This window comes from Taudactylus pleione, unplaced genomic scaffold (genome assembly GCF_031769625.1).
Source record: "Taudactylus pleione unplaced genomic scaffold, aTauple2 ptg000421l, whole genome shotgun sequence".
Lineage (NCBI taxonomy): Eukaryota > Metazoa > Chordata > Amphibia > Anura > Myobatrachidae > Taudactylus > Taudactylus pleione.
The window spans coordinates 301252-445430 of record NW_028284823.1 but is presented as its reverse complement, the minus strand read 5'-3'; the positions used below and the strand labels follow the sequence as shown (position 1 = coordinate 445430).

The following is a 144179-nucleotide window of genomic DNA, read 5'->3' as shown; positions in this document are numbered from 1 at the left end:
GGGAACACGGGCCCCCGGGTCCAGGGGGCCCGCGCTGCACACCCTGCACCCATATAATATTAAACTTACCTGTCCGTGGTCCCGCAGCGGGTGTCAGCGCTGCACAGAACACCGGAAAATGGCCACCGTGGCCATTTTCCCAGAGTTCTGCACATGCGCAGTAGACTCCGGGCACACTCTAGTGCCCGGAGTCTAATAATGCTTCGGGGGCTGACCAGCCGCGTCAGTCAGCTGCCGGCCACCGGGAAGAGAGGAGAGGGCCCTCTCCTCTCTTAAGACGCCCCTGCCCTGGGTGGAGCATGATACACCCCCTCAACGATGCACGGTGCTGTATACTACCAGCTATAGTCTCCCTGAAACTAGTTTTCAAAAGTAGGCACGTATGGTTATCCGTCTAAGGTCCTTTGAGCATGCCATGCATGAGAGGGTGACAAATTAATTCATACACATTGATATAAATAACTACTAATTAAATTAACTTCAGAAGGATGTGGTAGGGTGTGTGTAATGAACCATAGAAGAATATGGTATAAAGACAACCAGATTGTGTACAAGGAATGGATGTATACAAATTGTTGTAGTTGATATACAACACTTATGTAAATGACCACTGCTCAATGAATCACCACTAATTATGTTGAAGGCATTGGTGTAAAGCTGGGTACACACCAGAGGCGTCACTGGGTCTGGTGACAACTGGTGCGCGCTGTAAATCCCCACGTGCGTTCGAAAAGGGAGTGTGGTCTACCATAAAGGGGTGTGGTCTCACAGGAAATCCCGATTGCGTCGCTCCGGGGGCAGCCCAGCATCCATGAATACTGGGCTGTCCCCTGAGACTGTGACTGCACTGCTGACTCCTCCTCTGTGACAGGAGCCGAGTGCTGCAGGAGAATGTCACACTGCAGCACCCAGCTCCTGTCACTGAGGAGGAGCCAGCATTTTGGTGTCACCCCCTCTGAGGGTAACACCCTGTGCGGTCTGCACCCCCATAGTGACGCCACTGGAACACACTGATATATTGCCAGTTCCACTGAACGGGTGGTATATATATAGTGCATTGCCGGGTGTGTACAGCAGATGGGTCTGTGAATGACGTAGTTCACAGACATATCCGATCAGCTGTGCAGCACAGCAGATGGCCGATATATCTGTATGGGCGACCGCCGATTGCCCATACTCATGCTGTAGGGAGCCGGTGGTGATTGAAAGCTCAACTGGGTGGGCAATTTAAATGCCCGCCCAGTTGAGCTGTCAAGCACGGCACATCAGAAAAAAAGAGATTTCCCCCCAGCACACTGCAGCAAAAACAATACTTAAATCCTACATGATAAGCCCGGCACATCAGGCAGACGATTGGTAAGTGTGTGTACACTTACAAATCATCAGATAGGTCGGCGGGTCGGTTGTTCTGCTGTGTCGTCTATGTATGCACATACATAGACCCAAAATCCACTAATCACATTGACCTCAGAAGGCTGTGGTCTTACTCCAAATGTGTGTGCCACTGTAATGCCTAGATGATATAGCGTCCTTGCTTTAAATAAACTTGTAACATAAACAGTATTCCAAACATGAAGTTTTAATAAAACAATTCACCTTACACATTTGTGGCATGCACATATGGAGTAAGACCACAGCCTTCTAAGGTTAATGTGAGTAGTGGTTATTGTGTTCTTCTATACATCAGCGAATTTCGCTAATACCTTGCTTGCATGCATTAGTTGTACAAGTTTTAATCAATTATCATTTTGATAATTTTACTTTATAATATATGCAGTTTCCTGACAAATTCAGGAAACTGCTTTGTTGAGGCCACTTTGTTTAGGCCTATTTTATAAATATAATAAAAATAAATTATCCCTGTAAATATTACAAGGACAACTTATAAAAAGTATATATTTTATGGGTCAAATTAATGTTTTGAATCGTGTAAATAATGAAAACTGTGTTTTTTTTCCCCAGTAATACCCATACAGATGTGTCCTCATTCATCTAGCATTTTTGTAGCATATCACAGGAGATGCTTGGCGTGATTTAGATGCTAGCAGTAAGAACATCCTTGCGCTAATATTTAAAAGTAAAAGCTAGTATAGGAAATATTGTAGATTCAAAATTATAAACACATTTATTATCACATATACAATAAAATATATTTCATTGACCGGTCAATCAAACAGCAAAATTAGTACTAAAATAGCAAATAAAAAATGATCTCCAAATAGTATAAATAACAATTAATATGTTTGAAAAAACAATTAATACTCTGGATCCAAATGTAATTGGTATAGTTGTAGGAGGTGGATATTTAAAAACTGGTTTGGGTAAAACAATAGCAGATGTTCACTGTGTCCAGTTTATAGAAAGTGTCCTTCTCTTTAAATGATAGAGAGAATTTTTATCTTCAGTCTACGAAGACTATAGCCGCAAACAATTTAAAGACAAGTGTCTGGTGTATAATTCTGAGCAGTCCGTAATATGGGACCTGTGCCAAATGTTATTAGGTCTCCACTTTGAGGATCCACTCATTCCCTATTCCTTACATGGCGTGACCACTTCTATCGAAACTCTGTGTTTTACCCAGTGGCGTAACTAGGGCAGGGTGAGCGGGGTTCGTGGCCTAGGCGCCGTGGGACCAGCGGCGCGGGAGGGCGCCACCGGCCACGGTACCAGCCCGTCCTAGTTAGCCAGTGTAGCGTCGACCGCATTGAGTGCGGTCAGCACTACACATTTACACAGGACCGGCGCTAGGCTTCCAACGACGGTCCTGTGCTGCACAGCTGAACCCTTCCCTCCCCCTGAGCGCTTGCCCAATAGCGCCAGGAGGAGGGTGGCAGGCGGGCTAACACATAACACACACATCGCTGCCAGCGCTGGCGGCGATGTGTTTGTTATTCAGCAGCCAATTAGAGTCAGACGACTCTCATTGGCTGCTGCTGCTACTGCACACACATCACCGCCGAGCAGCAGCGATGTGTGTGTGAATCAGCAGCCAATGTGAGTCTATCTGACTCTCATTGGCTGCTGCTGCTGTACATACATCACCGCCAGCGCTGGCGGCGATGTGTGTGTTAAACAGCAGCCAATGAGAGTCAGATAGACTCTCATTGACTGCTGCAGTCGCAGTGCCCACTGCAAGAGAAGGCTTCCTTCCTGGCTCCTGCAATGGGTAATGTGAGAGACGTCATGACATCATCTTATCTCCCACAATGCAGAGCGCGCCAGCCCGGGAGGACTGACGTGCGGACAGCGGCGGCAGCGGGAGCGTGGATTCAGGTAAGAATTTTTCTTTTATTTATTGTTTAATTTCTGTGTGTATTTATCGGAAGCGGGAGGGGGGGGATACTAAACACTGAAAAGGGAGAACCACTACAGGGGGCATTGAAAATGGAGATCCACTACAGGGGGCACTGCATAGGGGGGATAACTACTGGGGGCCTGCATAAGGGGCACTACTGGGGGCCTGCATAAGGGGGATACCTCCTGGGGGCACTGTATAAAGGGCACTGTATATGGGGGATCACTACTGAGGGGCTGCATATGGGGGATCACTACTGAGGGCACTGTATAAGGGGAACTAATGGCGGGCTGCATAAGGGGGACTACTACAGGGGGAACTGTGTAAGGGGCACTGCTTATGGGGGATCATTACTGGGGGCCTGTATAAGAAATGTTCCCAGTGACAAGAAAGGGGTGTGTCATGCTGACATGCCCCATTTTTCAGTGGCCACGCCCATTTAATGACGCGCGCGCCGCTGGTGCGCGCACTTGGGGGGGCTCCTTTTTCAAATTTGCCCTGGGCTCCAAATACCCTAGTTACGCCACTGGTTTTACCTTTTGTACCCAGATTTGCAACTTGGTCACACACAGAAGTATATGCAATGCTAGTCCCAGTAGTCTGTGTACCCTAGCATTGTACATTGTACTATTCAGCTATGATTTTTTTTACTTAAAAAATTTTCTTTTTTTAAGTATGTTCACTATTCACCAATGGGTTAATGGAGAAGATAATGCAAATATTTTCTCCATTAATTCCCATATCTCATAGTATTACACTGTAGGTATCAGCCATTGCTCTATACCAGTGATTCCCAACCTCGGTCCTCAAGGCACACTAACAGTCCTGGCTTTAGTTATATCCATGATTGTGCACAGATGGTTAAATCAAAATAACTGAGGTACTAATTAAAACACTTGTGCTCAAGTATGGCTATCCCTAAAACCTGGACTGTTAGTGTGCCTTGAGGACCGTGGTTGGGAACCTCTGCTCTATACAGTGCTTTAATGCTTTTGCTATTCAGCAAAGCAAAAAGCGTTATATTACTCAAAAAATCTTTACTTTATATAACGCCATCTCAGAATGGCATTATATGAAGCAAATCCTTAAATATCCCGAAAACTGCAGGGACAGAGGTAAATTTTCCCATAAGTCCCTGCAGGATCTTGAAACTTCGCCTTCTCTACAGTGTGGTGGCCGCCAAGTGGAAGTCCAACTCCAGCCTGCCAAAACTATCTAAATTAATACAAATGTGTACATACATAGACTTTATATTAGTCTGCATATATTTATATTTATGTGCTTTTATTTCTGAAAATTAATATATTCTAAATATATATTAAATTAATATATATTAAAATTTATATATATACATTTCATTAATAAAAGCACATAAATATAAATTTATTCCATAGACAAAAACACTTACGGATTCACATGTGTGTATTGCAATGAGCACACAATTCTGTGAATTAGCAGCTCCACCATTTTGTGAGTGACAGCAATCTCACTCTGTGAGAGAGCTGAATCTGCAGTTAACCACATGGTGTCATGGCATACCATGTCTGTATTACGCAAGGAACACGTCCATTAAAGCGTCAGCCTTAATGATCGTAATTTCATTGCTTTCTGAAGTTCGAGTGGCAGAAATTTAATATGTTTTGTGAAATTTCAGATAATTTCTAAGAAGCCTTAATGAGACATGTGAAACTGTAAGGTTTTTTGTCTATGGAAATTCATTGCTTTTTAAAAATGTATTAACTATCAGGGTTTGGAGGAGCAAACCGGGCTACCTACAGGGGAGAAGGGCAACAAAATGGTACATTAGCGCAGGTGGAGGAAGGCCGGCACACAGGAGGTGTTTTGGGGATGCACAGGGAGAGACGGCTGTGGAAGCGGGCTGCAGGAGTGTGGGGCAGTGGCATGCGGACCAGTGGCAGCAGTGCACAGGGGCATCAGTGGGCGACAGAGGTGCTCACTGGCGCTGGGCATGCATCTGAGAAAATAAGACACAGATGCATGGATGAATCAGTAAGATCCATCTATGCATCTGTGTTAACATTTTAATTTGTGTAAAATAAAAATTAAAATAAGGGACATCCCCCCCCAAACACAGGGGACATCCCCCCCCGTCCCGGGCTTTTCTCCACCGGTCCTGTTTGTGAAAATACAGAGGACAAACAACAGGCTAATCAGAACAAAATGGGAATCTTCATAGAGAATTCTGGAGGGGGCATGATGTTTAAGGGGCTATACCTCAAAAGCTATAGGAGGTACCGAGCTGAAATTTTCATGGGCGGGTAGAACTGTTGCTCGGTGCTGCATGCCAAAATTTTTATGGGAGTAATCTAAATTTCCAACTATCAGTTTTTTCTGACACTCTCAGTTAGGACCACTATTCTGCTGTTCTCTATGGGGGATTTTTGGGAAGGCATAACTCAGGGTAGGGGGCGAATTTAGACTTGGGGGTTGTTTTACTAGGTAGCTATTGTTCAAGTGTAGGGCCTTTTGGGGTTCAGGTAATTGAGAAAGTTACAGTTTTTAAACTATTACCTCAAGAATCCGCCATTGTAGAGATAGGAAGTTTCAACTTGTTGTGCAGCATCAGAAGGAGCCTCCAGAAGGTGTACTCACTGTGGCTTCACCTGGGTGCACCAAGATAGCTGTCTTTTGTGAGCGGTAGCGGGGGCCGGGGTGACCGAAGCCAGTGTTTGCTGTGGCCGAGACCTGGGGGCATGTAGCGGGCATTGGCAGCAGTTGAGACCCAGGGGAGAGAGCAGGCAGTGGTGGTGTCGCCTAGGCAGGGCAAGCGGTGGGCAGTAGAACCCGGGGGAGGTAGCTGGCATCAGCGGCAGATACAGGCTCGTAAGGAGCAACCAGAACCAGTCCTGGTTGCCAGGATACAGGGGACAAATTACTTCTATTTTTTACACCACATTTTCATTATCAACCCGGCACCCACCACTCCAGGGGTGCGGGGGATAGCCTCAGGCTATCAGCCTAGGCCTGGGGTGCCCTGGAGAGGGGGACCCCTTTATTGGGGTGGTCCCCAGCTCCCCAGGTATCCACAGCCTGGACTGACTAGTGGTCAGGGTTGATGCTTCGACTGGGGGGCCCGGTTAAAGGACTCCCCTGGCTGTTGCATCAGCCCCCTGCTATAAAAAGTCCGGTGCTGGTTATGGAATATACAGGGGAAGCCTACTAATTGTTTTCCACTGTATTTCCAGAACCAGGACCGGATCAAAGTTCATTGCTGGTTGCGCTGAATACGGGGGACCCCTACATTGTTTGTCCCCCGTATTCTGCCAACCAGTACTGGTTCTGATTAGCCTGGTGCTGGTTGTGCTTAATACGGGAGACCCCTATGTCGTTTATCCTCCGTAGTTTGCACAATCATCACTGGGTCACTAAAAGCCCGGTGCTGGTTTTTTTTTTTTTGGGGGGGCGCCGTTTTTTACACACAGATGCAGGCTTCACAAGCCTGCATCTGCCACCAGCTACCTTCCCCAGGTCCTACTGCCTAACGCTCGCCTCGGCCGCTAATGGCCACACCACTGCCAACTCCGCCTGCTCTCTCCCCCTGGGTCTCAGCTGCCACTAACACCCGCTACCTCCCCCAGGGTCTCGGCCACAGCAAACGCTAGCTTCCTTCCTGCCAATAACAGCCACCCGCTACCACCCACAGAGGACGGCCATCTTGGTGCACCCAAGTGAAGCCACAGTGAGTACACCTGCTGGAGGCTCCTACTGAGGCTACGCAACAAGTTGAAACTTCCTATCTCTACAATGGCAGATTCTTGAGGTAATCGTTTAAAAACTGTAACTTTCTAATTTACCTGAACCCCAAAAGCACCTATCCTGGAACAATAGCTACCTAATAAAACAAACCCCCAAGTCCAAATTCACCCCCTACCCAGAGTTATGCCTTCCCAAAAATCCCCCATAGAGAACAGCAGAAAAGTGGTCCCAACTAAGAATGTCAGAAAAAACTGACAGTTGGAATTTTAGATTACTCCCAAATCCTCATTTTTTTTATAATTATCCCTGAAATTTGGCATGCAGCACCGAACGACAGTTCTACCACCCATGCTAAATTTCAACTCAGTACCTTTAATAACTTTTGAGTTATAGCCCCTTAAACACCATGCCCCCCCTCCAGAATTATCTATGGAGATTTCCATTTTTTTAGATTCAGCCCTTATAATACATATAATAAAGCATATGTACTGTACATATTTTAATCAGTTTAAACAGATTTGGCAGACTGAAGCTGGACTTATGCTTGACGGTCATCACACTGCACAGAAGGAGACTATTCGTAATTTTTAGTAGCGCATGCTCAGAAAAAAAGTTTTGTTTTTGAGATCCCAAAAACAATGCCTTCTGTAAATTTGCAGCATGTTAACGCAACTGCTGTCCCTGCTTAAAATAATGCTGAATAGCTGACCAAAAGTTTAATAAGTGATAAAAGTTTGTGAGGATGTTGCCCGATAATATTCGGGGCAACATCATCACTCTTGCTGAATAGAGTGCTAAGACACATATTTAAGGGAAAACATTACAGATTCCCTATCTTAATTTTGCACTGCTGGGTTACTAATTTGTTGCTTTACCCTCTTTATTAAAATGTTGCCTCCTTTCTTCAATTCTTTAAATGTTTAGATACTCTAATTTTGGGCCCAGGTTGCACCCATTGCTGTTCCGCTTATTTGCAAATAAATTTTTTCATCAAAAACTAAATATTTACTTGTCACTATAAATTCCAGTTTTAAAAAAGTCCAGTGAATTCATATTGGGGATTTCCATGTTTTATAGTAAGTATATATAAGTATATATAAGTATAGTGAGAAAGTATGTTACCGAATCCTTTATATATGTAAATAATGCTTCTATGTCACATGTAATAAGCCCGATGTTGGTACTAAAGAGAACATGTTATACTTTAATGACTACATTACTGCAGTGACTTCTATCTATGAATGTAAGCATAGGAGACATAAATGGTCAACAATAGTGCTTATATTAGCAGTTAGATTTTCTTTCCCAGAAATAATCTGTCTTCTGTCTTCCTTTGGGATGTGTCTCATCCTAATGTATATTAGACAAAATCTAAAAAAATAATATAAATAAACAATGTGTTATAACTCCATTTTTAATATCTTTATCTGAGGACATTTTGATATTTTTCTTCAACAAATTATTTGTTGGGTTTATTAGTCAAGGTTTATAAGAAAATACATAATTTGGTTGCCTATTGGCTACTTTAAGATATTCTACCTCTGGCAAAAGGACAATATTGCCTTCATTGTCAGATTAATTTTATTGTACTCAAAACAGTGTTTTTTTAATAAAGAATGTAGTCTTTCACTATAACCATAGAAAACACCATTTGGATATGAGAAGTAAAGCACTATAGAATATTTAACATATTAAAACTTTTTATATACTTTATTTCTTATTTTTTTAAATGATTGTAAGGTGGTAAATAGTGTAGTGGTAGTTATAAGTTAGCAAATAACTTGAATAGAAAAGAAAGTAGTGTATTAAAAATTTATATTTAATGTTGTAATACAGTACTTATATTTATAATACAGTATATTTGGTTTATATTCTTTATCATTTCTTATAATTTATAGTCACTAAGGGTAATTTGAAAATGTATTCCTTCTATGTTTTAGCCATTCATTATTAAGTTATTCTAATTAGGATCCCTTCAACTGGAGTGAGCTAAATATGTTTACGATATCTTCATAGAGGTTTAAGTGCTAATTATTTCTTTCACACTGCTTTTGTAACTGTAACAAAAACTTTTTAGTATCCGTAATTAATTATGCTTAACAGGGAAAACCAAAACAATGTCACAAAATTTTCTTTTCTATAACACTTTCACTGATTATCTATTTAGTTTTCATTTCTTATGTTTCAGTTTTCACTCATAGCACCGATCTTTATTTATACAGTGCTAATCCGTGTTATTGGTATTACGTGTCTTTATTACATTTCAAAGATCCCAGCTACCTTTACAGTACTTTAATATCCCAATTTATTTGTCAAGGTATCTCTCCTCTGTTTTCATTTCCTTTTTCTAATAGAAGTTCATTACTTCTCCAGCAACACCCCCACCCCATGGATGATTCATATCACCATACTGTAGTATTGTGAGTGTGATTCATTAAAGGACAGAAAGCTCAGCTTTCCACTTCTCCTGGATGGCGGAGTTAGAACACCGTGACGAAGCGGGCAGGGAAGTTGCTTACTTCCCTGTCTTCTGCCCGGCAACCGGTGCTGGCTCTGCCCCTTGACATCCCAGCAGCCACTGCAGCCTTTTCTGAACTGCAACCCGGCACTTGTGCAGAATGGACCTGGCTGCCAACTCCTTGCTTCCCAGAGAGTACCACAGCTGAAAACAAGATCGCCAGTGACCTGGATTCCGGAAGGCTTCTCCGGATGGGTAAGTATGCACGAATTTCTTCTTAGCCAAGCTATATATCGCATCAAACTGATGTGATATATAGTGAAAAGTAGCAATTAATTTACGCAAATCTACATGAATAGACACCATGTTAACAAGTAGATCTGAGTGATGGGCTGCAGCTGATCATACTGTCGAAACCGGATAATTGGGTAAGACAGAATCTGTTTGCAATCTAGAAAACCTGAAAGACGCCATCTTGTGAATGGCAGCAAGACTCCATTTTAGAAAAAGAAAGCTTACACAGCGCCATCTTGCCAAAAATACATAATACCAACACACAGCGCCATATTGCTAAAAAGTCGCAATTTAGCTATTCAGCACGCGAAGTTGCTAAAAAGTAACACGAACAGCGTTTTAATAATCTTCCCCAACACATACCGACAGTTTTCAGCACACATAAAAATGACTTCCCAACATGATAAAATCTCACAGCACTATTTTGTAAAAAAAATAGATAGTCAGCCTTCCCTCAAACGCATGCAGTGTTTAACACATAAACACTAACTTATTAGCATTTGGAATCCTATACAAAGCCCATCCTGGAGAAAATCCCTATACCATAACACGACACAATATACCGTGGTGCTATGAGCATTTTTACATAAGAATATATGAGCTGTGGCAATTGTAATGTAGCCTAGCTATGGAGCTACACAATTGAGTCCATCCCCACAACCAAAACAAGCAGAATAAAGAGTGAGGCTCCGACTGCACTGCTGGGAGCCTCCACCCTGTATGAGAACTAAATTCACTGTATAAACACATTTTGCAATTGCAGTTTAAAAACATCAGAAAAATACATGTGTGCTTGTATATATATATATATATATATATATGTGTGTGTGCATGTGGCCCATCATGCATGGACTTACGTGTATAATATCACACACAGACTTATATTTGAAAGGTAGCAAAATTCCCTGCAACTCATACACACAATGTTAAACAGAACACAGTCAGCTTTTTAGTGATCCTTCCCAAAATCATACTAGCATGGCCACACACATAGATGCCCTTCCAGCTTAGTGCTGCTCGCTGAGTGCCCCACCGACCCTCAGACGCACAATGCAATTCAGTGCTGTTTCTCCCCGCATACATACATTTAAAAGCAATGGTCCCGTAACGCAAAAAGGATAATTATTACTTGGTTTAAACGCAATGTCAGTATATAAAGAAATGAATGTTTTCTGTAACTATGGCTTAGTAAATGACAATTGGACTGTGTTTGGTGCCGTACTGATCTACTCTGTTTCAACAGCGTTCCGGTGGCATCGGTGAGAAGATCAGAACATGCGGCTATGAAATATGAATGTTAGAGAGAATAACTTCTTGAAATGTTGTATGCCATAGTTTAGACTAGATTTATTATGCAGCGGGAAAGTGGACACAATCAGGTTGTTGGAGGCTGGGTTGTGTCTTTGCACTGACCTATGAATTGTACCGTAACAGAAGAAGCAAGAAGAGGAACCAATGAGAACCTGCCAATGTATTCTATTGTATTGCTTATCCCAGTACGGGTATATATGTGAGTGCTCTGAAACAAGATGCCAGTCTGCAGTGTTCCTGTTATGCTGTTCAACGGAGGTCTCATTATTGATGCCGGTAACTGGTCCCAGAGCGTACGCGTATGTATTGACTGTACCTTATGACCTAATGTTTGTGCAATTTGTTTTGCGCTCATTGTTAGATCATAGCATGGTAACATCTGTACTTTTACCTGAATAATAATCTTTAGCGCATTGGAGCGCTATTCAACTGTCTTAGAGTTTTATTAATGGTATAATTAAACACAGCGCTAATTAGCGACATCTTGTGGTTTTAGCAGGTATAGGCAGGTTTTGTCTTAGAGGTTCTAGGCAGGTGAATCTTAGAGGTTTATAGGCAGGAATGTACTGAAGGTTTATTTACGATTCAACAATACTGCTGGAGGCGCTGAGAAGATGGACGTACAACTAGAGATGCATCTTCACCCAGTTGCACCTTCTGTCAGATGAAGCTGAACAAGATGGGGAGCACAAATGACTTCAACATTCAATCTGTTTCTTTCTTCGACTCAGTAGCCTTTCCTTTGGATAAGGAATTAATTTAAGACCCCCATGAATTAATTATACAGCCACATGTTTAGGCGAGCCATAGAGAACAGGCTGATAAGGTGAATTCACAAAATAAAACTTATTCTTGAATACAGGTTTCAAAACAGACACATGAAAAGAGTTAGCAATCATCATATTGCTGGGGATCAACCCCCATTAGGACCTGATTGTTATAACTTTTAAGGAATCAATCACAAATGAGGTGATATTATTGTATATATAATGCCACCATATTATGCAGCACATTACAGAGAATATTAATAATTTACATCAGTCCCTGACCCATTGGAGCTGACAGTCTAAGGGCCTAATTTAGACTTGTGCACTATGCTGATGTTTAGGTAGACTTGTGCGCTATGCATCTCAGTTCAGGTAGACATGCAGCGTGGCCAAAGAGTCACTGAAGTGGCCAATATCGGAGGATCTGTGCATGTACTGCAATTGTGTACACAGTTGCTGTGTCTTTTGCGATGGTGCCGGTGGGCATCTCTGATCACTTCTGGGAGGCTGCTACACCTGCACAATGTCTCACACCCACAGCCTCAAAAATCGCAGCTGCAATTTGCATAGTGTACAACTCTTAATCAGGCCCTAAATTCCCTGCCACAAACATACACATACACATGCACTAGTCACTCTCGCAGTAGGGTCCATTTATTAAATCAGACAATTAAGCTACCAGTACTGTATGTCTTTCAAGTGTGGGAGGAAACTAAAGCACCCAGCGGAAACCAATTTCATTGTTAAGGTGATCCCTAACAAAGCACTAACTCTAAACCAAGCCTTTACTTTAACACCAACCATTAAGGTTCATAAGCCTATGCTAGTCCTTATCACAACCGTAACCGTTCCCTAAATTTACTTTAATTTAAATATAGCCTAAAGGTGAACACACACACACAGACACCAGGGGCGAAACTGCCCCTTATAACACATTATGCCACAGTAATACCTGTTACAAAACATTATGCAGCACAGTAAGGTCCCTTACAGATTATGCCACAGTAATGTCCCTGTTATGATTAGCAAGGAACCACCATGTAAGACCCCTAGAGTCAAGCTGGCAAGGTCTTCTGCCAATAACAACCAATCGCTGTTCCCTTAAAGCTGGAAAAGCTCACCGGTACTTAGGAGGCCATCTGGTTTTAAAACTCGGGACAGTAGGGGCTTACATGCCAATCCTGCTGATCAGAGGATGTATGCGGCTGGTGATGGTAAAAGTTGGTAATGTGCCAAGTAGTGCCAAGATGTAGCTCTGGTGGCAAGTTGCGGATTGAGTTGTGGCACTGGTGTCAAGACCTTGAGGACTGAGTTGTGGCACTGGTGCCAAGGTGCAGCCTTGAGGGCCGAAGTATGGCATTTGTGCCAAGGTGTGGCCTTGAGGTCCGAGGTGTGGTCTTGAGGGCCGAAGTAGGGCACTGTTGCCGAGATGCAGCCTTAAGGGCTGAGGTGTGACTTAGATGGCAGCTGTGTGACCTTGAGGGCTGTGGTGCAGCACTGCTGCCGAGGTGCAGCCTCGAGGACTCAGGTGCGAGTTAGATGGCAGCGTTGTGGCCTTGAGGGCCGTGGTGTGGCCTGGAGGGCTGAGGTGTGGCACTGGTGCAGAGGTGTGGCTTTGAAAGCAGAGATGTCACCTAGATATAGAAGATAGTTAGGCCCCAGGCAGTGCTGCAGATGATGACAATGTGAGTGGCAGGCATAGATGACTATAAGACAGAGGAGGTAGTTGCCACTGAGAGGTGATTGGCGCGGATGCGGCAAGGCCGCAGACTGAGCCTGGATCCAAAACCACAAAGATGGTCAGGTACACAGACAGGGCAGTCCAAGACATAAACTGGCAGGATACCAGCAGATAGAGAAACCAACAGACTGACAGGAACTAGTATTCACACACGAGGTGTAAACTATCATCAGCGACATAGCGCCAGTTCAGACGAAGTAATAAAAGATCCTCCACCAATGAGTAGGTGAACAGATGATTGACAGCTGGCAGCTGGGACACTGCACATCTATCCGGCAGACTCAGCAGCACCCGCGGCTGTCCGGCATCCAGGTCTCCCAGCAACTGCGTGTACCGTCCCAGTTCGGTGTCCCCGTTGTCTGGTGACTGAGAAGGAAGTCAGACCCTGCGGCCAGAGGATACGGCGTGATGGTAACAAGACCTGATGGCAGCTTGTGACAGCCCCTTACACATTATGCCACAGTATTACCCACTAGTGACAGCAGCCCCCCAGAACTGACAGATGGGACACACTGTATTGGGGGATGCAAACAGAACTATAAAAACTACAGTGCTATAGATTCCCTGGGGCTGCTACAGGCACACAGGGCATCATCTGTTCCTCAGGTCCATTCCTTTGTCATACCTGCTGGAGCCATGCGGTTGGTGAGCTCGGGGTGGCACGTGACTGGATGGGACTGCTACATGCCAGGGAATGGTCAGTTCTGCCATTATTCTAATGTGGCATCGGTCGCTAACCAATTGGAGCTTGCAGACTGGCAGCCACTGCTTATTGGCTGCCGGTCTGCGAGCCCTAATTACATCTTAACAGAGCCGGTCCTAGGCATAGACATACTGTAGGCATTCTAAGCAAATTTATAGGGTGCTTGGAATGCCTAGGGACATTCCATGGCTCTGCCACTGCCCTCGCCACCGCTTCTATGATCAGAGGTCAGGTGACTCACTGACTGTGAGCTCTCTCCACAATGCAGCAATTACACATCTTTCCAGAATCCTTTTCTTCTCTGTGTGGGCGGATCTCTCCTGTCCCACACAGAATCTGCTGTTCACCAACGCCTTCTTTGGTGATACTGCCACAATATATATATATATATATATATATATATATATAAAAAACACAAACAGTCTATCTGTCTGTCTGTCTATCCTTCCAATACATCTATCCGCCCCCGAAAGGAACGACGTCTGCAGCATCTCCTGAAAGGGAAGCCAGCAAAAACCCTCCACACAGCAATAGACCGCCAAGTGAAGTGCTAGTATAACAAGAACTGAGGTGACTATAGGTAACTGAGACCATTTACCACTGCTAACAAAACCAGCCCTAGACTGGAACTCTAAGCATCTCTTTGCTGTGTACAATCCTCCAAGCATTTTAAGACATACAGCGTAATACTGCATTGACTACATGTGTATGGACTGCATTGATTAATATTTTGACTATTAATTGTATGTCAATTCCTATTGTACTCAATTCACCATTACCAACTGTATTGCAGCCACCCATAATCATAGTATGTAAGATTATATGTATCTGGTTCTACACATGTCAAAAAATGTCACAAAATAATATGTAAACACTATGATTAACCATTAAAATTATTTTGCACCGGACAAGAGTTAGTATATTCATACTGGCCCACACGTATCACACACATGGGGGTTGAGTGCGGTAACCATCTCATAACACTCTATAGAATTGGAGGTCTTCAGCACAAATACCTGCGTGCCACCCCACAACAAACAGACCTATCCAGTCTATCTATCTATCTATCTATCTATCTATCTATCTATCTATCTATCTATGTATCTATCTATCTATCTATCTATCTATCTATCTATCTATCTATCTATCTATCTATCTAATATCTATCTATAATATACAGTGGTGGCCAAAATTGCGGACACTTTTTGAAATTTGAATGTTTTTTAACTTCGAATGCTTAGAAACACTGTTACACTTCATGCAGTGCAATGATTCATATATCAAATGAAAGGAAATTCAATGCTGAATGCAACACAATAAACAGAGGTCAAATATTTGCATTACAAGGGAAGTAATGCAGTGAAAACAACACTTAGGGTGAAAATCCCTGTGTACTTATGATGTTACTGTCCTATCAGTATTTCGTTGGGTATCCTTTATTTTTCAAGACAGCAGCACAGTGACATGGCATCGAGCCAAGTAATGTTTGGAGCTCTTCTTTCTTTATTATATGGTGCCATGAGACAATCATAGCCTCAATTAATTTAAGTCTTTTATTGGATGGACGCCTCAGATGTACCAGTTTTTTCAAACGGAACCACAAATGTTCTATGGTCTTCAAGTCTGGGCTATTTCCTAGCCATCCCAGCACCTGTATGTCATTCTCCAGGAACTACTGTTGGCATATCCATGCAACGTGTCAGGGAGCTGAATCCTGCTGGAAAAAGAATGGGGCATTATATGGAAAAAGATCCCTGATAGAAGGTAGAGGTTTTGGTTGTAGGATGGTGTCAATCAGGGCCGGACTGGCCATCTGGCAATTCTGGCAAATGCCAGAAGGGCAGTTGCCAAGATGGGCCAGTCCGGTTCCTGAGATGCCCGGCTCGCACCACTTGTGAAAAAAAATGATAAAGAGCCCCGAGGGAGAGCTGTGGTCTAGTGTTTGTATGGCAGCACCAATCATCAGGTAGGTGCTGATACTGAAACCCAATTGCAGTGCTGTGTTTGTATATATATGGATTTAGGCGTGTATATATATTCCTTGAAGAAGTCTGATTGGCAGATGAAACGCGTTGGATGCTCCACTTACCTCTCATGAACTTTACTACCATCCTTATCAGATAAGCCGCAGAATCCTTTTTTAAACTATATTTATTGTTATGTCTTTTTTATAATATTTATCTATCTGTGCATACCCCAATATACCGGTCAGTGACAACTTTGTGTTTGCTGTGTATAGCACATCCATTTCTGCATAAAACTTTTTTATTGTTTTATTTTTATACTATGTTTCTTGTCTTAAAATAAATTTTGTGTGTTTATTTTACGTATATTATAGTCAGAGTACTATTTTATTCTCACTCGCACTTTCTTAGATGGTACCACTGTTTTATTTGTGTTATTAAGGAAATTGTTTCACATTTGCACTCTGCACTTTACTGGTTAAAAGAACACAGATATTTAATATTGATCTTCTCGAAGTGCATCAATAATATTTATTAATTATTATTTATTTTGAAGTTTTTTAATAATATTTATGCACGCACAGCACTTTGTTTAGCACGCAGGCGCTTTTAAACAGATTCAATGTTTTCATATATATACATATATATATATATATATATATATACATATGTATATATATATGTGTATATATATACTGTATATGTGTATATATATATATTGTATATGTGTATATCTATATATAGATCCGAATGACCGGCACTCCCAGAGAGTAACGTTATTTTGCCCCGGTGCCAACTCCCTCTGTAACATGTACAAATAGCAAAACTGTGGGGGGCACTCCAGGGTCTGGTATCGGCGATTAAATCATGAGCCGAACACGGCAGCCGTAGTCCAACGTTTCGGGTGTTTAATTACCCTGTTTCAAGGAGAAAGAAGATATAGAACGTGTTTACATACCTTTATACATCCAGTGTGTAACAGCGTCTCCTGTCCACCGGTGCACGAGACACCCACTTCCGGAAACATAAGCCGGAAGCGACCACAAAGCCGGAGCGTCATTGTATCCCAGCAATGGGGACGCCTAAATCACGTAACATTCCCACCACCATAATCGAACACAACAGAGCAGATCTGCGGGATAAAACCAGAATCATGAATATAAATGTTCTAACATACTCAAACACATATATGCAGACAGCGTTAGCTACACTACCAATACTGGTAAGGAGTAATTAATGACCCTAATAGCATGTCATACTTATGACTCAAATACAAAATGTACCAACAGAAGTTCATGAAAATAAAGCACAATAATTGCAGTGCACTAAATAGACAACTATACAGAAAATCTATATCATCTGTAATTTTATAAGCCCAAACTAGAAAGTGTTCATAGAACCCAAGATCAGTTATAAAAACGCACTAAATGTTAAATGGTCATTGAGGCCACGGGGTTTAATCGTATCTAGAGTAGAGATCCATCGCAACTCTAGTCTCTTGTGGCGATCTCCACCGTGGACACTTTCAGCTAGAGGGCTCCAGGGGGTTATATCAGTTTGATTGATTTTAACTTAATATTATGGTGTAATTGATATTGATGTTACTTTCCATGGTATCGTGGGCTGTCCCTCCAGGCGGGGATGGGTGGAGCACGCTAGACGCTGGACCCGGAAGAGTGACTGTGTATTGGTTGCCATGATCGCATTTCTGGCCCGCGTTGCATGAGAGTGACATCATCATCCGGCGCTGGGATGGACACGGGGATGCATGAGCTGAACTGTGGCATATAAGGTATGTACCCATCCTCCTGGGTCACGGTTCCAACACATCACCAGAACTTTTATTACCTTGACAGTTTGCAACCCTGTCTCATGACCATTATGTAGGTAGGGCGACCGAGGGTAAAATATCGACTGGTCGGGCATGCCGGATCGTCCAGCCTGCCCGTCCGATGTGATATTTATTTATTGTATTATATCACATAGATAATAATCAGAGACTTCACATCAACATTTCAGTCCAGTACATGGACCTTTGTCATGATATGGGGGTGAATAGTTTGTTTGGTCCACATATGTCGTTATCTTGACAAAGGTCCACGTACCGGTCTGAAATGTTGATGTGAAGTTTCTGATTATTATCTATGTGATATAATACAATAAATAAATATTGCATTGGACGGGCAGGCTGGATGATCCGGCATGCCCGACCAGTCCATATTTTGCCCTCGGTCGCCCTACCTACATAATGGTCATGAGACAGGGTGGCAAACTGTCAAGGTAATAAAAGTTCTGGTGATGGGTTGGAACCGGGACCCAGGAGTATGGGTACAGGAGAAGTGTAACCAATGTCTCCAATATGCAGCAACCACACATAACAAAACTCACACCTTCACAGCAGCTCACACTATAATCATGCTATAAATAAGAGGGAGTTGCCATGCCCTCCCATGTAGTCATGCACTCCCACCATACCTGGGCCTGCTGAGTGTCTTGCCAGCCCTGCTGGGACCACCCTATTATGTATGTAATGACCATTATGGTGTATAGCATAATGTGTAATGGCCATTATGGGGTATGGCATAATGTGTAAGGGCCATTACAGTGTGTGGCATAATAATGTGTAAGGGACATTACTGTGCGGTGTAATGTGACTGAGGGGCATTACTGTGTGGCATAATTTGAATTGAAGATACTATCGTGTGGTCAAGCCCTTTCCCAGCGAGACTACACCCTGTTTTTTTTTTCAAAGCGCGCCTACGGCGTGCTCTTCCCCTTCTTGAGGTGTGGAGGTGGGACTCAGAGCACCAAAATATCTACTTTCAGCTCTGCTTTGGTTGTACAGATGTGTCCTCCTTCGTGTTCAGCTCCCTTGCCCTAAAAAATTCCTATAGTGATCACTATCTAATCCTCTACACCTGCTAAACTAGGGCTTGGTCAATTGGGAAAATGCCTTCCCTTATCCTTGTGTGTGATCTACACCAATGAAGTGCCAGCTTTACCTAACAGAACCAACCAAATACCAAATGTCTGACTATGGCACTTGTATGAATCCCCTGCAGGATGAGCTCTGTTGTATGTATTTAAATATAGAGAATGATATATACTTGTATGTATGTTAATTAATTATGTTATTAATTATATTTATTTCTAAAAGCATAGAATAAGAAGTAGGAGGAGCCAAAATTTAGTAAGGGGAGGAGTCTACGCCTGAGGCCAGATGCTGACGCTAGTGTGGGCTTGTGTGTTCTTTAAATGCCAGGGCCTAGTCCCAGTCCGGCCCTGGTATCAATGTACTTTCTGCTGTTCAGTGTGCCATCTATGACATAAAGGCGGCCAACAGCATCTGCTGTCATACATGCCCAGATCATAACACTTGTAGGATTCTTTGTTGTCGCTTGAAAGCAATCTGGATGTACCTCTTCCCCGATGCGACGTCTCACATATTTTCTCCCATCACTACCAAATATCGATATCTTAGTTTCGTCACTCTATATCACTTGTTTCCACTGACCTTCTGTCCATGCAATGTTTTCTTTTGCCCACTGTATTCGTTTCTGCCACTGCTTTTTATTCAGCAATGGCTTTTTTCGGGGAATCCTACCTTTTAGGCCAACCTCCGTTAGTCTTCTCCGTACTGTTCTTACACTGACAAAAACACCAGTTGCATTCAGTTCACTGCTAATGGCCACAGATGACATCCATCTGTCCCTGACGCAAATTAGTTTTATTCTCCTATCACCAACAGCTGTTGTGCACTTTTACCGGCCTTTTCCTTTATGTATAGATTGTGTTTCCTGATAGCGTAAACAAAACTTTCGTACTCCTGATGTTGTCACATTCCCACCAACTTCTCTCGCAATTGCTGCATACGAAAGACCATTTTCACATAACACCACAATCCTGGATCTCTTCCTGGGTGACCAGTCACCACTTTGCCTGGATGACATTGCTGTATTTATTTTTTACACCGTCAATAGCACTAAACAATACACACAAACATCCAACCGTAATTGCACTTCAGTAACCAACTTTATTCTGCAAAATGCCAAACTGACCTTTCCCACCTTTGAACATGACCTTGCACCTGCTCATAAACGACAGCTGATTGGTCCTCAGAATGACGATTCCGCTTCTTGAATCTCATGCATCTGTACTTCTTTGTCTGACTGAAAGTAGCATAACTTCCCTTGTAATGCAAATATTTGACCTATGTTTATTGTGTTGAATTCAGTATTAAATTTCCTTTCATTTGATATATGAATCATTGCACTGCGTGAAGTGAAACAGTTTTTTATAAGCATTCAAATTTGAAAAACATTCAAATTTCAAAATGTGTCCACAATTTTGCCCACCAGTGTATATGCATCATATTCATATTATATATATATATATATATATATATATATATATATATCCATATATAATGTTGATAATCTCTCACTCTCTTTCTCTCTCTCTCTCCCAATGTGTTATTTTTGGCATCCGTGTATAAACACTAAGATTGGTGGTGGGATTATCTGCTAGGGGGTACCAGTCAAAATTTTGCCTAGGGCACCAAATTGGCTAGGGCCGGCTCTGCATCTTAATAAGTAAAATGGACAGAATAGACAGGACAGTTGGTCACTATCTGTTTAGGAGAACAGGAATCGAAGTGCAGAACTGTTTGGATTCCTACAATCCAGGAAACACCCCACAGGACAGACCTGGTGTCATTCACAGTGATGTTCACATCTTTGGAAATTAATGTAGCACCTCCTTCCATACAGTCTCACAGACCGTTTCCTGGACCACACATGGAGAAGCTATCAACAAAGAGATCCTAGCACACAATATAATGATGGATTTATCAGCTGTGTTACAAGAGCTGAACATCGGGACATGAAGATCCTGAGTCACACAGAGACATCTGGTGCAAGAGCGATAGCCATCTGGAGAATTAAACACAGGAAGAGACATCTTCAACACGAGACAATCCGAGGAAGAGACATAGTGAAGGAAATCATATTCTGAGAAACACAGGAACACAGATAGATGCTGTTTTCCTCTCAAGACAAAAAGCAGCATTGATTTCTTCAGAGGCAACACATAAATAGTGTTACTATAATACTGTGCTCTTTCTGTGGGAAAATGTGACAGCTGCTGGAAATATCAACAACGGCAAAAATAAATAAAATAAAATAATAATTAAAAAAAACAAACAAACAAACAAAACAAAAAAAAATAAAATATATATATATATACACACACACACACACACACACACACACACACACACACACACACACACACACACACACACACACACACACACACACACACACAGACAGACACACACACACACACAATGTACAGTATATATATTGTCCAGAAAAAAAAAACAGTGGCCAAAAAATCTTTAAAGTAGGGGTGAGCGGGTTCGGATTTCTGAAATCCGAACCCCCCGAGCCCCCCCGATCCGAGTCCGATCCGAATCAGGCTCGACTTTTCCCGCCTGACTCGGATCTGAAATCGAGGCAAAACGTCATCATCCCGCCTTCCGAGTCTCGCGGGTTTTGGATCCTATATAAGGTACCCGCGTCGGCGCCATTTTCTCACTCGGCTGTGGACAGTGAAGAGGGAGGGTGGGAGTTAGGGCTGTGTAGCGTAGTGTAGTGTAGTGCTGCTGTTGTCCACTACTTCAAAGTCCATAGGGGCTGGCTGTGTTGTGCTGTGCTGCTGTTGTTAATAGGGGCTGTGCGTCTGTCTGTTAAAGGGTGGTGTAACTCTCAAAGTGCTCCAAAAAATAAAAAACTATTTTTTTAATGTGTTTGTGACTTGTGTGCGATGTAGCCGCACTTGCATCCTCAAAGCAGCAGCGACAAGCGTGCGTCTGTCTGTTAAAGGGTGGTGACACCCTCAAAGTGTGCTACACAAACAATAAAAATATTCTTCTTTTTTCTGTCTTTGTGAATTGTGTGGGCTGTAGCCGCACCTGCATCCTTAAAGCAGCAGCGACAAGCATGCGTCTGTCTGTTAAAGGGTGGTGACACCCTCAAAGTGTGCTACACAAACAATTAAAATATTTTTCTTTTTTTTTCGGTCTTTGTGAAATGTGTGGGCTGTAGCCGCACCTGCATCCTTAAAGCAGCAGCGACAAGCGTGCGTCTGTCTGTTAAAGGGTGGTGACACCCTCAAAGTGTGCTACACAAACAATAAAAATATTCTTCTTCTTTTTTCTGTCTTTGTGAATTGTGTGGGCTGTAGCCGCACTTGCATCCTCAAAGCAGCAGCGACAAGCGTGCGTCTGTCTGTTAAAGGGTGGTGTAACCCTCAAAGTGCGCTCCACAAACAATAAAAATATTCTTTTTTTTTTTCTGTCTTTGTGAATTGTGTGGGCTGTAGCCACACTTGCATCCTCAAAGCAGCAGCGACAAGCGTGCGTCTGTCTGTTAAAGGATTACATCGGTGACAGCATCCAAGTAGGCATGTCAGACAGTCCGTACCTGTACTGGCAGGAAAAAGAAGCAATTTGGAGGTCCCTGTACAAACTGGCTCTATTTTACCTGAGTTGCCCCCCCTCCAGTGTGTACTCCGAAAGAGTGTTTAGTGCAGCCGGGAACCTTGTCAGCGAAAGGCGTAGGAGGTTGCTTCCACAAAATGTGGAGAAGATGATGTTCATAAAATGAATTATCAACTCTTCCAGGGAGACCAGCTTCCAGAACGTACAGAGGTACCTGTGGTTCCAGCAGGGACGAATTAATACTCTGTGAGGATGAGGATGTACACACTGAAGAGGGTGAGGAATCGGTGGATGAGGAGGATGAGGATGACATCTTGCCTCCGTAGATCCAGTTTGTGCAGGGACAGATTAATTGCCAGCTTGTTTTGTGGGGGCCCAAACGAACCAATCATTTCAGCCACAGTTGTGTGGCAGACCCTGGCGCTGAAATGATTGGTTTGTTAAAGTGTGCATGTCCTGTTTATACAACATAAGGGTGGGTGGCAGGGCCCAAGGACAATTCCATCTTGCACCTCTTTTTTTTCTTTGCATTATGTACAGTTTGTGGCCTAGTTTTTCAAACTGCCATCCTGTCTGCCACTGCAGTTTCACGCCTAGATGGGTCACGTGTTTGTGCCGCCCACTCGTGTCGCTTAGCATAGTCATCCAGCTACCTCGGTGCAACCTTTTGGACATAAAAACACTATTGTGAGGTGTGAGGTGTTCAGAATAGACTGGAAATGAGTGGAAATTAAGGTTATTGAGGTTAATAATAGCATAGGAGCAGAAAAACCTACAAATTCTGTGATTTTAGCTGTTTTTATGCTTTTTTTAAAAAAAATACAGATCCAAAACACAAAACCCAGAACCCAAAACACGGAAGGGTGGTTTTGGCAAAACCAATCCAGATCCAAAACACGAAGAAAGATCCAGATCCAAAACCAAAACACAAAACACGAAAAGTGGCCGGTGCACACCCCTACTTTAAAGTCCAGGTGCAAGATTCCAGTATTGTTAGTAAAGAGTGAAAAATACCAATGTGCAACGTTTGGAATCACTGTGACCCTCTTTCTGTCTAGCAGTACACACACAGTGAATGGTCACTATTTAAATCTAGATCTGAAAACATTGAGCTACAGACTACATGAGGTAATGACAGAATACATGTTCTTGCTATGAATTATGTATGAAATATGAATACATTAAACACGCACAAAAAAACTTTATAATGGACTGTATGATGGCACCGAAGCTCTAATAAACTGCATATATTTGTAATCTTTATCAACAATAGAAATTGTACAGTACAGTAAATGTATGTGTGTGTTTGTATTATGATAAAAATTAATTCAAGTATGATAAAAAAAAATCCTATTAGTCTTGAAAAATATATCACATAAAACTAGGTTAAATGGGTTAGGAACAAAGTATGGACGGGATGTGTCATGCATCACATTTTGAATGCGATACATCCCGCAAACTTACCGCATGCATGGTGGCATTTATTAAAACATCATAGGACAGTTCTTATGATTTGAGCTTTAGTTCTTCTGATATGTGGTTTAGGAACCGAGAGTCCTTCTACGCATGTGCAAGCCCGGGGGTACACTGGGAGGGATACTATTGGATTTCTCTTGGGGAACTATCCGAAAAGAAGCCCATAGGTCAATATAATCTGTAGATGGCGTTGCCTATCGGGTGCAAGCTTCGGAAAGTTTGCTTTCTGGAGCTTGATACATATGGGAAATGCGGTGAAGATTGACCGCATTTAAGTGTTAGTACATTTTGCCCTATGTGTATTGGTCAATGAAACATAACAGGTAACTCTGTACATTTTACTGTACATTTCAAATTGACGCTTTTTGTTTTAATTTCAGCAGATTTCAAGATACCAGATTTATCACAGTAAAACTCGACCTACTGCAAATCACATTCTGATTGTTGTCCATTAAATACAAAGCAACAGGTACATTAGCCTGCAATTATAGAAAACACAGGACACCCTTCCTGGTACCCCTGGCTAATGGAATGGCAACCAGCGTTAACAAAAGGGAACGTGGCCCCCTATAAATAAATACAAATGATCTGTGTGTCCTTCAAATGCACCCCCTTATTTATAAACATTAACATCTGTGCTGCCTTATTCATTAATATTAATATCTGCTTTTCCCCTTATTAAAATTAATATCTGTGAACCTTTATTCATTAATATATGAGCCTGCTCATTAATTAAAATGATGAAAACCTGTGTCCCTTCCTAATTGACAATAATATTAGTGATCCCTTTATTAATTTAAAATAATAGTGGCATTTCCCTAAATAATTAGTAGCCCCTTATCATTGTATGGTATATATGATACCCAGGCCTTTCAAGGAGGAGTAACCACAACCTCAAGATAGCATAGCCATGCTCCTTTTGGTTGGCGGCGCGCAGATTCTGCAGAGGGTCCGAACACTAACAGTAAGTTGAGGTCACTCCCTTACACACTTGGCCACACCACCTAGCATTGGGGCCTGAAGGATCTCTTAATGGCCCTGTTAATGGTCCCTTTATTTGTAATGTGAATATTTACACTTTCATAATATTAATATATAATGTCCTCCGCATATTTCCTGTAGTGTAGTGGTTAATACTTAATTTTTTTGTTTTTTTCTTGATCTGACGTAGTTACTCTGTGCACTTGTCAAGTTATTCAGAATATAGCAGAAAATAATGGTACCCTGCAGTTGCCCATAAGCACAGAACACAAAAATACATGCTCAGTGTACAGAGCTAGCGGCAATTTCTCATACAAGGGGACATGTACTAAGCCTCGGAGAGAGATAAAGTACCAACCAATAAGCTTCTAACTGTCATGTTAAAGGCTGTGTTTAAAAAATGACAGTTAGGAGCTGATAGGTTGGTACTTTATGTCTCTCCACTTTACCTCTCTGCAAGGTTTCATACATCTCTCCCACATACAGAAAAAAAATTGTGTTCTTTGTAATAGTTTGTTTTTGTCTGTCCCTTCATTTGCATTATTCTTCAATTGTTTCTGTAAGCCTGCATCTCAATTTGATTCTCACTCATCCTGACTATGACTATTTAAACTACCTGCCCTTAAAAAACACATACATAATGTAAATATACATAAAAAACTTTTTTAATAATACTCATCCACAATTTTTTAAAATATACTTTCTGCATTGACCTCTGCTAGACTGATTCATCAATACGTGCTTTCAGTATTAAAACCATATTGCTTATAACAGTTTTACACTACTACTACTACTACTACTACTACTACTACTACTACTACTACTACTAATAATAATAATGTTATTTATATAGCACTTTTCTCCTAAAGGACTCAAAAGGGGGTCAATCCAAATAGGTGTGAATTGTGAGGTGCAAGTTGCTATTTTCTCTTCGAATTCGCATAGCGAATTCATTTTGCAACCCAATTAGCAACGGAATCAGTCAGACTGGATTTGCATTTTCCCATTCACACCTACTATGGGTGAGAGATGGAAAGGAATTTTTTTTTTTTAAGGCTAAAATGTCAGGACCATGCTGAACCCCTTGGACATCCCCCCCCCCAATGACTAATTAGGCAATTGAAAGTTTACAATTAGTCCAATTAGTCCAATAATTACATGTTATTTTTTGGGGTAAAAAATAATTGTCCTCAAATTACCCCCAAATCAACTTTTTCGTTAGTTTAGGCACCCCAAATTTAATTACAATATTTTTTTTAAATTAAAATATATTTTTAATTTTTTTTAATTCAAGGTGCCCTCAAAGTACCCCAAAAGCACCTTTCTCTACTTTTTTTTTTTTTGCATTTTTGTTTATTCCATTTGGGATTAAACTAAAAAAGTTTGCTTTTTATAATTTAGCATTTTTTTAAAAAAAGCACAAATCAGCCATTTGACACCATTTAAAAACCTACAGTCATGGCCGGATTAAGGGGCGGCATCAGGGGCAGTCGTCCCAGGGCCCCCACACATAGAGGGGCCCCCACAACAAGCACACACAGGGGGGGTTCTGAGTACTTAGAAACCCCCCTGATGGACAAACCCCCCCTTTGCAAGCGGTGAAGTGGGGACGGAGCCAATACGACAAGCCTAATGATGTGAGGTGTCCGCCTCCATTACCAACCTGCAGCTGTAGCATAAAAATGTAAGTGTATGTATACTCAGGGCCGTAACAAGGGTAGTGCGACCAGTACCATGGCACAGGGCACCGCATGCCAGGGGGCGCTGTTTGGGCCTGTAAATTTTCCTGTTTATTATCATTCTTACTTGTAGCTTCCTCTTCTTTTATTCCCAGTATCTCCTGGCCTCCCCTATCTCTTCCCTGGTCCTTCCCTATGAGGCCATGTCCCTTTGTCAGGTACACTCTCTTATATCCCTATTTAAAAAAAAATGGGGGGGGGGGGAGCACCACTGCTGTCTCTGGCACAGGGCACCAAAAAAGTCTAGTTACGGCACTGTGTATATTGGTTTATTCTTAATTGTGTATATACTATATATATGTATATGCATGTGTTTGTGTGTATATACTGTATGTGTTATTGTGTGCATACTGTGAATGTGTTAGTATGTATATATGTGTGTGTATGTGTTAATTTGTATATACTATATGTGTCAGTGTGTGTATACTGTGTATGTATGTTTACGTGTGTACACTATACATGTGTTAGTAGTGTGTATGTTACATATATGCTTACTACATATATATTTGTGTGCGTGCATGTTTAACACATATATTTGTTTAAGCATGGTTTAAATATACCTCTTTGTTCACCATTCAAGTCTCGGAGTGCCGCTATTCATTGTTCCTACTATATATATATATATATATATATATATATATATTAGAGGGTTCCTGGCGGTCACAATCCCGATGCAGAGATCCCGACGGGGTTAACATACTGACACTTGTTGGTCGGAATGCTAATCCTCCCCCTCTCCCTACCCTAACCTACCCCCCACGTGCCTGAACCTAGCCTCCCCCTCTCCGCACCCTAAACCTAACCATCCCCCCTTAGTGCCTAACCCTAACCCTCCCCCTAGTACCTAACCCCTAAACCTTACCCTAACCCTCCCCCCAACCCCGCTACTTACCTACGGCATCCCGACGATCAGGATACAGGTGCCAGGATTCTGACAGGCGTCAGTAAAGTAAGCGCCGGCATCCTGATCACCGGGATGCTAAACGCATCCCATATTAGAACCCCCCAGAAAATCCTGCGTTTGCCCCTGCGCACATAGGGTTGGTGTGAGCCTGCCGAGGCTCTATGTGGCTTGGTGGGAGCCCCACAACTTAGTTGCCCCAGGGCCCCCACAAGCCTTAATCCAGCCCTGCCTACAGTACCTCCCTAATGCCCACAAACAGCCTTCTATACGGTCCTGCTAATGAAATTATGAATCTTGGGGGGTCCAGGATGGTCTCCCCACTTTTTCATGCGCTCCTCTAACTTCTCATTTGGCAGGCGGTTCGCAAACCCCCGCTGCGAATATCACGAATAGACATTTTTTATTGGATTGGAGAATTCTCGGGAGCGCACATTCATGCAAAGTCTGCGAGTTTCAAGAAACAAACTCGCTACTCACAATTTGCACCTAATTGGATTAACCCCAAAGTGCTTTACATTCGCCTTAGGAAACCTCTCCAGCCTTACAGACTGCAAGCTAATTTCAATGCTTCTTAAAGCACAGGGTTTTATTGAGCATAATCTCTGCAATTTTATTGACTTCCAAAATCAGAGTAGGAAGTTGTGTACCAATTTCAGTAGTTTTATTGGTTAATTGGATGCTGTAATTGCAGCAACCTATAAAGTTACTGTGATTTTAGTTAGTGAAGTTCCTGAGATGCCAATAAAATTGAGGCCGCAGACTAAAGCTGAAGGGATTTATACACTTGTCTAGTCTTCTCATATAAAAGGCCGCAAGCAGGGGTGTGACACTCCATTGATGGGCCACATAGTAACATATTGGGGTGGCAATTAGGGGGAGCCCAGGTTCAGTGGAGTTGTGTTTGGGCTGTCAGTCACGGATGCTGGAGTTAGACCTGCCACTGATCCCTGTATTTTGAGGGACAGTGTACATATTTTTTTTCCATTATTGTACTTCTCACCCTCCTTCAAACCATATTTCCAGGAGGGAAGGGAAGAGAGTGTCAAATGGCACAATCACTATTAATGATGTGTCCATGGACTTGTAATTAGCCAATGGCGGTGACAATATAGAAGCTGGAGAAGAAAATAACCAGAAGAAGAGGAGAAAATGACGGCAAGAGGATGAATACTACTGGATATTACTTTTTTTTAAACTCAGATATATTTTATTAAAGCATTCTGCAATACAGATCAAATCAACTGAAATCACAGTAGTTACAATGCAGAGATCTGTACATTTTTATACATGGGAAAATACATACAGTATACAGAGGGAAACATAAGGGTGTCAAACAACAGGAGAATGGAGTGGGGATTAGTATAAACATCAGCAGTCAGGTATAAGAATAAACAGTTGTATATACCAAATAATACAAGGAAGTGGGGCGACAAAAATTCATCTGTCTACATGGGGTTGAAATCAACAACAACTAGTCAGTCTTAGGAGGAGGAGATGAGTGTGACGGGTCACAGAATTCAGGATAATAGTCAAACCACTGACTCCATTTAACAAGGGCGATGGATGTTGAATAGTTAAAGCCATAGGGGTCAATTTACTAATCCTTGGATGGAGATAAAGTGGACGGAGATAAAGTACCAGCCAACCAGCTACTAACTGTCATTTTGCAAACACAGCCTGTGACATGGCAGTTAGGAGCTGATTGGCTGGTAGTTTATCTTTGTTCACTATATCTCCATCCAAAGCTTAGTAAATAGTCTCCATGTCATAACTTGATTGTATGTTAGAGATCATTTTGGAGAGGGAAGGAACATCAGGACATTTCCAATACTGGGCCAGAGCCGTTATAGTGGCAATAAGGCTTTGACCTGTAATTTATCTGCTATAAGATGGGAACTGAGGGGGATAGTAGTACAAGAGTACCAGTATAGGGGGGATCTAGATAACCACAACTCATGTATGGATACCCCTTAATCGGTATACCTAATTAATCGCTATTTACCGCTTCAAGTCGCTAAATTGAAATAAATGCTTTCCAATCCAATTGTGGTTCCAAAGCACAAAAGGTTACATTTTTACAAGAAAAAGTATAACGCTCTGTGATCTAAACAATTAGCGCAAAAAGCAAGTAAATACAAGGTACAAGTCGATACATACGCGGGCGCACTGGTCCCAGCATACAGTCATCAATCCAGAAGCCTGGGGTCATCCAAGGAGAATGGCTGTACACTAGAATCAGCATGCAAGTTATATACCTTACAGTGTTCAGCTCTAACAAATAAACTTGTTGACAGATTTCCATTTGTTCTTGCTCCTGGACATTCTGGTACGATACAGGTTATAGGACAGTTCATACAGCATCACTGGGGGTATGTCCCAGTTCCTCAGAAGTCGCTTTGTGTGGTTTTCCCGCCGAAGAACTGGTTTAAACTGGCTAAAGACACTACATACAGAGGTATACATTCTAATCACTAATTCCCTATAATTCATGATGCGATCTCCTTGCCGATAGAACCGGAGATCTGCGAATAAACAGGGATTTAGAATGGTACCAAACATGACATGTCTACTATGTTTCTGTGCCTTAAATATCATATACATTACATTTCACAACATAAGCATTTGCTAATAAAACCTCTAATATTAAGCTTAATGTGATGGAACCTTTTTATAAGTGCGTGCATGTGCGAGTGTGAGAATATTATGTACTTTCGCTAGTATGCGTTGTGCGTATATGTGTTTTGTGCTTATCTGTAGGCTTTGATGTACAGTGCAAATGTGCCTTGTGCTTCTTGTATATTTTATATGTATTATCTAATGTGCGTAGAGGTTTTGATTGGACTTTCAACAATATGCAGTAGCAAAACAGACTCACGACGCTAATAACCAAGTATAGCGTTGTACACAATGGTATCGTGCTGACGACGCAAAATGGCGTCGCCAGATATTAATTTAAAAGATTTGGTCTCAGCCAATCATCCGGCTTCGACAATAAGATTGAAAACTTTTGCACACAGTTGTTGGGAGTTCCGGAACATATGTATTAAACTGCCAAACTAACCACTGTTCCTCCAAGCCCACTGTGTAAAGTTTATTCAGCCTATCTGGCGTGAGATACAATCTATGAAGCATTTCAGCATGATTGATACACTTAGATATCCTGTGTACATTTTGAAAAAATATTTCCCATTCCTCTTCAGATTGGGCAACTTGTAAATCAAATGGCCATTTGGATTGATATCCTCGAAGGATTTGTCATCAATAGGAGACATCAGAGTATGATTCCATAATGTTATTCCCCCCGTGCGATGCCTAGAGGTGAGTGCAGACAATATGTGAGATGGGGGAAGGAGGGTCATGGAACCAGTAGGGAGTGAGGAGAGCCAGTGGCGCCCTTGAAAATAGTTCTAAAAGTCACTGGATGGAATATAATTTTAGGACTGTAATTGATCAAAATATTTAAGAAGAGACTCTTTAAACAGGTCAGGATAGATAACAAGCCCTTGATTATACCAATTACTTAAAGGGAGATCCAGCATCAGGATGGAGACTGCAAGCATAGATAGTCGAGATGAAGGGATAGTCACGGCCCCACAGTACCTCAATATTCTTTTAGGGGCTTTAAGTGAATCAGTAATGCTCCTAGACATAGAATCAGTAACTGGTCTGTGTTTAGGGTCCACCCACAGGATATCTGCCAAATGAAAAGGGAGAGTCAAATGTATTTCAGTAGCGACCCAAGGTTTTTAGTGAAGGGATCAAACCAATTCTAAGGTGGTTTAGAAGACATGCCAATTGATAGTATTCCAAGTGGAACAGCTAACACCCCTCCCCCCCTGCATTTGGATCTAAACATTCATTTCCTAGCTAGTCTAGGTCATTTCTCCCTCTAGACAAAAGTGGATGGGATGGAGCAGAATTGGCTATAAGAAGACACTCCGTACACTGACTTTATAGTGCTGCTACTGTGCATCGGAATCTGTATGGTGTCGCTGTACAAACACCATCAGGACGTAGGCTAAGTGCGACTCGGACGCATGCACAGACAATAAACATGACTCCGCAGCTAGGTCAGAAAAAAAAAAAAGGTTTCCAGATGAAAACATCGACCACTGATCTCTGCGACCTCCAGAAATCTACAGTCGATTTGTAGGGGGGAAAAAATATGCTTTGTATTCCTGCTAATCAGGAATTGCAGCCATAAATGTCTATTCTCCACCCATTTAATCTCATTTAAATAATCTTGTCCCATGAAACTAAATCTTGTTTTTACACAGGCACTAAAATAAGCGTGCCCTAATATGCTTGTATTGCATTGAGAAAAGAATACCTCAATCCACTAAACTCACTCTAGTGACAGATGGAGCGTTTACGTAAAACCTTATTTAATAGCTAACAGCGTTGTGGAGTTATTAGATTATGAGGGTAATTAAGGGGAACTAGGGTAATTATTCAGACAGAAAACACATTTCCACTAAAGTTTTATTTTATTACAACCCCAGAGGGTATGAGCTGAAAGCTAAAGTCCCCACAGTCTCTCCAGCAAAAGTTGCAGGTGGGGGCATACATTTTAGGAACTTTTACTGGAATCAAGCATCATCTATAGCAGAGGCTCCCAAACTCAGTCCTCGAGAAACCCTAACAGTCCCAGTTTTAAGGATATCCATGAATGAGCACAGATGGTTAAATCAAATTGACAGATCTAATAATTAAGCCATTTGTACTGAAGTATGGATATCCTTAAAACCTGTACTGGTAGGGTGCCTTGAGGACCGAGTATGGGAACCACTGATGTATAGGTAACTGTGTTTCTATATATTTTAGACCAGTGCTTCTCAAATTCAGTGCTCAGAACACTGTGACAGTTCATGTTTTCCATGTCTCCTCAGAGCATCACAAGTAAAATAAGTCAAACCACCTGTGGATCTTTTAAAATGTGTAAGGCAATAATGAATAGATATATGCACCAGCAAAGAGATTTTGAAAACATGCATAATCATACCGCTTTTATACTTAAATTCCAGGTCTGATCCGGAGGTTGGAACAGGGTTCCAACCGGATCAGAGCCAGAGTTTAGCTGGCGCCGACCCAGGATATTCCCGGGTCGGCGCCATTCACACCGGTGACCCGGCTCTTCCGGCGTGGAAGTGGACACTTTGCGATAGTGTCATCTCCAATCAGCTGGCATGTGGTGCGCTCCAGGTCATCATGACCCAGATCGCTTCATTTTCACTGCAGGATTTCACGGGTCATTCCCATGTTAAACCCTGCAAGTTACCTGGGTTGGATTGCCAGGTCACTCCACCCAGGAATCCAACACTTTCCCCTTTTACACCAAGGTGCTACCCGGGTTAACCCTGCAATAAACTGGGTTTTTTGCTATGGTGTAAAAGGGGTATTAGACTGTCCCAAGGACTGGATTTGAGAAGCATTGCTCTAGACATGGAAACACTTGACTTATGTATATAAAATGATTAGCCTTTGTGGGTTCACTAGCTCTGTAATGAGTTCCAGTTCTCATTCCTTCATGTGCCCTGTCTTTATATAATTTATAGATCCTAATAAAAAAAAATAGTTTTTTTTCTTTCCAGGAGACCCAAATAGATGCTTCTGCAAAAAGTAAGCCACAATTGCACACCCACTGCGTACACGGAATTAACCCGGGTTACATCGTTTACACTGCACCATTACCCAGGTCCATCCTGGGTCCAACCCTGGTATCTACCTGGGTTGGATTGCCGGGTCACTTGAGCCGGGTTGTTTTTCAGGGACCCTTTTACACTGAGCCGCAACCCAGGTAGACCCAGCAAAAACCCAGCTCTGGTGTAAAAGGGGTATAAGTAAACTTAGCTTTCTGCTTAATTCTTGTCTACAAGGTAAATAATGTAACATTTAAGCCAAAATATAATAGTTTTTTAAAATGGCTGAAATTTCAGTCAGATTTTAAGGTGGCAATGTTTATTAAGACAAAAGCCGGTTGGTTTTTCCTTAGTACTAATTGCCGTTTTAAATCTGACTGTTAACTTGCTGAAATCTCTGCACTTGTAAAAACCTACTACCTCTTACATTTGGCCTTTTATTCTTTCATAATGTATTATATCATTGTGTCATTTGTGATGAAGGAAACTGGTAACAATTTTATCTCATGCGTAGCCAATAGAACCAGTACGTTTCTGTATGTAAGTTTTCATAAAGTGACGTGATCCTTCTTTTACCTGCCATGTATTACTATTTATTATTCTAATCTCCATGACAGAGCTACATCATTTATGAATCCACTATTATTAAGACCGGATGTCCCAACTGGCAACATTTATCTTATAGACATATTTCTCCGAAGCAGTGCAGCGCTGTATGACACACCAAGATATTTATCAAGCAGGATATTTAATAGTAACGTTATAGGGAATGCATCATCTGGATTTTGACACTTGAAATTGGCTATTACTCAGTTGATGGCACAGTGTTTTAATCCCTAAACACATGGTAGTGAATGAAAAGATTATGAAATTACGTTACTCCAGGCTCTCACATTATTTTGCATTACGTTCTAGAATCCCCTCGATCAGTTCTCCTTTTTTGAGCACCAGGAGAAGATATGTTTCTAACTGATTGCACCGTCGTCAAGCTCTATTTTGTCCCTGGACACTAAAATCAAAAGCAGTAAAATCAGACAACTGCTTTTACATTGGACGGGTGCTAGTGACATCACTGAGCAGGTCTCACAATCCCAATGAGAAACAACTTTAATTGCGGTACTGTACTTATTCCGTAATGGCTATATTATACAGTATAATAATGCTTTTATTGTTTATAACAATACGGAAACTCCTGTAGCAATGTATATTTATCTCTGTGGGAGTCCAAGGACTAAGTAGGGTATGCAGTCGGGATGCCGACGGTCTGAATGCCGACCTTCGACATCCCAACTGTCTAATCCCGGTAAGGGTCTAATGACAGGCGTCGAAATCCCAACACCTGTCATTTTACCTACGCCGGGTGCCTGACGCCGGGCATCCCGACCGAAGGTAAGCCGGGCGCCTGGCGCAGCGGATAGCCGCTGGGGAGGGGAAGGTTAGATTAGGGGGCTCCCGGGGGGGACAGGGTTAGTCTAGGGGAAGGGGGGTTAGGGTTAGGCACCCCCGGGGGGAGGTTAGGGTTAGGCAACCCCCCGGGAGACTTAGGGTTAGGCTGCGGGGAATGGGGGGTTAGGTTTAGGCACTTAGAGGGGGGTTAGGGTTAGGCACTTGGGGGGAGGTTAGGCTTCGGCACCACTAAGGGAGGGTTAGGGTTAGGGGGGGAGAAAGGTTAGCAATACTTACCTTAATTAATGATCGGGATCTTCACCCATGCCGGGCTGCCGCTGTCGGGATTTGAACCGCCGGTACTGATTCCCTAAGTAGGTCCCAAAGTAAGTTTCATAAAAGGGGCTACATTTACTAAGTGACACTTTTTAAATCTGCCGCGTTTTGTGCTGTTTTGGCCAATGGATTTAAAAGGATATTAAACAGTATTAAATGCAAAACATGACTTGTTTGGTAAACTTGGTGACAGGAAAAGTAGATTTATTGCTCTCAAAGGTGGCAATTCAATGCAAGGCAAATTGAATAGCGCCGGGAGCAAGCTCCCAGAACTCTTCAATTCAGTGCGCTGTGTGGTCGGAGAATGCCGGTTATCGCGCCTTAAAAAGAGTGTTAAGACGCCTTAAACGGAATTCTCTGACCAAAGCACGCATCTGTTAGCGCCGCGATAAGCAGAAAAACAGCTGCACGCCAGGTCTCGATTAATCCTTATATGCCCGGAGATGACGTGCAATGCGTACGAGAAGGGGGCGTATTTTTTTGTCTTCCGACCGCTTTCTCCCTTTGGTCGGCCAACTACCGATCCGAACTTAGGGACGCAACTTGCGAGGGAATCATTTCAATATCCGGCCCCTTTTTCCGTACGACCGTGCGGCCGCTTCGACCGGCTCTGAATGAGGTCCCAAGTTCTAAGGAGAATAGGAAGAGAATAATCTGTAAAAAAATAATTTGCAGTAACCGAGATCACGTATGAGCTGCAATCATTTAGGATGTAGGAGTCAGACTGAAACTAATTTAAGGTTGTTACAGCTAAGTGTAATATACTTACAATATATATGCAGTTTTCCTTCTGCAGGTTACTATTTAAAAAAAAGTATTAATCCTCTCTAAAGTAGTATACTGTATATTGCTTCCTACGTGCTTCCATGTTTCCATTTGACCTTGTACAGCTTTAAATGAATTCACCATACTTACTTTTTGTAATACACTTATATGCTAAAAAACTAATAAGATATCAACAGTAATACATAGTAATACCCATATATTATCTAATAATATGTACGTGAACTGTGATATGACATGGGTCCTGCCTGTTTAAGCAGTCCTGTGTGTATCTGCAAGTGTAGAGAAACTTCAACCATATGGAAGTGGTCCCAGGACAGCTGCCTGCAATGGAACAGATGAAGAGAGTTATCTGCAGGGGATAGTGAGACTGCTTTGTGAGAGTGGCAGATCAGCTATACACATGTGCAGAGCAGGCCTCCCCCTTCCAGCTTAGTGTCAGCCACCTGATTCCACTTTAAATAATTCCTTGGCCAGAGGGGAGGTGGATGGGAGAATTGCTACCAGGGGGCTCCCTCTCGTGACAAGTCCTATATACTAGTAGAGGATTAAGGGGGGAGTTCTATCATTTGAAGAGAAGCCTCCGTCCCCTTGTAGGTAGACTGTGGGGGGTATTACTTGCTTCCAAAAACCTTAACCCAGTCAGCACCAGCTGATGCTTGCAATGTAACCTGTTTTGACATTGTTAATGAAGGTTCTTTTGGGGACTTTTTGCAGGTTCATCTCTACAGGAAACTTGACAGAGGGAAGTCACATCAGCAGCCCCCTCACCCTCGCTAACTAATACTGATCCTGGGAAAAAAGCATTACAGAGAAACAGAAGACCTGGGGGCTTAGTGACAGACTGGAAAACCTGTGGGAGGAAGGACCATTGGGATTTCTAACCCCAAAAACATACTATTCCAGACCATATATATCCTGGAGTATTCATGGGACTGCAATAAACATATGTGTCTATGTATCTCTTATCATATAGACATTACAGTATTAGCACATTTTCACCTGTAAAGTACATTTAATGTTGAGTGTCTAGAGAAACTAAAGAACGTTAAGTTACTGTATTTGGTGAAACTTGCTTTTATTCAAACACCCTATTTTTTATGAGAGACTTTTACAGTGTAACTAAAATAAAAACATTAAATCACTTATATAAAAATGTATCATTTACTTAATCGAAAATTAAATGAGGATGATGATATTGTGCCCCTACTGTAAAATATAATGATAATAGAAAGCACAGACATTTCTTGACCATACACAAGGCTGCAAGTTGAATCATAGAAGTCTAACAGGAGTGTGCTTTTGACTATGGCCCTACCATCTTGTTGTAGTCACCATTCATCTACTGCCTGTTGATTAGCCGATCGGATCCTCAGAATGTTCCTTGCAGCAGGAGATGAGTGAGCTGATTAATACCCCTTTTACACCAGAGCTAAAACCCAGGTTACTGCGGGGTTAATCCGGGTAGCTCCTTGGTTTAAAAGGGGCCAGGGTTGGATTCCCGTGTCGAGTGACCCGGCAATCCAACCCAGGTAACTTGCAGGGTTTAACACGGGATCAACCCGTGAAACCCTGCAGTGTAAACGGGTTCCCCGGGTCATTCGACCCAGCTCCTGTTTACAGCATGGGGACTTCCGGGCTTCTCGGCACCTGGAGATGATGTCATCTCCAACCGCTGGGAGAAATGACTACTGCGCCCGTGTGCAGTGTGAATGGCGCCGATACGGAAATATTCCAGATCGGTGCCACAGTAGAAAAGGTAAGTCTTGGGTCTGACCCGTTTTTGGAACTGAGGGCCTGATTCAGACCTACTCACTAGGATGCGAACGCTCATAGCTGGCCGATAGTCGCTCTTCTGCGCATGCGTATGCATCGCAATGCGTATGCACGAACCAGTGCGAGAGACCAGGATGCGTTTGCTCGCTGCGCATAGCAGAGTGAGTGACAGGAGAGGCTGTGTGTGGGAGGTAACAGGGGCAGGCCACTACTAACGGGGGAGTGGAGGTGCGAACGTAGGCGTGCTGTTTCAGAGGCGTGCATAATTAAAAGGCAGTGTCATAGTACACGTCACTTGGTGGGATTTCATTCTGAAGTGCTCGCAGTGCTTGCGGTAGTGTATAGTCAAATACAAGCGCTGCGTTCGCATCCGACGGTACCCGATGTACTGATGGTTACATACACTTCCTGGAGATGACGTACGCAAGTAGGCGTCTGGTGGGTGTCTGCATACACAAAGTGATCGCACGCCAAGACATAGTGGGAGTGCTTATGGCTTGCCGTGTGATTGCCTGCCTTGCTGGGTGTGTGCCAGATTTGCATATGCTGGGAGCGAGCGTACAGATCTAGTGAGTGGGTCTGAATCAGGCCCTGAGTTCCAAAACTCAGGTCCGACCCATGATTTAGGTCTAAAAGCAGTAATAGAGGGAAGCAGTGACCTGTCCTCTCATGTGTTTATGTTAGTGAGAGCAGGGCTGCATTTCAGAATTTGTTGTGCAATGATGTGAGGAAACTCTTTTAGACTGAAAGTCTGCCTCAAAGGGATTAATTTACTAAAGTGAGAGTTTTTAGAAGTGGAGATGTTGCCCATAGCAACCAATCAGATTCTGGCTATTATCTTCTAGAAGGTGCTAGTTAAATGCTAAGTAGAATCTGATTGGTTGCTATGGGCAACATCTCCACTTCTAAAAACTCTCACTTTAGTAAATATACCTCAAAGTGTGCAGAAATATACAAATATTTTGGACGTGCAAAAGTATAACCATCAAAGTGTGAAGGAAAAACATAACTAACAAAATCTACAAAACAGAACATTTTAAAAATAACTTTAAGGCTACCCAAATACCTTGTTCACCATTTTACTAAACAAAAAAAACAACCTCCCAAAATAGAGACTCAAATAGAGGTCATTAAATCATCAAGAGATTGCTGTAGGCAAATAATTAAGGTGCATACACACGTAACGATTTTGTAACCAACGATTTTCTGTCAGATTTTCACTTTTTTCAACAATGAACAACAAATGTTGTTTCCCTTAATGAAAATCGTTCAGTTGGTCAGTCAGAATGAACTACAAACTACAAACGTGAACACGCATGAACGATAATCGTTCATGGTTATAACTCAGCAACTGAACGATTTTCTCAATGATTGAACAATAACGACGTCATTATAGTTAAATCGTTCAAAAAATCATTACGTGTGTATGCACATTAAGAGATTAGACCTCCTCAACCAGCTTTGAGGGAAGTATAAAGAGATCACATGGGGTTCATATGAAGATTCTCAGGGCTTTATGTATTAATATATTGTATATTAAAACTTACAATAAAACTTAATATTTAAAAACTGAATTTCAGGATGATGCTTTCAGTACACTCAGATACTGTACATGCTTACATACCGCAAGAAGGGATAGCATGAAGCTGCACTTGAAAATTAAGGGTCACTTGTAGAGTTTGATGCACTTTGCACCAATAAACATGCTTAAAATGCTCCCCCCAAAAAGGTTTGCAGAGCTGCATATACAGATGTCACATCTGTATATGCAGCTCTGCAAACCTGCATACACCTAGCGTCAATACGCCATACGGCGCTAGATGCCCGGCACGACTAAGCCGCTCCAAGAGATTGGGGACGGGATGCCGGCATTCGAGATCCTGGTGGTCAGAATCCCAACGCCGTTATCCCAACAGGGCTAGGATACCGACCGACCCTAACGCTAAACCTCCCTCCACAGTGCCTAACCCTAGCCTCCCTCTTCCCGCACCCTAAACCTAACTCTCTACTATTAGTGCCTAACACTAACCCTCCTCCTAGTGCCTAACACTAACCCTCCCCATTAGTGCCTAACACTAACCCTCCTCCTAGTGCCTAACACTAGCCCTCCCCCTACCCTTGCTACTTATCTTCAGCATGCCAGCGGTCGGGATTCCGGCGCCAGAATCCCTGCGGTCAGTATTATGACCGCATCCCGCTCCAAGAGGTAGCATAGACTTTTCTTTTTCTCTAAGTTTTGCATTCCAGTGGCACCACAGATGCATTGAAACACCACCCACAGTGTACAAGAGTCACAGTGTACAAGAGTCACAGTGTACAAGAGACGCTGAGCTGTGACTTTAACCGCACAGGAAATAGTTTAAAACACTACAAAGTCACAGATGACGCACAATGGCACTTGACGTGAGAAAAATCGGCGGCCGCTGCATTGTAGCACTTTACATACAGACTCAGGCCTATTCGCACACAGACGTACATACTGTATGTCGCACATCAAATTGATCAGTGCAGTCTAGCAAAGCAGATTTGTCGCTTATAGTTGTTTCATTTATGTAAATAAGAGTAATATTTTGAACAAGAAAGACACACGGCCGAGTCGCCCAAGACCTGGGGATGTTTGGCGCAGTTGAAGCCACAGTGTAGGGGACACATCTGTATCACAAAATACGTAGTGTATGTGCCAGATTTACATCAGGAGACAACAGTAGTATATGAAAGGTTTGATAGTGTTTAGTAGTAAATTCTAAAAGTTACAGTTCACCAATTGTTATTGTATGATGTTTTTTTTTTCTTAATAAAAACACTTTTCAAAAGTTACAGTTCACAATTCATACATGATATACTGTAGTACTTTAATGAAGTGTAATATACAAAAGACGATCTGTCTGTCTGGACAGTATTAATCAATAAGTCACATTTACCAAGCAAAGTACATTTAAATACATACACAAATACAACATTAAAGTACTGAATAAGTTCAATTAAATATCACATGCATTGTCTTCCCATTTAAAAAATCAAATGGGAGTTTGCTTTCCTGCCGTAGACTGATTGCAAATATCAACTAAATAAATAACGGAAATAGATTGCAGCAGCCGCATTGATAATAATATTAGTATCAGTGGGAAGGATCAAAACACGATCTGCCAATCAGAAGTGGCTGCTGATCATAGTTATCATAAGTGCGTACAGTACTTTGCGGCGTTCTTGCACCCAAAGTTTTAAACCACCTGACAGGCTTGAATGCATTTTGTGGTCTGCATGGGACAAAAACATGTTCTTGCTGTACTCAGCCACTGCTTGCACATTCCATTAATTGTCTATTCTGTATCTCTTTAACTGTCAGGATCATGTGCAAAATGTGTCCAAATCTACATAGCATATATACGTAAGAATTATTTGTGTAAATATGCAGTAAAAGAAAGATGCAATTTATTTATATATAAAAAAAATGCTAACACTAAACTCTATATTAGCCACTTATAGAACATGGTGAGTGCCTGCAAATAATAAAGTTACCATTGAAACATATGGGATTCTGCTGTCCTACTACCTATTGGAGCATTACGACTGCCGATGCAGCAATGTTTACAAACAATGGCCCTCATTCAGACCCACTCGCAAGCGGGCGCACGTACGTTAGGCGTACGTACAAAAATATTTAAATTCAATGGCTCGCTCGTATTTTCGTTCGCATCTAAAATTCCTCCCTAAACTCTGACGACCCCTCCTCTAACTAACGAGCGTACGAAATAGCGAGCGTACATCCCCGAAATGGCTTGAAAGGAACGCACGCACACGTATAAACAGGAAGTGGCCTTGTCAGATGTCGATTACCTGCTCCTTTATTCTGCCTACCTCCATCAATCGTATCATGCCAATCAATGTATCAATTAGCTTAATTGTTTGTTTTTTTTCAACACAATGCAAGAAACTTTACTCTTGTCCGTGTTTGTGTTTACCCGCAGAATACGTACGGATGAAACATTCGCTTTTATTGTTCAAAAAACATGTGAACCACAATTAAAAAATTGTACTATTGCTGTGGATCCCCGCATATTTCCCTGGGTTCATTTCTTTATTTAAATTTGCTTACGCATGTCACTGCATCAAGCCTATCCTAACTCTCCAGAGATTTCTGGCCCTGTCGAACACATGACTCATACACTAACCAATAAAATTGCTCCTGTTAATTTCCAAAATACATTAGCCAATCAGAAAATTTTTACACACTTTATCAAAAATGATTTTTAAGAAAAACACCTTTGCCATCATGAGAGCCTCCGCATTCACCAGGCGTGAGCTGCTGGTGCTTACGGAGGTCATGGATCGCCGGATCACCAGCCAGCCTCAACCCATGACCAACCGGCAGAAGCGCTCCGCGTATGCGGAGGTACGGTCCCGCCTGCGGTCCTTCGGCTCACGCCGCAACATCGGGCAGCTGGAGCGCAGGTGGTCCGACCTGCAACGGCGAACGCCCCGCTTGCTGGCATGCTTTCGCATGCAGATCCTGGCAAGTAAGTGTTATGTATTGTGGTTTTAATGTTTGTGTTTGTGGGGCAAACTGCGTGTGCATGTTTTCCTGTCTGTTCTATTTATTATTTGTACTCATATCTGCGTCTGCATGTTTTCCTGTCTGTTCTATTTATGATTTGTACTCATATCTGCGTCTGCATGTTTTCCTGTCTGTTCTATTTATGATTTGTACTCATATCTGCGTCTGCATGTTTTCCTGTCTGTTCTATTTATTATTTGTACTCATATCTGCGTCTGCATGTTTTCCTGTCTGTTCTATTTATTATTTGTACTCATATCTGCGTCTGCATGTTTTCCTGTCTGTTCTATTTATTATTTGTACTCATATCTGCGTCTGCATGTTTTCCTGTCTGTTCTATTTATTATTTGTACTCATATCTGCGTCTGCATGTTTTCCTGTCTGTTCTATTTATTATTTGTACTCATATCTGCGTCTGCATGTTTTCCTGTCTGTTCTATTTATTATTTGTACTCATATCTGCGTCTGCATGTTTTCCTGTCTGTTCTATTTATTATTTGTACTCATATCTGCGTCTGCATGTTTTCCTGTCTGTTCTATTTATTATTGGTACTCATATCTGCGTCTGCATGTTTCCCCTCTATTTCTGATTTTTTAATTCTACTGCTATTTTTTTTTGTTTTATTTTTTATTATTTTTTTTTTTTTTGTTTGGTTGCCCGGATTTGTCCATAAACTAAACGCAATTTCTTTGACATATTTTAGGGGGACAGCCAAGACTCCGCCGTCAACGTCCGTCCAGACGGCGTTCCCGCCCACTCTCCCCAACCCCCAGCCAACACTCCACCCCAAATCTTTCCCCTATTCCCCACTCCTCCCCATCCTTCCCAGACCCTCTCCCGGAAATGTCGGGCCTCCTTCCCCTCCGTCCCACTTCCCCCTCTCCTCCACCCACCCCTCTTCCAATTACCCCCTCCCCGGAGTCCAGCATAACTCCGCCCCATTCTTTGGGGAATGACGGATCCTCCGAGGAGGATCATGGAGGTTTGGCCGGAGCTCCCGATTTGTCTCCCGGTATGTTTTTTTAATTTTTTTTTTAAAGCACAAACTGTTTGTATGTAATCATGTGTCGTGCCTTTCTTCGTGTTTTTGTGGCTTGACTTTTGTTGATTGTGAAGGTTTGCCTTTACCTCTTCCTGGTGATTTAAGCATACACATATCATACCTGTGGGAATTTGTACCTAGGCCTTGTATTTTTGCCAGCCCACCCTTTTTATTTCTGTTTTTGGGTTTAGGAGTGATTTGGTTTTTTTTTAAAATTTTTCTGTGGATTCCCTATTGTTGTATTAACCCACACACTTTTCTCACCCACAGAGGAACAGAGGCGTCGGCAAGAGGTGGCGGATGTTGTGGGGCAGATGCGCCAACATGTAATCGGCCTTCTGGTGGCCCTCGACCGGCTGTCTGGCCTCCTTCGGCATTAGATTTTTTTTTTTGGTTCTATTTTCCAAATAAATTTATTAAGACAAATATACGTTGTGGCTCATTTTTAAAAACCAAAACCAAGATAGTTTAGCCTGACATAAGTAGACTGTTCCTGCAAGGATTTCCCTTTTTTAAAAGTTAGATTGTGTTTTGTCTTTGTATGTCAAACAGACACCAGAAACACATAACAGTAACAATGTAATTTCCCTTTTTGGGTGTAGTGTCAATTACAGATTTCTACATTTTCCAGGTTCCTACTTGGTGCGCAAGCTGCTTAGGCCAATCTTACAAATCCCAAGGTTGGGCCAGGCTTCCTTTTGGTGTGGATTGGGAAGCTGAAAACATATTTCAGTTTTGCTCAACTGGCGTCAGTACTGGTTTACCCCTTAGTCAAATGTAACTTGTGTTAACCTGGTTACACTTGCTGTTAACGTCCCAAAAAAGGAAGACCATTTCACTCTTCAAACATTTATTCACAACATAACAGAGAAAACAAAGTGGTCACTCCCAAAAAAAATACACAGTGATAAATTCAAATACAACACATACCAAGAAATAATTAAATAAAAACACAAAATCAAGAACTGGTTGACGAAGGACCATGCCAACATGATTCCACAAACATGGCGTTGCGATATGGGTTCCAGAATATATGCCCAAAAGGACCAGATCCAGGTTTGGTAAGGGTAGCAGGAAGTAGTGAGCGTTGGAGTGCCAAAGATTATGTGAACAAACAGAAGATGGTGAGAAAAATAAAAATAAATTAGATGTTCGCCAAAAAACACAAACACATTAGGTATAAACACTGGAGTTTTGTTCAAACTTACCTAAAAAATCTGGCCACCACATCATCGCGTATGGCCCCCCCACATACTGACCTTCGACCAACCTCGGGGGGGCCATCCTCAGGTAAGGCATCCTCTGGCTGCATTGGGACACCACTCCTTATGGCAATGTTGTGAAATATCCCACACAGGACCACAATTTTCGACACCATATCCGGCACATACATGAGCTCGCCACCAGAGCGGTGGAGGCATCTGAATCGGCCTTTTAAAAGGCCGATACAGCGCTCCACCACTTGCCTGGTGGCTGTAAGTGCGGAATTATACGCACTTTGTGGCCCTGGTGTGGGAGCCAAATAAGGAGTGAGCAGCCAGGACATGCAAGGGTATCCACTGTCTCCTGTGAACAAAAATAGACCACATCAGGAACACTGTGTATCAAGCTTAACATTGTTATGTACTAAAGGTCTCCACTTACCCAGAAGCCACGCATCACCAGCTTGTAGGTTGGTTAATTTCTGCCATATCCCTGATTGCCGGATGACGAAGGAGTCATGAGCACTTCCGGGTAATTTAGCATTCAGGGACAGGATCTGGAGGGAGGCATCACATACCACCATTACATTCAGGGAGTGATAGTGTTTCCTGTTTCTAAATATTGCCTCCAGCCATGCTGGAGGCTGAAGTGGTATGTGAGTACCATCCACAACCCCTATGATGTGTGGGAAGCCAGCTATTTGGTAAAAATTGGCCTTGGCCACACTAAGGGCACCCATATCCAAAGGCATTTTAATAAAATGATGGAGGTGCTTGAAAAGTGCCTCCATCACTGCCCTCAGGATCCTGGAAAAGGAGGATTGGGAGATGCCCACCACTATTCCCACCGTTGTTTGAAACGATCCTGAGGCACAGAAATGTAACACCGCCATAAATTGCGTCAGTGGTGGTATTGCTGTTGGACTGTCAATTTGCCGCTCAAGATCACTTTCTATTAATGAGAGAGTGTCTATGATGATTTTGGGAGGTAGACGGTAGCGTCTTAAAACCTCATCATCGGGCATTCCAAAAAGGGTGACACGTGTTCGAAATATCTGGGGCCTTGCATGCCTACGATGCCTACGCCTGGGACGAGTTTGAGGTTGGTCGTCTTCCGGGAGCAGGGCCAGAACAATTCGCCCCAGATCTACCTGAAATTCAAAGTTTACAATGTAAGGCTTTTGACCCACCCCAAAAGTAAGAAAAAACAACTTAGCTTTCTGATACCATCCATAGCTGCTTACATGCCGGGGTATTGTCATGATACGTATAAACTGTAAAAAAGCCAACAATGAGACTTCAAAAATTTAGAGGGTGTTTTTTTTGTTTAAAAATTGTTGCAAGCCAACACAGAAAATAGCGGAAAAACACATTTGGCCATCGATGAAAACGACATTGCACACCGTACGTCAAATAGGGTTCAAATGGACCCAAAAAATGGAAAAGGGAAAAGCAAAACTGGATTATATGATGAATAAGCCGTCAAAAATGCGGTAATTAAATCGCAAATGCAAGTCGCTACACCAACAGTCAAAAATGCGGTAATTAATTCGCAAATGCAAGTCACTACACCAACAGTCAAAAATGCGGTAATTAATTCGCAAATGCAAGTCCCTACACCAACAGTCAAAAATGCGGTAATTAATTCGCAAATGCAAGTCGCTACACCAACAGTCAAAAATGCGGTAATTAATTCGCAAATGCAAGTCACTACACCAACAGTCAAAAATGCGGTAATTAATTCGCAAATGCAAGTCACTACACCAACAGTCAAAAATGCGGTAATTAATTCGCAAATGCAAGTCACTACACCAACAGTCAAAAATGCGGTAATTAATTCGCAAGTGCAAGTCGCTACACCAACAGTCAAAAATGCGGTAATTAAATCGCAAATGCAAGTCACTACACCAACAGTCAAAAATGCGGTAATTAATTCGCAAATGCAAGTCACTACACCAACAGTCAAAAATGCGGTAATTAATTCGCAAATGCAAGTCACTACACCAACAGTCAAAAATGCGGTAATTAATTCGCAAATGCAAGTCACTACACCAACAGTCAAAAATGCGGTAATTAATTCGCAAATGCAAGACAAAAAATGGACTTACCCAACTCGAATATATAAGATTTCCACAAAAAACTTCTTTGGGTCCGAAAACCAAAAAAAACTAAAAAAGATGAAATGAGTGTTAAACAAATTAACGAACCACAAAACAGAAGAATACACCAATTGGCCACAAATTTGAATGCACAAAACTTACCAAATCAGGAAAGGATGTGGAAAAAATGAAAAAAATGCGAACGGAAAAACCAAAGAAATGTAGCAAAAACAAACAAAAAACCAACTCTGCCAAATCCTCCAACCGCAAACAACCAAATCCAAACCACTTAACCGACAACACTCCAACAACCCCACCTCGACTCCACACACACCAAGCCATAAATAGTGTTTATTTTCCCGCACAAATTAAGGATGAATCATAGGGACGCACAATCAATGATGCGGCCGCAAACTAAGGACGCATGTATAAATACGTCACGAAATCACATAGAATTTCTGGATGATTTCATGCTGGAAGCAGAGACATGGCTTCAAACCAGGGAAACAATGGTCAAAATTGCGGCGGTAAGGCCTTCATGCATTTTGTGTCAATGATTCTTTTAAAACATAATATTGTGCAAGTTGTGAAGTGGCTAAATCTGCATATTTACCCAAATAGGTGAGGAGGATGACATGGAAGAGACTGCTGGCCCCAGTCAACCCGCCAAAGCTGGCAAAAAAAAAAGGCAGCCACATTTCACAAGCAAGGAGATGGAGGTTTTGATCCAGAAGTGCGTTGACATCCTGCCCCAGGCAGCCAGGAATATGAGCCAAAGCCAGAAGTGGAGAATGTGGGAGGAGGTCGCCGTTGCTGTCAATAGGGTGGGTGATTATGTCCGTCTAGCCCGGGATGTCAAACGGCGGTAAGTAAACACTTTCCCATCCTATAAACAAACCCCATTGTAAAAAAAAGGATAATGGTTCCAAATTCATTCCACAGATGGGCAGACTTCAAATATCGTCTCAAACAAAAACTTGCCGACAGGGCTAGGCATGCAAGGGGGACAGGTGGGGGTCCCACCCCTGTGTCATTGGAGTTGACAGACTTAGAAGAGATGGCACAGGGGTGTGTGCAGGCTGTGGAGGTGTTTGGCGTGTCCAACATGGATATGGACATGCCAGACTTTGCGGCTCCTCATGTTGGCCAAGGTAAGTCTTGTGATGTCACCAACTCAGAAATGCTATTGTGCCAATATGTAGATTCTAATGTGAGTCTTTTCTCCAATTTCCTAACAGAGACAGAGGCGGATGAGTCTGCTCCAGAGGGGAGCCTTGGGCGCAGAATTTCTGCTGGCTCTGCAGGGGAGGAACCAGTACATCCGGCTGAGGACCCTGCAGAAGCCAGTCCAGGGCGTGCCCCCTCGCAGGCAGTGGGCCTCCTCACAGAACTCAATTTTAAATCGGATTGCCATACGGAGATTCTGCAGAGGATGGACGCCAGTCTGATACGGGTGGCTGAGGCCCTGGAGCAAAATGCTGCGGCCAACGTGACCATTGGTCAGGCCCTGGCGGAAAATACCAGGGCCAACATCCGCATCGCCGATGCCCTGGAGCAGCTCGTTCGCCAGCACATGGTGGAGCCGACCTCCCTTCCTGCCGGAACATCCGGATCCTCCACCTCTGGCACAACATCAGCCAATCCTCCAAATGTGCCTAGCCCTGTGCCTAGTCCAGAGGCCACAACATCTGCCTCTGGACAGGCCAGCCCGATGGCATCCCGGACCCGGTCTGGCGCCCACCCTCACCCAGCCAAACGGGCGAGAAAACGGTGACAGCAATGGCGACTTTTCCCACACTCCTTCTGTGCTTGGCTCATATTCCTTTCTGGTCAAAACTTCCCTCTCCTTTCTTGTGAAATGTTTTTAAATTTTGTATTTACGCTTATGTTAGTAGTTATGTTATATTTTTTTTTGGATCAAATATCTTGGCCACAAAAAAAGGCAATACAATATTAGGCCAATTTGTTTGTGTGTAAACAATAAATTAAAAACAAAACACTGACATTGTATTGTGACATTATTGTACAAATGGGTTACATTTAATCCTGGCCTTAAACGCAAAAACTGACCCTCTTTAAAAAAAAAAAAGGCCTCTTTAAGGAACGTTTAAAAAATCACATAGCGATGCAAATTCCACAGTAAACCAAAAAAAAGGGGAGCTAATTAAAAGATGATGACATTATTGTTACAATAGGCCATAACCACCAAATTGTGGCCAAAATAAAACCCCAAAAATGTACGCTAATTGATTGTGTAATCATGACATTAGCAGCTCTGATTTCCACCTGCGTACGCTTTTGTGCTATCCCAATAAACTGCTTTCCAAACACATACCAAGCCGGATTTCAATCCAACACTAATTACTTTACTGACCAGCCGCGATTAATCGCTGCACCATCGTGGAGTCCCGGGACGGAGGAGAAGGCCATCGCCAATGTGGTCGAGTAATCCTGACCCTAAGCTGTGCGAGCATTTTGAAGGGAAAGCGGATGTTTCAGTGACGTATGAGACGGTCCGAACACATTTGACGTTCGCATCTGCTAATGTATGTACGCCCCAAAAACGCCTCGCCACGCCTGCGTTTTTTCATCTCCACCCCCGTCAACACCCAAAAACGCCCTGTTCTGTCAATCACATTTGACATGTCACTTCCTGTACGCTATTTTAGGAACGAGAGAAAAAAAGCTCGCGATCTGCCGTACGCACATGCGCAGTGTAACACCGACGCATGCGCGGTTAGTCAACATCGGAACGCAACGAGCGTACTGTTGTTAACGTGCGGCTCTGAATGAGGGCCAATGTCCAGTGGATCGCTGGTTTTGGACACTGATCGTCAGATTGGGTCGGTGTCGGCAAAATGGGAAATCGGGGCTCAGGTGTATTGGGTCATTTAGTCACTTTCTTGTTTTGTTCATACTTCATACTGTTTCTGTTTTTGTACATTGTAAGGTGCTTTGGACCCCTTGGGGCGCCATATAAATGAAGGATAATAATAATAATAATAATAATAATAATAATAATAATAATAATAATAATAATTCAAGTTGGGCTACCTTTCTGATGGTGGGCAGTCCTGTAAACTGTGTACACTCTATTTAAGCTCTGTCTATGTCACTGTGACCACAGGACCCCAAATATGTTGGTGCTTAGCACATAAGCTTCCATGATGTGGGCACGGGTGTTGTCATCTTGCTTAGTGCCGACGTTGTACAAATGCTGGGCACCACTCCATCTACAGTATTTAACAAATATAAATAAAACTTGTTTACACACCTTATCCTCCAGCTCCAAAATCTGTAGTTATATAATACAACATGTATTTACATTTTCAACGCCAAGCTCCTTCTGAATGAATTGTAAATATTGCATACACAATCCTCCAGCACAATACTTATAGCAAAGTCTAAATGCTATTCTTAAAATATTGGCCCTGATTCAGAGCCGCTCGCGAGCGATGTGCGCTCGCAAGCGGCCCGATGTTTCTGCACTGCGCATGCACCGCGTCCGGCGTGTGCATGTGCGCGAGCCCCGCTGAGCGACTGCAGTTCAGTCGCTACGGGGCTCGCAACAAGACGGGGCGGCTATCGATGGTGAGTGACAGCTCATCCCGTTTTGTGGGCGGGTAGGAGGGGGTGGCTGGACAAACGCAGGCGTTCCCTTAGGAACACTTGACGTTTGTTGGGAGGTCTTACTGCCATCACTACTGATGTCAGTAGTGGACTTCCTGCTCTACAGTCAGGTGCATAAATATTGGGACATTGGCCCTCATTCAGAGCCACTCGCTAGCGGCAGTACGCTCGTTCCGAGCAATGTTCGCACATCTGCGCATGCGTACGGATCGTTATACGCATGCGCGAACCAGTCAGTGCGGCCGAAATTCATGTGCTCGCAATATAGCGAATGCCTGCTATTTTGAGTGACAGAATGAGGCGTATGTGGGTGGTAACAGGGGAAGGTGCTTGAAAATGGGGAGTGGAGATCCGAACGCAGGCGTGCTTAAAGGTCAAAACGGGCGTTTAATGGGTGTGCATAATTAATACCGCAGCGTCATTGACCACGTCACTGGGTTATTTTATAGCCAGAACTGCTCGCAAGATTGTGGTAGCAAAAACCAACCACAGGAATTGCGAGCAGTTCATACGCTGGTCGATGTACTCGATTAATCTAATAAATAGCGGACATGACGTATGGTGCGAGCGGCCAGGGGGCGTTTTTAACAAATAAACGAGCGTATGTTTTGCTCGCTCGTTCAAACTTAGAGGTGTGAACAGACTGCAATTTGCGAACGGATCATTTGAATAGCCACCCCTTGTTTTTGAACGAACGACCGCAAATAGCGAACGGCTCTGAATCAGGCCCATTGACAGAATTTTCCTATTTTGGCCTCTATTCACCACCACAATGGCTTTGAAATGAAACAAACAAGATGCGCTTTAACTGCAGACTTTCAGATTGAATTTGAGGGTAATTACATCCAAATCAGGTGAACGGTGTAGGAATTACAACGGTTTCTATATGTGCCTCCCACTTTTTAAGGGGCCAAAAGTAATGGGACAAACTAAACAATCCTAAATCTAACTTTCACTTTTAATACTTTGTTGCAAATCCTTTGCAGGCAATTATAGCCTGAAGTCTGGAATGCATAGACATCACCAGACGCTGGGTTTCATCCATGGTGATGCTCTGCCAGGCCTCTACTGCAAATGTCTTCAGTTCCTGCTTGTTCTTGGGGCATTTTCCCTTCAGTTTTGTTTTCATCAAGTGAAATGCATGCTCAATCGGATTCAGGTCAGCGGATTGACTTGGCCATTGCATAACATTCCACTTTTTAGCCTTAAAAAACTCTTTGGTTGCTTTTGCAGTATGCTTCGGGTCATTGTCCATCTGCACTGTGAAGCGCCGTCCAATGAGTTCTGAAGCATTTGACTGAATATGAGCATATAATATTGCCCGAAACACTTCAGAATTCATTCTGCTGCTTTTGTCAGCAGTCACATCATCAATAAATACAAGGGAACCAGTTCCATTGGCAGCCATACATGCCCACGCCATGACACTACCACCACCATGCTTCACTGATGAGGAGGTATGTTTTGGATCATGAGCAGTTCCTTTCCTTCTCCATACTCTTCTCTTCCCATCACTCTGGTACAAGTTGATCTTTGTCTCATCTGTCCATAGGATGTTGTTCCAGAACTGTAATGGCTTTTTTGATGTTGTTTGGCAAACTCTAATCTGGTCTTCCTGTTTTTGTGGCTCACCAATGGTTTACATCTTGTGGTGAACCCTCTATATTACTCTTGTGAAGTCTTCTCTTGATTGTTGACTTTGACACATATACACCTACCTCCTGGAGAGTGTTCTCGATTTGGCCAACTGTTGTGAAGGGGTTTTTCTTCACCAGGGAAATAATTCTTCTGTCATCCACCACAGTTGTTTGCCGTGGTCTTCCGGGTCTTTTGGTGTTGCTGAGCTCTCCGGTGCGTTCTTTCTTTTTAAGAATGTTCCAAACAGTTGATTTGGCCACACCTAATGTTTTTGCTGTCTCTCTGATGGGTTTGTTTTGATTTTTCAGTCTAATGATGGCTTGCTTCACTGATAGTGACAGCTCTTTGGATCTCATATAGAGAGTCGACAGCAACTGATTCCAAATGCAAATGTCACACCTAGAATCAACTCCAGACCTTTTACCTGCTTAATTGATAATGAGGGAATAGCCCACACCTGTCCATGAAATAGCTTTTGAGTTGCTAGTCCCATTACTTTTGGCCCCTTAAAAAGTGGGAGGCACATATAGAAACCGTTGTAATTCCTACACCGTTCACCTGATTTGGATGTAATTACCCTCAAATTAAATCTGAAAGTCTGCAGTTAAAGCAGATCTTGTTTGTTTCATTTGAAAGCCATTGTGGTGGTGAATAGAGGCCAAAATATGAAAATTCTGTCAATGTCCCAATATTTATGCACCTGACTGTATTAGAGCAGGAAGTCCACTCTGCCTTGCGGAAGCCTAGACCCTACCATAGGGTCTCGTCGCAAGGCCGATGGTCGCAATTATCACGATGGTCTCCTGGCCACTCGCACAAGCTGTGGGTGGTCTCCCACAGCTCTGCGAGCGGCCCGGAGAAAAAAATAAATAAAAAACGACCACAAACCAAGCGAGCGGCCAGCGGCTGTGAGCGGGTCTGAATCAGGGCCATAGTCTCCTCACTCCGCCAGCACTGCACTCACTCTTAATCACTGCATTTTTATACCAGGTTACATACAAGATATTGCTGGCACCTGGAGCAGTAGTTCCACAGTCACACAGAATTACAACTTACTGTAACATCACCGTCCTCTACACCAGGGACTCTTCTTGCAGCTCATGTCCATCCTCTCAACCAGGGCCTTAATGCTGTGATGCATATCACAGTGACCACCTTCACAGTATGGGAGAACTCTTCAAGGGGACTTTCCACCTGTTGCTGCTGCACATCCACACCTGTTGCTGCTGCATATCACAACTCAATAGCCATGCTTCTCCATTAGCCATGCTTCTCCATTAGCGATGCTTCCTAAATCGAGCAAACACATTATGGGGGAATATTACTAACAGGAGACACTCAGACTGTCTGGGCTCTATCAATGTTATCACTTTGTTTACCTCTCCAGCTATTCCATCCTTGGGGTCTCCTCTTCCCATCTTTGGGGTCTACTTACTAAGCATTGAATGGAGATAAAATGGACAGAGGTAAAGTACCAAGCAATCAGCTCCTGTCATTTTTTAAACGCAGCCTGTGACATGGCAGTTAGGAACTGATTGGCTGGTACATTATCTCCATCCAAGGCTTAGTAAATAGACCCCTAAGTCTGGTGCTCCATGCGGCATCTTGCAGCAACCACTAGCCTCTCTGGCTGCTGAAGTTTTCCATGGAGCCTCTCTCCTCTTGGCATGGGGGCTCTTTCAATTCAGTCATACATTTAAAGCCATTAAGGCTTGAGGGCGCGACCCGCTCCCTGGGATGCTGAGGGGGGCTGAGACCTGCTCCCCTTCTGTCTAAAATTTGCCGGCCAGCCCCTGATTGTATGTAACTACATAACATGTTGGAGTTATATAATTAAAAGATAAAAATATTGCTAAAGTGATGTGAAACAGGGCCGTATTATTCATAAAGCTGACTAGGCTGAAGCCTAGAGACCCCAAAGGCATAAGGGAGAAGTTGCATGGCACACTTGTAGTCTGCTGAGGCTTGCTTTCAGACAATGGGGGGGAGGAGACAGTGGTCCAATAGCGCACTAGCATCAGGGTTGTTACACCTCCATGAGAGGACACGTGACCACCACCATCACAGCTACTGTCACTGCCGCTACCTAGAAGAAGTTCTTTCTCCTCCAGACCTCAGCACACACAGAAACAGGAGATTCCGCAGGACTTGCAGAGATTCCGGTCGCCCATTAGAGAACCACCACCGAATGCAGAGAAAGGATGGACGCTGCAGCCTACTGGTAAGTACCGGACGCCACCACGACACACGCATAAAGATATCCAAAATTATGGCAACAACCTTCAGGATGAGGGAGATGTTTGTTGTGCACACCAGCAAGGGTCATCTTACACATCCCATTGGAAGTGTGTGACTGCACTATCAGTAAATGCTACACTGCAGACTCCATTATTGCCTTAGATCAGGGGTGGGGAACCTTTTTTCTGCCAAGGGCCATTTTGATATATATAACATTATTCGCGGGCTCGGTGACGCCACAAGGGGGCGGGCCACAATTGTCTGTGATTACAGCAATGCCCAGAGCATTCTGATGATGCTCCGGGGAGCTGTAAGGGCAGCGGTGTGATCATCTGAAGCATCCTAAGGACGCTCCAGGCGGCACTGCTTCATATATTCTGGCTGCAGGTTGCCATTTTAGGCACCCTGCTAGCCAGATGAGGCTAGCAGAAAAAAGCTCAGAGGGCCAGACCAAATGATTCCAAAGGCCTTATACGGCCCCCGGGCCTGAGGTTCCCCATCCCTGCCTTAGATATTATACACTCCTTTCGTTTTAATCTTTTGGCCACTGTATTTGACCATATACTGTTGCTCATTTTCCACTTAAGCATACCAGACCCACTCAACACTCAACCTGTAGTGTGGTGAAACCGTGGCGTGTTCGAGGGGGCCCAAAATACCTGAAAGCCTAGGGGCCCAGCCATGGGGTAATACGGCTCTGTTTGGATCAGTATCTTATAATACATGTAGCTGGGAACCAATCTTTTTGAGCTTAAGCCAAGACACTGGGAAAAACTCCTCAGAAGAACATAGCAGAAATGAAATAAGTGCCTATTTATGTATAAGAAGATGTAAATGCATATATATGTAAGGGATGAAATTTCAATCCTGGCGTACAGAATGCCGGCCCTCACAATTCTGGTGCCGGCATCCCGACACCAGTCAGAATCCCGGCACCAGCATCCCAACCGCCGCCATCGCAACGGTAAGTAGTGGGGTTAGGGGGAGGGTTAGGGGTTAGGGTAAGGCACTAGGAGGAGGGGTAGGGTTAGAATATCTACCAACAGGTGTCAGTATTCTAACCCTGTCGGGAAGCTGACATCGGGATTCTGACTGCCGGGATCCAAATTGCCGGCATCCTGTACCCAACCCATATGTATAACTAGCTGGGATACCCGGCGATGCCCGGGTTGAAGACTAGGCCCTTAAGTACACCTACAGCCTTTATTTGTTTACATTGTCCTCGCCTATAACCCCATTCCATTGATCCTGAAAAGGACCCCACTGTTTGCTAACATACATGCAAACAGTGGTGTAACTACCATGGGTGCAAGGGGTGCGGCTGCTATGGTGCCCAAACTGCCTCTGTGGCCCACCGCTCCCCCTGCATCCAGTCATGCACACAAGGTGGGCCGGTTCAGTCAAGGCCGCCGAGGGGGCCCAGGTGTCAGCAGTGTTGATATGGTGCTGGCATGCCAGCTAATTACAGGTGGCACACTAGCAGCAGTCATGGAGAGACAGCGCCGCCTGTCACGAGGCAATCAGAGCTTGCGGATTGGCAGCCAATCAGCAGTGGCGGTTCCAGATTGGCTGGCAGTCTGCGAGCTCCAATTGGCTCGCAACCGATGCCAGATGCAAATTGCACCAGCTGTCCATGTTTGCCCCAAATCCACACCAGCTGGCTGCTGATGGTACACAGGGGGAGGCGAGAGGCTGCTGGAGGGACACGGGCAGGTCAGTTGCTGGGGGGGGGCATAATGTATCCCGGGTATATATTTTTGTGTAACAGTGTTCGGTTCTGGCAAAGTTCAAACCTAGGCAAAATCTTATCCTAGTCAAACTACACCATCCTGCCAAATTTGTTAGAGCTAAGTCCAAAACTCTCACCAGACATAAAGGACAAACAATTGGAGAGACAGACACACTTTCTCGCTTATTATATAGAGTGTCTATTTATGTATAAGACGATGTGAGCGCCTATATATGTATAACAAGATGTATGTGACTATTTATGTATAATGGATGATGAAGATGAGGGTTCTCTTTTTACATTAAAACTAATGAGTTTTGTATTTATTTTTAAAATCTGTGAATATATTTGGGTAGTTATTCATAACTTCTTATCTTTAATGACTAACGTCTTGAATCTTTCCAAATGTAGTTCCCATATCATTTCTGCATTTTGAGTGACAAGCACACAGTGCAGTTACTTAGTATTTGCATATCCTCATAGTCACAAACACTGGAAAAACTATTTTTAGGGACATGTTCCAGAAGAGCATGTGAATCTGTGTATATTGTGTAGAACTCCTCATAGATATAAGCTTCTGCATAAGGCAAATGTACAATAACTGCTGGACTCGATCATTGCAGAATTCTATTACTATATACAGACAAAGGACAATACACCTACTCAGATTGGTCTGACGAGATGTAACAATAATACAGTTCTACTACTCCATGGGGCATATTTATCACAATCCGCATTTTTAATGTGATATATTTTTTACGCTTTAAATAGCAAAGTGGAAATGTACATTTTCTTTTTTTTTTCAAAAACAATTTTTATTTTTATTTTATATACTCATAAATGCAAACACACAAGCACATTTTCATACGTATTTAGCATCAATCTCTTGCTGGGAGACTGACTCTGATAGGAGCCCGTCCTGTCAAAGAGCTATAAGCAGAGTGATAGCTTATGCTGTCACTTTGCTTCCAGGTTCGATGTCTGTGCACATACTGTACATGCATGGCCGTCAGCCGGTGCATACATCAGTGGGGCTGACGGGGAGGGATCCAGGGGTCAGAGGTGTCACCAGCTGTGGGGACACATGGTGCGGCACTTATCTACCCTGTGGGTGTGCGAAAGGGGGACCTATTCGGTGACGCCATCTGAGGGGGTGAGACCAAAATAGCAGATCAGCTCTGTTATTTTGGTATCACCCCCTAGGATGGTGTCACCTGGTGCTGCCCGCACCCCTAGTGACACCACTATCTGGGATAATCCTCTCTAAAACAATCCCTGATACAGTAGCCCATATGCAATTATAGGCTAGCATCATCTGGAGTTTGGCATTCCGGAGCATAGTAGAAAACTATGGGGGCTGCTTTGTGGTCAGAAAAGTAGGGACTAAGGTCCCTTCACATTAAATCCCAGGATCCCTAATATATGCAGTTACCCCATTGAAAATATATTTCTTTTCAGGGGACATCCGGCAACTTTTGTTATATGCCCCTATATGCCAGAGTTTCCCAAATCCAGTCCTCAAGACACATTAACAGTGCATGTTTTCTATATCTCCTTGCTGCAGCACAGGTATATTTTTTTTACCGACTGACAGTTTTAATACATCTACAGGTGATAATAATGATTTCACTTGCAATTCTGTTAGGAGACCTGTTAAACATGCACTGTTAGGGTTTTCTTTGGAATGGATTTGGTAAACACAAGTATATATAGAGGCGGTGTTAAGGAGTGATGGAGGGCTGTGAGCAGGTTCCTTGCGTGCCCCCTCCTCTATGGCAGCACAGTAGACCAAGGCTTTGTGCCAGAATCTACTGTGGAAATGCAGGTCCCTGGGAACATGGCGTCTGTGCCACGTTCCCAGAGATTTCTCTATTGCTCATGCGCAAAACACTGGAAAAATGTCTGCCATGCCATTTTCCCTGTGATTTCGGCTGTACTGCAGTGCCGACCGACGTGGGACTCCGGAGAGGTAAGTTTAATTATGGGTGCGTAATAAAACTACACCAATTATAGATACACCAATGCAGACATACCTATCTACCTTACGGACATGATTATGATATAATTCTATTACACTCTATTCAGACAAAAGATGCTACATACACCAAATGGACCTGTCCACTGGATTATAGTACCATTCTATTATGCTCTATACAGAGCGCATTACTCCTAAACAACATGACCTGACAAATTAACTTAGTCATAATACATTTCTATTACACTGTATACAGACATTGGATATACACAGGGGTGCCGAGAGGGGGGGGAGCGGGTACAAATTACCCGGGCCCGGGCTTGCTGGAGGGGCACTGTGGGGGCCCGGGGCCAGTACCGCTTCCCCCCCCTCTTTCATCACAGCAGCCCAGCACACGCTGCTGTGTGCTGGGCTGCACTGGGAGACTATGAAGCAGCCACAGCAGTCTGATATGCCTGTGGGGGGAGCAATCAAGCTGATTGCGCCCCCCACTGGTTATGCACCGGGCTGAGGGGGCCCAGAGCACGCTGCAAAACTTTTTTTTCCCTTGAATCGAGCGTGGCCACGCCTCCCGCGATTAGACCATGCCCCCTTTACCCGGGCCCACCGCGGATCTCGGCGGGCCTGGATATACAAACCTAACATGGGAATGCAGTCATAATGTCGACATCAGAATTTTGAATGTTATGATGTCAAAATGGTTGAAATGTTGACATCTACAAAATAAGGACATGGACAAAATATTGACATATGACATGTTGGCATAGTGAAAATGTTGACAGTAGTGTTAAGTTGCCCATCCACTAGAAGTCAGGCAAAAGACTGCATGATTACGACATTGTAATCGGGCAGTCGTTTGTCAGTCTGTGATGAGCCTGCACTGAATGAGCAGTCATTCAGTGCAGGCTCATCAATTATCTCCTAACATGCTGAACCTGACGTTATCGTCAGGTTGTCCAGCATGTTTGCCCGATGATAGATGTCTAAACGACCAGCGGGAGCGCACATCCCTGGTCGCTTTAGACATTTTTGCAAACGATTTGCAAACGATTTATGAACGATTGAACGATATCGTTATCATTCAATCGCTCAATTAAATCATCTAGTGGATGGGCACCTTTAGAGTTAGCTTTAGGGTTATCTGAAAAATTACTTGTAGACATTGTGACCACATCAACATGGTCACTGTCGACCTAATATACCGAACCCCTAACATGACCTGATCTCTACAAGTATGAATTTTGGGGTGTTTGGAATATAGATTTGGAATTTATATTCTCTGTAAAAGCGCTGCAGAATATATGTGCACTATATAAATAACTGGTAATAAATAATAATAATAAAGATGTTCTATATGTCTTTAATCTGTCAGGTAAACTTTAACACCCCCAGTGCAATGCCACAAATATTCACCTAAATCCCAAATACCTCTGTAGGGATTGAAGTGTGACCCATCAGACACCCTGCAGTAGTGCCCACAACCAGAGCCCTGGTAAGGTTTGTAACCTATATGTCTACTTCTTGCCCTACCTCCTATTACTTCCCCTCTCATTCTCCTCCCCTGTCACCTCCTCTGCTCCTCACACCCCTTCCATCACCTCAGCTCTCCCATCATATCAGCATCCCAAATCTCAGCCTGTCTCTCACTTCATCCATCCAAAGTCATCCTTCCCAGTCTTACACCCTTTCCTCTGCCCCATCCCCTTTACTCGTCCTCCTTCCCCCTACCGTCCTATCTCTCTACCTCTCTCCCTCCCCTGACCCATCTCTCCTTGTCCCTCCTGTGCCCCCCTCTCCCCCTCCCCCTGTCCCGGCTCGGAGCTCCCCCAGCCTCACACAGCTCAGAGCCTGTAATTACTTGGCCATGCGGGGAGGGAGCGGGCTGCCCCAGCCGGTCCCGAGGCTTTTCCTGCCGCAGCTGCAGTACAGGGATGTCTGTTTCTCACCGCCGCCCCCCCGGGCTGATCCTGCTGCTCATCCTCCTCTGCCTGCAGCCGGGAGCTACCTCCAGCGCTAAGGTAACAGGCATCCCACCTACCATCACACTGCACGCATGGCGCTATCACTGAGGGCAAGAGGTACATATGGGGCAGCCGGGGGTACTATGGGGATAAGTCAGGTACACACCATGCAGATAACATGTAGAGAACTTTTATTTACATACATGTCATTAACATGTCAATAAAGTTGAATCTACCACTACCACTACTACTACTACCACCACCACTACTACTACTACTACTACTATTACTACTACTACTACTACTACTACTACTACTACTACTACTACCACTACTACTACTACTACCACCACCACTACTACTACTACTACTACTACTACTACTACTACTACTACTACTACTACCACTAAATAATATATGATGTATTATTTTATGCATGGCAACATGCAGGTTTAACAACCTGGACATAAGTTTTTTGCAAGAAAAAAATAAATAAATATATATATATATATATATATATATATATATATATTTAGATATATTCATATAATATATACATACATATATGTGTGTGTGGAACAACATTTGAATAGTAATGGAGTATACTTTGTAATAGGAGAGTAGTATACTTTGCATATATAGTGCAGTGCAGTCAGAATAGCCATGTGTCTGCATAGTTTGTGTGTCTAGAATTATATGTCTGTTTAGAGTACTTTAATATATATATATATGTATGTATGGTGTGTGGGTGTGTGTCTCTTGTCTAGAGAGTCCTACAAACCAGGTATTAGGTAATATAGATAGATAGATAGATAGAGATGTATATATATATATATATATATACATATATATATATATATATATATATATATATTACCTAATACATTGTCTATAGGGCTCTCCCTGTGACTATGTTTTCTAAGCTGTATAGATAGATAGATGTACTGGACTATATCTATGTATCCATGTTGGTTTATTAATTTGGTACATCTCATTTGCAGGTTCTGCATCTACATGCATAGATAATGTGCTATATGACATCATACCGAGGTACACATAGGAGAGTGTAGTATGGACTGTTTGTCGTAACTGTGGCTATTGGAGGTATAACTGTAGCTATTGGAGGTATAACTGTAGCTATTTGTGTAACTGTAGCTATTGGAGGTATAACTGTAGCTATTGGAGGTATAACTGTGGCTATTTGTGTAACTGTAGCTATTGGAGGTATAACTGTAGCTATTGGAGGTATAACTGTAGCTATTGGAGGTATAACTGTAGCTATTTGTGTAACTGTAGCTATTGGAGGTATAACTGTAGCTATTTGTGTAACTGTAGCTATTGGAGGTATAACTGTGGCTATTTGTGTAACTGTAGCTATTGGAGGTATAACTGTAGCTATTTGTGTAACTGTAGCTATTGGAGGTATAACTGTAGCTATTTGTGTAACTGTAGCTATTGGAGGTATAACTGTAGCTATTGGAGGTATAACTGTAGCTATTGGAGGTATAACTGTAGCTATTTGTGTAACTGTAGCTATTGGAGGTATAACTGTAGCTATTTGTGTAACTGTAGCTATTGGAGGTATAACTGTAGCTATTTGTGTAACTGTAGCTATTGGAGGTATAACTGTAGCTATTTGTGTAACTGTAGCTATTGGAGGTATAACTGTAGCTATTGGGGTAATATAGCATTCACATCACAATCAGATTCAGACATTTCTAATTCTGTTTAGTCTTTACTACATTTTCATCCAGGTCATATTTTTGTGATCTTTTCCAACATAAATCTATGAGACATAGTGCACTTTTAACCCTTTGCATGACAGATTACCTGTAATACTTTGCAGAATTTTGTTTCAGTAGAGAGTTAATGGGAATTTATCCTCAGATGACAACACTAATGCGCTTGGTACTGTATGTGCTACGAGTCCCTGGAAAGCGTACAGATTACGCTCATTAAATGAAAAGAGTCACTTGCCTCAGGGCAGAAGGTTCTCAGGTTCTGTGCTATTGGGCTCAGAAATGTACAATGTGCAGAATCACCCTGGAATTTGCAAATTCAGTGGTTTGTGAATGGTAAGACCTCAGGTTACCCTTAGCACAAAAGGCACATGACTTTTCCTGCAGCCCCCCATGCAGCCAACTACCACTCTGCCATAGTGGTAATGGATTCTTTACATATTAACTCTTTCTCTCCTGTTCAAATGATGTATTCAACTTTTATTCATTATCATGGACAAAAAACATTCACAGGTTCCAGAATACAGATGTGGCTATTATACTTCATCTGTCAGCATTTACTGACCCTCTTTCTAAATTTCCCTCTTCCCCCGTCTATCACTTCACACCATCTCCCTAATCCTTTCCTTCTGCTCTTGCCCCCTCTAGCACTGAAGGGGTGTAACTCTGCTGGCGTCCCTTTTAAGTAGGAGATCAAACGTTTTAGCTGGAGGAGAGGTTTACAGCTTTTACCACCACCAGGCCTGGGGGTAGTGGAAGAAGAAACAAGGGGGGAGACAAATGACCTACACTTAGGGAGGATTTCTCCCGACATCTTTAAGATGAATCTCAATATTTAAGTTCTTCCTTTCTGGGAATTGTGAGTTTAATTCTGTTCTCGTCCTGTCTCTAATTGTTTTCTAAATTCCTTACATGTCTTTAGGATGCTCCTGTTCCTTTCTCTACCATCATGAAGGGTGCAGGAGAAAAAGGGGACAGTTTGGGTTGGCATGTATAACAATTCACAAACCTGTATCAATGGGCATTTCTAAGTTTCTGCATTGATGATGCCTTATTGCCATTTCCTACACCAATAATTCCCAAACTTTTTTGAATCGTGGCGTCCTAGTGCATCAGAATTGTTTTCATGGCACCCCTAAGCCAAAAGTTTGTTATTGAGAAATTCAGAAAAAAATGTAGTGAAGTAAATTGTGCTTATATGTCATCCTTAGGCTCATCTATATGGTGGGTGACAGGTGTGCGCTTCTGTTTATCCACATATTTGCATTACATTGACCATAAATAATTTGATTTGGTGCTGGACCACCAACCTGAGGCACCCCTGCAAGTGTCAGCGCACAGTTTGGGAACCACTGCCCTACCCTATAATGTTTCCCATTCCCTACCATTCCTATCTCTATCTATTTATCTATCTATCTATCTATCTATCTATCTATCTATCTATCTAAGGAAGAAGTGCCATGTATTGGGCAGTGGTGACGGTACACTCCGGGTACATATTTACAGCCCTAAGTAGGGTGAATCTATCTATCTATCTATCTATCTATCTATCTATCTATCTATCTATCTATCTATCGATCGATCGATCGATCGATCGATCGATCTATCTATCTAAACCCAAATATCTATCTAAACCCAAATATCTATCTATCTATCTATCTATCTATCTATCTATCCCCAAATATCTTCTATCTATCTATCTAAACCCAAATATCTATCTATCTATCTATCTATCTATCTATCTATCTATCTATCTAATCTATTCTACTGGTAACAAACACTAAATAATGAACAGGGCATGATTCAGATCCACACGCAATGCCGATATTTACGCAGTTTGATCGATTGTTAGTTATTGATCATGCATGGAAGCCATACTGCTCCGTGCAGTGATTGTTTAGCGATCATGCACCCAAAGAAGAATTACTTGCAAAGTGAATGACAGGTAGTCATTATTTGGGGGAGGGGTGTTTACAGAAACACAGGCGTGTCAGACCGTTTAAACACTGTTTTCAGGGCGTGCATAAATTAGCCACTGCGTCCTTGCTCGCAGCAGGAGAGCGTGTGCGTGAGCAGCAGATGTGAGATGCTTTCAGTGGGCGTCTCTAAGCACTGGCTGGCAGGTGAGTCATTACCATATTATTGCTATTGTGATCCCTGAGATATCGTAGCTGCGATGGCATTTGCGTGCGGATCTGAATCAGACCCACAGTCTGCAACAGTGTTATGCTTTATATTGTGTGAATTAGGACATTGTTACTAATACTTTATATAAAAATCATAATGTAACTACTCATTGTTCTTGCCATTACTTTTGTATTTTAACAAGTAAGTAAGTGACTCTAAAATATCCAAACTGAATCACCTCTTTAGTGGTGTAGTAATGATCTATTTAATGCCTAGGATGTTAGATATGTGACACTTCTGCTTCTGATTGGTGTTACTTTTGTGGTGCTGTGTTGTTTGCTGACGCTCTCTGGTCTTGTCAGGACAGCAGTGAGGTGTGGGATGAAGATGTGACTGAGTGGTGGGGTGAGTGGAGTTCGTGGTCCACATGCTCTAGAACCTGTGGAGGGGGAGTGATGTCTCGAGAAAGGCATTGTCTACGTCAGAGGTAGGTATTGTTAGGCTAGTACATTGCCATTTATGATGAAGGCTTTTCAAACATGTTCATTCACCTGAATAGCATGTGGTGAAGTTCCCCACGTGCTCCACAATATGCCTCCGCTGCCCTTATGTGAAGCTACATATAGCCAAATGACCATAAGTGTGTGTGTTTATGTCCTGGTTTGACTACACAGAGCTGCCAAATTTTGTCAGATTAGTCAGATCCGTGACTGGGGTACATCAGCATTTGTGTGTCATCTGCCCTACTGTATTACATCTTTTTATATTTGTATTGGGGAAACAATTGCATGTGATCATTTTATATAGCAAATCTGAATACAATCTTATTTGCTCACTGCTTCATATTGTGTGAAGCCAGCCCGGATTGCCTTATGCTAGAGCAAAGGGTCTGGCATTGACACTCACAAACCACAAGTAAGCAATTATATTTATTCCATAGTCTTGTGTGTCCTAGAACTGAGAGAAACAGTTTACGATTCACCTGTAAACATGGGGAATGTGTGAAATAAACCACTTGTTTTGTTGTGCAATCTAGTAATGTGTCTGTTCTCCTGCAGGCTCCTGACAGTTCCAGGAATGGATAGCACAGTTTGTGGAGGACAGTCTAAACAATATCATCTGTGTCAGAAACAGGTAAACAGGGAATCTGGACTGTTGTATTATATACTAGACAGTTATCCCCAGTGCTGTCTCTCTCTCTCTCTCTCTCTCTCTCTCTCTCTCTCTCTCTCTCTCTCTCTCTCACTTCACCCCTCCATATTGCAGTCCCCTCTTCCCCCCCACATTAATACCCTGTTCACACAGAGATTTGGACCTGGGACATTGCCACGCAATGCCAGATCATCCCGGGTCCTTTTTCTGTGTGAAACAGTCTACTCAGGTTTAAATTGCCGGGGCCTTGACTCTGGTCAATACCTGGGTTATTCCCGGGTCTGACCCGGGTTACAGTAAAATTATCTCATAGGCAGTTCAGGAGTGCTGACACCCACTTTATATGACTCATCTTTGGGAGCCTGTAATAAAACGTCCACTTCTAATTACTCACACATTTGTCAAGTTCACTAGTTTTTATCTTTGTCCCCCAACTTTGTTTTTTTTCACCCCCAAAATGAAAGTGATTTTTTTGGGGTGTTATTAAGTCTTTTTTTAATTTTTTTTTTACAGTTTACCTTTGGGGGCTGTCTGAAGGCTGCACGGGGGTTCCCGCAACGTTGTACCCCAAAACTCCAATTCTGCACTTTTTTCCGCCTGCTATTCATAGGCGATACTTTACCGCCTATTACATTGCATTGAGTTTCCGCCTATGTGGAAAGTCTTTCAAATTGAATACAGTGATACTTTTCTGCCTGGCGAAATGAAGTCATTGGCAAAACTTTTTCGCCGATTTCGGCTTTTCGCTCCAAATTGAATACGGGCCTTACATGGAACTTCTCTCCCAAATGTTAAGATGACATGGCTTTTACTGCTAGATTCTAACCAGGGCTGTAGAGAGCTGGCTTGGACCCGGGCATTACCTAATCGAGGGAGGCGTGGCCGCATCCCCTTAGGGAAAAAAAGCGTAGAAGGAGAGGGGGATGCTGTGAACCCCTCAGCCCAGTGCAAATCCAGTGGGGGAGTGATCAGTGTGATCGCTTTTCCCAACAGATAGAGAAGACTGCTGCTGTGAGCAGTCTCCCACTGCAGCCCAGTACACAGCAGCGTGTGCTGGGCTGCTGACAAGTAAGGGGGAGGGTGGGGTGTGGCATTGGACCTGGGCCCCCGCCGGGCCCCTCCAACAAGTCTGGGTAATTAATACCCGCACCCCCCCCTTTGGCACCCCTGATTCTAACATTCATTGAGCTGCTATCAATGTCCCCTGAGCTGAGATTCTGCCCTATTAGGCAGTGTGGAATAGACTGCCTATAAGCAATTTTCCTTTAAGGGAGATCTCCAGTCTTCTGCTATATTGAATGAAGGCTTCGCTCTTTGGGTTACACTAACTAGGACTGATGTTGAAGGTGTGCCTGTTAGAGGAAGGTATCTTGCATGTTTTCATACTGTGCATGCTCCAGAACCAGATGATGCAGAATTGTACAAACGTTAGTGTCATCTCTAGTTACATTGGAAGGAACTAGGCTGTAACGTGAAGTTCTCACATAAAGTAAAGTTCAGTGAGGGCCTGCTGACGCAGTTGCGGCCTGTGCAGTGTGGTATATAAGCGTAAATGATGCCTATTTTCAGATGATAACGCTTGTGCTTACTATAGGGCTGGTGCTAGTGTACAGCACTGATGAGTAGTATCAAACCAAGCAAAAGGATAGGGGGCACATGGAGGCGTACAACTACATGTAAGCAAATAGCACAATCTATGTCCAACTCAGCATCAGGGCTTCTGTTTGAGAACTTACTCTCCCCTATGCTGACATTGCTGCCAGTATGCTCCAGGCCAAATTACATCCAGCCCTAATAAGCCCAGCTAACATTCAAGTTGTTAGGCCTCTAGGATGGGCAGCCAGAGTGCCTTATGAGTAGCTCCCAAACTGGCGTTCTCCTTTAAGATATTTAAAATTCATAACCAGTATAATAATCATGTATCCTTGTACAGTATATTTGTGTACTTGTTTTATGACCTGTGCAACCCACACACACACTATACATAGCGCAGTCTGCATTCCCGCTGAACCTAAACACAGTTATTTATAAGGTGCCAAAATATTCTGCAGACGGGTATAATGGGAGGTGCGATTCTGCATAGAAATATGGACGGTATTAGAGGAAAATAGATACTTATGCTTCTTGTATATCAAGCGAAAATGATCTGCTAACTGCAGGTAACAATCTGTACGTGGCCACTGTCCCCCCATCTAAAACAACACAAGTGAATAGGATGTGACTGTTACCCACTACGCTTACTACATAACTCTGCACAACTGAAGTAAAACACTGTCATTATCCACACATAGCCCTGTAATTACTCTCACGTAAAGCATGTAATTACCCACATATAATCCTGTCTAAGTCATATATCATTGCGTGGACAGCAAATAACCGCGGCTTACTCATTCACAGCCATCGGTAGCCTGAAGGAGTGGCACGGGGCTGTGTATGGCCTTTGAAGCAGCCAGGGCTTTGTATTAATTCATATTATGCTGTGGAACTTAGAAGAAGAATGTGGCAAACAAGAAAACACATTTCACGGGGCGGAAAAGTGAAAAATAGATTCAGAGTCAGGACAAGCAGCATATATGGAGATATAAATACAGGGATATACTGTATACACATGTATCAGCCATCAGCCATAACATTAAAACCCCTGACAGGTGTTGTGAATAACATTGCTTGTGTCATTACAAGAACACCTGTCAAGGGTGGAAAATATTAGGCAACAAGTAAACACTCAGTTCTTTAAGTTGATGTGTTGGAAGCAGGACAAATGGACAAGTATAAGGATCTGAGTGACTTTGACAAAGGACAAATTGTGATGGCTAAACAACTGGGTCAGAGCATCTCGAAAACGGCAGGTTTGTGTGTGTGTTCCCAGTGTTCAGTGGTTAGTACCTACTAAAAGTGGTCTAAGGAAGGACAACCAGTGAACCGGCGACAGGGTCATGGGTGCCCAAGGCTCGTTGATGCGGGTGGGGAGTGAAGGCTAGCAGAAGAGCTACTATTGCACAAACTGCGGAAAAAGTGAATTCTGGCTATGTTAGGTGTTAGAACACACAGTGCATCACAGCTTGCTGCCTAGTTGCAGAGCGGTCAGAGTGCCCATGTTGACCCATGTCCGATGCCGAAAGCTCCTACAATGGATACATGAGCGCCAAACCTGGACCATAGTGCGATGGAAAAAGGTGGCCTGGTCTGATGTTTCACATTTTCATTTACATCATGTGGATGGCTGGGTACAAGTGCGTCGTTTACATTGGGAAGAGATGGCACCATGATGCACTATGGGAAGAAGGCAAGCCGGTAGAGGCAGTGTGATGCTCTGGACAATGTTCTACTGGGAAACCTTTTGGTCCTGGCATTCACGTGGATGTTACTTTGACATGTACCACCTACCTAAACATTGTTGCAGAAAAGGTACACCCCTTCGTGGCAACAGTATTCCCTGATGGCTGTGGCCTCTTTAATCAGGAAAATGCGCCCTGCTACACTGCAAAACTTGTTCAGGAATGGTTTTAGGAACATGACAAAGATTTCAAGGTGTTGGCATGGCCTCCAAATTCCCCAGATCTCAATCTGATTGAGCATCTGTGGGATGTGCTGGAAAGACAAATCCAAGCCATGGAGGCCCCACCTCACAGCTTATAGGCCTTAAAGGATCTTCTGCTAATGTCTTGGTGCCAGATTCCACAAGACACCTTCAGAGGTCTTGTGGAATCCATGCCTCGATGGATCAGAGCTGTATTGGTGGCACAAGGGGGACCTACACAATATTAGGCAGGTGGTTTTAATGCTATGGCTGATAGGCATAACAGTTCAGGAAGGCCCATCACTTCACCCCATTTCTGATACTGTCTGTCCTGATTGCAACAGCATCTTTGTGCTTACACTTTATTTCACACATGTGAAGTTGGTAAAAATCACTCAGCTACGAGTAGTAACTTTATACGGTATAAGCACCTCACATTTGATACACAGGCATTTCCTGAAAAATGGTATAATGCAAAAACCTTATTGCAGCAATAGCCCCAACTCTATGATATTTGTGATCTCTTAGAATCACATACTGTACAGCGGAATGGTCTAAAGTTTGCACTTGTAGTATTTAGAGTGGAGAGGATATTACTATTAATGAATTATTCAATACGGCTGGGGTTATTTTCATGGGGGTAATGAAGGATTGGCATCCTGGTGCCAATTCCCAAATATATTCAAAAGACAGTTGGAATTAAAGGCAATTATTTATGTATATCTGAATTTAACAAAGCTTATAAAAAGCAACTAGTCAGATTTTAGCTATTATTTATACAGTACATTCTAAAAAATGATAGCTACATTTTGATTGGTTGCTACTGACAACACCAACACTTTTCCTTTTTAGATGCTTTAGTACAGTAAATATGCTCATTATTTAATTTTATTTCAGAAATTCACCCATGTGTCCAGTGCTAGTCCATGGGCTTACGGTGTGCCTTTGTGTATTGCTGGCCTTTTCTGGATGCATTTTCCCACAATTCTTTTACATTTGTAAACATTGTTCAAATGACTTGTATCTTCAATAACGTATGGTTGTTCCATGGGTCTGAAGGTTCTGAACTGAATCTACATTAGCTTCCAAATAATGGGGCAGATGTATGAAGCTCTGGAAAGTGATAAAGTGGAGAGTGATAAATGACCAACCAGTCAGCTCCTAACTGTCATGTTACAGGCTGTGTTTGAAAAATGACAGTTAGGCGTTGATTGGCTGGTCATTTATCACTCTACAGTTTATCACTTCCCTGAGCTTCATACATTTGCCCGATGGGCTTAATTCAGACATGTAAGCTATTGCATTTACATCTGCGATCCTGTACGCAGCTGCTGTGCAAAAATATGCTAATGCTGTATCCGACTGAAAATGTTTTAAGACGCCAGTGGGGGATTTGCATATCCAAGCAAGTGCATACACAAGTGCCGCCATCGTCGCAGAACATTCGATAAATCATCCATCTGAGAAGTCCTATGGTCACACAGAATGGCCATCTGAACAGCAACATCGGAACCACTTTAACTGCATATGGGATTACAGGCACAGGTTACGACACGCCCCCCAAAAAACCAGGGCACTCCTGCGTTTTTTGCTGTCAGTCACTTTGCGAAGTAATCCTCACAGCCAGCAACATCGCTAAGGTACCTTGGCACATGCACAGTGTGATCGTGATGCATATACAGTCCACTGAAATTCGCTCAAATATTGAAATAACGTACATCTCTGATTCGGGCCCAATGTACAGTAAATAAAAGTCATGCTTGCCAACATCCTGGCTGCCCCTCCCAGGAGGAAGCAGCCAGTTCAGCATAGCACTGGGGCATGGCCAAAATAGGGGGGCGCAGCCGACAGTTTACCCTGCATTTGTGGGCAGAGCAGGGGCGTAATTTTGGCCCCACCCCCGATATATACAATGCAGAGATTACTGACATTGTGAGGCAGGGGGTGGGGCCAAAATTATATGATTCACTGCCCCCCTCTCATTGTGGGGGGGCAGAGGCGTCGGGAGGCTTGTCTGCCTTTCTGGGGGGCCGGGAGCGACACATGATTTTCGGAGGCTCCCGATCAATCGGGAGGGTAGGCAAGTATGATACAAGTATACAATTTATCATTATCAATCTGTGGAAATGTTAACTGTGTTTTATCTGCTGTAAATTCCAGAAGACTGCATTAAGTGCCGCATTGATGGAATATCCAGCACTCCATAATATAGTTTGATGTGATAATTAGGTAGTGCATGCTGAGGCAACATTCAATTGAGTTCAGAATTAGACGACATCTATCTGGGGGTAATGTCAAGGTCTAGTCATGCAATAAATTAATTATATGCTCTTTCTGGCTTTAGCTTTGTCCTGCTGGCTCTGCAAGCTTCAAACAGTATCAGTGTTCTGCATTTAATGCTAAGGCGTTTGGGAAACTGTATCACCGCTGGGTGCCACTATATCCAGGTCAGTTACTTTATAATACTCTGACATCTTACAACCAGACAAAACTTTATTATATCTTTATTAAAGTGCCTATGTATGTGTCTTATTTTAACCACTTTCTCTTGACCTTACAAAAGGTTGGAGAAACCATATGTTTGATTTTTATTTTATTTTAACAAAAAAATTAAATAAATTAGTTAAAATGTAGCCTTTTGTATATTTTAAGTATATTAATAGTTTATGCATTTTTTTTGTTAGTTTCTTTTGTTTACATTTTCCAGCTGTTTGGGTCTCCTTCCTGTTTGCAGCTGTGGCCACACAAAGTAGAGCTGTGGGTAGGGTTGTGTAACTAATGTTGCACTGTCCATTCAAGTACCACATTAGTATCACACCTATCTACTGGGCGGGTTTGATTTAGCTGCGGAGATTAAGCGGTAAATTTACTAAACGTTGAGTTTGTTTATTTTGGCATTTTTCTGTGTTTTTTGCAATCCGCCCAAAACTGATGAAAAAAGACCAGGGGGGCAATGTAATAGAGTCCGAGTTCTAAAAATGTCTGAGCTTGCTGCTAGAAACATGCGAGTTTGCAGTTGAATGTAATAGAGTGCGAGAACAAGCAAACTTGCATGTTCCTCACATTAAACCTTCTTGCCACGGCAAAACATGCCATCCCGATGTTGCCCATGTTAAATATACAACTTGCACTATGTAATATGGTGCAAGTTGTAAACACACACAAAACTAGTAAAAACTTAGACTCATTTAAGGCTAGCGAGTTTAGCCTCAACAGCAGCGTGTTTAGCAGGACCCTGCACAGATCAGTGAGATCCGTACAGGCTTCTGTGTGTTAAAAGTGAATGAAAGTGTTGAAAAAAGGAAAAAATTACATGGGGTCCCCCCCCAAAAGCATAACCAGCACCGGGCTCTGTGAACCAGTCTTGGTTGTGGAAATACGGAGGAAAAAATACATAGGGGTCCCTCATATTCTCATCAACCAACACAAGGCTCTGTGAGTCAGTCTTGGTTGTGGAAATATGGTGGCCAAAATGAGTAAAGGTCCCTCGTATTATCCACAACCAGCATTGGGCTCTAACTAGCGGGGCTGTAATGCCACAGCAGGGGGACACACTTGACGGGGTCCCCCTGCCAAAGCATTCACAACCCCACACTAGGGGATTCCTTGGGAAGTGAGGACCCCTCCAATAAAGGGTCCCCCGAGCAGACCCCACGCCCAGGCTGATAGCCTGCGGCTATACTCTGCACTCCTGGGTGGTGGATGCGGAGTTGATTGTGTCACAAATATAAATAATATTGTCCTTTACATTGAGTGCATGGATTTCCCCTGTACCCCTGTGGGCGAGTCTGACCCTGTCTGGATTTAGAACCTGATGCAAAGCCGCTCAAAGAATAGACAGCAGGCGAGTTTGTGTGAAGCAATGCACAGATCACTATGATCTGTGCAGGCTTCTTTAGATTATTATGATTATAAATGCTTACATTTAAAAAAAATAAAAATTGTGGGTTCCCCCTAAATCAATAACCAGCCCAGACCTCTGAGCCTAGGCTGGTATTGAAAAATAGGGGGTAAAAACATAGGGATCGATTCAATTGAGCGCGATGTAAATAGTGCCGGGAGATAGTTCCCGGAGCTATTCAATCCATCGCGATATTAGGTCGGGGAAGGCTCGTTCTCACGCCCTAAACAGGGTTTTTAGGCGCGAGAATGGGCATTCTCCGGCCTAACTTCCCGGCGTGATGCTGTTTTCCAGGCGTGAAGGGCAGAAAACAGCTTTATGCTTCATTATAGCATTCGTGACTCAAAATAAGGCCTTTTCTGTCTCTTGGTGCTATCTTTATGCTTCATAAGTTGCCATATGAGCAAAAAAAAAGGCCATTTTATTGTCCATTACTAATTTGATGAATTTTAATAAATTAATGAAAAAAAATAAATTTTGTATCTTAATGAAATTTAAATTGTAGTATTTAAGAGCTACAATTAATTATGGCCAATAATGTCTTTGCATGTTAGCTGCACATACATTTTATTGTTTGCGGTCACTCAACATTTAAACACTTTGCTTGGCTACACGTTCTAGCATTCATCATCCTGCTGGGTTCAGATTCCTCAATCTTTTTCCTTTCCTTTAGATGATTACACTAGCATCTCTAGCAAGCCATGTGATCTTCAGTGCACCAGTACGAACAGGGAGAGACAGCTCTTGGTACCGGCCCATGATGGAACAAGCTGTAGAGACAGAACATATCAGGGAGTTTGTATCAACGGCAAATGTGAGGTACCACTGGGGCTGTATACTTGATACATACATTTTGTGACTGTGACAATACTTGCTTTACACTCTGGGCTTACATTTCTATTAAACTGTCTGGGTTTTATTAACATATATAGGGGTCAATTCAGTGTCAGATCCGGTGGAGTGGGGACGATCCCAGCAGCAGCCTCTTTCCCTGCCCAAAGTGCCACATCCTGAAACTAAGGCAGGGTGGGGGGGGGCTGCAGAACCCGGGCCCCAGCTGGGTCTCTTCAACAGGCCCAGTACCCACCTCTCCCCTCAAGGTGCCCATGTGGTGCCCATGTGTCAATGGGATCAATGGAGAGGAATCCTTCTACGTTAAATTTTACAGAAAAGTAGTCCATAGACTACTAAGGGCCATAGCCACCTTTAGATTCATTTAAAAATCCAGCTATAGCAGCCCCCATATGGGGGTTGCTTTTGAGGTCAGAAATTGAGAGATCGGAGATATATGCGGCATTCTCTCCTTATTAAAGATACTTAGATTTTGCACGGGATTTCCTGCAAACTAGCTTTATTAAATATGCCCCTAAAAATTGTGACATTAGACTGTACTTTTCCTGTGATGCTGCCTAATTGTAATGTTCACATACTATTCTTGAGAAAATCAGCTATAAAACTGTGTTTCTTCCATTCTATCTTGTATTTCTGGCTATAATACCTAAGGGACTATTAAAATAAACCTTTGGTGTGGGATGTATTGTGGGCTGAATATCCTACAATTTACTTTTTGCAAATAATTTAGGGCTCATTTAAGTACCAGATTTGGACTCAATCATGGCAACCAAATCATTAGGGTTAGACAATGAAAGTGAGTGATTATTGTTTACTAAGGTTAATGCACATTTTGTATCAGAATGCAATGTTACTATATAAGTCGTTTAGTCTCAGAAGCAGAGTTAAATATTCTACTGCCAGTATCACGTTCTCATTAATATACATATATATATTTCAGGCATTCTACGCATAATGATTACATTCATCAAGACATGTAAAGGGTGTACAAACAACACCCTATAAGGCTTTTTACAGCCTTTAATAATGGCGCTAAGTTGGTACATTGGCGTGTTCAGCGGGCAATGTTTTTGATTGACCTGGTTGTTGGCCGCTTGGGGGATTGGAGTGAGTTACAAATATGCTATGAGTAAAGGGGCTATATTTTAGATATATATACTGTATAATAATACGTCCAAAGGCCTGGCACTCCCCACTCGATAATCAACTCCAGCTTGTGCCCTCACAATAAGGATAAATAGATATAGCAAGGTGCGGCACTCGTAGCTTGTAACATCCAAATAAAGGCTGCGGACAGCAATTTACTGATGACAATATGATATAATATATTGAAACGTTGATCAGTAAATTGCTGTCCGCAGCCTTTATTTGGATGTTACAAGCTACAAGTGCCGCACCTTGCTATATCTATATACTGTATATATATATACACAGTCAGGTCCAAAAATATTGGGACATTGAAAGAATTTTCATATTTTGGCCTCGATTCACCACCACAATGGCTTTGAAATTAAACAAACAAGATGTGCTTTAACTGCAGACTTTCAGATTTAATTTGAGGGTAATTACATCCAAATCAGGTGAACGGTGTAGGAATTACAACGGTTTCTATATGTGCCTCCCACTTTTTAAGGGGCCAAAAGTAATGGGACAAACTAAACAATCCTAAATCTAACTTTCACTTTTTAATACTTTGCAGGAAATTACAGCCTGAAGTCTGGAACGCATAGACATCACCAGACGCTGGGTTTCATCCCTGGTGATGCTCTGCCAGGCCTCTACTGCAAATGTCTTCAGTTCCTGCTTGTTCTTGGGGCATTTTCCCTTCAGATTTATCTTCATCAAGTGAAATGCATGCTCAATCGGATTCAGGTCAGGGGATTGACTTGGCCATTGCATAACATTCCACTTTCTAGCCTTAAAAAACTCTTTGGTTGCTTTTGCAGTATGCTTCGGGTCATTGTCCATCTGCACTGTGAAGCGCCGTCTAATGAGTTCTGAAGCATTTGACTGAATATGAGCATATAATATTGCCCAAAACACTTCAGAATTCATTCTGCTGCTTTTGTCAGCAGTCACATCATCAATAAATACAAGGGAACCAGTTCCATTGGCAGCCATACATGCCCACGCCATGACACTACCACCACCATGCTTCACTGATGAGGTGGTATGTTTAGGATCATGAGCAGTTCCTTTCCTTCTCTTCTCTTCCCATCACTCTGGTGCAAGTTGATCTTTGTCTCATCTGTCCATAGGATGTTGTTCCAGAACTGTAATGGCTTTTTTAGATGTTGTTTGGCAAACTCTAATCTGGTCTTCTTGTTTTTGTGGCTCACCAATTGTTTACATCTTGTGGTGAACCTTCTATATTCAATCTTGTGAAGTCTTCTCTTGATTGTTGACTTTGACACATATACATCTACCTCCTGGAGAGTGTTCTTGATTTGGCCAACTGTTATGAAGGGGTTTTTCTTCACCAGGGAAATAATTCTTTTGTCATCCACCACAGTTGTAAAAGGTCTGGAGTTGATTCTAGGTGTGACATTTGCATTTGGAATCAGTTGCTGTCGACTCTCAATATGAGATCCAAAGAGCTGTCACTATCAGTGAAGCAAGCCATCATTAGGCTGAAAAATCAAAACAAACCCATCAGAGAGATAGCAATAACATTAGGTGTGGCCAAGAAAAACCCTTTCACAACAGTTGGCCAAATCAAGAACACTCTCCAGGAGGTAGATGTATATGTGTCAAAGTCAACAATCAAGAGAAGACTTCACAAGAGTGAATATAGAGGGTTCACCACAAGATGTAAACCATTGGTGAGCCACAAAAACAGGAAGACCAGATTAGAGTTTGCCAAACAACATCTAAAAAAGCCATTACAGTTCTGGAACAACATCCTATGGACAGATGAGACAAAGATCAACTTGTACCAGAGTGATGGGAAGAGAAGAGTATGGAGAAGGAAAGGAACTGCTCATGATCCAAAACATACCACCTCATCAGTGAAGGATGGTGGTGGTAGTGTCATGGCATGGGCATGTATGGCTGCCAATGGAACTGGTTCCCTTGTATTTATTGATGATGTGACTGCTGACAAAAGCAGCAGAATTAATTCTGAAGTGTTTCGGTCAATATTATATGCTCATATTCGGTCAAATGCTTCAGAACTAATTGGAAGGCGCTTCACAGTGCAGATGGACAATGACCCAAAGCATACTGCAAAAGCAACCAAAGAGTTTTTTAAGGCTAAAAAGTGGAATGCTATGCAATGGCCAAGTCAATCCCCTGACCTGAATCCGATTGAGCATGCATTTCACTTGATGAAGACAAAACTGAAGGGAAAATGCCCCAAGAACAAGCAGGAACTGAAGACATTTGCAGTAGAGGCCTGGCAGAGCATCACCAGGGATGAAACCCAGCGTCTAGTGATGTCTATGCGTTCCGGACTTCAGGCTGTAATTGCCTGCAAAGGATTTGCAACAAAGTATTAAAAAGTGAAAGTTAGATTTAGGATTGTTTAGTTTGTCCCATTACTTTTGGCCCCTTAAAAAGTGGGAGGCACATATAGAAACCGTTGTAATTCCTACACCGTTCACCTGATTTGGATGTAATTACCCTCAAATGAAATCTGAAAGTCTGCAGTTAAAATCACATCTTGTTTGTTTCATTTCAAAGCCATTGTGGTGGTGAATAGAGGCCAAAATATGAAAATTCTGTCAATGTCCCAATATTTATGTACCTGACTGTATATATACACTGTATATATTCTGTGGTTGGTACCAGGTTTGATATGATGGGTGAACGATTTTTCAATGGTGGATTGGGGTGTGATGCCCTCTCTGCATTGCTTCATAAAGTTTGTAATGGTAGAATAACTCCTATTTCTCCCCCAGGTTGTCCTTATTTATTGTCACATGTTCCATGTTGATGTAGTGTTGTTGGAGTTCTTTATTCATTTTGTCCATCCAGTTTGGCCAGCATAGGTTTTGCTTTGCTTTATCCAGGTTTGGTCTCTTCTTTGAATTTACTTCTAAATTGGTCCTGTCCTTTATCTAGTTAGTCGACTGGATCAGTTGTTTATTTTGAACATTAGGATGTGATTTGGCTTCTATACTGTTAAAGGGTGCCTAGGTGACATTGGTTTTATGTGTCTGGTTTGGCTCCTGGCCTTTGTAGGAGGAGCTGCGCTTTTTCCTTGAGATTGGGCTCAGCATTATTAAGCCAGTTAAGGGCCATCCCCAATTACTTAATACTTATCTTTATAGCTAGAGCTGGGAGATGCAATATTTTCTTGGTCACCCATTCGTTTATGTATTTAGTAAATAAAAACTGTGAATGTATAATGCCACATACTGTAACTGGGTATTTATTTGGGATTTAAGATCTAGGGTTAGTAGTAGTCTAGGTTGGTTATGATACTATCTTGAATCTATTAAAGTAGAGGCTGCTTATAGTGTGGAAGTTGAAGCATCTGGGGAAATAGCACCTATGGTCCGGGATATGGATCACTAAACTATCGCTGTGTGTACACAGTGCGGCTTTGGCGCATGTGCAGTAGCAAATATTTGCTCCACTGCGTCCGACATTGACCATGCGTGCATCTCTGACTTAGACCCAGGGTCATTGGATAAAACTGGATTAAATTGAATGTAGTCCCGCTGTATAAAAGTGAACCAACAGAAGAGCCTGATATTAGTTGCAATCCAATGAAAAAAGATCGCTATCAGTGATTGATAATTATGCAGATTTTCCAGTGTCGTGAAACCTCCATGGTAATTACAGTCAGATAAACATGATATTGTGAGCAGATAGGTTTTAGAATGGTCCACTGAGCTCTTTTTTTTCTGTGACCCCCCCCCAGTGGCGTAACTATAAATTTTGCTCCCCCCTGCAAAATATTTCTGGCGCCCCCCTCCCCTCAAAAAAAAAAAGAAGACGATGTATAAAGATTACATATTTGTTATGGTTAAGAACTAAGTAAATGTAAAAACTTTGCAAGCCCCATACATTATGATGCTGCTGGTCGGAATAGCAGTGGGAGGCAGGGGGCAGGTTGGGAGTAGCAGTGGGAGGCAGGGGGCAGGATGGGAATAGCAGTGGGAGGCAGTGGGCAGGATGGCAATAGTAGTGGGAGGCAGAGGGCAGGATGGGAATAGCAGTGGGAAGCATTGGAGTGGAAGGACTCGCTGGGAAGGTCACACACAGTATGCTGAAGGAAAAGCTATGGGGGTCACCTCATCTCTGCTACTCCCAGATCCCAGCTGCTATCTCTCTATCCATGAACAGTGCTGACTGCAGCAGCCGCCTCACACAGAACAGCCAGTGTGACCGGAAAGCAGCACCTGGCGTTTAGTGCTTCTCCCATCCACACTGCAGCATGCCAGCTCCTACCGCTCTCCTGAGTCTCCTCCCCCTCTGCTCCTTGCGTGGTTCAGCGGACCTCTAGGGAGCAGCTCTAGAGTACAGCGTAGACAGTATTACCTCCCCAAGTAAAAAACAAATACACCCTTCCCTATTGAATAAGTATACCATCCCCCTAGGTCTGATGGGCAATGTCGCTGACAAAGAGCAGGAGCATGCCTCGTCAGTGACATAGCGGGTACACACTGGCCGATGTGCCCGATATGTACATATCTTCTAGCGTGTACTAGATATTAAGTTTAGAGAGGGAGAGGTTAGGTTTAGGCACTACGGGGGAGGGTTAGGGTTAGGCACTAGGGGGGAGGGTTAGAGTGCGGGGAGGGGGAGGTTAGGTTTAGGCCCTAGGGCGAGGGTTAGGCACTATGGGGGAGGGTTAGGCATAGAGGGGAGAGTTAGACACTATGGGGGAGGGTTAGGGTTAGGCACTATGAGGGAGGGTTAGGCATAGAGGGGAGAGTTAGGCACTATGGGGGAGAGTTAGGCACTATGGAGGCGGGTTAGGCATAGAGGGGAGAGTTAGGCACTATGGGGGAGGGATAGGCATAGAGGGGAGAGTTAGGCACTATGGGGGAGGGATAGGCATAGAGGGGAGAGTTAGGCACTATGGGGGAGGGTTAGGGTGCAGGGAGGGGAGGGTAGGTTTAGGCACTGGAGAGGAATGGTTAGGGGTAGGGAGAGGGAGGGTTAGGATAATGACTGACAGGTGTAGGTATCCTATCCCAGTCGGGATGCTGGCGTCAGGATATTGACCGCCAGAATCCTCAGAGCTGGCATCACTTACTCAACCCAAAGGAAATGCTAGGTTAGGTAAGCAAGACATAGTAATGGGGAAAGGGAATGAAAACAGAACTCCGCACAGACCAGGCAGTAAGGACAATGCGAATAAGTCATGAATTTTATATAAAAAACATAACTGACAATATTTATTCTCCAGGAGCAATTAAAGAGATTTAGTTTAGATAACTTGGTAAAACAATGCACCACTAAATAGGGCGACCCGGTGACTGAAATTACACAGCCATCCGAGAGATATAGCATAGGGAGGACACAGCCCCTGCGGGCACAGGTATAATGGACACACACACACACAATGGGGCCCATTTATTAATGATCGCATTTTGCAATGCGATCAGGGCATCCAGTACCGCACATGATCACATTGCAAAATGCGATCATAGCGGCTGAATGTATTACCCGGCACATGCAGGGAGACGGGTTCCGAAAGGAGCCCGTCCCTGTGATGTGGCGGGAGTGCATGCGGGGCCATCCGGGGATACTTAGTATTTGAGGTAAACCCCCGAAAACAGGCGTTTTCGGGGAATTTACCTCAAATTAACTTTGATAACTGGGCCCCAATGACAGGTAATGCTCCTCCCTCCCCCACCTCCCCATCTCACCTCCTCCTTCCTGAATTATTTACTTCCCATTACATGGTCACCTATACATCCATAATAGACAATAGTTACTGTACTCACTGCAGTGCTGTTTCGGTTGCTGCTATTTCCTAGTTGGAGAAAGGACCTCTGTGACGTATCCGCCACGTGACCGCTGCAGGAGGCTGGACCGCTCCTGCGTTACCATCCACTAGGGCATAGAGGGGGAATACATTTTTGTGGCGAGCACTGCGAGCCACCATGCCCGAAGTGTGGCGAGCGCAGCGAGCCCGCGAGGGGACACTTTTGGTCCCCTGTTAGCATCCCCGCCCCTCCCCCTTTCAGGCCGGGTCACGTGGGTGTGACGTCACAGGTCCATCTGCGCTGTATAGTCTAGTCCTAACCGTGCTGTTTCCCAGTCCTTTCTCTACATTTTCCCTGACTGGGAGCCGGTGGTCAGGAGTCACGCTGGGAACAAACAGGGACAGTGGGCCTGATTCAGAGCCGGACGCAATTAGCGCTCGCTCGTTCAGAAAATAGGGGTGGCTATTCAAATGAACCGTTCGCTCTTTGCGGTCTGTTCACGCCTCTATGTCTGAATGAGCGAACAAAACTTGCTGTCGTTTTTTGGAAAAATACGCCCCTTGGCTGCTCGCATCCTACGTCATGTCCGCTATTTATTAGATTAATCGAGTACATCGACCAGCGTATGAACTGCTCGCTATTCTTGTGGTTGGTTTTTGCTACCACAAATTTGCGTGCAGTTCTGGCTATAAAATAACCCAGTGACGTGGTCAATGACGCTGCTGTATTAATTATGCACACCCTTAAAACGCCCGTTTTGACCTTTAAGCACGCCTGCGTTCGGATCTCCACTCCCCGTTTTCAAGCACCTTCCCCTGTTACCACCCACATATGCCTCTTTCTGTCATTCAAAATAGCAGGCATTCGCTATTTAGCGAACAAACGATTTTGGGCAAACATCGCTCAGAGCGAACGAGCGGCCGCTTACGAGCGGCTCTGAATCAGGCCCTGTGTACAAACTACTTGCCACTATTCAATTGTAATCAACAGTGTGTTAAATTGAATACACTTGTAAACTGGCATATATTTTGCAGACTGTCCCTGCTTGTTCCCAGCGGCTGCCTGACGATCTTTCAAGCAGGGAACAGGAAGAGAGGGACTTACTGAAGAGAGAGAGAAGGAGCAGACGCTCAGCTGCCAACCAGGCATCCACCCCGGCGCTTCAGTTCAGGCTGATCGTCTTACAGCTACTGTAGCTAGTCAGCCCCCCTGCCTCTGACGCCCCCTCCCATGGATGGGACTGTATGAAGAGCACTGCTCAGCCGCACTTTTCTCCACAGTAGGCTGCCGCTGGCTGTCTCAGTGTGACAGGCGCAGCGGCAGCCGGCAGAAAACAAGAATTGTATCAGCAGCTGCTGCAGGGACAGCGCTTCTCCAGCCTGGCGCCTCCCTGCAGTGAAGGACCTGCTGAGCGGTTTGCGCTGTCCCTGGCCCTGCACCTCCCATTCTTAATCGCCCCCAAGCCACCGCAGGGTGTGCATGGGCTGTTACGCCACTGCCCCCCCCTTCTCACCTCTTTTCCATTACATGACAAGTTGAGAGTTGATGGATGAGAGACACAGAGGGCATGATTCAGAGGCTCATGCTAATGCAGCTGCGGCTGCTCTTGCTGCAGCGGGACTACTTATTTATGCTAATGCTGCAGCCAATGGGATTCAGACAGAGATGCCCACCAGCTGCTGCACTAATCCGCCATTGTCTGCATTAAGAAGTATCATCAGCCGCACATCGGCTGCACCATCAAACATTGCACCAGCCCTATGGAGGTGCATAATCTGAACATGGCCACCAAAATTAGTACAACTGGGTCAAAAGATGCAGTTGCTGACTGCAACATATCAGCGACACGCCCATATCTGGCTAGCCAGCTCACTGTTACCACCCAGACACGCCCACTGAAATTGCTTCTCTCTAGGTCCAAATTCGTTCTGCAGCTCCTGGCGGTTTCCATCGGGAAACATGCACAATGTGACTCGGACGCATGTGCAGACTGATAAAAAATCAGCCACTAGCGTGCGGCTTTGATACTGCGTGCACCTCTGAGGCAGACCCACACTGGCTTTGTGTCTGACATTCATCCATACTGGTTTCCCTCCAGAGATAAGGAGATCAGTTATAGCTATTACAAATGATTTTCTTGTACTTAACTTAATATTTAAAAAATAAAATAAAATGTTGCTTGAATGTAAAATCTGCTGAAAGAAATTATTGTTAAATATCTAAAATCGAGCAAATCCCAAGCAACATCGATTTATCAAACAAATCTTATTAAACTTTTTGACTTGGTGACTAAAGAAATAGATAGGGTGGGGGTCATAGATGTAGGAGAGGGTTATTCAACATGTGGCCCTCCAGCTACTGTGAAACTACACATCCCAACATTGGTGGAACTAGTGGCGGTGCAGCCGGTGCCTTGCACCAGGGCCCGCTGTGGTGCAGGGACCCATAACGGCCTGCCCCGACAGCGCTGCTGCATCTGCCACTAGCAGGGCCGCCATCAACGGAAGAGTGCCGGGACTGGAGTCCCGGGCCCGGACCCTGGCTGAACAGGGGAGCCTGCTAAGGCCAATCTCGCTCCTATTGCCACTCCCTCCAGCTGCGCGGCGATGCACGTTGTGTCCAAAACAAACTTTATCGACCATAGAGGTCGGCGACGGGCCAGCCCCTATGATCAATAAAGTTTGTTTTGGAGACGGCGCGTGTGATGTCATGCCGCGACGCTGGAGGGAGTGGCAGTTAGAGCGGGCAGGCCCTGGCGTTGTGAAGACGGTGTGAAGGGGGTTGGGGAGTGTAGTAGTAACAGGGGCTGGAGATAGAGGAAGGTGAAGGGGGCAGAAGAAGATGAAGGAGGCTGGAGACAGAGGATGGTGATGGGCACTTCGGCAGAAGGTGACAGGGGCTGGAAGCAGAGGGAGGTGAAGGGGCAGAGGAAGATGAGGGAGGCTGGAGGCAGAGGAAGGTGATGGGGTAGGAGGTGACAGGGGCTTGAAGCAGAAGAAGGTGATGGTTCCTGGTGATGGAGGAAGGTGAAAGAGGCTGAGGGCAGAGGAAGGTGATGGGGGCTGGGGCAGAAGGTGACAAGGGCTGGACGCAGAGGAAGGTGAAGTGGCAGAAGAAGATGAAGGAGGTTGGGACAGAGGAAGGTGATGGTGCCTGGGGACGGAGGAAGGTGCTGGGGGCTAGGGTTGGAGGAAGGTGATGGTGCCTGGGGACGGAGGAAGTTGAAGGGGGCAGAAGAAAATGAAGGGGGCTGGTGGCAGAAGGTGACAGGGGCTGGATGTAGAGGAAGGTGATGGTGCCTGGAGACGGAGGAAGGTGATGGTGCCTGGGGACGGAGGAAGGTGACGGGGGCTGGAGATGGAGGAAGGTGATGGTGCCTGGGGACGGAGGAAGGTGATGGTGCCTGGCATATAGATGACTACATCCAGGGCTGCCATCTGGGGTGGACTGCCGACACTGGAGTCCCAGGCCCAGACACTCCGGGGGCCCCCTGCTCCTACCCCAGTAGCACTCAGACCCTCATCCCCTGGTGAACCACACAGGCAGCCAGGGACAGACTGGACTGGGGGCATGCAGGCAGAGGACGCTCTCCAGCTGCTCCAATTGTGTTTGTAAATACAATGAGAGCGATCGGGCAGCATACTTCTGCCTGTCACAGTCACTGAGTGTCACTCACCACTACTAGTACTCTGTGACTGCCCGCAGCATCCAGCAGCTGGCAACTCAGATTGGCTGCAGTGCAGTCAATGCTGATTGGTTAATGGCTCCAAACATCCACTAATCACAGTGGTGGGATTTATTCATGCACTGATTGATGGATGGCTGGAACTATCCACCAATCAGAGTGCAGGAGGCTGTGGTACTGTATTCAGGATCAGGAGGACCATGAGATGGCAGGGCCAACCAAAGGCAGCCAGATGAGGATTAGAATAGATATTCTGATAATTAACAAGAGGTGGGGAGAAAGTGCGGGGATTTTAATTAGAGATTGAGGCATTGCAGATTTGGGACATGTTTTTCAATGATGGTCAATGATAAATTGAAGATTATGGGTATGATGTTTACGAGTGAATGGGCAGGCAGATCTATGCTATAATTTTTAATAAGGAAGAGGGACTCTGATTTGGGGTGTGATTTCTAATGAGGGAGTATGGGTATGTGTGCATGTATGTATATGTATATATATATACAAATATATATATATATATATATACATACATGCACACATGTATGTATATATACATGTGCACTTGCCAGTCCCCTTTGGATAATTCTAGAGTGGTTAAATACCATGCTGTTCCCAGCCTTTCAATAACTTCGTCCACAGTAGGCATTGGTAGGCATCACACTTAGACACACTATTCAATTTATGGAAATAATTGCAGAGGTGTAAGCTCCCATCAGGTTCAGGAATGTGTACAATGGGACTTGACCACTCACTATGTGACTTTTCAGTTATATCTAACTGAATAGAGAAAGCTAAAGATCTGCATATGGCAAACACAAATTAGGATAAAATATAACTTTTATCAATTATACATATATATATATAAATTTAATTCAGAAATTAAATTAGCTAAATGTAAAAAATAGTAAATAGAAAGTGAATATAGTTATGAAATGTGTATTAAAAAACACACTATATGCCTATTATTAGGTCTTTCTAATTTCATATAATATATATTCTGTCCTTATTTCATAAGCATCCAAGTATAGAGAACTTCACTTGGGTTCGGAATAATTTTTAAATATTCATATTCAAATAAAAGTGGGTATATGCACTTTATTATTCTGGACATGTTGGAAATGCTATATGCTGATTCATACATGAAATGTGTGCTATACTGAATTATTCAGCTGTAACAGATATTTACAATGAGATAGTCTCACAACTCCATCTTTATTTCAATATTAGTCTGTTAATCCCATTCATGTACAGTATATTTTAAGATCGTGTATGAATCGGGATACTAGATTGTCCACAACCTACAGAGATACATTCTATAAGGTTGTGATTATATACAGTCAGGTCCATAAATATTGGGACATTTACATAATTTTCATATTTTGGCCTCTATTCACCACCACAATGGTTTTGAAATGAAACAAACAAGATGTGCTTTAACTGCAGACTTTTAGATTTAATTTGAGGGTAATTACATCCAAATCGGGTGAACGGTGTAGGAATTTCAACAGTTTCAATATGTGCCTCCCAATTTATATCCTTGCTTAAATTAGTGACGTGTCACTGGTTAATGCATTGTATAATTTTGGTATTTCCTAATAGGTGCTTAATCCACATTGATATAATAGACCCATACACATGCATTTTAGTATTTATTTCATGATTTTAGTTATTTTCTTAAGGACAGTAGATATCTAATTTATTTCCTCAATGTCATTTTATATGGTCAGTGTCTATAGAAGGAAATGTATTCAGAGTTCAAGTAGATGTTGCAATTTGCAACAAATGTAACAACTAGTCCTAGCATTCTAATGTGCTCATGTCCCGCTGTGTTTCTCTAAGTCACTGCCATCTAATAAAACCTGTGTTCATTTGTGCATTATAAACGCAAATCACCATTTATTTAGTTATTTATTTACCGCTGTATGAATATAGTACAATTGCACTTTCAGAAACTGCTTAGGGCCATATTCAATTTGGAGCGAAAACCCGTTATCGGCGCCTGTTTTAATTACCCCCTATTCAATTCAAAGACTTTTCGCCGGTATGAAAAGTCTTTGTAAAAAAACGGGGATAACTTTTCTCCACTGAATAGGTGGCGAAAAAAAGTGCAGAATTGGGGTTTAGGGGTGCAGGCTTAAAAAATAGCCCTGGGAATGTCCCCTAAAAGTAATGTGTGTCAAAAAAAAAAAAAAAAATCGATACACCCCAAAAAATTAAGTTTCATTTTGGTGTTAAAAAAAAAAAAATATGGGGGACAAAAACCTAAAGTATCGAAATTGATTCCAGAAGGGTTCCCAAGTATGCGGCAGGTGTTTTCTTCATTGCGGGTGGTAGCGGCAGGTGCATTTTTAAAGAATTTTTAAAAATAACTTTAGGGACTTAAAAATATGCTTGCACCCATTTTCATGTACCCCAAATTTGATGGAAATAGTTATTTAAAAAAAAAAATCTAAATGCTATTCTTCACCCCTTCTTCTATAGCCGCATTTATGCACCTGCCGCGGCTATTAAAAACCCGACTTCCTTCAGCAGGCAAAAACAGGGGTACCCCTAGTGATCCCCCATGTCTGGACATCTTTAGGGGGGTAAAGGGGGGCCCTAGACTGCACACCCTGAAAATATATGTAATGGGAGGTGCTACCTGTGGAGACTATTGTTGCAAACATACAAAAAAGATTTACAGTGGCAAACAATGGAGGTGCTTGTTTGTTTAATATATATGGAAGAACATTGTTTGTTTAATATATATGTATTATTTTCACATCTTTATTTCTCACCTCCCTACATGCAGCAGCAGCTGCTCTTATATATCCTACACCTTTTTACACTTCACCTTTCCTTATTGGAGCAATGCCCTGGGGTGGCTCAGCTGGGCTGGTTTGGGGGTGTCCTGCGCTCTGGATTTCAACCCCAGCATGTTAGGGACCTACCCTCAGAGGTTACCTGGGCGCGGTGGGTAGGCCCATAACCATGGCCATGATTATGCCAAAACCCCTTTTATTATTTGCAAAATGCTATTGCAAAATGTATTATATATAATGAGTAATGTTGGAGTTGTGCATCTGTAAATCTTTTTTGTATGTTTGCATCTTTAGGGTGCCAGGAATATTTCCCAAAAATTCCCTGTATTTTTCTATACATACCTTTCCGCCGGGTACCGTTTTCGCCGGATCTTAATTCAGTACGGGGATAAAGCGGGCACGTGCCCGATACGTTATACCTGAAAAACCTGCGATGATGGCAAAAAGTCCGTCTTCTGACTTTTCGCCATCAAATTGAATACGGGCCTTAGTCATCACACATGATGAATTAAATATTTGCTTAATTGCTTAGCCCCTGATTTATTTTACATGCAGATCTATTGATTCATTTCACACAAGAATAGGTTTTCCTTTTTCATCATCTAGCTCTGTTATTTAGCTATTCATCTTGAATTCCAATAATCTGTGGCAGCACCACCAATCCCATGTACATAGTGATGAATCAAATTATGGGGAATTAAGGGGTCTTTGAATTGTGACTGATAGGTAACAGTAATCTCTTGTGTAATAGATACCTTCTTTTTTATCTCTGCAAATAATCAATCAATTACGTGAACCTCAGCATTGAGTGTGAATTCCGTGAACCTCAGCATTGAGTGTGAATTCCGTGAACCTCAGCATTGAGTGTAAATTACGTGACCCTCAGCATTGAGTGTGAATTCCGTGAACCTCAGCATTGAGTGTGAATTCCGTGAACCTCAGCATTGAGTGTGAATTCCGTGAACCTCAGCATTGAGTGTGAATTCCGTGAACCTCAGCATTGAGTGTAAATTACGTGACCCTCAGCATTGAGTGCGAATTACGTGAACCTCAGCATTGAGTGTGAATTCCGTGAACCTCAGCATTGAGTGTAAATTACGTGACCCTCAGCATTGAGTGCGAATTACGTGAACCTCAGCATTGAGTGCGAATTACGTGAACCTCAGCATTGAGTGTGAATTCCGTGAACCTCAGCATTGAGTGCGAATTACGTGACCCTCAGCATTGAGTGTGAATTCCGTGAACCTCAGCATTGAGTGTGAATTCCGTGAACCTCAGCATTGAGTGTGAATTACGTGAACCTCAGCATTGAGTGTGAATTCCGTGAACCTCAGCATTGAGTGTGAATTCCGTGCACCTCTGAATCGGCCCTTAGTGTTATGGAGAATCCTGCTCTGGGACTACCAGGGGAGCGCCACCATGGAGGGAGACATTTATTCTCTGACATTGGGCCTTAAAGAAACTATACCTGCTGAAATGAATATACTGTATATAGATACACCTGCAGTTGCACACAGAACATAGACCTGCCGCATATCATTTTAATCAGCAGAAGCTGCTTGTGCATCCTATTTGCATCATTATGTTCCGAATTTGTTTTTGCTATGCCAGCTGCATCAGTGTGTAGAGCTTCGCCAAGCAGCCCTGGTCTGGCATCATCATTTCCCTTAGTTCTACCAGTGACCATATATAGCTGGTAAGATGAGAAAGTGAGGGTTCGTGCAGCTTACACGGTGCAAGGCCTGGCGCCCTTTCCAGTTTCTAAACCACAGGTGCTGCTAACTGCGAATGGAAAAGCAACACTGCAAGACCCTTGTGATGTGGTATAATAGTGGCATAATCACAGTCTAAAGCTTTTTAGTGTGAGGCTGTTCTCATAACACTGTAGGACCGCAAAAGTGCCTTAGTCCCGCTCCCTACAGCCCCCACCTGTGGTTTAGAAACCAGAAATGAGGGAAGAGGCCAGCACTGCACACAGCTATGCCAGCACTCACTCAAGGTAGCCTGCAGCATAGTAAGGATAACAGACACTTGCTGAAGCCAGGCAAGGGTTCTCAATAACAGTTTAATTTAATTTAATTTTTACTTTGCTTTTAATGGTCCTTTACCTGAAGGCTGTGACTTGAGCTTAATAGCTTTTCTTAGAGATATGGTAATTTTTTACAATTGAGATTATAATGATTTCTGATTAATTTAAAATACCGTAATATATCAAAATGTTTGTTTTAGCTTTAATGTCTCTTTAACAAAAAATGTTAGCACTAATTTATATGAATTAGTATCACCCACAATGACGCAATGTGAAATGCCTCTCTTTTTCTGCAGCCAGTAGGATGTGATGGGAAGCTGCATTCAGCCAGATCACTGGATCGGTGTGGTGTGTGTGGCGGAGATGGGGGTACATGTTACAGGGTATCGGGAAGCTTCAGAAACTGTGTATTAGGTAAGTTATACAGGAACTGATGGAAAACACAGTGATGGCTTAAAGAGGAGCTGGTACACTCTAACAACAGTCACTTTGACATCTCTAGAAGTCAGGATGACATGCCAGATTACACAGTGCTAACCCATCCGCTCCATGGCATTATTATATGAATGTAACGTGGGGGAGATGTATCAAGCCTTGGGGAGAGATAAAGTACCAACCAGTTACTAACTATAATTTTTTTTAGCACAGCCTTTAAAATGACAGTTAGATGTTGATTGCTTGGTACTTTATATCTCTCCAAGGTTTGATACATCTCCCCCATAGTCAGAAGGGAGTAGTACAATTGACACAATGAGAGACTAGTGATCGATTACATAATTTTTACAAGTTATCATTACTCAATTCTTAGCCTTTCTGGTATACCTTAATTTATTTATGCTACTGAGAGGGAGATGCATCAAATCGTCTAATGAGAACAAGTGGAGATGCTACCATAGTAACCAATCAGCTTCTAGTTATCATTTATTAGGTTCAATATATGAAATGAAAGCTAGAAGCTGAATGGGTGCTATGGGTAATTTCACAACTTTTCCACCAGTCCTCTTTAGAAGGTTTGATACATCTGCACCTGAATCATTACAATTATAAAAAAAGAAGTTGTATTGGGCGGGGTGCAAGCAGGGGCGTTACTGGATGTGGTACTCACCTGCTCCTTGAGCGCCGAAGGAGCGTGAGCTAAAGTTGGGCGTAGTCTTGTGTCACTGATGACTGCCATTTGGGGGGGGGGCGTGACTCCATATCTTGTCCCCGTCCTCGTCATGTTGGGCGCATGCCCAGCACTCTGGGAGCTGTGAGGCAGCCCCCAGCCTTTCCGGACACAGAGGGGTGTGGATGACTCATCAATCACCACTGTTGCAGCACTGCCCCCAGACACCATCCGAGGGGGTGATACCGAAATAGCAGAGCTGCTATTCTGGTGTCACCCTCTCGGATGGTGTAACCCAGTGCGGTCTTCCACCACCCCAGCATCCCACCTAGTGATGCCACTGGGTATAGGTGCATATTAATACCTGGGCAGGCCAGCGTGCAATCCTCGCATCTTATCTTGCTCCAGCAAGTAAACGAATCCTACCTCCTTGCGCCATATTCCCGAAGATGCCACTGGGAAGATGGCGTCACGGACTAAGAGGAAGCCGCTTGCAGGCACAAGGTAAATATAATCTAGGTGCAGGGTGTGCAGTGCAGGTTCCTCCTGGACCCATGAGCCTGTGTGCACCGCACATCTTGCACCAGGGACGTGCAGTTAAGGTAGGCAGGGCAGATAGAGCCTCCCTTGTCATGCTCTTGAGATTTCATATAAATATTATTAGAATAATACAAAGAAGATATTTATAACATAAACAGCACCCTAGGACTGCAGGGAGATGAGAGATAAGGCAGCAACAGCTCAGCTTCGCTTCTGTATAATCAGACACTGCTTGCAGAGCTGGGGGTGGGGCCTCACCACGGGCGGTATGCTGCCCAGAAAGAGAGCTAATGGAGGCATGCCTCTGAGTATGGGGGGGTGGTACCTTGAGGTCTGATGGACACCTTGGATGTATCATGTGACCAGAAAGTGCACTGCAGTGTTTAGAGATGCAGCTCAGAGAGTCAGCAGCAGCAAGAGAAGAGACATTGATGTAGGTAGGAGAATCAATGGACACTAAGGGGTATATTTACTAAAGTGAGACTTTTTAGACGTGGATATGTTGCTCATAGCAACCAATCAGATTCTAGCTATTATCTTCTAGAAGGTGCTAGTTAAATGTTAAGTAGAATCTGATTGGTTGCTATCGGCAGCATCTCCATTTCTAAAAACTCTCACTTTAGTAAATAAACCCCTAAAGCTTTTTGTAGTGAGTGGAGAGTTACAGTGAGTAGGGGGTGGGACAGGCTCCCAGCACTAAGACCCATCTCCATGTGTGCCTCCCCAGCCATTGACCTCACCACACGTCACTGCCTTGCACCCGTTATAAATATGCCTATGACATGGTGATTTTGTGCTGTGAGTGAATATTTTCCCCAAAATAACAAACATCCATACTCAAGAAATTATACAGTACCCCTGCACTATTTAAAAAGTAGATTAATTCTATTACAATTGTAAGTGAATTTCATTAGTAGAGTTGTTGCGCAACTTATGTCTCTTGCTGAATGGGCTCTGTCTTTAATATGCATTTGAAAAATGACTCTGTAAAGAGGAAACGTTGTCCTTAATCAAACAAACACTCTAAACAAAAATCCTAATGCTGTTGAGCCTGTTTTGTGAAATTGGCCTTGAGTTGAAGCCTCATTAATAAATGGCTGCCCCTCTCTAAATATAGTGTAGAACAACATAACTTGGAACAAAGATATTTTTCCTCCATTACAGTAATGTTGAATACATAAAATGCTCAGTTCTAAACTGGGAAACTCTTTACATATCCCAGCATATTTCAGGTCGCCTATTTATATTGCCCCGGTCACTGCAGGGAGTGCCAATATCTGGACTAAAATTCTCTTCCTTACCACTCACCATACATAAATAGACAGCAGATTAACACCTTACTTTCCAAAGCCTCCTAATTCTAAAATGAATGATTATTTTGGGATCAGTTTTTTTTTTATTTTAAATACTAAGGGGACTATTTATCAAATAATCTTTTTGGGCTATTCCTCCAAAACATCCCCTTATCCCTATATATCACCCCTTCCCCAGGACTAGTTTCCGGCAACTGATCTGATTATCTCTTCTGTGCTGTTTACACTGTGTGTGCCGTTGTCACTGGAACATGTAAAGCATTAGATGGCCTTCAAATGACTATTTCCAACCACGGGTAACAGGTCCAACACCAAATGCACAATCCCCTCATTGTCATACTACAATAGCATTGGACAAGGAAGGGGGAAATTACTGGGCTGCAGGCTGGAGGTGGTAAGAGTGTAAAGTCAAGGTATAACGTTGGTCAATATTTGCCTTATAGATCCTCAAAATAGGATAATTATGGTGGCATTTATACCATATAGTATAGAAAAATGAAAGTACGGGGTGTGAGAAACCTGTTCCATCACCGAGTTCTGCTGCTTCCCATTTTGCAAGAAGCAGAGGCTGGGAAGTGAGAGACCCGTGCTTCACAGTTCCCCAGGAAAATATAGACAATATCAAACCCCTTCAACAGGCATTAATTTCTACCCCTTTATTGTCTTACTAATATAGCATTGGACAAAAGAAAAGGGGGAAATTACTGGGCTGTAAGCGGGGAGAGATAGGAGTATATAGAAATAAATCTACCCTTATTTGTATAGGCATGTGATCACATAAGATTATTCTAAACCCAGTTGATATATTGTAACATAGAACTTTATAGGTACTGAGTGATAGGTAGTAGTCACCTTATACAAAGAAAAGAAGGGGGGGGGTTTACGAATAATAGTTGTACAGTACTGTCAAAATAATATATCTAACTTAATTGGAGGCTATCAAAGAGTAAAAATTCCTTGTCTATAGAGAAAGGTAAGATTGGCAGCTTGCCGGCAATATGTATCATGCAACGCTCTTTAAGCAACAGAAACCCTGATAAATGAATTAATAAATTGCAATTTAAACAACAAACTTGCTGTTATAATGTGGCAATATTTAGTAACAGGGGCTGTGTCTGAGATGTCAGAGCCGTAGACGTTACATAAAGGAAATTGCTCCAAATTTAATAAATAGTTAAATACAAATATGACCTGGGCGTAGGGGTGTGTACATTGTGCACATGCAGGGCACCCTAGGGTCCAATGTGCGTTTCGCCAGCGTGACTTGATTATGGAAGAGTCAGCTACCTTTATTGAAGTGTCAGATATTATGAGAAAATCTGTAACAATGCTGTGAACAATAGGTGTTTACAAAATACAAATGTGGTTGGTTGTTCACAATAAACAGATTATTCACAATGTAGTAAAAGTATTTTCCCTTAAGCATATATCAGGCATGTCCAACTTCCAATAAGTTATGATCTACTTTCACATGTCAAAAACTAACCATAATCTACCACACCTGTGTATTCAGTGGAGCATTCGTTAAACACTGAGATGTTTAGTTGTTACATAAAAAATGCCACATAGTGCCCCATGTATCACAGAATAATTCCACATAATGCCCTAATATGTCACAGAAAATTCCACATAATGCTCCCATTTGTCACAGTATGCCAGTCAAAACTCACTGTCATGCCCCTTTACATCTCAGCCTCATAGACCCTTATGCCCTAATATGCCAGCCTCAGAACCCCCTGTAATGTCCCCTTAATATGCCAGTCTCAGAGCCCCCTGTCCTGTCCCTTTTATATGTTAGCCTCAGAGACCAATCATCTCCTCTAAAAACACTAGTCCCTGTCCTTCCCCTTTCATATGCCAGACTCAGGGCCCTGTCATGCCCCCTAAGCATGCCAGCTTCAGAGTCCCCTTGATATGCCAGCCTCAGAGCCCCCTTTATATGCCAGCCACAGATCCCCCTTGAAATGTCAACCTCAGAGCCCCCCATTATATGCCAGCGTCAGAGCCCCCCTCATGTCATACCTTCACCAGTCGTCAGCAGGCAGGTTGGAGCAGGAGAGAGGGCTGGGTCACAGCATTGATGACATCACTGTTAGTGTTTCACCAGCACTGGGGTCCACCCTGCTGTGCTATTCCTGGACACTACCCGTCCAGGATTAGGCAGCCTCCGGACACTTGTCCAAAGGAATCCCAGCTTGGGGTGATCTACAGCCAAGCATCCAGTAATCAACCAGGCCTGGCATATATGAATCTGTAGAATAGCATAATAGTACATTACAATTCAAATACATGAACAGTGGGAAATAGGGACCAGAGCAGGTAGGGACTGTCAATGGAAAATGCCTGCAAGGCATTTCATTCAGCTACATTGGAGGTCATCTGCTACTAATCTTATCTCATACCATGTGGTATATTGAAGAGTTATCTCTGATTTGGAGATATTGGGCACAGGTAGGGTCTATGTAGCTGTCTACCAGTGACGTGCAGTTAGGTCAATGGCTGGGGAGGCACACATGGAGATGGATCTGAGTGCTGGGAGCTTGTCTCATCCCCTACTCACTGTAACTCTTCTGTCACTACACTAAGCTTCAGTGTCCATTGATTCTCCTTCCTTCATCACTCTTGCTGTTGCTGACTGAGCTCCGATCTCTAAACACTGCAGTGCTCTTCCTGGTCACATGACACATGCAAGGTGTCCATCAGTGCTGAAAGCACACCCTCATACTGAGAGGCATGTCTCTATTAGCTCTCTTTCTGTGCAGCTTAATGCCCGTGGTGTGGCCCCGCCTCCAGCTCTGCAAGCAGTGTCTGACTATACAGAAGTGAGGCTGGGCTGTTGCTGCCTCATTTCTCGTCTCCTTGCAGTCTCAGGGAGCTCCACAAAGCTGGTGAATGTTAACTATAAAAATGATTACAATGAACAAAGTAGATGTTTATAAGTTAGAAATATCTTCTTTGTGTTATTCTAATCTTTTTTAAATCAAATCTCAGTAGTATGACATAGGAGGCTCTGCCTCCCCTGCCTACCCTGACTGCACATCCCTGTTCTCTACCTCATGTGATCATACAATTTTGATTAAGAAATATTTTAGGAGTAAAATATAAAAGCTGAAGCTAATCAATAAGTGTTGTTCTAAAGTGCTAGTAGGTAAAGGGATGTTTACTTTCTCTCCATCAGGCACATTGCTGTGTGGATCCACAGTCCTACACAAGGTTATGGAGAGCACTTTCCCACAACATTACCAAATACTGAAATGTGGAAATACCCCTGTTTATATACTTGCTAGCCAAATTAGTCACATATTCACATGATAAATAATAATTATTAAGGGGCTGCATTTTTCTGCTTTATAACACCTATAAAATGTAGTCATCACTTGTATGTCACACTAACATTCAGTATAGATGAGTTATTATCCATATCCATATATATCCATTGTCCCTCTCCCTAACTGAAATACAGTTAAATGTTGCTGCTTTGTGTCGTTGCTATCCATCATGTTCCCTATTGATGTTTTCCAGGTTATGCTCTTATCACAACAATTCCAGTGGGTGCGTTTGACATACTAATCACAGAGAAGAGAAATACTGAAAATATTCTAGGTGAGAGGTGGCTGGGAGATTGTACTTGAACCTTGCTTTGGCCCTTACATACAGTAATAGCCTGCAAGTTGCAGGAACTGGCACAATTCAGGCAATTTAGTCCATAGATTTAAAGCAGTTATGTAAAAGGATATTTGAGGTGCTTTGCCTTTTAAATTATGGCTACTTTAAAACCTTAGGGCTTAATCACCAGAATTACACCAGTTCCTGCAACTCGCAGGCTATTACATAAGGGCCTTAGTAGGTTCCTTTGAAGATGATAAGCGAATAAGGAAAATATGTTTAATGGGGAGAGTTCTCAGTCAGGAGTTCTTGTGTCATTATTCAGACTCAGCACGTTTCACCTTTGTTGCATGTATGCTGTAAATGAAGTTATTGCATTGGAGTTATAAATACAAAGAGAAAAGACACCATTATTGAATGATATTAGTGACAAACATCCATCACTACACAAACTGTTTTATTTGCTTTTCTGTGAAGGAAGAGAAGCTCATCCTCCAAGTACATTCTGACCAGATATCCACGTTCTGCGTCAGAGAAAAGTTAGCTGTATAATCTCCGTTTCATACAAAGATATAACAGCCAGCTTGTTAGGAGTATCACAGTATTACTGTACAGATGTGTCCTCTTGTATCTGCTTGTGCGGCAAATCATGCCACGTATGTCACTAGTTGCGTGCCCACGACCTGGTAGCCATGCTGCATTCGCACCCACGATCTATAGAATTGCATGGTTCGATTGCAGCCGCAGCATGGCGTACCGGGGCTGGCAAGTCGCATGCGGAAAAGATGCAAGTGGACACATTTGTACTTTGTTAAACCCGGGGACCATGCTTCCTTTGCCCTCCTATGCCCCTAACACACGGAGCTCTGTCCTCAGTAACATGGAGCCCTATGTACTGGGGTGGGCAATAAGCGGCCCTCCAGCTGTTGTTGTACTACAAATCCCAGCATGCCTTGCAACAGTTGTAGCATGGCCAAATAGCAAAACTGTGGCAAGGCATGATGTGATATGTAGTTCTACAATAGCTTTGGGAGGACCGGAAGATAAATAACCAACCAATCAGCTCCTAACTGTCATTTTTCAAACAGCCTATAATGTGACAGGGGCCGATTGATTGGTGCTTTGTCTCCATTCTCTTTATCTCTCTCCAAGGCTTAGGACATAGACCCCTTAATAACACGAGTGATTGGTTGCTATGGGCAACATCTCCACTTCTAAAAACCCTTACTTTAGTAAATACACCCCTAGTGTCTAACGAATGCGTTTTGCGGTGCAACAGAACGCTTCCTCAGGGGCTGTGATACCGAGAGATAAGATCTCCACTGTATGGGAATAATTCTGACAACAACTAGAGCCCACAATTTTTTTTTGATTAGGACTGACATTGTTGGTCTAACTAACTTCTCTTTCTATTTTTAAAGAAAATATGTCATATCCAGTGCCGGAGAAACACACACAAACCTATTTCTTTAATCCCTTGAAACTTTTTGGGAAGTCCCTAATTCTTCTATGCTGCAGGACACTACACACCAATTTTTATTTATTTATTGTATTATTGCATTTGGTATTACTCAGGTGGTGCCAGACAGAACATCTGCCTAGTTAGTTGATTGCATGCTAAGTCACATAGATATGACATTGCCACCCCCTACAGGCTGCTGCTGGTACGCTCCTTCCATCATACTGTTATTATCAGTATATACCAGTTCGTTCTGGCAATAGGACATGGTTTGGTTTGATCTATGGGACTGCCTAATTTATCCCAATTATTGGAATGTTGGAAGTATGGAGGAAGTAGGCATGTCTGTGTGGGCATGTGCAGTATGACTAGCCAACAGTGCCACCATCCATTTAGGTAAATGCTTCTACCTTGTTCCTCTTCTCTAGAAGATACAGTGGCAGGGTTTATGATACACAGTTCTGTCTAGTTCTAATGATACTACAATACATCCATTATCTTCTTTTTGTTTGCTTGTAATATGCATTCATTTTATTTTATTTCCTATCTCATACCCTTTTTGGTCTTTTTCCTCAGCCCTGGCAGACTCTGCCGGGAATTTTTACATTAATGGGAACATGATGATGGATAATCCCCAAAACTTCCGAGTCGCTGGGACGCTGGTCAAGTATCGACGCCCACCAAATGTGCAGAGTGATGGACTGGAATATCTGACGACACCGGGGCCGACCAACCAGTCCCTCAGTGTCATGGTGTGTGTGTGAGACTCCAGACTATCTGTGTCCCCTACGGTCTCATATATAAAAGGCCAGTAAACAGTCCCAGTATATTTTCTATTAAACCCCCTGTCACCATGCTACCTCCTACCATCCCAGCATGCTTCTCACTAGAGCCCTGCAAAATAGGGTGAGAGGGGGCAGGGAGTACATTTATGGTTGTGTGAGAGAGGTGGAGGTTAAAAACAATATATTTTTGGAAAACAATCAGGTCCTTTAATATTTTCCAGAGATCTTTCCTGTGATAATCATCTTAAGAAAGTAAAAGGATATTTAAATGGTATGTCCAATTTTATTCAATTTTGGAAGTACCATTTCCCTCCATTAATGTTGAGATCTTTGGGATTGGGCTGAACAGATTTACCAGGTGAAATTATGTAGATTTCTGTCCATATTATTTAAGCAATTTATTATAAAATGCTTCGCCTGATGGGATGACAAGAAGGAACTGTCCAAACAGGCTTAGAAGAAGAAGCCACCCTAATGCAATGGACACCTCTTTACACAAGCTCCATGCTTTTTGGAGGGATCTGGATATTGAGGGATGTCGTCTACGCACATAAGAGGCACCAGCCCATTTGACTATACAATGGGGAAGGGGGGCTTATAAAAGTGGAGAAAGCAGGAAGTAGAGATAAATTGTCTTCTAATGCTTAAAATATACCACCAATTTTATCTGTAGTAACCAATAGTAATGATAGACTGGAGTTAAAAGTAATTTGGAGTTAATTTACCTCCATTTAAAAGACTTTTAACTTTATTTGCTTTTATAGAATTCCCCTAACTGATATGTTATCAGTGCTCGTCAGCAATCTGATCAAGAAGATCTCTCCCACATCCTTTAAATTTATAGTTTATGTGCTGTCTGGGGCTGGTAAAGGATCTGTAAAGAAAAATTGTCAGGCAGCTTTCATCCAACAATACCAGGGTTGGACTGGTCCATGGTCGTACAGGGGAAATCCCCAGTGGGCCCCACCACTTGCTCTAATGTCAGGTTCCAGACTGTGCACTTGAATTATACATTGTTACTCTATTTGAGGGTCAGTTACATGGTCTCTAATGTCTGTCCAAGCTCTGTGGGGGCTGGCATCATCTCCTGTGGTAACTGAGCATACCCCAAAGCATTGGCCTGTAACACGGCATTCGGCCAAGGTGGGCCCTTCATGCTCCAGTCCAACACTGATCAGTACTGCCAATGCCACTGTAGACTTCAGCATATTTCTATGGACCTCATTTCTACAGTCCCGTTTCCCTCCCAATTACCTGAAAAATGGACGTCTCTGTTAAACTCAGCAGCAGAAGTCAGCAGGAAAAAAGTTCTTAAAACATGTATATGCAGGAACAGCAGTCTCCTTAGAACTGTAATATTTTTAAATAAGCTCTGGCTATGGCTTCAACAACTTGTTATTCCGTAACTCAACAATAATAGTGTTTAAACGGATTTATTTATGTAGGTTTATTCTATATGTAGATGTTTGTTTATATGTAAATGATGTGCTTACAGCTTTGTTTATATATATTATACAGCTGTTTCACAGGACAGTTTTGAAATTACTTGTAGCATTGCCAAATCAGCAAGTTTTTTTCTGTAGACATTGCAAAATTGTACTATAAATGTATATTACTTAGTCTATATGTAAATATATATTTGTTTTGCATTTAGTACTATAACTTCAATGGAAAGATACCCCACATAACATATGAATATACAGTACCTCGTGCCCCAGAAGTGCCTTTGCCCTATCTTTCCGAACCAATACAGCCTGTTCCTCCAGCTCCAAGTAACGTACAAAGTGGGGTCCAGAGAAGACCTGACAGCAGTTTACCTGATTCACCTGACACCTGGAACTGGGGAAACGCTCAAGAAACAGTCAATTCACTTCTCCATCAAGAGAGATCGAGTAAACACGTGATAGTAGAAGAAGACCAAACAGAGGGTAAGTTCTCTCTTCTTGGATCAAGGGTTGTAATCTCCTCTGCTGATATGTTATTTGGTATGTAGTTCAAGGATAAACAGGTGATGTATTTAGTAGATGATCGATATTGTGTTATCACCCAATGGTTCTGAATAACAGTTGGACGTAAATACAGTTGTGTGTGGCAATTTTGTAAGTCACATACAGTTTTTTGCACTTCACATGCACACTGCTGGGATGTAGTTAGTGTATCAACATTCAGAATGCCGACAAGGAGACAGCGGTATATGTTGAATCCGCCATGCCAACATAGTAGATGCTTTACATGTCAGTATGCCAGGTACGCCATATTGCTGCCCCCCTTGTTATTGCCGATATTCTGAATGTTGAGCATACATACCCATCCTCTTTGACTAGTATTATCAGCTGCATTTATCAAACACTTTTGGATCATTGTTCTTCAAGAGGTGAACCAGGAACAAGTGCAACATAAAGTAGTAGGAGAATTGGGAGTCAAGTTATAAATGGACCCCATAAAATATATTTGGGTTAGCATTACATCTGAAATCTGTATTTTTGACCTCCACACAAAGCTGTGCTTTGGCTATGACCGTGTTGAAATGTTCCAAAGTGTAATGCAACTCTAATGAAGCTCTAAATACAGATAGACATATTTGCTTGGCCACAAGTTTGCAAACTTATATAAAACTCTAAATCATCCCTCATGTGTCTTCTTCTGTCTTAAATTATTAATTCTAAAATTACAAATCTATCTGAGTAATAATATTACTTACCATCGGGGCTTGCGACAAGACCCTTGTGGTAGGGTCTCGTTCCCGTATGCCCCAGTGAGCTTCCCGCTCTAAATAGATGCATACGCCCGGAGACAGCAGCACAAGATGCAGACGCCCAGCCCCATATAAAGCCGCCCATCTCACTTTACTCACAGCCTGATCAGTACACAAGAAAGCATAAACATCGGTTACATCGAAAACAATCGGACTCATACACACAATAGTGGTTGACCTGACCTGCCGCAGGATTTTGCCCGCTTCCTGTGTACAGCTTACCGTATGGCTGCGTATGCCGCCGCACTGCCTTAATTATGCACGCCCCTATAACAGCACAGTACAGATGGTGTAATGGTTAGCATTACTGCCACACAGCACTGAGGTTGTGGGTTCGATTCCCACTACGACCCTAACTGTGTGGAGTTTGTATATTCTCCCTGTGCTTGTGTTGGTTTCCGCCGGGTACTCCGGTTTCCTCCCACACTCCAAAAATATACTGTTAGGTTAATTGGGCCCCAACAAAAATTAACCCTAATGTGTATGTGTGTGAGCATGTGGTAGGGAAAATAGGGCCTGATTCAGACCCGCTTGCAAGCGCATTGCGCGTCCGCCAGCTCCGGAGCGAGCGCAAAAAGCGCTCGCTCCGGAACTCACTACAAAAGGGGCGGCTGTCGATGTTTATCGACAGCTCGCCCCATTTTGTAGGCGTGGCTAGGAGGTGGCTTCACAAACGGAGGCGTTCCCATGCGAACGCCTGCCGTTTGTGGGCGGCCCCACTGACATCACCAGTGATGTTAGTGAGAGAGCTTCCGGCTCTATTTGAGCCAGAAGCTCTCTGGGGCTTGCGGCCACGAGACCCTACCACAAGGGTCTCGTCGCAAGTCCAGTGGTCGTGATGGTCTTGACCATCGCGACCATCATCATGGCCGCTCGTTATAGCTGTGGGTAGTAACCCACAGCTATGCGAGCGGCCAAGAGGCCGCAACTAAAAAAACCTGCGCCCGCCTGATTCAGAGCGAGCGCTCATTTTTTGCGAGTGCCACTGAATCAGGCCCATAGATTGTACGCACCACAGGGGCACAGACTGATGTGAATGGACAAATATTCTCTGTAAAGTGCTGCGGAATATGTGTGCACTATATAAATAACTTTTAATAAATAATAATAAATAATAATAACAGCGTTAACACCTGTGTTTGCCTGACCACCCACCGTCACCACCCACAAACGGCACTTCCTGTCAATCAATATTGGGAGGGTCTGCGTGTAGTCTACGTACCCTAACCGGATCGCACTGACTAGTTTGCGCACGCGCAGATCAAAAACATCGGCCAAGTGTGTGCGTTCTCTCCTTTTCGTTCCTTGCTGAATCAGGCCCAATATAAATAACTTATAATAAAATTAGATGAACCTCCGGACTGGGTACATGAACACATGAAGATAGGCTGGTTGAATTTAAATATATATAAAGGAAAGGCCCAGCTGATTTAAGGGTAAAATGTGTCTTTTCTTGCTGTTACAATTTTGACCACATCTTTTTCAGTAGGGGCTGAACCGTATAGGGCCAGACAGGGGGGCCTATTCATTAAACCTAAAAATTATCTGGAGATAATTAGCTTTAGAACTCTCATGGAGTTCTAGCTAATTATAGGTGGAATTCATCATTCCACCTCTCCATATGTATCTATTCCAAAAAGCTGTCATTTTTGCGATGACAGCTTTTCGGGAAATAGATACTTTTCCCTGCCTACACTACCTTATCGCATCTGGAAACAGTGCTGCGCATGTGCTGTTACATCTGTAAAACCAGCGCATGCGCAGCACTGCCTACAGATGCGTTAAGTTTGTGTACCCCCCCCCCCCCCGACTTACCTGTCCGCGCAGCAGCCTCCGGATCCGTCCTGCTGGTCTGTCATGTGGTTTCCCAGCAGACCACATGACAGATTGGAAAAAAAAAATAATTTTTTTTTTGTCTAAACTTTCTTGCGCTCTGCTGGGGAGCACACATGTCTGACCACCCTCCGGAGCCTGAGGACGGAGCAGAGCGCCGGAGGGACTCGTCGGGGGACCTGCACACGCGGATTCAGGTAAGTGGATTCTGCTATTCGCCACCTCACAGTGGCGAATAGTAACTGCATCAAATTCCGAAAATTCATAATTTTCGGAATTTGATGAATACCACAATTTCCACATCCCCATACTAATGTATGGGGAGTGTGGAAATTAACGCAGGGGAACTTAGCAAGGAGATATCTGTGATATCTCCTGTGCTAAGTGGCTACATGAATACCAAAATAACGTTATTTAGGGAAAATGTCCTTAAAAACGTTATTTTAGTGTTGATGAATAGGCCCCAGGAAGTGTTACTTTTCATTCTTGTGATAATTTTACAATACAGTAGTAGCTGACAGAGGACCTGATACAGAGATGGATGCTATTGCACAGCTGCCGTGTCTTTGTATGCAGCGGCTGTGCAGTATTATGCTAATACAGCAGGAGGCATCTAGTGTAAAAAGACGCCTATAGCCGACATTGCAGATCATGCAAAGACGCATCATGGGATCACTCTGCATGAACATCGGTCATCTGAGTAACCCTCGGGTCACTCATTATAGCCAGTGTTTTCTTGCTGCTGGGGCCAGTTAAGCTGCAACGGGAGACGCAGGCATGCCCCGAAAACTGGTTGAATTTAAATATATATAAAGGAAAGGCCCAGCTGATTCATTTTAGATATAATCAATTAGATATAATCAATCATTTTTAGATATAATCAATCAATTAGATATAATCAATTAGATATAAATGATTCAAGTCCATTTTTTCGAGAATGCTGTCCGTCGCCGCTCAGTCCCCACCCCCAAATGTCCACAGCATGTCAATTATGATGCGGCTTGGGGGCACTGGGCCTGATTCAGCAAGCAACGTAGAGGAGAGAATGCACATACCCGTCTGCTGCGAGAATATGCTAATCAGTGAATACGCACGGAGACCGCAGCACAACATGCAGACGCCCAGCCCTATATGTAGACGCCCGTCTCCCTTTACGCAAAGCCTGATCAGTACACAAGCTAGCGTAAACATCGGTAACATCGAGAACCATCGACAACATTTGCATAATAGTGGTTGACCAGACCTCGCGCAGGAACTTGGCAGCTTCCTGTGTGCACAGTCTCATTACTGCGTGTGGCACAGCAGTGGCTAATTTATGCATGCCCCTAAAACGGCGTCCCAATGGACAGGCATGCCTGAGTTTGTCCGACCACCCCCCCGTCACACCCACAATCAGCACTTCCTGTCAATCAATATCGGAAGGGGTCTGCGTGCACGCTGCGTTTAGTCTGCATACGCTTACCTGACCGCACTGACTAGTTCGTGCACGCGCTTAAGATGCATACGCATTACAAAACCATCAGTGCGTGCGTTCTCTCCTGTGCATTGCTTGCTGAATCAGGCCCTGCGTGCACTGAGTCTCATCACTGCGTCCGTCGCCGCAATGGCTCAATTAGGGACGCCCCTAAAACGGCGTCCCTACGCACAGGCACGCCCGACCACCCCCCATCACCAAAGACAAATGGTACTTCCTGTCAATGATTATCTGAAGGGGTCTGCGTGCACGCTGCGTGTTGTCGGCGTACGCTTACCCCATCACACTGGCTAGTTTGTGCATGCGCAGTGCGATGCATGCGCAGTACAAAAACATCGGCCAAGTGCATGCGTTCTCTCCTTTGCGTTGCTTGCTGAATCGGGCCCACTGTGTGTGCGATCTTACAGAAGGAGATCTGCCCATTCGCAGTCTAGAATCTGAGCATGCGCAGATCTCACACCGTCAGAGATGTATGTAAATTATCGGCTTTGCGCACATCACTGAATGAGGCCCATAGAACAATAAGGCGCCTCTTAGTGTAGAATGCTGCACAGTGTACCAATATTGTAATGCCCACATTTGAATAACAGCTTCCTTCAATATATAACATTCTGCGGGCATACACATTACTGGTCCGGCCCATGTATGGATCAACAGTGTGTTTCTGCATATCATCTATGGAAGCTGTTATTCAAATGGGAGCATTTCTATGTTGCTTTGTTGCTCCGGAGTATATTATGCATTAATGCTGCTTGTTTAAGCAAATGTTTTTTTTTCTCAAGAGTTGTTGATGTATTAGAGAACTATATAATGTTTTTTTAATGCCTAACAGCGAACATACATGTATTTAAAAGGTTCAGTATATTAAGTCGACAATAACCATGTCGACATGAGAATGTTAACAAGGTCACAATATCAACAATCCAGTTTTGAAGCACGCTTTTGTCCATGACACCATCTTCCAGATGTCGGCATTTTAACCATGTTGACATAATTACTGTCGACATTCTGGTGTCAGTATTATGAACGCCGACATAGTAACTGTTGACATTGTGACTGCATACTGTATATGACACATGCATGGTGTACACTAAGCACATATGCTACCGGTCGCAGCTTTCCCCAATCTTGCGATTGTTGCAGACCTGTTTATACACTGCGGCCAACACTACATGAGTCTAATTTCTCTGCATATTCCACTTTGTTGGGGAACTTAGATATAAACAATAAAGAAAAAATAAACTGCTCCATCTAGTGGTCAAATGGAAGAATATCATAGATGGGATCATGCACAGTTGTCATATTTTACAGATGTAAAATATGGCTGAAAAAAAGATGCAGTTACATACAGCTCTGCAACAGCAGCGTATGTGCTTGGTTATATCAGGAGTAATAAAAGCTTGGCTTAACAGTGTTAGTGGTCAATGCTAAAAATACGTCATCCAACTGGTACACCAAATAAAATTGTAATAAAAGTGTCTAGACAGTGTTATTAATAAATGCAAAAGTTGCCCTCACAATGTAAAATACAATTAAATACAGACTAAAATACAAATTAAATTAATTATAAATATCATTTGACTTCCCCTTTCAAAATCAAATAAGATCACCTATTACCTTCATGACAAATATGATTAGTCTACCCTAAATCTCCTAGTGCGAGTGTATATCTGTTACATCCTTCCCATCTCTCTGTGTTACATTGGCCTTACTGTTCTAGCTCCCTGTCACAGGGTTGGCATAGTCCATTCCCACCACTTTATTCATACTTGAGCACCTAGGTGACCAGACTAATACTCTAACCATAGGCATATATGTAATGGGTGCAGGGTCTGCGGTGCACATGGCTGGGCCCCTGTGTCCAAAAGGCCCCCACACCACCCATAGTATACTTACCTCAGGGGCGTTTTAATAGAGGAGGGGGCCCATGTGCACAGTCAGTGTGGGGACCCTCCTTTCTGCTGCGGTGCTGTGGCATCTGCAGGTGCAGTAGATTCTGGCTAAGTGCCAGAATCTTTGCACATGCACAGGTCTCTGGGAAAATGGCAACTGCGCCGTTACCCGGGGACAGCAGTACTGTGCATGCGCTGCTCTCTGGTAAAATGGCATCCGCACTGTTTTCCAGCGGACAGCAGTACTGCGCATGCGCGAGTCACCAGGAAAATGGCCACCGCAATTTGAGAGCAGCACTCTGGAGACAATGGACAGATTAGTATTAAGACTATAATGGGTGCAGGATGTGCAAGGTGTTGGCCCCACTGGACCCAGGGGCCTGTGTGCACCGCAACACCATGCATCCATTATAGATACGCCCCTGACTTACCTTATGCTGGTAACCAGGTCCCTCCTCCTCCACGGTGCTGTCTTCCCAGTGACATCTTCCAGAAAATGGCACTGTGAGTGGAAGCTAAGACTCTGGTACTGTGCCCGAGCCTTTGCTCTCTTGTGCGCTTGTGCAATCTTCCCAAATATCACCGGGAAGATGGTGCCGTGGAAGAGGGACCCGCTTGCCTATACAAAGTAAGGTGCAGGGCTTGGGTGGGGGGGGGGAGCGCTGCTCAGAGGAGGGGCTCCGCTGATCTCAAGCCTCCTCAGGAGTTGGTACTCCCCTGACTCTAAACCCCCCTTCCCCCTCTTCCCCGTGTCTTACTTTCCCTTCCTTCTATATTTTATATTCCACTTATGTTGCTAGTTCTATGATATGCAGTTACTTTATTGTCTTTTTTTCAAGACAGTGTTTTTGTACCCTTTTACCATTTTGTGTTCTTGAAATAAACAATATATATATATATATATATATATATATAAAATCAAATTGGAATATTCTTAACTATTGCAGTCTGAAAGTAATAACAAATTAGGTAATGTGAATAGATGGCCGCGACTTCATATAATATAGCAGACACACTATTTATATATTACCAATGAGAGGGGGTCCAGTTACAATCAGCCAATCGGAAGTGAATGCCCATTGTTATCATCATCATCAGTGTGTGTTTTACATTGAGGTGGAGCATCCGCTAGAGAAACGCCTCTGGGCATACATCTGGTATACATGTCTTTGCCCAGATCTACCTCAGTTACATTTGTGTGAACACATACTTACTGTACTCACATACAGCAAGAGCAGAGCTTTGTGGTGGCTCCACCCCCAAACATGTGATGTCATTACATCACGCCAAGGGGACAAGGCTGCTTGTAGCAGGGTGTAGTGGCTCTGCAGGCTACAGAATGAGCGTCTATAGACTGCAGGGTGCAAATAGCAATAATGGCTGCAGAGTGCAGTTCTGGGCACCTTACAAGCCAAATGCAGCTGCCATGGGGCAGCTCCTGTTAGTGCCCTGCGCCCTGGGCGATGGCACCGCTCGCTCGCACACCGCTAATTATGGCCATGACTCGGCCTACCTTTGAATACTATGTCCTACCCTTGTTCTCCTTCTAAGCATAGGTAGACGTAAATGTAAGATGCAACCACATCTGCATAAGAAGTGAGTGTCATTTTTTTTGCATATTTTCTGCAAAAAAACATTTTTTTTCTGTAAACTGTCTTTTTAAATGTGAATTCTTACCTCCAGTGGCGTAACTAGGGGGGTTCGGGCAGGGGGCGTGCCCTGGGCACCATGGGACCGGCAGCGTGGGGGGGCGCCGCCGGCCACGGTCCAGCCCGCCCTAGTTAGCCACCAGTGTAGCGCCGACCGCAGTGAGTGCGCGTCAGCACTACACATTTACACAGGACCAGCGCTAGGCTGCACAGCTGAGCCCATTCCCTCCCACTGAGCGCTTGCCCAATAGCGCTAGGAGGCGGGTTCAGGCTGTGCATAACACACGCATCGCCGCCAGCGCTGGTGGCGATGCGTGTGTTAAACAGCAGCCAATGAGAGTCAGATAGACTCTCACTGACTGCTGCAGCACCCACTGTAAGAGCCGGACTTCCGTCCGGCTCCTGCAGTGGGTAATGGGACTGACGTCATGACATCATGATGTCTCTCCCATAATGCTGAGCACGCCAACCCGGGAGGACTGGCGGGCGGCGACGGCGGGAGCGGTATCGCGGTCCGGAGCAGCAGCGTGGATTCAGGTAAGTATATTTTTATATAGATTTAAGGGGATACCGCTACTGGGCACACTGCATTGTGGGGACTGTTACTGGGGGCACTGCATAAGGGGGAACAGTACATGGGGCACTGCATTTGGGGGGCCACTACTGGGGGTACTGAGTAAGGGGAACTAATTGGGGGCTGTATAAGAAGGACCACTACTGGGGATACTGTATAAGGGGTACTACTATGGACCTGCATAAGAGGGACCACAACTGCATACTGGGGGTATTGTATAAGGGGTACTACTGGGGTAAAGGCGCATATGGATAGGAATGTTCAGAGTGAAAATAAAGGGGTGTGTCATGCTGACACGCCCCATTTTTAAGTGACCATGCCCATTTTTTTGGCCCCGCGCACACATGGGGGGGGGGGGCTCCCTTTTCAAATTTGCCCTGGGCTCCAAATACCCTAGTTACGCCATTGCTTACCTCCCTTACTGATCATTAAGTATGCACTAAGGGCCTGATTCAGACCCGCTCACTAGATGCGATCGCTCGCATCCAGCGTAAGCAATTTTGTCAAAGTGACGGCATGGGAAGCGATCGCTTGCCAAGGCATAAGCACACCCACTTTGGCTGTGCGAGCGATCGCTCTGTGTATGCAGACACCCATTAGCGTATGTAGAGACGCCCACTAGCACACGTCATCTCCAGGAAGTGTATTAAAACATTGGTACATCGAAGACCATCGGTAGCGATCGCAGCGCTTGTGTTTGCCTTACCCTGCCTCAAGCACTGCGAGGACTTCAGTGTAAAAACCAGGCATGTGACGTGTACTATGATGCTGCCTGTTAATTATGCATGCCTTAAAAATGGCGTTGAAACACTCAGGCACGCCTGCGTTCGCACCTCCACACCCCCGTTATTAGTGTCCTGCCCCTGTTACCACCCACAAACAGCCTCTCCTGTCACTCATGTCACTGGGCTGTTTTTGCTGGGCGAGCGAGTGGCCTGCGATCGCACAGAGTAGTTTGTGCATGAGCAGAACAAAGCGTGCATATGCGCATTCGCAAACCATCGTGCCACTTGCGAGCGCACAGCGCTAGCGAGCGAGTCTGAATCAGGCCCTAAATTCTTAAACCAATGCTATTAGAAATATACGCACAAGTGGAACCATATTGTTTATTTGTCAGTCCCTGCAAGAAATGTAACACACATGGTGGTATATTTGTTTTATCTAAGAACATTTTGAAGACTTAAAAAGAAATGCTAGATCACTTCTTGGAATTCTTGGGGTGAATGGTTTACTCTTGCTTCATACACATTGTATTTACCATGTCAAATAGTGTGTAATAGTCAGCACCACTTCATTTCCCTGTTTCAGGCCTCCAGCCCAGCACAGATGCTCCTCAGGGATTTCTACAGAGTGAATTATGGAGACTGTGTGATCAACGGAGTCACTCAGCTCTCTGTCAGTCTCTCTTCGGTGGCAGTCCTGGGGGTCCGATCCTAGCAGAGTCCACACACGAAGCAGAACAATTCAGGGACAGCTTAATGCTGCCAGCTGTGTATGAAGATCTTGGATCAATTCCCGGGACACAAGCACTACAAGCACCCGGTTTCAGCAGGTACACATCTGTGCACAATGTACTTGGATGCAAACTTGTAGGTTTTCGTTCTCTTTCCTTGCCAAAATGTCTGGGGTATTGCAATGTAAATCCAATGTGACTTGCAGCAGATTCATGTTTACCCAGATTAAAATAAATGTATCATCCCAACATATCAGTGTCCTGGTAACACAAAGTAAGGAATTGTCTAGATGACTGCGTAAGTAATATTGGGGTGCACAATGGCACAAACATTTTGCAGACTGTGGGCCTGACTCAGGAGTGTACATAAGTGTAATGCTGAAGCAGATGTCCGATTATCGGTAATCTGCACGTGTGCAGGACCCATTCTGTGCATGGGCAGAAGAGGTCCTGCGTGATCACATGCAGCCCCTGCTATACCTCTGCCTAATTGACAGGCAGAGGCATTTATGGGGCAGTGCAGGGGTGGTGGACGGCTGGGGTTCCTGGAACTGGGACCGTGCCACCTCCATTTTCTGGGAGTGGCAAGGGCAGGATCTGCGTCGCAGTTTCCTGGCCTCGCAAGCTGTCCAGCTTGCGTAAGATGAGGCTTACTTAGCTAGCCAGCACCATCCACCATCTCGATCGATGATCGCGATGGTTACCCAAACCGTTGATGTTGGTTGCAGTGCTGGGATCACAAATTCAGCAGGGGGTGTCAGACACCTCCTGCTGCATTTGCATATTTGCAAAGCTGCCTGTGTGTGGCTTTGTCCTCTGCTGAATCAGCCCCTGTATTCATAATAAATCATTTTGATTTAATTTAATGGATTTATAAAAAATCATATTACAAACATGGAATTTTTTTCTTCAAAACTGCTATACAGAAAGTTCCCAGAACCTGATAAAATTCTGATTATTGGTGTTGATTAGTAATCATATTATCCACAGTCATTCCACTGCCTTTGTTGCAGCCAGCTAGTACAGGTTCCTATTCTCTGACTGTTGTATGTATTCTTACTTGCAGTGATTTAGTGTCAGGTCAGGACATCAGCCGGGCTGACATGTATCGCTGGAAGGTCTCTGCCTATTCACCGTGCAGCTCCACTTGCAGCTCAGGTAATGTGGAAATGCTCAATTTTACAACATAATACTAATAACTCTCCAACCCTTTACAAAGCTGGTCTGGGAACCTCACCCTTTAATGCATTCTAGTATTAGGGTTGCACCTCAGCCATATCATTTATCTGTATACAAGGCACATATGATGCAACTAGTCCAATGTTCTGTGGATTTGGAAGAATTTGTGCTTGTAGGGACTATTTTGGAGAAACATAATCTTAGCTGTGCCCTACACCCACCATCATAACTGACTCTCCATTTCATGTTCACCAGTAAATTTTTGGTGTGATATCCCTGTAGGAATCAGTTCTACCTATGCTTTGTGCATCCGCTATGATGGGAGAGAAGTAGATGAGTCTCACTGTGATCCAATGACGAGGCCAGAGCCAACTCAGGAATTTTGTTCAGGGCGAGAGTGCATGCCCAGGTAAGAGATGCAAAGGGGAGAAAGATGATGATCCTTAAAAAGGACTGCACTTCAGTGTGAAGAAAAGATGATGTGACCTACTTGGAGTGATCACACCTCATGTACTTGTGTCTTCCAAAGATGGGAATCTAGTGGTTGGAGTGAATGTTCCCGAAGCTGTGGGCAAGGAGTCCAGGTTCGCTCCGTTCGGTGCTGGAAAATGCTGGCTCCAGGGTTGGACAGTTCTGTGTATGATGAACAATGTGAAGGTGCCCAGCTCCCAAGACCTCCTCAGAGGAAAGTATGTAAGAACAAACCTTGTGGACCCCAGTGGGAGATTTCAGATTGGGCTGAGGTACGTATAAACCCACCACTCACCTTTACTTATTAATATCACTTTATCCGGTATCGGTTATTTTTGTCTATTTTTATTTTTGCACTTGTGCTCATAGTGTAGTGTTTTGTATGTTACATGCACCCTCAGTCTTTCGCCTTTGGCCTTATGTCGCCTTCCTTTTTCCCCCGGTGCGTCTGGGGCAGTGCACTGCTGCCTGTGGGTCTGAGGGATTGGTAAGGAGAGAAGTCAAGTGCTCTACAGAATCCAGCCATTGTGATGAAGACATAAAGCCTCCAGCTGAGAAGTCCTGTTTGGGGCCACCGTGTGACCATCACTGGACGTCAGCTGAGTGGGGTCCAGTGAGTGTCATTGCTCTTTGTGACAAATGATAACAAATTATTTTACATGTACATTTTTATGACTCCTAGGGGTAAATTTACTAAAGTGAGAGTTTTTAGAAGTGAGTTTTAGAAGTGATGTTGCCCATAGCAAGCAACCAATCAGATTCTAGCTATTATCTTATAGAAGGTGCTAGTTAACTGTTAAGTAGAATCTGATTGGTTGCTATGGGCAACATAACTTTTAAAACTCACTTCTAAAAACTCTCACTTGGGTAAATTTACCCCTAATGTTTAACATGTTTGTTATTTCTGTGTTCAAGGAGGTAAAATAAGAACATTGTGCAGACTGTATGGACACTCATCTAATATCTAAGTATTATTAGCATAGGACCTGATACAGAGTTGTACACTAATCCCATCATGACTGCGATATTTTACGTTGCTGCTATGCGAAAATATGCAAATGTCTTAGCCGCTGGTAGATGTATTGAGACGCCCACCTGCCACTTTGCAAATCTGAGCATCTGCATAAAATGTCGCAGCAGACAATAACCAGCCTTATGAGTAACCCTATGGTCCCGCAGAATAGGAGACTGAACTAGGACGCCGGCACCAGTGAAGCTGCATACAAAGATGCAGAAGCTGGTTCTGACACTATAAAACACCCACATTTTTCATTTTTCTAACCTCCCCTCTGTTACCACCCGGCCCATAACTGTCAATCACTCTGCGTCTAAATCCTCTCTGCATGTGACATCGCAGGGACACTGGTACGCATTCGCCGTGCGACTTAGACGCATGCGCTATAATAAAAACGTTGGCCAACTACTTAAAAATATCAGCATAGCGCACAACTGTGAATCAGGTATTGTATACAGTATTTTACTACAGTGTATGCCAGGTGCACCCACTGCCTGCATTTATTTATCCACCTACTGAGTGATATATAGGCACATCCTGCCACAGGCTTATTGTTTAAACCCTTCTAGCCATCTGGACCACCTGAGAGTTTCTGTTGCAACTATAATTGCCAAAAATGTATTCAATACTTCTGCGAGCAGTCACAGAAATGTACTTTTACTGATAGGCTGGATGGCTGGCTGGTCTTTACAGATGAAATATATTTTTACCTCCCAGACAGTGCGTCCACATGGTAAAGTAGAGTCCATATAGATATTTTGCTTTTTAGTTCACACATTGCGGTTGTCAGAACCTTACCTTGCTTCACATGCAACAGTAATAGGAGATTTAGGAAAACCGATGCATATTGAGCAGCATACAGACAGAAAGTTGGGCGCCATTTTCCCGTAGACCTGTACATGCCAGAGTCTACACTGCAATTGCGCCAGTGATAGAGGGTGGGAAACTGCACACGGGCCCTGTCCTCTTAAATCATCCCTGATTTCCAAGCTTTCCATGTACTCATCTAAACTGCTGGAGGTCCTGTGGCCAGGTTAATATCTCCTTGGGCTGTAAAGTAGCTGGAAAGGACCCGTGTGCTGATACAAGTTCCAGAAAGAACTCTTAAAATACACTAGTGATAAATCAAGAACTTCCTGTTTCCAGAAAAGAGTGTGCCAGTATCCATTATCTTTGAGTACCACCACAAAAAAAGCACTGGGCGCTTCATCCGCCTTACTCATGCTTACAGCAGCACACAATCTCATCCTTCATCGAATGAATTTTAGATGTGTGTAATAAATGATAGCACAAGTCTTGCATGCAATTTCTGAAGTCCCTCCCAAATACATATATGGTAAATAGAATGTGCCAAAGTTTAATGAAGTCCTGAGTTTGCAGCTGAGTGACTTGTGTCTACCATCTGATATATATTTCCCCACCCTCTATGTTTCTTACACAGTGCAGTAAGACCTGTGGGTCTGGACATCAGGTTAGAGAAGTGAAATGTTATCTGGGGGAGGAGGTGAGCCAGGAATGTGATCAGTCTACTAAACCAGACGGTAGACAGGCTTGCCAGCTGCAGCCGTGCCCAACCGAGACCCCTGGTAAGGAAATTCCACTCTTTCATTCTGTCTGATTGTATTCCTGTGCATTATGTGGACATACAAATATCTCTATGAAAATGTTATGGCTGAAGTGTTATAATCATTAAAGGCCTGATTTAGCGAGGACTCTAACGCCATCGCAGCTGCGATTTCAAACGTTCAGACACGCCTACATTTACCTGACCAACCCCCCTTACCTCCCCCAAATGCTGACCTCATGACATTCACTTTGCAAATGATTCAGACAGTAAGTGCGTATGTAATCGCAAAGCAATCGCAACGCGTGTGCAGTGTGACTTACATGCATGCACAATGGCAAATAATCGCCCCTCCTACGTAAATTGCAGAATTGTGTTCACTGCTGAATCAGGTCTTAAATCTGTATATAAAGATATACAGGAAAATACATAGTTACACATTCAGTGCCTTAAATATAATTATATTAATATATAGAAGAACTTATGGAGGTACTGTATTTACCTATAGCAGTCACCTTACCCTTAAAGCTGAAGACACAGATACTCAGATGCTCCCAGGACTTTAGCTCTAGGTAGTAAAGTCTTATCACTAATTGGGTATTTATGCGGTTAATCGGTAGCTGAACACTAACCGGGGGCGGGATGCACTAAATGGAAAATGCGATACAAAACCCCGGGGTCTTACCGCATTTTCCATATGCACTAATGTCTGGCCGCCGGGGTTCCGATGCCCCTATAGAAGCCTATGGATTAGGTTTAGGGTTAGGTTTAGCCACCACTGAGGGGGTTAGGGATAGGCTGCGATGGGGAGGTTAGGGTTAGATTGTAGACAGGGGGGGGTAGGTTTAGGCACCACAGGGGGTGTTAGGGTTAGGCACTAAAGGGGGAGGGTTAGGTTTAGACACTAAGGGGGGGAGGGTTAGGTTTAGGCACTAACAGGGAGGGTTAGGGTTAGGATGCAGGAAGGCAGGGTTACGGTTAGGAGGATAAGGGGGGAGGGTTAATATACTTACGAAGCCCCTGTCGGGATTCTAAGCATTGGAATGCCACTGTCGGTGTTTTGACAGCTGGCATCCTGACTGCCAGCCCCCCATACACAACCCGTTTAAAACACTTGTCCCATCCATACAGCCCCCCAAAATACCAGTCTCACTACTTTAAACACATTTTCCAATACTTTTTATTTTTTCACCCCAAAATGACGTCATGATTGGCCAAATTAAGCTACTTAAAAATTTTGTTTTGCCTACACATTTTTTTTTTTTGTAGGCAGAGCTTATCACTTACTCAGAGATGGGGAAAGTAATTTGCGATAATGCCTATACAGTTTTTGCATATGTTTATAGGATTTTGCTAAAACTATTTTTCCTGAAAAAACTTATTAGGAAAAAAGCTGTTATCGCGGCTATTTTGATATGGTCTATGTGAAAGGGGCTTACGCGGGCGGGAGTCTCGGATCCATGACCCTGCTCTGTACCAGGGTTGGAGGTTAATAGACCCATGTATTTCCCAGTTCATCGTTCTGAAAGGGGCCCCACACATTCTTGATAACCTTTGCTCACAATTAATAAATAAATAATAAAAAAAAATATGCAGGTGGCAATAGTTGAGCAGATGGGCCCCAGGTGTGCCACCGGGCCCTAGGGAGTCACACAGGTAAACTGGTCCTGCCTGCAATGGAAAACTGACTGCTGCACTACAATTTACTATTTATTCATCAATAAAAATTATTATACTGTAGTAAGGTCAGGTTATACCCTCACATTCTATGCCTCTTATATTTACATTAGTCTTATACATCTGAGAACATCCATTAAGACCTGGGGCGGGATGCACTAACATAGTGAAGTACATACCGCCACACACTGCATCCCTACTGATAGCATATGCACTAACATATGCGCTCAGTACAGCAAAGGACAGCTCTTCCGATAAGAGCTGTCCTTTGCGATCCGCGCAGCCCCATGGACTTCCGGGTTTATGACCCAGGACTCCATCTGCATGTGCGCAGAGTGACGCGGCGGCCGCAGGGCATGCTGGGAGGGATCTGATCGGCTTCCATAGGGGCATCGCCCGTTGGACTTGAATGCAGGTCTGACAGAGGATGTCGCTGACAGCGCGAGGGAGCATGCATCGCCAGCAACATAGTGGGTACACACTAGACGATGTGCCAGATATGTTGCTCATATCCGCCGGATCGGATGACATATCGTCTAGGGTGTCCCTGGCTTTACACGTCTGCAGGGCCTTCAGGGCTGAGTAGACAGCAGTTGCCAGTGAGTGCAGCGACAGGGGAGGAGGGGGCGAGAACCAGCCAGCTTCTAACAAAGGGGGTGCTTCCTAATGTGGGAAATTCCACTTTGAGTAGAGATCTTCCTTATTTTTGCACACTATCCCTTTCTGGGACAGTCCTAATCTCTGAGCTCAGTCCTGCCCCCCAGCTCACTTCACAAAGGCCATAATCAAGGAGAAGCCTACTCTCTTACAGTTCTGGGCTCACTGATTAGCTCTGCTGTCTGTGAGGGTGAAAAAAGAGTGAGGGAGATGGATCATGGAGGGAGGATTTACTGAGAAGGAGAAATAGAGACCATCACCTATACCCTGAATGAGCGCTGATGAGTCCACTTTTCAGGCCAGGCAACAGGCCAGACTCAATTGTTTAGCCAGCAATTCCAGTAGCTCGATGGTCAACTATAGGTCCAGGGTCCCCTGAGCCTATGAGCCCCTAGCAATGACACCCTCTGAACCCACTATAGTTATGCCCATGGTCCTGTCAAATATTTTATAGAAAGTCTGTGCTGTCACACACACTCCTGTACAGGGCTGTAACTAGGGGTGTGTGAGATGTCCAGAGTGCAGAGCTCTGGGGCCAGCACCGTTGCAGCCACACAGCCCTTGCTTCCGGCTAGCAGAGAGCCTTGAATGGCACCCTGAGGCCAGGATTGCTGCTGCAGTGCCGCAGGAGCGTCCTCTAGACGCTCAAGACTGGCACCCTGCAGCCAATCGAAGCGTCCTCAGGATGTTGAAATGAAATGAAGATTATTCACACATCTAGCATTGTTAACTGTAATTGCGATAGTCACAAGTGCCAGGGGTTTGCCTGCGGTACTGTAGCCAAATTAGGGGTGTGCACCGGCCACTTTTCGTGTTTTGTGTTTTGGTTTTGGATCTGGATCTTTCTTCGTGTTTTGGATCTGGATTGGTTTTGCCAAAACCACCCTTCCGTGTTTTGGGTTCTGGGTTTTGTGTCTTGGATCTGGATTTTTTCTTAAAAAATAAAAAAAAACACTAAAATCACATAAAATGGGCCTTTTTTTGTTCCTACGCTATTAATAACCCCAATAACATTAATTTCCACTCATTTCCACTCTATTCTGAACACCTCACACCTCACAATATTGTTTTTAGGCCAAAAGGTTGCACCGAGGTAGCTGGATGACTATGCTAAGCGACACAAGTGGGCGGCACAAACACGTGGCCCATCTAGGAGTGGCACTGCAGTGGCAGACAGGAAGCCAATCAGTGTTATGGTGCCCATTTGCATGTAGCACGAACCCGGGAGATCCGTGCTACATGCATCTGTGTGATTGGCACAGAGCAATGACAGGTCCGTGAGACCCGTCTGTGCTGCTGTGGTAAAAAAAAAAAAAACCTGTGCAAAAAAAGAAAAAAATGGCGTGCCCCCCCCCAAAAAAGAGCAACCAGCCCCGGGCATTAGTAACCCAGTGCTGGGTGTGCTTAAATACAGGGGACAAACGACGTAGGGGTCCCCTGTACTTAAGCACAACCAGCACCGGGCTAGTCAGAACCAGCGCTGGTTGCCAAAATACGGGGGACAAACGACGTAGGGGTCCCCCGTATTCTGCGCAACCAGCTCTGGGCTCTGATCCGGTCCTGGTTCTGGAAATACAGGGGAAAAAAATTAGTAGGGTTCCCCTGTATGTTCCAGAACCAGCACTGGACTTTTTCTAGCAGGGGGCTGATGCCACAGCCAGGGGAGCCCTTTCACTGGGCCCCCCAGCCGCAGCATCAGCCCTGATCGCTAGTCAGCCCAGGCCGGGGATCCCTGGAGAGCTGGGGACCCCCCCAATAAAGGGGTCACCCTCTCCAGGGCACCCCAGGCCCAGGCTGATAGCCCAGGGATATCCCCGCCACCCCTGGTGGCGGTGGGTGGCGGGTTGATTGTGTGGTGTGGTGTAAATAAAGAATATCAAACATTGTCTTTACAAGTAGAACTGCAAGTCCCAGCTAGCCTGCCCCGCATGCTGGTACTTGGAGAACCACAAGTACCAGCATGCAGGGCATTAAGGGCCCACTAGTACCTGTAGTTCACCTGTAAAAAAAATGTTTAAAAAAACACAGGACACACACACCATGACAGTATAAGTTTATTAGACATACATACACACACACACACATGTACACATACTCACCTATGTAACCTGTAGCATCGGTCCACTTGTCCGGTAAAGTATCCATAGGGGACCTGTGAAAAGAAACATACTCACCATCTCCTATGCGAGGTTCTGTCCTCTTCGGTCCAAAGTAGGCATCCCCGGACTTGGCAAAAAAAAAAAACGAAAACGCGATCCACGAACTTAGTACCGTTCTATAGAACGGTACTTCCCGAATGAGAGCTTAGCGGCGGAGTATCACCATGGAAACCCCGCTGCTAAGCGTTCATTGGCTGAGAGAGGTCATCTCCCGTCTCTCAGCCAATGAACGGCTCCCTCCATTGTAGTCAATGGTGGGAACCGCAGGGTAAACTTTAATAACCTTGCGGTTCCCACCATTGACTACAATGGAGGGAGCCGTTCATTGGCTGAGAGACGGAAGATGACCTCTCTCAGCCAATGAACGCTTAGCAGCGGGGTTTCCATGGTGATACCCCGCCGCTAAGCTCTCATTCGGGAAGTACCGTTCTATAGAACGGTACTAAGTTCGTGGATCGCGTTCTTGTTTTTTTTTTTTGCCAAGTCCGGGGATGCCTACTTTGGAACGAAGAGGACAGAACCTCGCATAGGAGATGGTGAGTATGTTTTTTTTCACAGGTCCCCTATGGATACTTTACTGGACAAGTGGACCGATGCTACAGGTTACATAGGTGAGTATGTGTACATGTGTGTGTGTGTGTATGTTTAATAAACTTATACTGTCACGGTGTGTGTGTCCTGTGTTTTTTTTAAACATTTTTTTACAGGTGAACTACAGGTACTAGTGGGCCCTTAATGCCCTGCATGCTGGTATTTGTGGTTCTCCAAGTACCAGCATGCGGGGCAGGCTTGCTGGGACTTGCAGTTCTACTTGTAAAGACAATGTTTGATATTCTTTATTTACACCACACCACACAATCAACCCGCCACCCACCGCCACCAGGGGTGGCGGGGATAGCCCCGGGCTATCAGCCTGGGCCTGGGGTGCCCTGGAGAGGGTGACCCCTTTATTGGGGGGGTCCCCAGCGATCCCCGGCCTGGGCTGACTAGCGGTCAGGGCTGATGCTGCGGCTGGGGGGCCCGGTGAAAGGGCTCCCCTGGCTGTGGCATCAGCCCCCTGCTAGAAAAAGTCCAGTGCTGGTTCTGGAACATACAGGGGAACCCTACTAATTTTTTTCCCCTGTATTTCCAGAACCAGGACCGGATCAGAGCCCAGAGCTGGTTGCGCAGAATACGGGGGACCCCTACGTCGTTTGTCCCCCGTATTTTGGCAACCAGCGCTGGTTCTGACTAGCCCGGTGCTGGTTGTGCTTAAGTACAGGGGACCCCTACGTCGTTTGTCCCCTGTATTTAAGCACACCCAGCACTGGGTCACTAATGCCCGGGGCTGGTTGCTCTTTTTTTTGGGGGGGGGCACGCCATTTTTTTCTTTTTTTACACAGGTTTTTTTTTTTTTTTTTACCACAGCAGCACAGACGGGTCTCACGGACCCGTCAGTGCTCTGTGTCAATGACACAGATGCAAGTAGCACGGATCTCCTGGTCCGTGCGTGCATCTGTGTCATTGAAATACACAGCAGCACAGACGGGTCTCACTGACCCATCTGTGCTCTGTGTCACTGTCAGTCACACAGATGCATGTAGCACGGATCTCACGAGTCCGTGCTACATGCAAATGAGCACCATAATGCTGATTGGCTGAGAGCCGTGACAGACGGCTCTGTCAGCCAATCAGCACTTTGCCCATTAAAGGCAAAGGCATTTTTTTTTAAATGGCTGCTCGAGGTTTTGCCCTCGGGAGAGGGATCCGGGGCAGACAGGGAGATCCGAGCTTGAGCTCGGATCGCCCCGGATCCCCAAAGTTCGGGTGGGTTCGGTTTCTCAGGGAACCGAACCCGCTCATTCCCTAAGCCAAATGTGCTTTCTATAGGGCTGACTCTGTATCCACAAACAATAAAGAAATGTGTAAAACTGCTCATCACAGGTCCTAGAAACCATTTTAACAACCGTGTGAACCACATTTTACATTGCACCTGTCACCTAAAAAGTATAAAACATTAATAAACTTGGTGAACTGTAAATCTGAGGATAAGTCTGAACTGGAACACAGAACATGTGTGATAAGGTGCACCCACGCAGATTTGGGAGAAAAACAATAAAACTGTAAACAGACTTGATTGCTCCTCGTCCCACATGCCGTGAGGGAAAACATAAACAGTTTGTACACAGATTGTGCGAGGAGGGAACATCTAAACACGCCGGCCAAACAGAGCCCAGAAAACATAACACATGTACAGAGATTTTGTAGTTGACAATTAGTGATCCTTAAAAACTAGGCCATAGAGACACCAGATATTCATATATTTTTTTTTTTTTCTTTCTCTCTCTCTCTCTCTCTCTCTCTCTCTCTCTCTCTCTCTCTCTCTCTCTCTCTCTCTCTCTCTCTCTCTCTCTCCTCTCTCTCTCTCTCTCTCTCTCTCTCTCTCTCTCTCTCTCTCTCTCTCTCTCTCTCTCTCTCTCTCTCTCTCTCTCTCTCTCTCTCTCTCTCTCTCTCTCTCTCCTCACACTCTATCTATATTTACTAAAATGGAGATGATGCCAATAGCAACCATTCAGATACTAGCTATTATCTTCTAGGATGTGCTAGATAAATAAGAAGAATCTGATTGGTTGCTATGGGCAACATCTCCACTTCTAAAAACCTGCACTTCAGTAAATAAACCTCTCTATCTCTCTCACTCCCTCCCCCTCCTCCTCTCTCTCTCTCTCTCTCTCTCTCTCTCTCTCTCTCTCTCTCTCCCCCCTCTCTCTCTCTCTCTCTCTCTCCCCCTCTCTCTCTATCTCTCTCACTCCATCCCCTCCTCTCTATCTCTCCCCCCCTCTCTCTCTCTCTCTCTCCCTCTCTCTCCCCCCTCTCTCTCACTCCCTCCCCCCCTTCCCTCTCTCTTTCTCTCTCTCTCTCTCAGCTTAGATTTTTCTGTCAAAAACTCAAGCCGGTGATTATCACATATTGGCCAAGTATACATGACCTTAAATGTGGAAATTGTGCAGTCTCATGTGTGGCACACATCACTTTGCTTATCACACTCTCATTTCTTCTCAACTTGTCAGACTGAAAGATAACTGAAATTGTGACTGATGGGGCTTAATCTAACATTAAACCCAATACATAACAGCAGTTGTGAAGTTAACCATACTGCAGTAGAAAGTTATACCCCTTTTACACCGGAGCTAAAACCCGGGTTTTTGAAGGGTTAACCCGGGGAGCTCCCTGGTGTAAAAGGGCAGAGGGTTGGATCGCTGGGTCGAGTGACCCGGCAATCCAACCCAGGTAACTAGCAGGGTTTAACACGGGCGTAGCCCGTGAAACCCTGCTATGGGAATAGCGCACTCCGGGTCACGATGACCTGGAGTGCGCTGCTAGCCGGCCGATTGGTCCGGCTTCAGTGGCGCTTGGAGATGACGTCATCTCCAAGCATCCACTTTCACTCCGCAAAAGCCGGGTCTATGCAGACCCGACTGTGGTGTGAGCGGCGCTGACTCGGGAATATCCCGAGTCAGCGCCGGCAAAATTCCGGGTCTGATCCGGATAGGAACTTTGTTCCAACTCCGGGTCAGACCCGGAATTTAGGTGGAAAAGGGGTATAATATAGCATTATCCCAGCAAGACCACCTGACCAGCAGCTGCTTCACATGAATATAAACATGCATTAAAAAGGCAAATCACTGCAAAGTATTGCTGTTAAGGGTCTCATGTGGTTTAACTTCATGAATTCTCCTACCTATAAAAAATAAGTATGCTGCAGATTTCATGTTCTGTGCAGGCTTCAGGTCGCACAGGTGTTTCTCCTTTCAGACTTAAAGGAGTTCTAGGCCAGATAAAGAAGCCTGATTATAGCGTAGGTGGAGATTGGTTGCTCTCTATTAAACGTGTTTGAAGCTTTTTTTTTACATTGGGCAAATTGCACAAAATACATTTGCTTGCCTGCCAAGCACAACTAGAACTGGCAATGCACCCTCTTCACCCTTATATCTCATTTTAATGATCTTGACATCTCATGTTCTCACTTCTCCGTAAAACTTTGTGTACCTGGAAGCCTACGCTGTATTAGCTGTGATCACCCATAATCCTCCCTTTGGCTGTTGCAAACTGCGGCTCCTTTGCAAATGCTGGCGGCTTGCTTTACAAACACTTGCGCTTGGTGGAAATCTAGGTGGAACTATACATACCATACCCCAAAAGGCTTATGTGCTGTGCCATGACCGTACAGTATGTATGGTGCTCCGTAAATTTGAAATTTGGCTTAGGGTTGGTTGAAAGTATACACAATGCTGGTGATTGGCTGACAGGATACACATTGGTGGAGGACAATGCACTCGGAGGTCATTCACACGGGATGTATTGATTTGCTGATTCTAATGGAACCTTTGCAAATTAATTACATGTAATGTCTCAGGTGTAAATTGGTGCAGGTATGAAAATATAACTTTGATCACCACTGTTACCCATTGTTTTCTCCTGTTCATCCAGATGAAAGCTGTGAAGACAAGGCAACTGCTAACTGTTCCCTGGTTTTGAAGGTGAAGCTGTGCTCACACTGGTATTACCGGAAGGCCTGTTGCCGAGCCTGCGGAGGGAAAGCCTCCTGACTGTGGCTTCGTTGGTGCATTTTGTCCTTTATTTTTGTGAATTCTGTATATTTTGGAATGTGCCTGGTGCTCCTATTAATAACCCTGTGACCACACTATTGGGGGGCTTTAGATGGTGAACGAAGGTGTGTGTGTGGGTGACAGCGGTTATTTTTACCTCTCCATTGTAATATAATTTTACAGTGCCTAGTGATCAACCTGCTGTTCTCTTTATGTGAATGCGCCTAAGATGCCTCTGTTGCAAGCTCAGGCAATCTGTGTCTCCTGCTTCAGTACATCGCAGAAGCTGGGGCGCCACTGGTTACCCGTGTCTGCTTTTATTATAATTATCCTAAAAGGGACCATGAGTCTGCAAACAGTGTTATTGTAAAGAAGTACTGTATTTTTTTGTGTTAGAAATATATAAAACCTTGGCATTATATACTGGAGCAGGCACAGGGAGATTGAGGACCTCATTCAGAGTCGGTCGTTGCGGCCGCACGGTCGTAAGGGAAAAGGGGACGGATATGCAAATGATGCACTCGCAAGTTGCATCCTTAAGATCGGATCGTTAGCTGGCCGACCAAGGGGAGGATGCGACCGTAAGACAAAAAATATGCCCCCTTCTCGTACGCATTACACGTCATCTCCGGCCATATAAGGATTAATCGAGACCATCGGTAACAATCGGAACTGGTCGTAGAGCTTAAGGTTGACCATACCCTCTCTTAAGCTCTACGATCAGGTCAGTGTACAAACCACCCATATCACGTGTGCCATAACACTACTTTGTTAATTATGCACTCCCATAAAACGCTGTTCGCATAATTAGGCACGCCTGCGTTCGGATCTCCACTCCCCCGTTTTCAAGCACCTTCCCCTGTTACCACCCACAAACGCCTCATCCTGTCACTCAAACTACCGACCTGGCTGTGTTCAAGGAGAGAGAAATTTCTGATCGTAGCAGCTAGCTTGCGCACACGCATTGCGAACTTTACGCATGCGCAGTTTAGCGAACATCGGTGGCGTACGACCGTGCAGCCGCAACGACCGACTCTGAATGAGGTCCTGATTTTGGTGCTAAGACGTTCCTTCCTTATTCAAACAACAGCTTTGTAGACCAATTATATTTTCCTTCATATGGTTTAAAAAATCTGGCATCCATAAGTTTATCCTGTTATTACCGACCAGATCGGAAGAGTTTACACCAGATTTGGGGATTTTCTTAATAAGATCTTACACCAGGTGGTATATTTACTAAACAGCTGACATTCAAAACCGCTGATTAACGGTAACTTTGACTGTTGAGTTTAAGTATAGTAAAAAAAAATTATTGTTATTGCTGTTTTAAATCCAGTGGACAAAGCAGTCAGTAGTCAATGGCTGTTTAATAAATAATATACCCCCAGGTGTGTAGAACAAGTGCTTACACCAGGGGGTATATTTACAAAAGTGCAGGTTTTTAGAAGTGGACATGTTGCCCATAGCAACCAATCAGATTCTAGCTATTATCTTCTAGATAAATGTAAAGTAGAATTTGATTGGTTGCTATGGGCAACATATTCACTTCTAAAAACCTGCACTTTAGTAAATATACATCCAGCTGTGATGAAATTTTAAGACTAGAAAAAAACTGTAAAATATAATAGATGCAGTCTTATATTTAGATTTAATACAATAGTCTCTTACTGACGTACATCTTTTGAGGTTCTACACCTGACCATAAATCCTAGAAATCTTCCTCCATTTAATATACAGTAGTTCCCTTAATCCATCTTTCCTGGACTCCTTCCTGTTTTACAATAATCTGTTATCCTACAATAGCAGCATGTACTATGATATGGTAACAGTCTACAATATTACTGTAAGTCAGCACTGGGGACATGACATAAGACAGTGTTTTCATGGAATATCCCGTAAATATAATTTGATAAATAGGCCCCATAATCTGGGAACTCTTTTATGCAGTCATGTACTTTGCAGTGCTCCAGGCAACACACTCAGCAACAAATCTGTAAATGGATTAAGTTACGTTAGTACATACTGTTGCCTTCATTTTTATTTCCAAAGAGGTGCTACACAGTGCAACGGCTGTATAAGTAAATGCCTTTTTGTTTTGTAAACATTGTTTCTGTGGTTTGTAAGTACTGTGTCATAATGCAAAATAATGCACACCAAAACATCACCGGAAAAAAAGACATTACTCAAAATGGATGATCAGGACTTTGGGCACTTCCCAATAATGGTCTTTGCTAAAACTTGGGAAATTTGTGCTGTTCTCAAAGCTATGGCTTAAAAAGAAGAAAAGGGCATTTCAGGGAAAAATACAAATAAACCATACAAGCAATGCAGAGATTCAGAATTTCTACTTGTCAGTTTTATCATGTGACTTCTTTACGGAATACCATTCCTGGTTTTAAATACCCATTATGTACTAATTAATAATATGTCCTCATTGTACATTACTATTTGTAGTGGCATGCCTTATGTTGTGGTGTGTATTATTTTGCATTCTATTTATATATTTGGATGCATGCCATCTACAGTGTTGCACCCAGCCATATGTTGGTAATTAAGGTACTATATTTGTAGCACAGTGCAGGATGGGTAGCCCTAAAGGGATTGTACACTGTAATATGATATTTAGTAAATCTCCCTCCTCCCTATGATATGACTTTGGTGGGGATAACTACCCTGGAACCCCACCATCTATAGCCGGTTCTCTGAGCAGCAGGAGTGATCCAAGGTAGCAGTTAATGAAGGCCAGCTGGCACTCCTCCAATCAGAACCAGGATTTATTAAGATCTGCTGCATTGGATCTCTCCTACCGTAAGAAGCCATGCAGGGATGAGTTGACATGTGAGTGATGGGATCAGTTGGGCTTTCATGGAAGGGACTTTCTGCAAAGTAGGGAGGGGATTTACTGGAAATCTTATTTGAAGTGGAAAATCCCTTTGGGCATTCCAGCTTCTGCTATTTACAAGGACCCTTAGATAATCTCTTAGTATCTTCAAAGATGTAGATTAATCCCAGCTGGAGTGCCAGTAGGTCTCTGACATAGAGGCTAAAAAGGGAGATGAGAACCCATCTTTATGCTGCAGCATCCCAGTTTATGGGCCATGACAGAATCTAATTTTGTATTCCTGAGACAATGGCCGCCATACCCGGCTCCTGCTATAATGAAAATGGCTGAAAAAGATGTATTTTATTATTATAAATAAAAGATCTAAACAGAAAAATGTGATTTATTGTGAAACTTTTTTTTCCTTAAAAGCACTCTTTATATATATATACATAAAAGGTAACTTATGAGCCACAAAAGTAGAAAACCGCAGTGTGAATTACCTTTAGTGACGTCAGATGTCCATATTTGTACAAGCACGCCTAGTATGACTGGGACGCCTGGACTCAGGGGGTCATTCAGACCCGCTCGCGAGCGCAGGACGCTCGCAAGCGGGTCGATGTTTCCCCACTGTGCATGCGCACGACGGAGGGAGCTCCGTTGTGCGCATGCGCGAGACCCGGCGAGCGACGGGCTCTTCATCGCTCCGGGTCTTGCACCAAAGGGGGCGTGCTGTCGATGTTGATTGACAGCACGCCACCTTTGGTGGGCGTGCCGGGGGCGTGCCTGATAGACAGAGGCGTTCTCATGGGAACGCCTACCGTCTGAAGCCGGCCCCACTGACATCACTAGTGATGTCAGTGGGAGTGATTTTGACCGTACCGCAGGGTCTCCGTCGCAAGCCCGATGGTCGCGATGGTCAACAGTCAATTATTGAAACGATAAACCAGCCCCAAAGGATTACTTTACAAGGATCAGAAAACTTTATGTAAGGGCCTTGCCCTTGAGTGTTCTGTTCCTTTGTTTTGGCCTGGTGTCTAGCCAGAGAGATTTTGGCAACTGACAATAATTGCAATCAAAATCTCTGTAGGATCACCAGTAGAACTAGTCCTGTAATGGTCCTTCTTCTGTTACCTTCCTGGCTACAGATTTATTACATTACTAAATGCATGTGTCTTGCTTCCAAATGATTGGGCATCACAGCCTCTCTGCAGCACTCTCAGATCTGTCCATAGCAATTGCTCCATTAATTTCACAGCAGCTTCTCATACATAATGTATATATATTTATTAATGAATGACCCTAGCAACGTGCCTTTTGGGCTATACTTCCATATTTCATATGATCAGTGGAGGTGTTTGCTTAAATTAAAAAAACAGCAGTTTGGATATACCCATCATGACCACAATAAAATCATCGAGGAGATCCCATTAATAGACGCTCACTTCTTTTGGTGTAGTTTGGTAAAAGTAATTGCTAGGAGTTTGTTCTTTTCTTTATGGCCACTCATATCATGATCACGCTGAAGGAAGCTTCAATAGTAGCATTTTCTACAGTCCAGTGTGTACAGGGACCTATCCTAAATGTTCAAATAAAATGTGTCAAACTACAACACTTCATTAAAGTTTTTTTAAGTCATTGCAAAAGTCTTTTGTTCAGTGAGAGACGAGGACCCTGGTGCCTGGCCACTGGCTATGTGATACATCAAGTACACCTAAGCTTAACATTTTCAGTCCTTCTAACCTTATTGCTCTATTTAAGGAGTTTTGCAATATTTAAACTTTGATTATAACCCCTGGATTTATAATGACATCAAGGACAATATCCTAAAATCTCCTTGGTCCGAGATCGCTAAAAGCTTTTGCCTATCTCTTGCTCAGGGTTTAAGCTCATAAGATAGTTGGACATCTGTTCTGTTGTTATATGTATTCCTCTATATTTTCAAGGTTGCTCTTTAGATGCAACCATCTGTTGCACCATCAGACAACAACAGCCCCATGGCCCCATGCTAAGTGCAGATTCTCAGTAAGGCCTCCAGTGTAAGTGATTAAGCATCTTAGTTCGCCACCAGTTCAGCACCCGTAACACGTGAATAATACGCCTTTGAGTAGACCCCTCCCAGTCACCACTCAGGTAGTACCAATATATTTCCCACACTGTGTTCATCATTATTATAAGGAGTAAGGAGTAAGGAGATCAATAGAAGTGAGGTATCCCGCAACTACGGGGTACCAATTCATTGGATTGCCAACGCTACTGGCCCACAATTAACCAGGCTCATCTAGGGAGATGAACACATGCACAGTCTGAAGTGACAGTTACAGAGAGGACAGTTAGTGATGGTTACAGCTGAAGCAGAGCTGGACAAGGAGGTGCTGGGTGATCTGCTCATCAAGGTGAGAGGGAGAAACAGAGCTGAAGGGCTTGGCAGTGGGATTATCCACAGCCGCTGAGAGTTAAGGTGTATACACACACAACGATTTTGTTACCAACGATTTTCTGAACGATTATCTGTCAGATTTTTTAAAGTGTAATGAACGATTTTTTGTACTACAAACGTTTTTTGCATATTCAGTTAATGAAAATCGTTCAGTTGGTCAGTCTGACTGAACTACAAACGTGAACGCGCATGAACGATAATCGTTCATCGTTTTAACTTAGAAAGTGAACTATTTTTTGAACGATAAATGATATCGTTAACGATAATCGTTCAAAAAATCGTTGTGCGTGTATGCACCTTAAGAAATAGGAGGATCAGTGAACAGAGGGCCTGATTCAGACCCGCTCGCGAGCGCATGCGCAAGCCCCGGAGCGAAAGACAAATTCTCCCGCTCTCGTACTCACTACAAAAAGGGCGGCTGTCAATGTTGATCGACAGCTCGCCCCGTTTTGCAGGTGGGGCGAGTTGGGTGGCTACACAAACGGAGGCATTCCCAAAGGAACGCCTGCCGTTTGTGGGAGGCACCACTGACATCACCAGTGATGTCAGTGGAGAGCTTCCTGCTCTGTTAGAGCAGGAAGCTCTCTGGGGCTTGCGACGGACGAGATCCTACCACAAGGGTCTCATCGCAAGCCCCGATGGTCGCGATAGTTGTGACCATCGCGACCATCACCTGGCCGCCCGCAAAAGCTGTGGGTGGTCACCCACAGCTTAGTGAGCGGCCAGGAGGCCGCAAATAAAAAAAAACAAAAAACGCCCTTATTCAGAGCGAGCGCTCTTAAAGAGCGTCCAGCTCTGAATCAGGGACAGAGAAAGGAAAAGTTTGAGAAAACAGCATAAAGCAAAATTAGATTGGGCTGCTAATATCTCTGCATCCAGAGGCACTTACACTTACTGCAGGGAGCTGGCAGTTACTATCATACCTGACTTTACCCAAGTTCAGAGGAATTTAGTGATACTCACACTATTGAGAACATTCCAATTACACCAGATTGTGGAATAAATATTGTTGATAGATTACATCTGAACTATGTTGCATCTCTCTGTGTCCTGGGAATCCTTGCCTCTCTGCTGGGGTGTGGCTTTTAGTGAAGATCTGTTGCGGAAAGAAGACTTCCCCAGCAAGGTAACTCTGATCTGTATGCGCACCACACAATTATCACCTTTACTACTTCGGGGTATTACAGAAGTGCTGATGAGATGGAATCTCTATGAGCCATCAATATTAATTGCTGCTAGCTCTGGATTCCCTCTCCTACACTGAGGCCCTGATTCAGAGCCGTACGCAAACAGCAGTACGCTCGTTGCGTTCCGATGTTGACTAACCTCGCATGCGTCGGTGTAACACTGCGCATGTGCGTACGGCAGATTGCGAGCTTATTTTGTCTCATTCGGAAAAAAGCGTACAGGAAGTGACATGTCCAATGTGATTGACAGAACAGGCCGTTTTTGGGTGTTGACGGGGGTGGAGATGGAAAAACGCAGGCGTGTCGAGGCGTTTTTGGGGCGTACATACATTAGCAGATGCGAGCGTAAAATGTGTTCGGACTGACTCATACGTCACTGGATGATCCTCTTTCCCTTCAAAATGCTCGCAGAGCTTAGGGTCTGGATTACTCGACCACATTGGCGATGGCCTTCTCCTCCATCCCGGCACTCCACGATGTTGCAGCGATTAATCGCGGGTGGTCAGAACAGCAATTAGTGTTGGATTGAAAACCGGCTTGGTATGTGTTTTGAAAGCAGTTTTTTGGGTTAGCACAAAAGCGTACGCAGGTGGAAATCATAGCTGCTAATGTCAGGATTACACAATCAATTTGCGTACATTTGTGGGGGTTTCTTTTGGGCTCAATTTGTTGGTTAGGGCCTATTGTAACAATAATGTCATCATGTTTTTGTTGTTTTTACCTTTTTCTTTTGGCCTGTTGAATTTGCATCGTTATGTTAAATTTTAAACGTTCCTTAAAGAGCCCTTTTTTTTTTTTCATGTAAAATGTGGTTTTTGCCAGTTTTTGCCTTTTGGCCCAGGATTAAATGTAACCCATTTTGACAATAATGTGAGAATACAATGTCAGACTTTTTTTTTTTTTTATTGCTCAAACAAAAACTAAAATAAATAACTGATTTTTGACAAAGATTTTTTGCAGGGTTCATTCCCAAAGTTACAATAATTGGCCCAACATAAAAGATTCATGAAACGTAGAACACAAAATTAAAAACAATTCACAAGAAAGGAGAGGGAAGTTCTGACCAGAAAGGAATATGAGCCATGCACAGAAGGAGTGTGGGAAAAGTCGCCATTGCTGTCACCGTTTTTTCACCCATTTGGCTGGGGGAGGAAGGGCGCCAGACCGGGTCCGGGATGTCTTCGGGCTGGCCTGTCCAGAGGCAGATGTTGTGGCCTCTGGACTAGGCACAGGGCTAGGCACATTTGGAGGATTGGCTGATGTTGTGCCAGAGGTGGAGGATCCTGATGTTCCGGCAGGAAGGGAGGTCGGCTCCACCATGTGCTGGCGAACGAGCTGCTCCAGGGCATTGGCGATGCGGATGTTGGCCCTGGTATTTTCCGTCAGGGCCTGACCAATGGTCACGTTGGCCGCAGCATTTTGCTCCAGGGCCTCAGCCACCCGTATCAGACTGGCGTCCATCCTCTGCAGAATCTCCGTATGGAAATCCGATTTGAAATTGAGTTCTGTGAGGAGGGCCACTGCCTGCGAGGGGGATTGCCCTGGACTGGCTTCAGCAGGGTCCTCAGCCGGATGTACTGGTTCCTCCCCTGTAGAGCCAGCAGAAATTCTGCGGCCAAGGCTCCCCTCTGGAGCAGACTCATCCGCCTGTGTCTCTGTTTGGAAAAATGAGAAAAGACTCACATTAGAATCTACATATTGGCACAATAACATTTCAGAGTTGGTGACATCACAAGATTTACCTGGGACAACATGAGGAGCCGCAAAGTCTGGCATGTCCGTATCCATGTTGGACACGCCAAACACCTCCACAGGCTGCACACACCCCTGTGCCAGCTCTTCTAAATCAGTCAACTCCAATGACACAGGGGTGGGACCCCCACCTGTCCCCCTTGCATGCCTAGCCCTGTCCGCCAGTTTTTGCTTTAGGCGATATTTGAAGTCGCCCCATCTGTGGGATAAAATTGGAACCATTATCCTTTTGTTTAAAATGGGGTTTGTTTATAGGGGGGGCAAGTGTTTACTTACCGCCGTTTGACATCCCGGGCTAGACGGACATAATCACCCACCCTATTGACAGCAACGGCTACCTCTTCCCACATTCTCCACTTCTGGCTTGTACTCATATTCCTGTCTGCCTGTGGCAGGATGTCCACACACTTCTGAATCAAAACCTCCATCTCCTTTCTTGCGAAATGTGGCTGCCTTTTCTTTTTGGCAGCTTTGCCCGGAATACTGGGCCCAGCAGCCTCTTCCATGTCATCCTCCTCACCTATTTGTGTAAATATGCAGATTTCTCAACTTCACAACTTGCCCAATATTATGTTTCAAATTAATCATTGAGACAAAATGCATGAAAGACTTACCGCCTGACTGTTGTCCATTGTTTCCCTGGTCTGTAGCCATGTCTGAGCTCCAAACAGGAAATACACCAGAATTTAAATGTTGTTTCGTGACGTATTTATACATGCGTCCTTATTTTGCGGCCGCATCATTGATTGTGCGTTCCTATGATCCCTCCTTAATTTTTGCGGGAAACTAAACACTATTTATGGCTTGGTGTGTCTCGAGTCGAGGTGGCGTTTTTGGATTGTTGGAGGTTACCTTGGTTGGAGTTTCTTGTTTGCGGATTAAGGAGTTGGCGTTTGGAGTTTATTTTGTTTGCTAGAGTTGCGTTTTTATTTTCCGGTCGCTTTTTTTTGGGATATTTTTTTGGCCTCGTTTCTTGATTTGGTAAGTTTTGTGAAGTCTAACTTTGGTTCAATTGGTGTCTCCTTCTGTTTGTTATTGTTCTTAATTTTTTTACCCCTAATTTCATCTCTTTTAGGTTTTTTTTTCTTTCGGCCCCAAAGACCTTTTGATTGGGAATCTTATATATTTGCTCTTGGTAAGTCCATTTTTTTACTTGTATTTGCGAACTAATTAGCGCATTTTTCTCTGTTTGTATAGTGACTTGTATTGGCGAACTAATTAGCGCATTATTCTCTGTTTGTATAGTGACTTGTATTAGCGAACTAATTAGCGCATTTTTCTCTGTTTGTATAGTGACTAGTATTAGCGAACTAATTAGCGCATTTTTCTCTGTTTGTATAGTGACTTGTATTGGCGAACTAATTAGCCCATTTTTCTCTGTTTGTATAGTGACTTGTATTGGCGAACTAATTAGCGCATTTTTCTCTGTTTGTATAGTGACTTGTATTGGCGAACTAATTAGCGCATTTTTCTCTGTTTGCATAGTGACTTGTATTGGCGAACTAATTAGCGCATTTTTCTCTGTTTGTATAGTGACTTGTATTGGCGAACTAATTAGCGCATTTTTCTCTGTTTGTATAGTGACTTGTATTGGCGAACTAATTAGCGCATTTTTCTCTGTTTGTATAGTGACTTGTATTGGCGAACTAATTAGCGCATTTTTCTCTGTTTGCATAGTGACTTGTATTGGCGAACTAATTAGCGCATTTTTCTCTGTTTGTATAGTGACTTGTATTGGCGAACTAATTAGCGCGTTTTTCTCTGTTTGTATAGTGACTTGTATTGGCGAACTAATTAGCCCATTTTTCTCTGTTTGTATAGTGACTTGTATTAGCGAACTAATTAGAGCATTTTTCTCTGTTTGTATAGTGACTTGTATTGGCGAACTAATTAGCGCATTTTTCTCTGTTTGTATAGTGACTTGTATTGGCGAACTAATTAGCGCATTTTTAAATGCTTATTCATCCTGTAAAATTGTTTGTGTTTTCCCTTTAGCATTTTTGGCTTACATTTGACCCCAATTTGACGTACTGTGTGCAATGTCGTTTTGCTCGTTGCCCAAATGTGTGTTTCGCCTATTTTATGTTTTGTCTTGCACCAAATTTAGAAACATAAATGCACAGACTAAACATTTTTATTTTAATATTGGGAATATTTTCAGTTTGGACATATCATGACAATACCCCGGCATGTAAGCAGCAATGGATGGTATCATCAAGCTAAGTTGTTTTAATTTTCTTTTGGGGTGGGTAAAAAGCCTTACATTCAAATCTTGCCATTTCAGGTTGATCTGGGGCGGATTGTTCTGGCCATGCTCCCGGAAGCCGACCAACCTCAATCTCGTTCCAGGCGTAGGCATCGTAGGCGTGCAAGGCCCCAGATATTTCGAACACGTGTCACCCTTTTTGGAATGCCCGATGATGAGGTTTTAAGATGCTACCATCTTCCTCCCAAAATCATCATAGACACTCTCTCATTAATAGAGAGTGATCTTGAGCGGCAAATTGACAGTCCAACAGCAATACCACCACTTACGCAATTTATGGTGGTGTTACATTTCTGTGCCTCAGGATCGTTTCAAACAACGGTGGGAATAGTGGCGGGCATCTCACAATCCTCCTTTTCCGGGATCCTGAGGGCAGTGATGGAGGCACTTTTCAAGCACCTCCATCATTTTATTAAAATGCCTTTGGATATGGGTGCCCTTAGTGTGGCCAAGGCCATTTTTTACCAAATAGCTGGCTTCCCACACATCATAGGGGTTGTGGATGGTACTCACATACCACTTCAGCCTCCAGCACGGCTGGAGGCCATATTTCGCAACTGTAAACACTATCACTCCCTGAATGTAATGGTGGTATGTGATGCCTCCCTCCAGATCCTGTCCCTGAATGCTAAATTACCAGGAAGTGCACATGACTCCTTCGTCATCCAGCAATCAGGGATATGGCACAAATTAACCAACCTACAAGCTGGTGATGCGTGGCTTCTGGGTAAGTGGAGACCTTTAGTACATAACAATGTTAAGCTTGATACACAGTGATCCTGATGTTGTCTAGTCTTTTTCACAGGAGACAGTGGCTACCCTTGCATGCCCTGGCTGCTCACTCCTTATTTGGCTCCCACACCAGGCCCACAAAGTGAGTTTAATACCGCACTTACAGCCACCAGGCAAGTGGTGGAGCGCTGTATCGGCCTTTTAAAAGGCCGATTCAGATGCCTCCACCGCTCTGGTGGCGAGCTCATGTATTTGCCGGATATGGTTTCGAAAATTGTGGTCCTGTGTGGGATATTTCACAACGTCGCCATATGGAGTGGTGTCCCAATGCAGCCAGAGGATGCCTTACCTGAGGATGGCCCCCCCAAGGTTGGTCGGAGGTCAGTATGTGGGGGGGCCATACGCGATGATGTGGTGGCCCGATATTTTAGGTAATTATTGACCAAACAACAGTGTTTATACCCAATGTGTTACGGTTTGTTTGCGTTCATCTTTTTTTAAATTAATTTTTGCCCCATCTTCTGTTTGTTTGCATAATCTTTGGCACTCCCACGATGACTACTTCCTGCTACCCTTCAAAAACCTTTATGTGGAAACTTGTGGAATATATTATGTCACCCATATTGCAACGCCATATTTGTTGAATCATGTGGGCATGGACCTTCGTCAACCAGTTCTTGATTTGTTGTGTGTTTGTTTCCAGTTTTTGCTATGTGGTGTATTTCTGATTATCACTGTGTGTTTTGTTTGTGAGTGACCACTTTGTTTTTTGATTTCTGTTGTGAATAAATATTTGGAGAGTGTAATTTGTTTCCTTTTTGGGCACGTTAGAAGCAAGTGTAACCAAACTCACAAACGTTAAATTTGCCTAAGGGGTAACCCAGTAATGAAGCAAGTTGAGCTAAAATGTAATATGTTTTCGGGGTACAAACCAACACACCAAGGAATCCTGTACAATCAGTTGGCTTCGTAAGATCGGCCTAAGCAGATTGCCCACCAAATAGGAACTTGTAAAATGTTGTAAACTATAATGTTGCCCACCCCAAAAAAGGAAAAATGACATTGGTACTGGTAGGTGTTTCTTGTGCCTGTTTGCCTTCAAAATACAACACACAATCTGTAGTGAGATTAATTGGCAATCCTTGCTTGAAGAGTCTACTTATGTCAGTGTAAAGAATCTTGGATTTACAAAAAACGCATGAGACAGAGCGTTAATTAAAAGTAGGGATGTGCAGGCTCGGTTCTACTCGGTTCCGTTCGTTTTTTTTTACCGAATCTTATTGGCTATCCAAAACTCGTGACAGCTGAAACCCAATAAGATTCGGTAAAAAAAAACGAACGGAACCGAGTAGAACCGAGCCTGCACATCCCTAATTAAAAGTGATTTATTTTTAAACAATTTGTAAAAAAAAATAAAAATAAATAATTCCTAAGGAGGACCGCCAGATGGTCAAGGCCCTGCAGCAGCCCGTGACTTGCTCCCGCATACGGGCCACACACTGACAGATTTCTGCCCGACGCCTCTGTTCCTCTGTGGGTGACAAAAGTTTGGGGATTAATACATCAATAATGAAGCAACATTCAAAAACAACAAAAAACAAGCAAACCAAAACTTAAAAGCTTGTGCCAAAAACCAACATTACACGGATAAAACCCAGCACCCCAAAATGTCGTAGGCCAAAAATACAAGGGCCCAAAAAAAATGCCCACAGGTGTGATATGTGTATGGTGAAATCAGCAGGAACAGGTAAAGACAACCCCCAAAAATTCCAAAAGGCGACTGAAAGCCCACAAAAATGGGGACGACACATGATTACATACAAACAGTTTGTGGTGCCCAAAAAAAAAAAAAACATACCGTTCTGCAAAACACCAGAGGGAGAAGCCACTCCCTCGACCTCCTCGGAGGTGGCTACATTCCCCAAACCTAGGGGCAGGGTGTTGGCAGAATCCTGGGAGGGGGTATTTGGAGGAGGGGCGGTTGGAGGAGAGGGGGAATTGGGCTGGAGGGGAAGTAGCCCCGAAATCTCGGCCACAGGGTCTGGGGAGGAGGGGGTAATTGAGGAATTGGGGGTTGGCGAGAAGGGCCGTGACCGGCGTCTTGTCTGCCGATGACGCCGTAGTCTTTGCTGTGCCCCTAAAAGATGTAAAAAATATTGTGGTTAGTTTCAACATAAATCCAAAAAAAAAAAAAAAGGAAAACATGCACATGCAGATATGAGTACAATGACTAAATAGGACAGACATGAAAACATGCACATGCAGATATGAGTACAATGAATAAATAGGACAGACATGAAAACATGCACATGCAGATATGACTACAATGAATAAATAGGACAGACATGAAAACATGCACTTGCAGATATGAGTACAATGAATAAATAGGACAGACATGAAAACATGCACATGCAGATATGACTACAATGAATAAATAGGACAGACATGAAAACATGCACATGCAGATATGAGTACAAGGAATAAATAGGACAGACATGAAAACATGCACATGCAGATATGAGTACAATGAATAAATAGGACAGACATGAAAACATGCACATGCAGATAAGAGTACAATGAATAAATAGGACAGACATGAAAACATGCACTTGCAGATATGAGTACAATGAATAAATAGGACAGACATGAAAACATGCACATGCAGATATGACTACAATGAATAAATAGGACAGACATGAAAACATGCACATGCAGATATGACTACAATGAATAAATAGGACAGACATGAAAACATGCACATGCAGATATGAGTACAATGAATAAATAGGACAGACATGAAAACATGCACATGCAGATATGACTACAATGAATAAATAGGACAGACATGAAAACATGCACATGCAGATATGACTACAATAAATAAATAGGACAGACATGAAAACATGCACATGCAGATATGAATACAATGAATAAATAGGACAGACATGAAAACATGCACATGCAGATATGAGTACAATGAATAAATAGGACAGACATGAAAACATGCACACGCAGTTAGGGCCCACAAGATAAACATGAAAACCACAGTCCATAAAACTTACTTTCCGCGATCTGCATGCGAAAGCATGCCAGCAAGCGGGGCATCCGCCGGTGCAGGTCCGACCACTTGCGCTCCAGCTGGCCGATATGTCGGCATGAGCCGAAGGAGCGCAGGCGGCGACGTACCTCCGCATATGCGGAACGCTTTCTTTGATTTGTGATGGGTGGAGGCTGCCTGGTGATCCGCCTGTCCATCACCTCCGTGAGCACCAGCAGCTCGCGCCTGGTGAATGTGGCGGCTCTCATGATGGCAATGGTGTATTTTTAAAAAATACATTTTAATAAAGCACCAAAAAAAAAATTGATTGGCTAATGTATTTGGGAAATTAACAGGAGCAATTCTATTGGTTAGTGTATGAGTCATGTGTTCGACAGGGCCAGAAATCTCTTGAGAGTTATTATAGGCTTGATGCAGTGACATGCGTAAGCAAATTTAAATAAAGAAATGAACCACAGAAAATTTGCGGGGATCCAAACAAATAGAACAATTGTTTAATTGGGGCTAACATGTCTTTTGACCAATAAAAGCAAATGTTTAAGCCGTACGTATACACAAACACGGACAAGATTAAAGTTTATTGCATTGTGTTGAAAAAAAAAAAACAATTAAGCTAATTGATACATTGATTGCCATGATACGATTGAGGGAGGTAGGCAGAATAAACGAGCAGTTAATCGGAATCTGACAGGCCCACTTCCGGTTTGCACTTGTGCGTGCGTTCCCTTCAAGCCATTTCGGGGATGTACGCTCGCTATTTGGCACGCTCGTTAGTTAGAGGAGGGGTCGCCTGAGTTTGGGGCGGATTTTTAGCCGCGTCCGAAAATACGAGCGTGTGCTTGAATTTAAATATTTTTTTACATACGCCGAACGTACGTACGCCCACTCGCGAGTGGGTCTGAATCAGGGCCTGTATGCGCACCACACAATTATCATCTTTACTACTTCGGGGTATTACAGAAGTGCTGATGAGATGGAATCTCTATGAGCCATCAATATTAATTGCTGCTAGCTCTGGATTCCCTCTCCTACACTGAGGCTCTGATTCAGAGCCAGACGCTCTGACAGAGCGCTCGCTCTGAATCAGGGCCGTCCCTCCTGATTTTAGAGCGGCCTCCTGGCCGCTCGCATAGCTATGAGTGACCACCCACAGCTATAGCGAGCGGCCAAAAAGATGGTCACGATGGTCAAGACCATCGCGACCATCGGGCTTGCGACGAGACCCTTGTGGTAGGGTCTCACCTGCCGCAAGCCCTGGAGTGCTTTTGGCTCTATCAGAGCCAAAAGCACTCCCACCAACATCACTTGTGATGTCAGTGGGGCCGGCCCCAGACGGTAGGCGTTGCCATGGGGACGCCTCCGTCTGGCCTGCCACACCCCCGGCACGCCCACCAAAGGGGGCGTGCTGTCACTCACCATCGAGAGCACGCCACCTTTGTAGCGAGACCCATAGCGACGGCTTGCCCGTCGCTATCCGGGTCTCGCACATGCGCACGATACAGCTGGGTCCATCGTGCGCAGGCGCACTGGCCCAGCATCGACCCGCTTGCGAGCGCTCAGCGCTCGTAAGCGGGTCTGAATCAGGCCCTGAGCTCAGTTGAAGTTTAGTACAAGACTGATGTTCTGTCAGACATTATTACTGCTGATGACTAACAGCAACTCCATTTCATAGAGGGAACATTTACAAATAGTGAGGATCAATGAAATAATAGCAATCAGACTGAACCTGGACTTTGGGCCTGATTCAGCAGTGTATGCAATTGCAACTATGTATGCAGATCGGCCGATTGTTCACTACTGCACATGCGTATGCAACGCACTGCGCGTGCGCTGCAATTGCACTGCCAATAGGCACGAAGATAGGAATCCATCGCAGAGCAAGTGACAGGCCGCGAGTGTTTGGGGTGGTAATGGAGGAGTGGTTGGAGAAACGCAGGCGTGCCTGTCCATTTGAACGCCGTTGCATGGCGTGCATAAATTAACCACTGCGATTGCCTACGCAGCTTGAGTACCCACAGCAGGAGACAAGACTTACAATTTCTGCGATGGGTCAGAGTTGCTGTAATTGTGTGTGAGGGGCCGATGTGCTTCGACGTATACTCAGGACTGTGAGGTATTACGGATGTGAGAAGGCAGTAGTGGGCGTCTCTATGCTGGCTGAGCGGTGGCAGACATTAGCATATTTTCGCAGCTGCATTGTATGCCATTACACAGCTACGATTGTAATTGCGATCCCTGCTGAACCAGGCCCTTTGTCCTCTAGCTACTATATTGGCGTCAGCTCTGCCAATTAACCACCAGATTAGGTTTAGCCTCTTTGTTTTATACTAGCCAACAAAATGTGTGATGTAATATTTATTCTAGCTGCAGTACTACAATGGGCTCTGCATTGTACAGACTCAGGCCCTGATTCAGAGCCGGACGCTCTGACCAGAGCGCTCGCTCTGAATCAGGGCCCACCTCCATTAAAATGGAGCGTCCTCCTGGAGGCTTGTATAGCTGTGGGTCACCACCCACATCATATACGAGCATGCAGGATGATGGTCGCAATGGTCTTGACCATCGCGACCATCGCCACTGCGAGCAACTGCCTGCGGTTGAGGTTTTCAACCGCAAGGCCAGGAGTGATTTTTGCTCTATCAGAGCCAAAATCCCTCCGACTGACATCACTAGTGATGTCAGTGGGGCCGGCTTAAGACGGTAGGCGTTCCCTTGGGAACGCTTCCGTCTGGCAGGCACGCCCCCGGCACGCCCACCAAAGGGGGCGTGCTGTCAGTCAACATCGACAGCACGCCCCCTTTGATGAGACACTCCGAGCGAAGGAAAGTCCTTCGCTCGGCGCGTCTCACGCATGCGCACGACGGAGCTCCCTCCGTCGTGCGCATGCGCAGTGCAGACCATCGACCCACTTGCGAGCGGACAGCCGCTCACGAGTGGGTCTGAATCAGGCCCTCAAAGCCTGATTCAGAGTTGTATGCTATTCTCATAGTTGCTGCTACTTTCACCGCAGCAATGATTAGAAAATAGTCTAATGCTGGAGGAGGTGTCTGAGGAGAAAAGACGCCCTCTGACAGCACCACAGATCCGAGGGCTGTGTCTGAAGAGGCAGCATCAGATCACCATCGCGACCATCGGTCTCAGCCAGCGGCCATCTGAGTAATACAAAGCTTACTCATACTGGCTGCAGGAACTGCTCAGCCCGAACCAGGAAATCTGCATTGGAAGATGCAGGCCCTGGCCTCAGCACTACCAGAAAATGCGGGAGACGTGCCCCTGTTTTCGGGACCGTTGGGGACCTGCTCATTTCCTTTCCCAAAACGGCCGAAGCAGTCAATAAACATGCTGCAGGTAAGGGGCACTGTGAGCATACTCGCAGAAAGAGACCTACACATGCACAGTGCAGTTCCTATGCAGATCTCTAATAATCAGACTTGTACGGTTTGCATACAAATCTGCATTAGGCCCTCAGTGTAATGGATAGGCAGTGTGGGATGTATGTAACTGCACTTGGAGATTGCAGGGTATAAGATTAAAATGTATATCCAGGGCCGATAAGTCTCTGGTTAATCAAAATATTGCATATTATGCAATGAGAGGTCAAAGGGCAATATGTGTAACGTTAGATAAATATGGGCAGTGTAATGTCTAGCTGGCAGTCTGGTACCCCTTGTAATAACAGAGAAAGAAGGCGCTTTACAGGCTGCCAATATATACTGTAGTCAGCCAGACAGAAACACTATTTATTAAGCACCATTGTATTTTATACTTTTACAAAAACAAGTATCAAGCACCTTTGAATCTCACATTTCAATAAAACTGTCTTTGCCACAATCTGCTGGTGATTCATTTTGATATATGTGTGATTGGATTTAATAATTAAAGTGACTGTGCTCAAATTTTTAATTAATTCCAACCACAACCACATCTGCACCCCAGAGCGTTGGCACCATCCCTTACACAATAAGCGTTGTATAATTATTATCAGCTTCAAAATTAGATTACACATTTGTAAAAAAGAAAAAGAAATGCTCTCTACTTACTGAGAAATATGTGAATAATTCAGAATGTATAGGGATAGCTTTGGACTGAAGTGTTAGTTGAGATAATTGTGTCCTCTGGAAGATTTCGTAAGAGGGCTCTTAGTGAGTCAGTGATGTACACAAACCCAATCACTGCTGCGATCTCGTACACAGTGGACTTGTGCACAGAGACGCCCACTTCAAACGCTGACTACCTGTCACTCACTTTGCGAATGATTCCTCTTTGTGACTGTCGTCGCCAACCAATTGCTGCGTGTGAGCAGTGCAGCTTTGGCCCATGCACAATATCAAAAACTTACTCCACTGCATCCGACTGCGACATACAGTGGTGCTTGAAAGTTTGTGAACCCTTCAGAATTTTCTATATTTCTGCTGAAATTTGGCATACTACCTCAGATTTTCACACAATTCCTAAAAGTGGATATAGAGAACCTTACCAAACAAATGAGACATGCTCATTTTTTTTTGAGGAAAATGATCCAATATCAAATATCTGTGAGTGGCAAAAGTATGTGAACCTTTAGGCTTAGCGGATATTTTGAAGGTGAAATCATATATTTTCAATCTACAGAATGACAATCAGGCGTGAATGGACAACTTGTCTTTTTAAAAGAACAAGGATCTATCAAAGTCTGATGTTCACAACACATGTTTGTGGAAGTGTATCATGCCACGTACAATGGAGATTTCTGAGGACCTCAGAAGAAGAGTTTTTGATGCTAATCAGGCTGGTAAAGGTTACAAAACCATCTCTAAAGAGTTTGGACTCCACCAATCAACAGTCAGACAGATTGTGTACAAATGGAGGAAATTCCATACCACTATTACCCTCCCCAGGAGTGGTCGACCAACAAAGGGCCTGATTCAGAGCTGCTCGTAAGCAGCCGCTCGCTCGTTCCGAGCGATGTTTGCACAACTGCGCATGCGTACGGATCGTAATCGTCAGAACTGCTCGCAAGATTGCGAGCAGTAGGAAAAACCAACCACAAGAATAGCGAGCAGTTCATACGCTGGTCGATGTACTCGATTAATCTAATAAATAGCGGACATGACGTAAGATGCGAGCGGCCAGGGGGCGTAGTTTTCAAAAAAACGACCGCATGTTTGGTTCGCTCATTCAGACCTAGAGGCGTGAACAGACCGCAAAGAGCGAACGGTTCATTTGAATAGCCACCCCTTTTTACTGAACGAGCGAGCGCAAATAGCGAATAGTTAAAGAAGAATAAAATTAAAGAATTGGAATAGCAAATTCAAAGTCCTGACCTTAATCCAATCAAACATGTTGTGGAAGGCCATGAAGTGAGCAGTTCATGGGAGAAAACCCAGCAACATAACAGAGTTAAAGCTGTTTTGTATGGAGGAATGGGGTAAAATTCCTCCAAGCCAATGCTCAGGACTAATCAACATTTATACACCAGTCAGGAGGAGTATCTCCTGTGGGTGCCTGAGGTCTAGTGCAATGTAATGCAATGATAAAAATGATGATCATAGGAGCCAGCTCTGTGGGTGCAGTGGGTGATCAAGACACCCAATATTGTGGTGCCCGCAGTAATGTCATAGCATTTTAGAGTCTTAAGGGTATATTTACTAAAGTGCCGGCTTTTAGAAGTGGAGATGTTGTCCATAGCAACCAATCAGATTCTACTTAACATTTATCTAGCACCTTCTAGAAGATAATAGCTAGAATCTGATTGGCTGCTATGGGCAACATCTCCAAATCTAAAATCCCGCACCTTAGTAAATATACCACTCAGGGTCTGATTCTGAGCTGCTTGCAATAGCGCACGCATCAGGGTCTATTGGCCATGTGTGAGTTTATGTAAATACTGCTACAACCTCCTTCTATTGTGTACATCCGTGTGGCCAATTGTGCAAGGACAAAGATGCACAATTTTAGTGCCCGTGCGCGCTGTAATACTGATTGGTGTGTCCTTATACACCACCATCGGTTGCACAATTGAAAATAGCACCAGTCCTATGGCAGTGTGTCTGTCTGGCCACGGCCTCATATGCTTGCGGCTCTACATCTTGAACACAGCTGCTAGCAATGATGCTCATGTGACACTCCCATAATACACCCACTGAATGGACCAATTTTACGTGCACTACTAACCACTTCCCAAGTCATTACCCAGGAACGTCCATCACTTTTCCGCCACATTTCTCATACAGTCTGACCCCTCTGTCCCAATCGCAACAGCACCTTTGTGCGTACAATCAGGGTAACTCTTACACCATTGAAGATTTAACGTATGTGTAATCGCTCAATTACATGGACATAGGCTTTGTGTGTGGATTGTTTGCTGCTCTGTATCAGGCCCATACGGTGCATGTAATGTGAGCACTCCCAATAATTGTAAAAAGTTGGCTTTCATGATGATGATGATTGCCAGCTTAGCTAGCCACTTCTGATTGGCTGATTGCATCTTGGCAGCAGGAAAGAAGATTCCATTCACAAACAGAAGTTGTATTTAATTTACTTTGTATTTTGCATGTTTTGGTGTTTAATTATATTTTATATTTCACGGTTTTTAATAACGCTGTGGCTGGTTATGGATCCTACGCAGTTTACACTAATCGGAAAACTGTGCATGACCTGTCCTAAGCATGTGCAGAACGGGTTCTGCGATATCGCTCTCAGATCCCCCGATGGTTGTGATGGTGATCCAAGGCAGCGTCTACAGACACGGCACTCAGGTCACTTGCTGTCAGGAGGCGTCTGTTTCCTATAGATGCCTCCTGCAGTATTTATATATTTGGTGGAAGGTATTGTACAAATGCTTCCTTGCAGCTGTACAATACAGTCTGACTATGAATCGGGCCTACTATCAAGACACTATTCTCTTTACTGTATGCAGTGTTTTCATGCATGTATCTTTTCTTGTTAATGATCGGTGTACAATTGCCTTCAACTCTACATGGCCACTTTGGTGTTTGGTACTAACAGACATCAGGATAGTTAAAGCCATGTGGTATGGGACATCAAGTATACCATTCATTACTTAGTTTAGGGGATAAATTTACTAAGAATCATGTCTGATCGAGTTTTGCAACTGGTCCGGATGTTTTGTTATTTTGAGTAGACCCCTGGATGCTTCGAAGACCAGCTCAAGGACTTAGGGGAGTATAGGAATTTTTTTTACAGGTAACCCATTGGAATTCTACTTGGAGAAGGGGACCGAACATCTGGCAGCATTACACTCTGTAAATAAACAAGGGAACGGGAAAAGGGGGGGGGGTTGGACGCAGCACAGGGAGTAACAATTATACTCTTGGTTGGAGAAGAAAATAATTGATTAATAATAATTATGTAAACCCTAGTTCAATTAATGAACATTAGACAGAGGTGCACCCAAGGAGTTTGGTATCAATGAGAGGAAAAAAGAGAAGAAAAGAAGATAACTCCCAAGGAAGGGGCACACTCTGTAACAAGATAGTTAAAAATTAACTTTTACTATTATTGCATTTATAAAATTGTTATGAAATAGGGCAAAAAATTTTGAAACTCATAATACAAATATATACACACAAATCCTTGAAAATTTTTTTTTTGAGAGATTCAAAATTAAAAATTAGCATATCTCATGGGATCATGAGAA

General features: G+C 43.7%; 1 protein-coding gene across 2 annotated transcripts; it reads left to right on the top strand.

The window, feature by feature from the left end:
• The first annotated feature begins 59812 nt into the window (after positions 1-59812).
• LOC148506184 (ADAMTS-like protein 2) lies at positions 59813-123721 on the top strand. 2 transcript variants are annotated; one of them, XM_088447133.1, is made up of 16 exons: positions 59813-59899; positions 64071-64195; positions 64767-64842; positions 70725-70827; positions 72955-73100; positions 88832-88949; positions 95016-95096; positions 97135-97310; positions 98998-99271; positions 108829-109072; positions 110040-110131; positions 110435-110561; positions 110682-110895; positions 111081-111236; positions 113080-113224; positions 122166-123721. In XM_088447133.1, the coding sequence occupies exons 1-16, from the start codon at positions 59813-59815 to the stop codon at positions 122282-122284; spliced, it is 2283 nt and encodes a 760-aa protein (XP_088303259.1). In that variant the 3' UTR covers positions 122285-123721. The 2 variants fall into 2 exon arrangements, with proteins under 2 accessions (XP_088303259.1, XP_088303258.1); XM_088447132.1 differs by lacking the exon at positions 59813-59899 and having other exon boundaries at positions 64097-64195.
• Positions 123722-144179: the final 20458 nt, after the last annotated feature.

Excerpts from the sequence above, each read along its gene's own strand:
- LOC148506184 (XM_088447133.1), top strand. The coding sequence starts at position 59,813 with ATGTCTGTTTCTCACCGCCGCCCCCCCGGGCTGATCCTGCTGCTCATC. Across the intron at positions 110,132-110,434 it reads CAGCTCCACTTGCAGCTCAG|GAATCAGTTCTACCTATGCT; the intron begins GTAATGTGGAAA and ends ATATCCCTGTAG. Across the intron at positions 113,225-122,165 it reads GTGCCCAACCGAGACCCCTG|ATGAAAGCTGTGAAGACAAG; the intron begins GTAAGGAAATTC and ends CTGTTCATCCAG.